Here is a 144,179-nt window from a genome sequence, read left to right on the forward strand (position 1 = left end):
TACTTAAATGCAGCGTCTCAGAGGAGCCTTCCAGGACATCTGGTCTAAACCTTTACCATCACCCTCTGCTCCTGCCACTCCCATGCTCCTCCCCTGTTTATTTCCCTCCTTGCCCCTTACCATCATCTCATACATTAAATATTTTCCTTATTTATTGTCTGCCTTCCCCACTAGAATGTAAGCTCCATGAGGGCAGAGAGTTTTTCCACCTGCCTTGCTTGTTTACTGTCATTGGCAGCCAGGACAGCACCTGGTGCCTGGTGAGGGATCAATACATTGTTTTTTGAATGAGTCGGTAATTGTTTTCTGTCCTTTATGTTTGATAATTTGTTGTTGTTGTTGTTGAGAATTTTGGCATCTAAGTTCATGACAGACATTGCTCTATGATCTTATGTATTTGTACTTTGTGTATTTCTCTTATTAGGATGATACTGACCTCATCAAATGAGTTGGAAGTGTTTCTTTCTGTTTTCTGAAAAACATTAAAATTGGTGTTGATTTTTCTTTGATGTTTTTAGAATTCTTTAGTGAAACCATTTAGACCTAGAGGTTTTTCTCCAGCTGTATTTATTAATTATTTTTGTTTTTTTTCCCCCTGGAGATTTTAAATTTTGAGTTCAATTTATTTAATGATTATCTATTACGCTTCAGATTATCTATTACGCTTTGGCTGAGCTTTGATAATTTGTGGTTTTTGAGGAACCGTTTCATCTAAGTTTCAAATTTATGAGTACAAAAGTTATTTGTAGTATTCTCTTACTATCTTTTAATGCCTTCAGGATCTGTAATGATGCTTGTTTTATTCCTGATATTGGTGATCTGTGGGGTTGTTCTGTCATCAGTCTACACTGAGGTTTATCAGTTTTATTGTTTTCAATGAATCAATCTTTTGTTTTATTGATAATCTTTACCATTTTCCTATATTCAGGTTTTTAGATTTCTGCTCGAATCCTTACCATGTCCTTCCTTCTGCTTGCTTTGGGTTTATTTTGCTCTTCTTTTTCTTATTTCCTGAGATAGAAAGTTAGCTTGTTGCTTTGAGATCTTTCTTCTTTTTTAATGTAAGCATTTAGTGTTAAAAATTTTCCTCTTGACATTGCTTTAGCAATATCCCACATATTTTGATATACTGTATTTTCATTTAGTTCTATCATCTAAAACATTTTTCCTTTGAAACTTCCTCTTTGATCAGTGGATTATTAAGAAGTATCTAGTCTGGTTTCCAAGTGCTGAAGATTTTTCTGTTATTGATTTCTACTTAGATTGCATTGTGGTGAGAAAACACTCTGATGATTTTGACTTTTCAAAAATGTTGATGTTTGTTTTATGGCCCAGGATATGCTTGGTCTGTTTTGGTTTATGTTCCATGGGCAATTGAAAAGAATGTGTACTTTTCTATTGTTGGAGAGTTCTATAAATGCCTGTGGTAGCCTTTTGGTTTATGGTGTTGATGAGTTCTACATCTTTGCTGATTTTCTGACTAGTTGTTTTAGCAGTTACTGAGAGAGGAGTGCTAATGGCTTCAACTATAATTGTGGTTTTGTTTATTTCCCCTTTCAGTTATGTGTCATTATTTTCTTTATAGATTCTGAAGCATTGTTGTTCGTGAATACACATTTAGGGTTGTTATGTCTTCTTGGTGGAATGAGCCTTTTATTGTTATGTGATATCCCTTTCTGTCTCTGGTAATTTTCCTTGTTCTGAAGTTTAACTTATTCAATTTAAATATAGCCATTCCTGCTTTGTTTTGATTAATGCTCTCATGGTGTGTGTGTGTATACATACATACATATGTATATATATAAATACATAGATACGTATAAATGATACACACACACACACACATATATATATATATATACTTTTTTGTACTTTCAACTACCTATATCTTTGAATTTCAAGTGAGTTTCTTATAGATAGGATACAGTTAGGGTTTTTTTTTTGTTTGTTTGTTTTTTTCATTTTTTAGTCCACTGTCAATCTTTGTCTTTGGAGCGATGTATGTAGATCATTTGTATATAAGGTAATTTTGATATGTTAAGAGCTTAAGAATGCTCTTTTTTGTTTTTGTTTTTTCCTCTGCTTTTTGTTCCTCTCTCTTTTTTGCCTTATTGTGGATTAAATATTTTTTAGGTTTTTTTTTTTTTTTTTTTTTTTTTTTTGTCTTTTGTTGTTGTTGTTGTTGTTGCTATTTCTTGGGCCGCTCCCGCAGCATATGGAGGTTCCCAGGCTAGGGGTTGAATCGGAGCTGTAGCCACCGGCCTACGCCAGAGCCACAGCAACGCAGAATCCAAGCCGCGCCCGCAACCTACACCACAGCTCACGGCAACGCCGGATCGTTAACCCACTGAGCAAGGGCAGGGATCGAACCCGCAACCTCATGGTTCCTAGTCAGATTCGTTAACCACTGCACCACGACGGGAGCTCCATTTTTAGGTTTCTGTCTTGATTTACTTATGGAGTTTTGGAAAGAAATACTCTCCAGATATATAGTTTCTGTAGTTGCTCTAAATATTACAATATACATATATATAGCATATTACGTTCTACTGATATCATTTTACCCTTTTCGAGTGAAATATAGAAACCTCATTTCTATAGGGTCCCTTTATTTTTCCACTTTTAAATATCATTGTCTTGGGTATCAAATGGTGTTATAATTTTGGTTTCAAGCATCAGATATGGCTTGTAAAATTCATGAGGTTAGTTAATCATTATATACTCTTATTTCTGCTTTCCATTCCTTCCTGAGGTTCCAAATTTCCTTCTTTTAGCATTTACTTTTTGTTTAAAGAAACTCTTTTGGCCAGTCTTTAAGGGTATGTCTGTTAGTGACTAAGTCTTAAAAGTTTTCTTTTATTTGAAAATGTCCTTATTTCCCCTTCATTCAAAAAGGACAGTTTTTGTTGGGTATGGGATTCTGGGTTGACAGTTCTTTTCTTTCAGCTCTTGCAAAATATGCCACTTTTCCTCTGGCCTCCATGGTTTCATATTCTGTATGAAACCATGTCATTCAAATCTTGTCATTTAAACTGGTGTTCCCTTGTAGGCAAGGCATTATTTCTGCCTGTTTTCAGTACTTTTTTCTTCATCATTAGTCTTTAAACACTTAATTATGATGTGTCTCTCTCTGCATTTATTCAGTCTGGGTTTCACTCAGCTTTTGGAATGTGTAGGGTTGTGTCTTTCATCAAATTTGGGAAGTTTTCAGCTGTTGCTTCTCTAAATACTGTTTCAGCCCTATCTTCTATATTATGAAACACTGATGATAAAAATGTTGAATCTTTTCTTACTGTTTCACAGGTGCCTGAGGCTGTTATTATTATTATTATTTTGGCTATTTTCTCTGTTGTTCAGATTGCATCAATTCTATCTGTCCTCAAGTTCACTGATTCTATCCTCTGTCATTTCCACTCTGAGTTTTAAAAAATCTGTTATTGTATAATTCTGACTTGGCCCTTTTTTATTTCTAGTTCTTTGAATTTTCTACTTTTGTCATTGTTTCAAGATAATTTGTATTTGCTCATTGACACATTTTTAATATGCCTATTTTAAAGTCATCTTGATGTATCATTGAAGCTACGATTTTCCTGGTTCTTGGTGTGACAGGTAATTTCCAATTGTATCCTGGACATTTTGTCTGTTAGGAGACTCTGGGCCCTATTTAAATATTCTATTTTAGTGGGCAGTCACCTTGTTTATCTTTAGCACATAGGCCCTGGCCTACTAGGCATTGCAGGTCCATTGACAGATTAATTTTCAGAGCCTTTGTGGTGATGTTTTGATCTGTCCTCTGCCAGAGTATCCTCTTTGTCCTTGGCCCTGAGACTCCTGAGGCTGAGTGATTTTTGTGGTAGAATCCCTCCTGTCCATGCCATCTGACATTCTAGTGTTTAGGGTGGGAAGGTGAGTCAGGCCTGCTGGGGTGAAGATGCTTCCAAAACTGAGCTGCTTATTGTGACAGTGTCCTTTCTGTTGTTGCCAGGCCACTCTAGTATCACCCAGTACAGAAGGGAAGTCTCAAGCCTAGTAGGAAAGAACACTGCCCCTGGCCACTTTTTTTAATGGGGCTCATCTAGCCCTCTCACTGGTGGTTCCTGGCTTACCCAGTGGTGTCAGAAGGATTTCAGCTGATCAGGGGGAGGAACACGTGTATCTATTGCTCTGCTAGGAACGGTCAGGCCTAGTTCTCTTTTTCTACTAGGTGAGGGACGTGTGAGATGCTCTGATAGTGTGTTTTTCTCTAGTCCTAGGGTTCTGAACCAATTAACCTTTCTCTTACCACCTTTTAGGGTCCTCCTTTGGTTGTCTTTGTACCATTTCTGGGATTTACAGATATACTTAGTGAGGAGGGGCTGGGAGATCCAGGTCTATACCATTTTGTCCGGGCCAATTTTCAGCCCAATTCTTTTAATGTTTATCATAGTTTCTAAATTATTTCTGAAATGGAATGATTTTCCTAGAGATATCTAGCTGAGACACCATAGCTTAGTAAAATTTGGATTGGTTCTTATGTATGTAATTTGTGTCTGCTTATCATGGAAGAGGTATTATCATCATCCCTATTTTAAGGTGAAAAGGTGGAAAGAAAGAACCTGGGGTCAGAAGGAGGTTCTAGCTGAATGCACCGACCACATAGGGCTATTGGGAGGATTAAATGAAATAAAACAAATAATGCACTGATCACCAGTACATGCAGGAACAGTGAGTGCCCACGTTATTGTTCCTCTTCTTCTGCATTGCCCAATTTTTCCCTTATTTAAGGTCCCCAAGGACAGAAACTATCTTTTTTTCATCTTGTATCCTAGGGTCTAGAACAGTACCTGGCAATACAAATTAAACTGCCTGACTGGCATTTATATCATTTATAACATCACTATCTCCCTCCAGCCATGCTCTTTCCCTTCTCTCAATTTTTCTTGAACCCCTTGTGATTCAGTTTCTTGGATTAGCTCATCTATGGCTTTCCTTCCCCTCTATTCCCTTGCTGTGCCTTCAAGCAGTAAGCTTCTCTGGGTTCATGTATTTTAATGATTCTCTGCTTCTTAGTCATCTCATTCTTGGGGCAAAGTTATAATTTTTTTTTTCCCTTCTGAAAAGTCTAGGCAGTAACAATCATATTCCCTGTGACCTGGGAGAGATGAAGTATTTCTCTATAGCATCCGTTTTACTTTCTCAGAGTAATGGACCTACTTCACAAGTACAGGTTTTTAGCCAATTAATTTCTTCCTCATAGCAGATCAAGAGGCTGTAAGGATAAGTTCTAAATTTAATTCCAAGTTACTGTAACCTAAAAATCAAACCTAGATGAAAACAACTAGCATTTAAACCTTAATGTCTCCCAAATCTGAATCTTCTATTAACACATAAAATTGACTCAAGAAAACCTATTAACTTTGCCTCAACAAATTAAATAGGTTAGAAAAACACTTTGAACTATCTAAAAAAGCACATTTATTCTGACACTATATAATGAGAACACACGTACAAATTAAGAAACAATACACACCTAATACTACGCTGCGTGTATTTCTTAGGAACTTGGAAACAAAAATTTCCAAATTATACCCCAGAGCCTTCTGCCAGTTCTAACACACATCTGACGTTATGCAGAACTGAAGTTTAAGGAGTTCACTTTTTTTCTTAAACAACACAAATGAAGGATTTATACTCACAGGTGGCTTAGAAACAGAGTATCTCATATTTGGGGGCAGAAAGCACAGAATTCAGGAGTGCTCTTCCTTTCAGCAGGAGACACGGCTTATGAGACATCTTTGTAACAAAAATAGACACTAAAAAAGTTAATTTTACTCAGCTTTATTATTCAATTTTTTTTCTTTTGTATTGAAATAAACAGTTTGCAGACTTTCAAGTCATTAAAACATGACCAGGTAGGAAAAAAATCAGTTAAACATTTACTACCATAATTTGGATTAAGATACATAATATTCTTAGTTTCTTTTCAACAGACAAAATATGCCATTGGTTCAAGGATACATTAGACCCTTTCAATTCAAGGTCACACCATGAAAAGTAGAAAAATACAATGTGAGATAATTTATTGAATCCAATGTTTTTAGTAGATTAACACTCTTCTTTAAAAGCAAAAATTACTTTCGTTGTTTTTTTTTTTTTTTTTTTTTAATATTTAGGTCTTTACTGCTCAAAGCAGATCACTCTTTTTTTTCTGGATTAAGTTAGGGTATTTTTTTGAATCTTTTTGAAATGGTGCTTAAACTTACATAAAGTGAACATCTTTGAACTGTGAGAAGGCAAAATGAGAAACCAGAATATTTAATAACTTTATATGACTTTAGAAGTACTGATGTCTTGTAGCATCTGGATCCAGGCATCCTTGGATGTCTGGATGTGTCTGTGGTTAACTGCACACTCTGGTCAGAGTGGTTCAAATTTAGACAAGAAAATCTCATACAGTTAAACTGAGTTGATGGTTCTTTGATATGAGAATATAGACTAAACATGTATCTGATTCTAGAAGCATAGTATAAATATAATAACAAAGAAAAATGAAGACTTTGTGTCTAAAGCATAACTTGTTGGTAAACAATGAGATTAGAAAAATATAAAGGAAAAAACCTTTTTTTTTTTCTAGAGACTGACCATGACTATGACTTAGAGTTCAAAGTTTCAAATCAATATTAATTACATTTTATGAAATTTCCAATTAAGCGGTTAAGTAGAAATTGGGCTCATTAGCTGAAACAAGTTTACAAAGGGCAATATTACTCTGGTGGGACTGTTAAACTCTGAGGATGGTGTTTTATTTAATAGACAGCATGGACTTCATACATATCCATTATCAGTGCCTTGAAAACCAAACAACTTTAAAAGTTAGCAGCAGTTTCTGCAAGTACAAAAATACACATCTATTACATAACATATGCTAGTAAAATTTGTCAAGATATATTATTATACAAACTCAAAGCATTTTAGATAGAGCATCAGTCTAATATATTATAGATTGACAGAGTATAATAAAATGACACGTAGTCTGTCTTCAAATCATACAATATTAATACTTTACAGCAATATTAGCTATTCACATTAAATGGTACAGGAGTATCTAAGGGAACACAGAGACTAGGAGTGGTTACTGAAGAACTTCAGCATCTATTTTTCTTCTATACTTCAAACTGGGTGGACAATTTTCTACTTGCCAATATGAAAGAAAAAAGGCTAGAAATGTTATTTTGTTAAGTAGAGAAGCAACTTCTTCTATAAAGACACTCCAAGCCATGAGGGCTTCATTCACATCTTGTAGTTCTGACAGTAGTATGCCCTAAGGGTGAGGGGAATCCCTGCTGCCTTTATATATTACACCACAGAAGGTGCATGTGGACACTTAGGAGTCTAAATATGGGAGTGGTTCATTATAAGGTACAATCTACTTTACACCTGTGACTGAGATGGCCAGTGTCATGAAGGAGCTCTGTGAACAGAGTCCAAAGTTAACTATGATGCTTAGGAGAAACAGGGCCATGTTCCCTAGAGGTAGGTAGCACCTGTAGCTAATACTGAAATAACTTCTTCTGTCTTAGAGGAAACATTATCTTTTTTCTATAAATGAAAAACACAACCTTTAGGACAACAGGAAACATTTGACATGAAAGTTTCTGGGTGGCTAAGAAAAATCATTTGGAATAAATAGGTTTGTGGGAGAAAGGTCCATCTCATGTTGAACTAAAAAGACCAAATGGGTTCTAAGCAACTTCTTGGAAGTATTTAAAGTGAAGCAAGAGGCACATGTATTCCTGACTCTATCCCTTCCTACGGGCCAGCGAAGCCCAACAATCCACAGAGATAATCCAGAGATGTCCTGGTGTCACCTTCAAGGCAAGAGGAGAAATGTCCACAGACATGAAGGAAAGCAATGGGGTCTAGATCATGAATCGTTTAGGGCAGAGCTATGCAAAACCTTATGCAAGAAAAGAAATCCAAAGCCAAAGACTATTTGAAAAAAGGCCTGTCAGCCACTCTGGTGGCTCTTCTGTGACTCTACAACCTGCCAGCCTCAAAACTGCTCTCTCAAGTGCCAAATGACAATTAGAAAAGGAATGGTTTACCATTCGTTTTTTCTGGCTAAGAGGCAAAGGGTGGAAGAACATTTCAGCAAAGAGGAGCCACCCTTTGGCCACATGTTGGCCATGCTATGGCTATCTTTTCCTCCACACTAAGATAGCAAATGAGGTCAGAAGGTCACCTTCTAATAGGAAAAAATGCAGTTCTGGAGAGTGTTTCTAGCTCAAGCACCTGTGGAAAGGATACTGAAATGAACAACCATTTTCCTGCTGTCTCCTCTGAGGAAGAGGGTATCATATCATAGTTTTTTTGGTTGGTTGTGTTGGTTGATTCACTTTTCCACTAGTGTTTCCTTGCTCCCAAAGCCTCCTCAGAGCAAGGAAACACTAATGAAAAAACCAATCAACCAACACAACCAGCTGATTGGTTTTTCCACTAGTGTTTTTCCTTGCTCTGCAGAGTTGTGTCCCTCAAGCCTCCACAGAGCAAGGAAACTCTGATGGAAAAACCAATCAACTAACATAACAAGCTGATTGGTGTTTCCACTAGTGTTTTTCCTTGCTCTGCAGAGTTGTGCCCCTCAAGCCCCCAGAGAGCAAGGAAACACTAATGGAAAAACCAATCAACCAACACAACCAGCTGATTGGTTTTTCCACTAGTGTTTTTCCTTGCTCTGCAGAGTTGTGTCCCTCGAGCCTCCACAGAGCAAGGAAACACTGATGGAAAAGCCAATCAACCAACACAACCAGCCGATTAGCTTTTCCACTAGTGTTTTTCCTTGCTCTGCAGAGTTGTGTCCCTCGAGCCTCCACAGAGCAAGGAAACACTGATGGAAAAACCAATCAACCAACACAACCAGCTGATTGGTTTTTCCACTAGTGTTTTTCCTTGCTCTGCAGAGTTGTGTCCCTTGAGCCGCCACAGAGCAAGGAAACACTAGTGGAAAAATGAATCGACCAACACAACCAACGAAAAAACCTATGGTATGATACTCTTGGTTCTTTATCACTCTGGTTCTTTCCACTTAGCTGCACCAACAGGCTGATACCTGAAATGATCCTGGGAAGGCAGGTGACAGACTGTAAGATGTCACAGAAATGGCCACTGGCTTGGATTCAGGGAAAAGGTTCACATGATATCAGAAGGCTTTCCTTCCTAATGCTTTGATAAGTGGAATTTTTCTTGCCTACTTATTAATGTGGATAGTTTCTCTGTACCCTTCCTTCTTCTCCACAGTTCTTGTTCTTCTGGCCTTCTTGTGACACTGGTCTCACCGTATAAGGCATGTTTCCTCTACAGAAGATGATTTCTGCTTGGATTTCCTAAAATGCGTGACGGGATCAAATCATGCTCTAGTAAGGAAAAGTCTCCCGAACATTTAGGTGACAAAATATTTTAGTCTAAACTTTTTGCCAAATAGTCTAATGAAGAGAATGCTTTTGTTGTCCTAAGTATTAGCAATGATCATCCTTATGCTACCCATCTCAGGCATTTTAGACAAGGGGATGTAATAATTATTATCTTTATACCATTACTGGCCCAGGTTGTGTGCTTGTAGACATCAAGTCTTACTGCTGTTGAATGTCTTTGGTTAAAGGTTCGTCCTCCACATCATAAACCACTGCAGGCCCTGAGTCTGGGCTGGACCCATCATGCACAGTCAAGGAGCTGGGTGAGGGTGGTTCAGGAGGCAGAGTACCAGGAGGATACTGCCCACTATTCTCTCCGTCCTTGGGTGACCCCATACAAAGCTCGAGTCTATCTTCCACCAGGCTGAATGGAGAGCTAGCACGTTTCTCTGAGTCCTGGCTGGGGTGAGAACTGCAACACTGGGCTGCCTGCATAGCTCCAAGTCCTTCAGCGGCCGCTAGGGGGGTGTCTTTCTGGCTCTCTTGCACTGCACTGGCTTCTGGGACGCCAGAACCATGCGGAGGTGGTTCCATGGGACCTTTTAGAGAATTTATGTTATTTTCCTCTGGCCTGGGTGCCTTTGTCTTCTTTTTGAGGGACCAGTTTTTCAAACTGGCTAGCCCACTTCTCAACCACGTGCTGGGGTGAAGAGTTACAGAGCGCTTCTGTGACTGCCACTCAACACTGTCCTTCTTAGTATGAGCCAGGTGGCTGGTGGCCTGCTCTGAGGAGGGACCAGGGAGTCCAGAAATGAGGCTATAACTAAAGTCAGAAGAGAGCTCTTCCTCTTTTCTTTGAGCCTGAAAAGTGCAATCTATTGGAGAGGAAGTTTCAGTTGGTGTAAACACGGAGTGTTCAGAAATCTGTGAAAAAGCACTATCTTGGGAGCTCACGGATGAGCCAGACGGGGAGGTGGCTGGAGAGGACAAGCTGGAATAGCTAGTCCTTGGGCAAATGTTTAACCTGGGGGGTACGACCTTCTCATTGTTTTGGTTTGTGGCACTACTCTTGCCCACCTCGATGCCCATGACCAAACTCTGATTAATAAGCTTCTGCCCTTCCATTTGCAAAGACTTGTGCCGCTTGAGATAATCGTCCTCTCCATGCAAGAGACTGGCTTCACAGCTGGCTTTGTGTTGTTTCTTTGAACAAATCCCCCTGAGATAGGTCAGTCTGCAGTGCTGGTCATTGATGCTGGGCTCTGAGCAGCGCCGGTGCCTCCTGGAACTCTTGAGGGCATCTGCTGTGTGCAGCGGGGAGTAGCCAGATGTATCTGTATTAAAGGGCTGGTCCCTGGGATGATCGCATGAGGAGGAGATGTGACTATAAGATGCCACGGAGATGGCCACGGGCTTGGATTTAGGAAAAAGTTTCATGTGATTTCCTTCATTATCGGACAAGCTTTTCTTCTTAATATTTTTATTAGTGGCATTCTTCTTGGTATTAGTGCCTGTGACTAAACTTGGTTTAAAATGTGTCTCACCCTCTTCCTGGAGGGGTCGATTCTGATTCACATGGTTCTCATCTTTTTTTGAGAGAATTGCATCACAGCTGGACTTGCGCAGCTTTTTCTGATAAAACTCCCTGAGATAGGAAAGCTTTGAGTCTAGATAGTCAATGCTGGGCTCCGAGCAGCGCCGTTGTCGCCTCAGGCCCTTTGGAGCACCTGGGGCAGTGGACGGGTGGCTGGGCGTGCTCAGGCTGGTGGGGGCCCCGGCAGGATCCTGCCGTGGGACCCTGTGTACACTACCACAGTCACGGGCTTGGATTCGAGAGGCTGCTCCACTCGGATGTCTCCATCTTTAGAACGCTCTAAGTCAAAGTCGCCCAGGGCTAAGAGGCCTTCCCCCTCAGGCTGGTCGAGGTCATAGTCACTGAGGGTCAGCACGGAGTCCATGCTTCTGCTACCCTGGCCAAGGTTCTTCACCAGGTCGCTGCACGGAGCATCAACATCCTCATTCAGCTCGTTTTCCAAGCTGTCATAGGAGGAGTCGTTCAGCTGGAAGCAAGAGGTATCTGTCGGAAAAGCAAACCATGATTAACGTTTTTACTTACCGCGAATGCACGCCGCCTTAAAAATAAAAAGAGTAAAAGACGCCGACTGTGCTGATGCTTAGTTCCACGTACACTGTTTAAATCCCTACTCTCGAGAGAGAAAGGATCTTTCACAATCTTCCCGGTCGCAAGTGCAGAATTAAAAATAAATTGTTGGGGTATATTTGATTGACTTTATTTCCTGAAGTAAGGGGCTTTCCTTAAGTAAGATTTCCTCAAAGCAATGAGGACGTGTCATAATACCAAGAATCCATAAAAATATAGGAAGGAATTAATGCCAGATATACACAGTCTAAATAAGAGTCTGTTCTTTAGACAGACTAGCTGGTGGATATACATAATTAACTCTGGTCTCAGAGAAGCCATTTACTAACTGTATCAATTTCTCTTTGCCAAAGTTCTTTAATATGCATTGCTTTATTTAATCTTTACTATAACCCCAACAGCTAGATATTATGGTGATCCATATTTATAGATGATGATATGATGTTCAGTGGCACAGAATGACTGTCCAAAGACAGCGTAACTCGTAACTGCTGGTACGGGAATTCACAATCTGGAAGGATGACTGTCTTTAACGCCCCCTGTCCTCACCACCTTCTACCCCCGTGTTCTGCAGTTCTGAGAGGTCTCGGTGACCTCCAGGAGGAAGGTGAGGAGGAAAAAAACCACGGCTGCCTCTACTGCCCCTGGGCCTTCTACTCCAGTTTCAACCACAGCAGTTCTGTCCTATACGTTGGGGTTCCTTGTGAAGTTTCATATAAAAAAGGTTACAAACATCATACCATGCAATGCTGCCACTAACAACTTCTTGGCGTTTGGACCTCGCTTATACATTTCTTAACCCTGCACCGCCTTAACACACCCTGACCTGGCAGAGCTTCCAAGCGAGAAGCTCGGGCTGCCTGCCCACTGACCCAGGTGAGAGGCTCCCTGCACCTGAGCTGCTGTGCGCCAGGGTGACCACTGTCCCAGCTGCTACACAGACAACAGTCCAATCATTCACGGTACCTGAGGCGTTCTCTCTAGGATCGCGTCTCACTGAAACTTCTCCCAGGAGGGAAGTGATTTCTTCTCCAAATATCCTACAGCAATTTTCAATCAGAAATTGTATAAGCAGAGAAATCTGTACAAAAAAAGGACACTAATGAAGTGCTACTTCTCATAGAGCACGTCTGTAAATCACTTTCATACATGAATACCGACTGTAACAAAAATGCAAAGGAATCCTGAGAAAAATTCATGTCTGCGTTAAAAGTATACAAAATCGTTTCCTCTAAAAAACTATGATACTTTCGAGAGTAGGTTGAGCATAGAAATTAATTTAATTAGTGGACTAAAGTTATTATTTGCAGCCTTGGCTTAATGCTGACATTTTTATACCAATAGTTCTGTCTTTAAAATTAGGGTAATTTAAAATATTTTCCATAAGGCCTTTGGAGCGAAGAAATATACTTTCTCATTAAAATTCATGAAACTGCATTAGATTAAGCCTATATTTATTTCTTCTGTAAGAGGCAGGTGTCATAAGTGTGGGAAGTGGGTATCCTCTGTGGATTTATTGTGAAGAGAGACACAGCTTGCTTTGTGTCTGATGAGGCTCTTCCTGTGCATTTCCTTCCCTTAGGCTTCCTAACAGGACGTGCTGGGGAAGAGGTAAGACTTTTACTAAGGAGCTTTGTGCCTCCACTGAGATACACTGGAACCTCTACATAGTTGTTGTTGTTTTTTTTTGTTTTTGTTTTTTTTTTCTCTCAAGAGTTGAGGCAAAGGAGCAGGCAGAATGTTGCGAACAAGGTAGACCAAAATCCTAACCCCTTTCCTAACCACCAGGCACCACGGGAGTGTGATTTCAAGTAACTACTGTATGACCTAGGTGTTATCACCAGCTCTACTTTTTAGGTGAGGAAACTGGATCAATGTAAGTAACCCTGCTCAAGACTTACATCTGGCAAGTGGTAAGGCTGAGAATTCAACCTTGCCCTGTTGAATTCCAAAATCCTTATTTCTTTTTAAAGTCCTATCAACTGCTTTCTTATCCTCTGTGGTTTAAGTCAGCCATGGTTGTTACATCGTCTTAAAAGGAAAAGAGAAGGAACCCAACTGCTATCACTTTTTTTTTTTTTTCTTCCACTGCACCTGTGGCATATGGAACTTCCACAGCTAGGAAGGGTGCTAGGGGTCAAATCGGAGCTGCAGCTGTAGGCCTACTCCACAACCATAGCCACACCAGATCCTTAACACACCGACTGAGGTCAGGGATTGAAGCTGTGTCCTCATGGACACTATGTCAGGTTCTTAACCTGATGAACCACAATAGGAACTCTCTGCTTTCACTTTTTTGCTCAAGAAATCATCTTTCTAGGGAGTTTCTATTGTGGCTCAGCGGGTTACAAACCTGATTGGTACCCATGAGGATGTGGGTTCGTTCCCTGGCCTCACTCAGTAGGTTAAGGATCTGGTGTTGCTGTGAGCTGTGGTGTAGGTTGCAGACCAGGCTCGGATCCTGCGTTGCTATGGCTATGGTATAGGCGATTCAACTTCTAGCCTGGAACTTTCCATATGCCTCAGTGCGGCCCTAAAAATTAAAAAAAAAAAAGAAAAAAGAAAAAAGAAATAATGTTTCTATAGTCTATCAGGATAGGATAAAACACTCGTTGTACTCAAATTTATAAGGAGATGTACTTCAGTTATTTAATAAAATGTCTTTCAGAATTAATACCCTGAATTTTACATTCAAAATGGGGACTTGGTCCCCCAGGGCATAAAAATGAAAAACTTCATTACCTTTTTTGTAAATTCGCCTTCTTGTTCTGGGCTGGCCGAAGCAGGAGGACAAAGAATGCTCGGAGCAATGCACACCGCTAAATTAAATGCAGTCATCTGATTGGATGAGGACTGCTGCTCAATGTTGTGTAAAACACCAAAAAGATATCTCAGGAGAGTAACATTGGCTCTCGGAAGTTGGTCTAATAGCCTAAAGACAGAAAAATGTACTCTGTAAGCAAACATTTCATAGAAAACTTGTATAGACAAGCATCTCTTGCTTTTCGTGGAGAACCACGCAAGGCAGGAACAAGTTCAGAGGTGCGGGTGTGTCCATTAACATCGTGCATGCTGAGAGAGGACTGCCTGTACAGAGGCGAGAAAGCGGGCGCTGGGGATTTATTTCCTTATTCTGTGCCCTGTCCTCCCAACCCAATGGAAATGTAAAAGAATGCAGAAAGAAAAATGGTTCATAAAAAAAATGCTGCCTAAAAAATTTATCTGAAACTTGTACAGTGTGTCTTAGGCAAATCCTGTAACATTACAGAATATTCTCAACCAACCCCCACTCTCCCTCAAAGCTTTTTGATGGAATTAAACACAAATTACATTTAACGTGCTCACATATACGTCAAACTTAAAATAGTATTTTTCCTGCTGGTCTTATTTTGGAATGGCTAAGGGATTTTTTAAATTATCATTCATGAAAGATGATTTTTTTTACTACCATACAGAAAACATATATGTTGATATTTATGGTATTGCTCTTTTCCAACAAGAGTGTGTAACCCGAGGAAGAAAATGCGTATAGTTTTGTAGGGACAAATTACGAAAGACATCAAAATGGACCAAAAGATTACTGAATGTCTTCAATGAAAATCAAGGCATTGTCTAGCGTACCCTTTTGGGGTATCTGATTCTATGGGGACCCGAAACCTTTGAGTTATTTTACAAGTCAAAACTGTAGATTCCTGATAGCAATGCACTTAACACTTGTCTATTGACTTGACAGGTCTGATTGGTAGAGACAAATGACTTATTTGCACACCCCTGCCTTCCATGTCCTAGTAGAAAAAGCCAGTTTTTACATCTATTTGTAAATTCATTTCAGCATTTTTGAAGTGGTAGCTTGAAGTCTCCTTTAAACTGGAAATAACATTTTGCTAATTCTCTCATTAATTAATGTTTTAAATACAATCTTTCACATGTGTTCACTTTACATTTGTATGAAAACCTTCATTTTACCCTCTTAAAATTATCATTTAATGGTTTATAGACTATAAATGAGCAACAGAATACAGAATCTGATGTTCACCATTTCTGCAAAGTTTGGAAATCAACTGCAATGGAAGCAGAGACGGTGTTTTGTTACATGGCTTTGATTCTGGTCTTCCAGACTTACACTATGTTCTTCTACTAATCAAAGGTATCTATCAGCAGCAATATAGAGATAATAATCTGTATTTGAAAGCTGCTCAAGAAAAAACTGTACTAAACAAGCATATGCAAATGAATGATACTGGGATTCTTGGGTTTTCACAGAACTGGAAATACTGCTTTTTGTTAATGGACACTTACTTCTTTCCTATTCTCTTATAATGCAGGAAATACTCAATGGGGGTGGCAGGATCTGCCAGAGACTTCTCTTTGCACAAGTATAGACAGTGCATTCTTTGTGACTTTGCAACTTCCTTTTTCTGTGACACTTGTCCCTCTGAAGTATTTCCACAGACCCTTCTCCACATAGCACTGAATACACTACATTGTAATTCTTGGTTTTATCCATCTATTCTACTAGACTGTGAGCTCCTTGAGGGGAAGGAATTTTCTCTGTATGAATTCATTTGCTAAATGAAGTGTATAGAGAATTGTCTGGTTAGTTGACTATTTACCAAAACTAAGATCATAATTAGGTCTAATAGTTTGTAGCTCCTACCAGCTTCGGATAATATGGTAGGTGTACAATGGTCAAGTTCCATGTCAGTAACATTAGGGAAAGGATAACAGCCATGATAGTAGTGAGTATGAATCTATTTTTAAACTGGTTCCCATGGGTGTGACTTTGATCATCATTATTATATTAATAGACAAGCTTAGAAAATACGAGTTCTTTAAGAAGCATTTTTGAGAAATTACCAAATCAGAATAATTACCTTTGAACTGCATTTATTTTCTCTTCATCATTTCCTTGATCCATGACACAGACCCAATGATCATAGAGATCTGATGAAAAAATACTTCCTGGGATATTTCGTAGAAAATCCTTCATAGGGAGAAAAAGAAATATTTTAAATTATTATTCTCATACTGAAGAAATTAGAAAGACACTTTATTGGAAAGTTCAGTTAAGGTCTCCCTTCTCAAGAATACACAGCGCTCTGTGCCAACCTTCCAATGATGTGCACACATACAAACATACAATTTAATTTTCTTCTAACAAAGACCAGAGGGAAACTGGAGTCGGGACTAGTGATAAAAGACAACCTGTTTGGGCTGAAACTTGTTTGTGTACGTTTGGCAAACCTGCATAACATGGCAGGGTTGGGCGAACCATCCTAAATCCTTTTAATTTCCCTTCTCAAATCACTAGTTAAAAGAAATGGATGAATATATTTGCAAGAGTCATAATGTGGTAGTCAGTCACCCAGTCATCCTACACATAGTTATTTATCTGTGCCAGGCACCATTTGAGGTGCTAGGGACAGAGCAGTAAATGAAACGAAGTCCCTGTTATCTTAGAACTTTATATTCCAGGGGCATCCCTGAAGAACTCTGTTCAGAGGTAGTTTCTCCCCATGTTCCGCACAGAAGGGCTCTTGCGGATTGGGGGTGGGGGAGGGGAGCATGCCACGTTATTGGCTCTGGAAGCCTGGACACCATCCTGATGCCTAAAGTACACTGAGTAACATGTCCCAGGTTTCTGGCCTTCAAGACCCTTTTCTGCTGAGACCTTTTTCTGCAGGTCCGGGTGTGGAGAAACCAGATGATGACACAAGCAGGATAGAACCAAGGGAGTTTGTTGTTGGACATATGTTAAAAAAAAAAAAAAAAAGCTAATAAATAAACTAGATTTGGTTCTGGTCCTATGATTCTTTCTGGGCTAGACCTGCTCTCTCTCTTGCTTTCAGCAGGGTACTAATAAGCCAAGCCTGCAAAGTCTGATCTCTACCTGAGTAAACTTCAGGCAGAGAAAACTCCGTTTCATTTCTAAGCATTGTACCCACAGTTGACTGTCCTCTTGCACGTTCTTACTTATACTGTGGGGAAAGGTGAAAGTCTGCACTTGAATAATTTTAGTTCTGGCTGTTAAATCAAATCAGCTATTTTACCTGTGTGCCTTACGAAAGGCAATACACAACTTGGTGCTTATGTGTCGGAGGCTGCAGGCAGTGATTAGGTTAGCATGTTCTCCCCCAGCTTATCAGCTCCATCAGGCCAGGGTCACAGCCTCACCTTCTACCTTATACACCTCAGTGCCAAGCACAGGCTCAGACATAGTAGAGGTCATTCCCGAACTGTTGCTGTTTGTCACATGGCCAAATATTAGTGAGGGACAATGGAAGGTCAACTAACTGTAACTGAGATTCTAAGATGATTTTTAAAACCTCTTTGTAGACATGTCGCCTATCATCATACAATTTTTTTTTTAGAGTGGTTAACAGGTAGGAAGATGATTGATTCAAAGTCTTTCTAAGCTCTATTATATTTTCCAGTAGACATGTACCGGGATACTTGTGATTCAGATGTGTCATCATAAAAGTTACCTCTTTTTGGGTACAGCTATCGAATTTTCATAATTTCAAACTAATTTTAGTTGCTGCACCTACTCTAAAAGTCAGATTCAGAAGAGCCAAAATTTGGTGTTTCAAAGTGGGGCAGTGACAATAGCTCTCTTTTTAAATCTCAGTGGAAAACATACTTATGATCTGTCTTGAAGAAAAACATCATTAAATCTTAAAACCTACACTTGAAAGATAATAACTCCTAACATCTCAATGAACTCTCCACAGCTGGAATAACAAGTTACGAAATAACAAGTACCACCACAGCTGAGAAAGGATGTGAGAGCTGGTTCTGAATTACAATCACCAACTCATTGCACTCAACGGAAAGTTCCTCCCTTCCAGAACCAGAACCCAGGCCGTCAACAGAACTCCTAAATTAATTTCAAATGAGATTCCTACAGGATTAAAAATGAACTTTTCCTCAAGCAATTTTCTTCCATTACAGTTTTAAGGGTTAAGTTTATATTTAAGCCAAAACCAGCATACATAAAAAAAAATTAAAGGAAAACTTAAGTACCACTTCCAAATAGTCTTACAAACAAAACAAAACAAAACAAAAGCTCAAAAAACTTCTGGCAAAAAGTATCTCCTTTCTTGCAACCACTTGGAAGAAATCAGAGTAAAACCCAGTTACATGATTATAAAACTTTAATAAATCGGATCCCATCTAACCAGACTTTTCAATCATTTGGATTCTTTTTTGTCTTCTGTTTACTCCTGGACAAGTATTATTTCTTCAAGTTGAAGTACAGTTTAACTCTTCTAGAACCATACTTCTTTATGGTATTCCTTAACAATTTAGCACAAAGTTTTAAGAAGTGTAGTGCTATGAAAAGTAGCATAATAAGGAAAATTTTCTAAAACACAGGCTTTAACTTCTTAAATTAAGAGATGAGAGAAAGGCTAATTACATGGTAAGACACAAAAATTCATCTTGCATACATCTGCACGCATGACATATATCTGGCCAAGAACACCATACATAACTTTACTGTACTCCAGGATTTGAAGGACACAAACGTTGTATAACATAGACTAGGTATCACAGCTCCAATTCTCCAGTTTTTTTTTTGAGTGATACTTTATTGTGAGAGTCTATGGCTGAGGTTGTTTAAGAGTAGACATGGTCCTTTAACCAAGAGATACCTGTTTAGCAAGTTATAAAGTATGATTCTGTAAGCCATTGATCAGGAGTAGGGATATGCAAGCGTCTTTACCATGTTTTCCTTAATTTGGTTGTTATGCTCCAAGCCCTGGGATGCAGGCTGGGGCCTTGACTGTACCCCTGGCTCTTGTCTGTACCCCTGGCTCTATTCCAACCGGATGGGAGACTGGAGACAGACGTTGGTCTGCAGAAGCCATTGCTGGGGTCAAAAGCTCTGCTAAAAGCTGATTTTGACTCTAGGTTTTCCCAAAATGTAGGATGTTATCAAGAATGTGGGGAGGAAAACATTTTAGAAGAAGTCTAACTCAACTATGAATGTGATTTAACCAATCACAGCAGGGGTTCTAGGTTTTTTGCCATAAGTAAGCTTATTTGCCATGGACATCTTTGACACAAGCATTTTTGCTACAAACGCTTTTCCATAACAAACTGCCTGCAAGGCAATTCTGCCATAAAAGATAAAATAAAAAGTAAATGAGGGATATGAAAGAGAACATACTGAAACCTGAGAATAACAAAAGTAAAAATATTTTATTGCAAAATATAAAATATTTGAATGCATTTAAAATATGTGTAGATTCACGGCAATACTGCAATTAACTGATATTATTTTGTGGGTTGTACTTAGGCACCTGTCTTCCATGTCTTTCATTCACAGTATTTTATACTTTGTTTCCTTTGCTTGTTGATTAGTCTTGCCCAGTATCACACTTTTTCTTATTTGCTAAATATCTTCCTTTACTAAGAGAGGCATCAGGTTCCAAATACGAGGATGCATATTTGTGCCTGAGTTTTTGAGAAAGCTTCCACACTGTTGTTTGTTCTTGGGTCCTGTCATTTGCCCACTGATGAACGTTCCAAAGTTCTAGGGGAAGTATGGGTTCGCTCTATGCTATTAAGGCCCCTTGACTCTTTCTCCTTCAGTGTAGTGTGGCTCAAAATACAAAACCAACACTTGGGACAAATCATTATCTGTCATGATTTTTAAACTGTATATGTCAAACCAAACTGTCAATCAGTTGTTTTTTATGGCAAAACTGCCCAATGGCCAATTAGTTATGCGGTAAAAATGTTTGCAGCAAAAATGCCTGCAGCAGAGTAGCCTGCCGTGACATACCAGATACCTGTAGGATGAAGATTAAGAATCATGAAGAGTGCCACACGCAGTAAGGGTTTCATAAAAGTCGGACTGGATGTCAGAGTCATTCTGACTCCACTTTTACTTTTAAAAGGCATTAGGCAATGACTGTATCAATGAATGGAATTTTCAGTGGTCTCAGTGAGCAGTCCCCCCTGCCGCCCCCCCCCATTTTCAGGCAAATGTTTGTTTATTATGGTCAGCTGTTTCAAAGTTTCATAAAAGTTTGTTTTTGAAAAATGTGCCCTTATTAGGAAGATAGTGAGACTGTGAGGAAGTCATTATAATCAGGATGTTTATTCTGGTAAAGATGCTGGTGTATTAGGATTATTTTATATTTTTATTTAATTAAAATTTTTTTTCCCTTTGCGTGGGCTGGCAGACCTGAACATGAGGTGAGTGGTGTGGGAGGAAAAATTTTAAAAAGCACATCTGACATGCCACATCATTAGCTGTGGCTTTTAAAGGCCAATGGAATTTTGTGAAGTGTTTTTAACACTTTTTTTAGATTTTTTTTTTTTTTTTGTAATGGCTGCACGCATGGTATATGGAAATTCCCAGGCCAGGGACTGAATCCCAGCCACAGCTGTGAACTACGCCACAGTGCGGCAATGCCGGATCATGTAATCCACTGTGCCGGGCCAGGGATTGAACCCATACCTTTGCAGTTGGATTCTTAACCCACCGCACCACAGCAGGAACACCTGATTCTAATTCTACTATGGTCCTTTGCAGATGGGAATACTGTTATAATGAGAGAAACCAAGTTGTCTTTCTCCAGAGCTATGGGTGGATAAAAGGGAGAATTTCCCCTACCTTTAAGACAGATGCTATCACGAAAATAGATTCACAGTCTAGTTGTACTTCAACTCCCGAATTCAGTTTCTCTTTCAGCTCTCTGCAGGATTTCACATTAGCTGACTGTCTAAAGATGCCTTTTGTGAGGGGTCCTTTCTGATTAAGAAGGGAAAGCATATCCTACGGGGAAGTAAAGGGAAAAAAACCAAAATGACACTTCATGCATAAAAAGCACCGGAACGTACACCTGTCCTCTCCAGCTGCCAGGGACTCGGGTGCACCCGGGGAAAGCACTGAAGGGTTGGGGTGAGTGGCCCCTTAGAGGATGAAGTCAACTTGCTTCTCAGTATCTTTACACCTCTTTTGTCCTATTTACTCTCGCTGTATTCAAGGTCTAAAACATTTTACTTTAAACACTTTCATGAGACTGTCTTTTTTCAGTGAACCAATAGTCACTTCACCTATTAACCTGTCTCTCTCCTACCTCACTACTCTTTCCCTGCTATTCCCTAATACGGACTCTTTCCCCCAGATATGGAAACGTTCTTGCCAAATTCATTCTCCACTTGCTTAGCTTTCTTCTCATGTGACTTTACACTCCATCCTACTTCCTGTATTTATTTCCTTCTTTAAAATCAGCCTCTAAAATCATCTCCTCCAGGGAGCTTCCTTCATTCCATTCCATTCTGATCAGTCTTTCGTTTTGCTTTCTTTCCAGCTTTGTGTCCTTTGCTTGCCATGTAGAGAGAATGGGTATTGGAGACAAGCAACCCATTGGCTCGGAAACATAAGCTATGGCACATATTTGCTGCGTGACCTTCAGTAAACTTGAGAGTCTTATTCTTTAATTTGGAAAGCAGGAATGATGGTGATGGTGATGATGATGATAGCTGCCCTCTAAATCTGCTGTGAATGATAAGCGATAAAGTGGCTAGACTAGTGTCTGGTGCTTATAGATGCACAATATAGGATAAAGTTCCAGGCATCTAGCATAGTGCTTGGAGGATACAGGACACTCAGTAAATGTTGCTTAACAGTGATCATTTACTATATGAACTGGGGACCATATTTCCTCAGTGGCTTTCATCTGATCTCATCTACATACAAAAGATAACTAACTGCCAGAGAATGCATCTTTATACTTAAAGACTTGGACTACAAATGAAACACATGTATAAAAAAATAGAAGATTTAGTCTCTGCTGCTAAAGTGATTAAACGAGTTTCTGAACAACACTGGGTTCAAGAAAGGATGTGAGGGAACTGTTGAGACCTAGTGTGCATTATCTGCCTGGAGAGCAGATTCTGATTGACCTGAACAGGTTCATGTGCTCCTTCCTGAAAGCAGTAGCCTAGGTCACCTGTCCCTATTATGTCTGTCTTATGACTCTGCAATAGCTCAATCAGGTTTTTACTCTTTGAAGTAATAATAAAGGTTCTCAGCCAAAGCCAGGGGTGCCTATACTTTTCCCATTGGGGGCTGGATTTACCTCTCAGAGCTCTCTTTTCCCAAACCTCCTTTCCTATTAGTGTTACAGGCCAAAATGAGACTCACCAAGACAGGTCTGGGCAGATTGTCGTTCTCACAAATATTCTGCAGAGAAGTCCCGAACAGCTGACCTGGCACTGGCGATGTTGGTGACATGGGCAAGGTATCCACCTGAGTGCTAGAACCCCGCCAAAAGGTCCAGTTTATGATGGATCTTCTCCTTTTAAATGTCTTCTGACCTGAATCTGAGGAAGAAGTGAGATTATTAGGAAAAATGACTGAATTAACTTAGTCTTATTTCTACAGTTTCCATTTTTATAGTATGTTCATTACTATGGCTCAATATTTTATAAATTAAAGAAGGATCAAACATTTGGGTTATTCTCCTACCCACTTTGAGGACATCACTAGTCTATTTAGTTGAGTTTTTTTTTAGAGCCACACCCATAGCATATAGAAGTTCCTAGGCCAGGGGTCGAATCAGAGCTACAGCTGCTGGCCTATGTCACAGCCACAGCAACACAGGATCTGAGCCATGTCTGAGACCAACACCACAGCTCATGGCAACACTGGATCCCTGACCCATTGTGCAAAGCCAGGGATCAAACCTATATCTTCATGGATACTAGTCGGATTCGTTTCCACTGTGTCACAATGGGAACTCCTTAGTTGAGTACTGACACTACCTTTTCAAAGGTAAAAGAAGGGAACCAAACTGTTAAAACTTACAGCAAAAAGTGTTCCATACCAACACCGATCCCATTTTAAAGATGAGACAAAGCATGCAAAAGAGCTATATGTGACTACTATTAAATAAAGAAAAAAGGAAAGGAAGAAGAAGGAGAAAAGGAGAGAGAAGGAGAGGAGAAGACAAAGAAGCAAGAGGGGAAGAGGAAAAGGAAAAAAAAGAGGAAGAAGAAGAATTAGGAGAAGAAGCACTGCCTCTATTAGGATGCTCTCTAGAAACAAGAAAGCTTTATTACCCGATTTTCCACTCCACTACTGATGCTACAGACACGGAGCTAATGTTCTACATTTCCCCTCCTTTCTTTCCAACTGCAAAGACTTTCATGTATCTTTTTGGTTCCTGTCTTTAAGTAGCATGTTTAAGGCAGATTGGATGGATGTGGACATGAGTGAGACTTGACTCTGACATGGTAAAGTTTACAATCTAATGGGGGAAAAAAACTTGTGATAGGTGAGTGGGAGGCAAGCAGGTATATTAATAAATAAATGTCATGAGGGAGGACCAAAGGCATTCAGAAGGATAAGAAGGTACATCTGTCTACCCATTAGGAGTGAGGGAGTGATCCTGGAGGCATCTGCATTTGATGTGAATTTTGAACGAACACAATTTCAACAGCTAAAGGATCTAGCATTGTGACCTGCATCTAGTAAGTACCCAATAAATCTTAATTGAACTGAGGAGGTATTTAGGTGGAAAAAGAAGACAGAGTGAACAGAATAAGCAGAAGAAAGGTCAACAGTGAATCATGATTTTGTGAGATCATCATTCTAAAACATTTTTGATGTCATCTGTATCTAATTTTAATGTGAAAAATTGATGGATCTTCATAGACAGCTCTTTAAGGCTCCTTTTGAACTTTTTTTTGCCATGCATGCACCCTGGCCCTCAACACACACACAGGTAACAACTATAAACACTGAATGAAATTTAAAAATATAAAAGTCTAACTGAAGGCATGAAAGAGTGACCAAAAGAAGGTAGACAGTGGAGGTAAAAGTTTGATACTCGGAAGAAGGGAATGGCAGGGCACTGGGTAAGTTTCCCATTTTTACAGCTTTTGGCCTGAGAACAGGCCCCAGGGTGGTAGGGGTGACTAAAATTGGGAAAGAAACCTACACTCTTACTGGCTTGAAAAAACCAGAGAATGCAGACAGAGGTAACCACAGTAGCTAGAAAGTGAAGTGTGTGTGTGGGAATCCCATAAAGGAAAAAACTGAGTAGTGGGAACCCCAAACATTGTGTATAGATTCTGCCAGAACCTCCAGCTGATCCCTGAAGCATGCATTTGTGGGGCAGATTCAAAACAGCTTACAGTTAGGACTAAAGGGGCAGAGATATGAAAGGCCATAACCCCCAGGGGGCGCCCACACAGGGACAGTGCACAGGATTAGTCAGTGTACACTCTGGCTGTGTGGCCCTGACACCTAACCACACTGCCAGAGATGATGTTCAGCTACTCAGCACTTCCTGACAGTGGAGTGATGAAGGAGATATTTTCAGGGAGGACTATGCAGTCAAATGCTCATGTCAAACAAGTGTTGTATACTGTGTATTTCCTCAGCATAATCAACGACCAAATACTGAAAAAGCTAAGTTGTTGGGAGAAGAATCCAATAAGTAATATTTTACTAAATAGCCTTCAGACGATTATCCACCCTAGGCTTCCTCGGGATATAGCAGGTACATTATTAATGTGCATACACCCAGGTGTAAAGGTCTTTGGTTCTGGAGTCAGGGGCCCAGTTAGACTCCTGGCTCGGACACTTATTTGTGCAAGTTACTTATCCTGCTTCTTCCAGTTTTAAAATGAGAACATTACCTACAGCACAAAGCCTTATTGACAGGATTAAGTAGGATAATGTCTGAAAAGTCCTACTTTGTTCAGGGCATAGGTCATAGCAATCTTGATTAAAGCTGCTCTCCACAATAAGGACCTCCTCCCCACATGCGTTCTGCATCTGTGTAACAGCCTGCAGGAAGGACGCAGGCAGGACGGAATACCAGACTCCGCTTAGCTAAAGCACCTTCTTCCTGCCCTGACATTCCCAACTCTACCATCTTAAAAAAACAGGAAAGGAAACCAAACCCATTCTTAAATCCAGAAGGGGATTCCTATAGGCCAGCAGTGTCGATCTGTGCAAATGTTTGTTTAATATGTATGTTTATATATGTTGAGTAGCTGTAACTTAATCTAGTTTCCTCACATTTAATCTGGGTTTCATTATTTCTAAAACTATCAGATTTATTTGATTTGTTGGCTTTCAAACACTTCTTCGGAAGAATGCTCTATCATAAACTTATATACCTAGCGGTCCTACGAGTGTAGACAGAGGATAAAGTAGAAATTGAGTCCTGTACTTTATTATAAATACTTTCAGCTGCAGCCACATCTTTTATTATGCACAACAGTTAATTTTAGAGTTCATGTTCCCTTTGGGACTGAGGAAAAAAATTTCATTAAAGTTTACTTTCTTGCAGAGCTTTTAACACATAGCTATTATTTTCTAAATGTCAAAGGCTGTTGAAAAAAACAGGCAGTTGTTATAAAAAAAATATAAGGGTGATGTAAACGTAGAGCAAATGAAATTCATGCAAATCTAGCTTTCCCAAACTATCCTGGTAAGACTCAGGCTAGTGTTTCTTCATGCTGAAATTAGGGAACTGAATATTAAAAATTGCATTTCTTAAAAGTTTGTGCTTACATATTATTAAAGAATAATAGCCACACAAAAAACCCTTAGTTAGAATTTTAGCAAGATGGTGACATAGGAAGATCCTGAAGTCACCTCCTACCATGGATACGCCATATCTACAGCTATATCAGGATCAATTTCCTCTGAAAAAACCCTAAAAACTGGGGGAAAGACTGGGCCAATGAGAGGGAAACTGAAGCAGGTAGAAAAGGCTAAGATACAATCTCACCACAAACTCTACTTCTGGTGCAACAACCACAGTCAGGAGGGAACTCATAACCTTGAGCTTCTCCAGAGGGAGTGATGGGTTCACACCCCACATTGGTCACCCCAAAGTTTAAGATTCAGCATCTGAGAGATGAGCCCCCAAAACATCTTGCTTTGAAGACCAACAGAGCTTATGTCCATGAGACCTGTGGGGCTGTGCAAATCCCAGGAACAGTTCTTAAATGGCTTGCGCACAGACTCACCCACCCGAGGGTCCAGTGCAGAGGCACCCATACTTTATGTGAAAGAGACTTATTTCCCAATCTTAAAGCATTGTTCTGAGGGGCAGCAGCCTGCTGGGATGCTCTGTGGGACAGAGACTAGTCGGTACTGTCCTTCTGTTTTCCTTCTACTTTGCTAAAGCTGGCAGGCACTATCTTTTTTTTTTTTTAACCTTTCTTGTGGGTGTCATCTTTTTATTTTTTTACTTTCCTTCCCCCTTTCCTCTTTTTTCCTTTTTTTCTCTTTTTCTTCCTTTTCTTTTTTTCAGTGGATGCCATCTTTGTACTTTCCTTTTGCCCACTTCAGCCAGTGGGCACCATTTTTGTGCTCTCCCTCTGCTGCACTCCAGAGCACCTCTATCTCATGGAAAGGTGATTTTATACATGTATAGTGCCCTTGTTTTTACATTTGGTGACATAGTTTTTGCAGCTTCCACCCAGGGAGTGGCCTTTGATCATCAGGCAGTGAGGGGGACTTACATCCCTGGGTCTCACAGGACTGTAACAATTAGACATAAGATTACCATTCCCAGGGCACTGTACATACAGCAACTAAAACACACCCCTAGCTTTCTGTAAAATACACCTATTTTATCATCCAGGAGCTTCAGCCCTGGGGAGGCATCAAGTCTGCCACATACAGAGGTATTCTCAAAGAATGTCAGCTGGGGGCATCATCTTTGCATGTTCCTCCTGAGTCACCACAGCTCACTGGTATCTCCCATAAAGAAGCTTATACACTCATCTGGAGCCCCAATTTTTGTGGCTGCTGCCAGAGGGTACCTTCAGATAGCCTGGTTCTGGTGGCCAGCAGAGTTTATGCTTGCAGTCCCAGTGGACTACATACACTTGCATTCTTGAAAAGATATTACTTGACAATCTGGTTTCCAATCAGCCTGAATCAGAAAAACTGACTGAGTTCTCTCCTTTGGAACACTGACTGACTTTGGCACATCTTCAACTATTGGGAGCTATTAAAAATAAAACAGCCTGCTTGAACAATTACAAAGAGTTGAGAGAAAACTAAGAGCTAGGGCACGGATAAATGAGAAGATTCATTTCCTAAACAAGGCCAACCATTCAAGACTAGGAGAGGTGGCTGTTTCATCATATGCACAGATACCAATACAGAAAGTCAAGCAAAATAAAGAAACAGAAGAATATGTTCCAAATGAAGGAACAAGATAAAGCCTCAGGAAAAAAGTTAATGAAATATAGATAAGTAATTTACCTGATAAAAGTTCAAGGAATGGTCATAAAGATGCTCACTGAACTTGGAAGAATGGATGAACAAATGAGAACTTCAACAGATAGCAAATAAAAGAAAGTTCCAAACAGAAGTCACTTAACTGAAGAACAGAGTAACTGAATTGAAAAATAACTGAAGTGGGGAGGTCAACAGCAGATCTGATGAAACAGAAGAAAGGATCAGTGAACTTGAGACAGGGCACAAGAACTCACCCAACCAGAGAAGCAAAGAGAAAAAAAGAATGAAAAAAGTGAAGATAGCTTAAGGGACTTATGGGACAACATCAAGTATATTAACTGTTATATTAGGGGGGGTCCCAGACAAAGAAAAAAGAGAGAAAGGGGAAGAAAACTTATTTGAAGACATAACATCTGAAAACTGTCCTAATCTGGGAAAACAAATAAATATTCAGATCCAGGAAGCCCAGAGATTTCCAAATAAGATGAACCAAGAGATCTACACCAAGACACATTAAAATTAAAATGTCAAAAGGTAAAGACAGGAGTTCCTGTGGTGGGTCAGTGGAAATGAATCTGACTAGTATCAATGAGGATGTGGTTTCAATCCCTGGCCTCACTCTATGGGTTAAGGATCTGGCACTGCTGTGAGCTGTGGTGTAGGTTGCAGATGCAGCTCAGATCCTGTGTTGCTGCGGCTGTGGTGCAGGTCAGTAGCTATAGCTCTGACTGGACCCCTAGGCTGGGTTCTTCCATATGCTGGGGGTGTGGTCCTAAAAAGCTAAACAAAATAATATAAAACAAAACAAAAATGTAAAGACAAAGAGAGAATTTAAAAATAGCAAGGGAAAAAGAATTTATTATGTACCAGGGAAAGCTCTTAAGACTATCAGCAGATTTTTCAGCAGAAATTTTATAGGCCAGAAGGAAATGGCACAATATATTCCAAATGTTGAAAGAAAAAAAAAATTCCAACCAAGAATACTTTACCTAGCAAAGTTATTACTGAGAATTCAAAGAGAGAGAGAGGTTTCTGAAGAAGTTAAAACTAAAGGGTTCTTCACCTCTACACTGCCCTTACAAGAAACCTTGTTAAAGGCATTTTTTTTTAAAGCTGAAAAGAAAAGGTGTTAATTAGTAACAAGATAATAAACAGAAGTATAAATCTCACCTGAAAAGGCAAATATATAGTACAAGTAGTGTATTAATTACTTATAAAGCTGGTATGAAGGTTGAAAGACAAAAATAGTAAAAATGATGTTAACTATAATATTTACTTAAATGATACACAAGATAAATGTAAAATGTGACATCAAAACCATGAACTAGCTGGGAAGGGAGAGTAAATATGTAGATCTTTACAATGTGTTCAAACTTAAGTCGGTATCGATATAAAAAAGAACTATAAGGAGTTCCCCGGTGGCCTAGTGGTTAAGGATTTGGAATTGTCACTGCTGTGGCCAGGGTTCAAGCCCTGGCCTGAAAACTTCTTTGAGCTCTGGGCATGGCCAAAAAAATAAAAAGGAATGTTATAAATACAAATTGTTATATGTAAGCTGCATAGTATCAAATAAGCAAAATCTTAGATACACAAAAGATAGTGAGAACCTAATCATATCACTAAAGAAAGTCATCAAACCACAAAAGAATAGAAAAAATGAACAGAGAAACAACAAAACAGCCAGAAAACAATTAAAATGGCAATAACACATCTATCAATAGTTACTTTAAATGTAAATGGACTAAATTCTTCAATCAAAGACAAAGGACTGGATGGATTTTAAAAAAACAAAACAAAACAAAACAACCAAGATCCAACTACATGCTACCTACAAGAGACTCACCTCAGACCTGAGAACATTACAGACTCAAAGTGAAGGGATGGAAAAAGATATTTCATGAAAACTGAAACCAAAAGAAATCTGGAGTAGCTATACTTATACTAGACAAAATAAACTTTAAAACAAAGACTATAATAGAAGACAAAAAAGGTCATTACTTAACAATAAAGGGGTGAATCCAGCAAGAGGATATAATACTTGTAAATATTTATGACCCAACATACGAGCACTTAAATATATAAAGCCAACGTTAACAGACCAAAAGGGAGAACTAAATAGTAATGTAATAATAGTAGAGGACTTTGATAACCCATTTACATAATGGATAGATCATCCAGACAGAAAATATAAAGAAAACATCAGCCTCATATGACAAGTTAGATCCGATGAACTTAAGAGAAAAAAAAAAAACATTTTTTTTTCTTTTCTTCCAAATGAGTGTACAGGATTTTTCACATTAACCAAAAAGAATAAAGTAGAGATCATCAGTTTAGGAAGAAATGAGGAATAGAGTATGTAAGACATAGATTTTAAAGGACTAGTCAATTTGCTGCCTCATACTCCTGAACACCAAAAAAGGTATCCCAATATATAGACATATATTCATCAAAATGCTTAAACTAAGAATAGAACATTCCATCAAAAGCAAGAGAATACACATTCTTCTCAAGTGCACATGGCATATTCTCTAGGATAGATCATTCGTTAGGTCACAAAACAAGTCTTAAATTTAAGAAAACTGAAATGATAGCAAACATCTCTTTGGACCACAAGACTATGAAACTAGACATAAATTACATAAGAAAACTGAAATATTCACAAATGTGTGAAGTGTAAACAACATGCTACTGAACAACCAAGTCAATGAAGAAATCAAAAGTGAAATAAAAAAAAACACTGAGACAAATGAAAATAGAAATATAATATACCAAACTTATGGGATGCAGCAAAAGCAGTTCTAAGAGGGAAATTCATCTCAATATATGTCTACTTCAAGAAACAAAAAATTCAAACAATTTAACTTTATACCTCAAGAAACTAGAAAAAGAACAAATGAAGCTCAAAGTTATTAGAAGGAAGGAAATAACAAAGATCAGAGCAGAAGTAAATGAAACAGAGACTAAAAAACAACAGAAAAATATCAATGAAACCAAGAGCTGCTTCTTTTAAAAAAAATAAACAAAATTGATAAACCTTTAGCCAGACTCAATAAGAAAGAGAGAGAGAGGGCTCAAACATAAAATCAGGAATGAAAGAGGAGATGTTACAATGATACCACAGAAATACAAAAGATCATAAGAGATTACTATGAACAATTATATGCCAATAAATTGGACAACCTAGGACAGATGGATAAATTCTTGGACACAAACAACATTCTGAGTCTGAATGTGAAGAAATAGAAAATCCAAACAGACTGATTATTGGTGGGAGACTGAATCAGTAATTTAAAAACTCCCTATAAACAAAAGTCCAGGACCCAACAACTTCACTGGTGAACTCTACCCAGCATTCAAAGAAGAATTAATACAAATCCTTCTCAAATTCTTCCCAAAAATAGGAAACTCATTTTTTAAGGCCAGCATGACCATGATACCAAAAGCAGACAGGGAAACGACAAGAAAAAAAATTACAGGTGAATATCCCTGCTGAACATATATGCAAAAATCCTCAACAAAATATTATCAAACTAAATTCAACAGTACATTAAAAGAATCATATACCATATCAAGTTGGATTTATTCCAAGGATACAAGGATGGTTCATATTTCAAAAATCAATCAATGTGATAAATCACATTAACAAAACAGAAGATGAAAATCATATGATCATTTCAGTAGATACAGAAAAAAGCATTTGACAAAATTCAGCATCCATTTATGATTAAAATTTCTGAACAGAATGGGTATAGAGAAAGTGTACTTCAACATAATAAAGGTCATATGTGACAGTTAACATCATACTCAATGGTGAAAAGCTTTCAGAAGGAAGACAAGGATGCCTACTCTCACCATTCTTATTCAATAAAGTACTGGAAGTCCTAGCCAAAGCAATTAGGCAAGAAAAAAATTATTCAAATTAGAATAGAAATAGTAAAACTGTCTCTAGGAGTTCCCGTCATGGCTCAGTGGTTAATGAATCCAACTAGGAACCATGGGTTGCGGGTTCAATCTGGGTTCGATCCCTGGCCTTGCTCAGTGTGTTAAGGATCTGTTGTTGCTGTGGGCTGTGGTGTAGGTTGCAGATGAAGCTCGGATCCTATGTTGCTGTGCCTCTGGCATAGGCTGGCAGCTACAGCTCTGATTCAACCCCTAGTCTGGGACCTCCATATGCTGTGGGTGCAGCCCTAGAAAAGACAAAAAGACAAAAAAAAAAAAAAAAACCAAAACCAAAACCAAAAAACCCCAAAACCCAAAAAACTGTCTCTATTTGCAGATGAGATAATACTATATACAGAAAACTCTAAACACTTCACCAAAAAACATTTAGAACTAATAAGTAAATTCAGTAGATTTGCATGATAGAAAACCAACATACAGATATCTGCTGTGTTTCTATACACTAATAACAAATGATTAGAAAGAGAAATTAAGAAAATAATCCCATTTATAAGGGATCAAAAAGAAAAAAATAACTAGGAATAAATTCAATCAAGAAAATGAAAGACCTGTACACTAAAAACTGTAAGGCACTGATGAAAGAAACTGAATAAGACACAAATAAACAGAAAGATATTTCATGCTCATGGATTGGAAGAATATTTTAAAAATCTCCATACTATCCAAAGCAGTCTATAGACTCAATACAGTCCCTATAAAAATTCCACTGGCCATTTTCACAATATTAGAACAAACGATTTTAGAATTTGTATGGAACCATAAAAGATCCCACGTGGGCAAAGCAATCTTGAGAAGGAAGAACAAAGCTGGAGGCATCATGTGTCCTGATTTTAAACTACATTATAAAACTATAGTGATCAAAACAGTATGATACTGGCATAAAAATAGATACATTGATCAATAGAACAGAATAGAAAGCCCGGAAATAAACCCCCCACACTTGGCCAATTAATTTATGACAAAGGAGCCAAGAATAGTGGGGAAAGGATGGTCTCTTCAATAAGTGGTGTTGGGCAAACTGGATAACAACATGCAAAAAATGAAACCGGATCACATCATACATAAAAAATAACTCAAAATGGATCAAGACTTGAATATATGACCTAAAATAATAAAACTCCCGGAAGGAAATATGGGGGTAAACTACTTGACTTGGTCTTGACAATGATTTTTTTGTATTTGACATAAAAAGCAAAAGCAACAAAAGTGAAAATAAACAAAAGACTACATAAAGCTTCTGCACAGCAAAGGAACCCATCAACAAAATGAAAAATCAACCTACTGAATGGGAGGAAATATTTGTAAATCACCTATCTGATAAAGGGCTAGCATCCAAAATATAACTCAACAGCACAAAACCAAACAATCTGATTAAAAAAGTGGGCAGAAGACCTGAATAGACATTTTTCCAAGAAAGACGTACAGAAGGCCAACAGGCACATGAAAAGATGCTCAACATCACTAATCATCAGGGAAATGCAAATCAAAAGCACAATGAGGTATCAACTCACACTTCTGAGAATGGCTATTATCAAAAGAACAAAAAATGAGACGTGGTGATGAGGGTGCGGATAAAAGAGAAACCTCATGCACTGCTGGTGGGAATGTAATTTGGTGTAACTGCTATGGAAAACAGTATGGAGGTTCCTCAAAAAACTAAAAATTGTACAACCATATGATGCAGCATTTCCATTTCTGAGCAATTATCTAAAGAAAATGAAAAACTAATTTGACATTCAAGACATTTAACAGACAAGTAATGTCAAGCTACTTTTATAAGAAAAGTCTTGCCCTCTAAAGTTAAAATAAGATGCAAGATTTCCATTTCCATAAAAATTTATAGCAGATATGTTTTCTGAGCTCAAACTACAGGTCCAACCTCAATGCAACTGCAAAGGAAACTTCTATATTTCAAAATCCTTAGTGAAACTTAATTGTGCAAAAAGAAATTTCCATATTTCCAAATCCTCTAATTTTCATCTAATCTTTAATAGGAAGTGATAGATCTGCAATGAAATGACATGCCAAAAAGCAAATACCAAAAGAAGAATATAAAAAAAATTCTATAAATGTCTCTGAAGAGGAATACGCTAATTAAAATTGTATGCTTGAAGGATGATATATCAGTATCTTTTCACTATATGCATGAAAAGATATTTTCATAATGATGAAATACATAAAATCTCATTATTATTAAGAACATTTTGCATTCAATTATGGTAATTATAATACTAACTTTGAATACAATTAAATGAAATATTATTTCCAAAAATGAATTCAATTCTTCTCATTAGTAGTCTGTATGACATAAAACTGTACTCAATTATTGCCGTAAATTGAACATCATCAATAAAAATTTTGTGGAAATTTGTTTTCTCTCTTTTTATATGAGTAACCATGTAATATTCTCAGTTTTGTCTCTTGACCTGCAAATTTGACTATATGGTCTTCTACAGAAAACATCTGTTGATCCCTAATCTAAGTCAGTGATTTCTAAAGTAGTTGTTCATCAAAATCTCCTGTATTTAAAAAACACAAAACTGGTTCACTTGTTAATTTTTTCCTTGCACAGGCAGGTTGCCACTATTGGTCTATAGTTACTCCATCCCTGATCCCATTTATCATGAATCATCTTACAGCTGTAACCACTATTATCCTAACTTCCAACAGAGAGAAACAGAGGATTATTAAGTAGAGGATGCCTACTTATATTAAATTAAGCAAGTCAATGGCAAAATTGGGGTAAAACCCTTAGGAGATTTTTGATCCTTGATTATTTTGGTCAAATTAATTAAGATAAATTTATTTTATTTTCTTGACAAGGGACTCAAAAAACCAGTTTTGAAAACACAGGTATAAAGGTAGAAGAGTAAAATATTATTCTCCTCAACCTAATTATAAAGGCAACATTCCCTTTGTATCTTTAATGAGCACTAACAAAAGATGTATTAACAAATTAATTCTTTCAATAAATATTTATCGAGTATTTATTTATATATGCAACAATGTTCCAGGTGCTAGGAGTATATAGCAGTAAACAAAACAGCCCAAATTCTCTGCCTTCATGGAGCTCGCATTTTAGTGGATGGAAAACTGTAACATCTCTCTAATACCCCTTCAAAATGGCCCAAAGATGTGAATAAACAGGCTTAGAGTTGAAAACTCAATTTACCACCATAGGAGAGAGGAGGACTGGTGCAAATGCAAGTAAGTTTCTATAGCTGGTGTTGGCAAAATGAAGTATTCTGATCAATGACTTCAATAAAGTATGAAATTTGAAGCTAGGCCATCAATAGGAAGTGACAGGGCTGGACATGCTTATGTTGGGGGGTGAGTATAAAACAATGGCTACTGTTCTTTGGGTCCCCCGGTTTGTTCAAATAGACAAAAGCAGCTATAAAATTCAGCATCAGTTTTCCAGTATCTCACTCACATTTTTTGATAAGACACATTTTCTTCTATTTTCCATACAATCTTTCAGACTGAGGGCATAAAGTTCAAACTTGGGTTAGGGTAATTAATGATAGTCCTCTTATGTTGAATATCGCTTTTATCACTCTGGAGTCTTTATTATGGAGTGGTTAAGAGATGGCTACATTCACAGGGAATTGGGATTAGATCAGTAGACTAAGGAGAGAGTTCTGTGGAAATCATCTTAATCTTCAAGGCTTATCGGTACCAGGATCCAGGTAGGGCCTCAGAGTCTCCTGACACCCATCACTGACAGCCTCCTTTTTATAATGTAACCATTTAGGGGGAACACACAATGCAATGTCTTATAGTACAAAGAAGGCATTGAAACACCTGCAGCATTGCTTGGTGCCTTTGACTGTGAAGTGGGCATAAGGTTAAAGGGGAAAGAAGAGTGAAGAAAGAAGGAACAGACACTATTACTCCTGCTGATTTATAAAACCATCTTCTAAAACTTCGTCTTTCCTTCGAAACACTTAAAAAATTAAAAAAAAAAAAAAAACCAAACAAACCTCATCCTACTGCAAGTTTGGGTCTTTGCTTGTATAAAGGCAAATGACTCTGAAAACTTTGTTTTCAGGAATGAGAAGTTCTGCTAAAAAGGGCTCTATGAGGGAGGAGGAAACTCACCACTCAGTTGCTGGGCCACAGCCAGGCGGCTGGGCTTCAGGATGAACTGGCACTGCATCTCTCGGGGCAGCTGCTCCATGAGGAAGGCCTCCTGGAGGCTGGAAGGTGTGGGGGAGTCCTTTGATCCCTGCGTCAGAAGTGCGCTGTCTCGAAGATGGCTCATTTTAATTCCATAGGGATATTCATGCCCTACACAGAGAAAAACCTGAATGTAGACTTTGGGCTCACTGGCACTGTGAGTGTGTATGCTACGTATGGGAATGTATTACAATTTGCTCCTGGGGCTTCTGGTATAAAGATCTTTTTGTTGACAATGATCACCATACACACTCTTACAGTTGGAGACCATGGCATAATGCAGGTGGCCCAACCAGAATAGGTTTTTTTTTTTTTGGGGGGGAGAAAAAAAGCAAAAAAGAAGAAAATCTTTAAAGAATACCTTGTTTGGGAATGCACAGATTAGCCTGTGAGTCACATAATGTTGATTTTTCTTATGTTAACATCTAAGAATATTTAAGTGTTCTAGTTTCTCCTTTGATACTAACTATACCTGTAAATCTTGAGCAAATCCTTAACCCCTCTCAGCCCTAAATTCATGTTTTAAAGTATTTACCCTACCTATTACATAGATTTAAAAGGATCAAATAAGTACACTTTAGTAGTTCATATTATTTAAATAGTAAGGGCAAAGAACTATATATTTCAAGCATCACTATGATTACTATGATTCAATGTAAGATGTCTGTCTGAAAAAGACATTCTATACTTTTTATGAGCTATATAATTAGAGTTACTCAAGAGCATTAGGACTTTTTTCTTGACTTACGCTTCCCTCCCACCCCTGCTCTCTGAAGTTGTTATTCATAGGCAATAATTGTAAGGAAGACTGCAGGGTATTAGGAATACAAAAACAAGATTCAAAAAGGAATTTTCAAACTAGAAAAACTAAATCTTGGACTTCTGACTGCAACATGATTTTTTTACTCTTCGGTACTCTGTGTAACTGTACTTTCTTAATAAAGTACCATTGTGCAGTAGATTTAGTTTATTTATTTATTTTTTTCTTTTAGGGCCACACCTGTGGCATATGGAAGTTCCCAGGCTAGGGCTCCAATTGGAGCTACAGCTACTGGCCTATGCCATAGCCACAGTAACACTGGATCTGAGCCACGTCTGTGACCTACACCACAGCTTACAGCAATGCCAGATCCTTAACCCATTGAGTAAGGCCAGGGAATGAAGCCGCATCCTGATGGCACACTAGTCAGATCTGTTTCCACTTTGCCACAATGAGAACTCCTAGTTTACTTTTTAAAGAAAGTAAATTCTTTCCTATTCCTGATTCATCACTGAATATAACTCAGTGAACTCTTTCTTTTTTCTTTCCATCTGGCATAGTCATACAATATCAATGCTCCATTAATATTTAGTATTATAGCAACTTTCAGGAATTAAGAAAAAAAAGAACTTCTATGACAGCAATAGAACAAAATCAATTATCAAAATAGCCAGGAGCTAATCTGTAATTGCAGTTTGCAAGGAACTTTAAAATATACAATGAAGAATTGCTGCTAAGTAACAATCACGTCCCATGGATTTTTAGTGAGAGTTAGAAATGAAGCTTGAAGCTGTCTTAAGCCTGAGAGTTACTGTCTATATAATTTTAATTAAATTAATATATTTTATTACAACATCTATTTTAAGTATTAATTTGATTTTTAATCACAGCTTTAGTTGTTGCTCATTGACTTTTACAAAAGTGACATTAAGAAAGAAATTGGAAATGTAGTCCAGTTTGGTCCTCAGCCATGAGCACAATGACTTGCTTCAAGTCTGAGAATAAACATTTCATAGAAAAATTTGGTTTTAGGTTATTCAGGTCACTTGCAACCTGAATTATGCAGTAGTGATCTCACAGGTAAATGAAACAATTATAAGAGGTAACTTATATGATATGCCTTGTACAACATATGGCAAACAGTAAGCATTTAAAAATTATTAACAGAAATTATCATTATCATCATCATCATTGATGCCACCATCTCAAGATCTGCTACAGATAATGTCTCTTATTGTAATTGGTCTATTTCTGTTAACCACAGTGAATGACGTCACTGATCATGAAATCTTTTTTAGCTAAATGATTTAAATAAGGTGAGATGTATCTAGTTATCAATAATTCTTCAAAAAAATACTAGAAAGCTTGGCTAGAAAAACAGTAAAGTAGTTAGCAAAGTAGTAGCTATTGCAAAGTTAGTCAATGAAGATTTTCAGGAATCTAAATTTTAGGTTTAGTTTCATTTTCTTTATGATGCCTAGGAAAGTTTTGCGTGCAGGGCAGGTGTTAAATACTCACTGGTAGATTAAGAATAATTATTGGATTAGAGATGGTCTTTCCATAGAGGCAAGTAGTAGGTAGGAAAGGGAATAGGAAATTTAAGATTTAAACATGAAAAATAAATATATAGGAAAAAGGAATACCTATATGTATTGCTTTCTTTTAGAAAAACATTTTAGGAGTTCCTGCTGTGGCTCAGTGGTAATGAGACCAGTATCTATGAAGACGTGGGTTTGATCCCTGGCCTCGCTCAGTGGGTTAAGGATCTGGTGTTGCCATGAGCTGTGGTGAAGTCACAGATGTGGCTCAGATATGGCAGTTGCTGTGGCTGTGGTGTAGACTGGCAGCTGCAGCTCTTATTTGACCCCTAGCCTAGGAACCTCCATATGCCACAGGCGCAGCCCTAAAAGAACAAAAAAAAAAAAAAAAAGAAAAAAAAGAAAAAACAAAAGAAAAATATTTTAAAAAGTTGGCAAGATAGTTCTCTTTATAAAGTGAAAAGAAGAGGAAAATTTATATTTCTCTTTCCAACTATACCATTAGCTGCTTGAATGAAGAGAGATTATTTGTCTGGCACACGGGAAATACTTTAAAGATATTTATTAAATTAATAAATGAGTATTACATACGATTTAATATTTAGTAGTAATTAAATTTAATACCACATGACCAATTCTGAGACATTTATAATTATAATTAAAACATAATCAATCCTATTTTAGATTTTCACAGAAACTTACCAATAAGAGGGTATGGTGCCTCTTCTCTGCCAGAATTGACCCATAACTGGTAGTCTTTTTCTGAGCCCTTGGAGATAGAAAAATTAACAATTCCTTCACATTTGGTAAATGAATGAGGACACATTTTTTTTTGACATTTTTATGTTTTGCAAAAGAAAAATAGGGATAATATAAATGCTTTTCAGGTTAATGGTGGTGGATATGGTTTTTGAAGATGGCAGTGGTGATTCCTATAACTTGCCTCTCTTTCTCTAATCCCCAATGAGGACTCAGGAATCCTGCCCCTTTTCTCTAGGGATGACTAGGCATCCATAAACTGCAATGGAATCAGGCCCTCACTCTTATGGGAAATCCACAGAATGTGAAATCATATGTATGCCTTTTTACAAAGTCAGAAGAAACTTTTTGGTTTTCTAAAAGGTTAATCAATCTTTTTTGGAGTCCTGACTTCTGCTATGTCAATGCGTTTCTCAGAGAATACTGGACTTAATCTCCTGCGAACACAACCTTGTTATGCAGAAAGCCATAACACTGCTGTGTCTATGATGAAAAAGTAAAATCTCAAAGGCTGATTATTAGCTTAGCTGCTTCTGAGTGCAAGGAGAAGAATGACAAGGGACTTTGAGGAGATGGGTAGCTGGCACAGTCTACACTGGTTTTACTTTGGGCAAGTCCAGTCCTGGGGATAGAAAAAACGAGAACACTGTCTAGAGAACAGGCCCCATTATGGGGAACAATGAAACTGTTCACTAGCAGAATTATGATCCAGCAATACTAAAAGTACCACTTGAAAGAGATAATACTAAATTATACAAACTTTGTTGTATCCTCTATAGAGACAAAGCAAAAATGTTTGAAATGAAATTAGAACAGATTGGCAATATTTAATATTCTTGCCTTTATCTTCTGATTAAAAATCTTAGCCCTGACCTTACAATGAATGGCGGGTCTTGGCTGGGAAATAACCCCAACCAGATCCCTCCCCTACTTGGTCACTTCCTTATTGCAAACAGATAGAGTAATCTAATAAAAATCTTTTCTTTTTTTTTGTTGTGTCTGAAAATACTTTAATAAGCCCTTAGAACAGTATAACCGAACTACCTCAATTCCTAATTATACTGAATAGAAATATACTTAATATGATCACTTTATCTAAAAGAAAGGCATAAATAAGCACATGAGTCATGTCATTAATTAATCTCCCTTAAACTACTCACTCTCTTCCAGTGTATAATTTTGTAAACTTAGAGGTCAATGCAGAGGTGTCTGCTTTACCTAGTGCATATCCATATTTACTTACATCTTAAATATATCATTAAATTTAACTAAAATAAATCAGATTTCTCAATCTAAATTTTGGTTTCCCTGAGTTCTTAAGGGCTTATGATAGTATGTGTGAAAGCAAATCAAAATACAGTTAAGACTATGGCATATCTTAAGTATCTGTTGTGTCACATCTTAGGAACACCGTGTTTTCATATTTATAGAGAACTCACTCAAGAAACGGCATTGTTCAAGTGCTTCCTTGAGTTTTCATCCTTCTGAAAGTCACTTCCTTTAATAACATACCCACCAGTGTCGTGTTTATGTACCAGTAGGGGGGACATGAGAATTTCCAATTCTCTTTCCCTATCTCATCCTCAAACATTCCAATCTTCTCTATTAATAAAATCTCAAAAGCTCATCATTGCCCCATGAAACAAGAAGCAGAAGCTACAAGAAAAACAGGGGAGGAGTTCCTGTTGTGGTGCGGTAGTTAACGAATCCGACTAGGAACCATGAGGTTGTGGGTTCGATCCCTGGCCTTGCTCAGTGGGTTAAGGATCCGGTGTTGCTGTGAGCTGTGGTATAGGTTGCAGATTAGGCTCGGATCCCACGTTGCTATGGCTCTGGTGTAGGCCAGCATCTATAGCTCCAATTCGACCCCTAGCCTGAGAACCTCCATATGCCACGGGAGCGGCCCCAGAAAAGACCAAAAAAAAAAAAAAAAAAAAAAAAAAACAGGGGAAAATGTGGTGTGTGTGTGCTAAAGATCTTTAAATCCATGGTGAAATCCAAAGCTTATTTTTTAATTTACCAATTCATTAGAGGTACCATTTACCTGATTCTCTGGGCCTACAACCAGTGAATACTGTTTTTGGCCATATGTTCTTTACATAAAAGTTCTACTATAGAACAAATCCATCAGAATTCATCACCCTGACACTGACTGAATCTTGGGCTAGTAAGTGAATAACTAGGTAAGGAAGAAGAAGCAGGGGAGGAAGCAGGGAAAGAATAATATACAGGGACAAGTGAGAAGGGGGAAGGAGGCTGAAACTTTCTTTTTAAGAATCTTATACCACCCCCCAAATGTATACGGATAAAAAATACTTATCATTACCACTCTGAAATTATAGTCGAATCTTATTATGCTTTGTAGTGCACACAGGATATAATGTGGGAGTGGAAGAACAGCATTTGATATTAAGCTAATATATTAAAACTTCACTGATCCAGGTGAAAGACCTATGCTGTGAAACCTATGCTGTGAAATCACTGATTAAGGAGACTGAACTCAGTACAAATAAATGGAAAGATAACCTATGATAAATGATTGTAAGGATTAATACTGCTATAATATTCATACTATCCAAAGCAACTGACATATTTAATGCAATCTCTATCAAAACACCCATGACATTTTTTACAAAAATAATCCTAAAATTTCTACAAAAGACATAAAAGACCCAGATAGCCAAAGAAATCTTGAAAAAAAACAAAAACAAAAACAAAAAACTAGAGATATCATGATCCCTAACTTCATACTATACTACAAAGCTACTGTAATCAAAACAGTATGGTACTGGCACAAAAATAGACACATAGATCCATTGAACATAACAGAGTACCCAGAAATAAACCCACATACCTATGGCCAATTAATCCATGACAAGGAGGCAAGAATATATAATGGAGAAAAGATAATCTCTTCAATAAATGATGCTGGGAAAACTGCACAGCTACATGTAAAATAATGAAACTAGAATATATTTCCTACCATATACAAAAATAAAGTAAAAATAGATTAAAGGCCTAAATGTAAAACTGGAAACCATAAAATTCCCAGAAGAAAACAGGCAGAACACTCTTTGAAATGAATTGCAAAAATATATATATTTTTGGATCTGTTTCACAAGACAAAATAAATAAAAGCAAAAAAAAACAAAGGAGACCTGATTAAACTAAAAGTTTCTGCAAGCAAAGGAGACCACTGACAAAACTCCCATATAGAATGGGAGAAGACATTTGCAAATGATATGAGCAACAAGGAGTTAATACCCAAAATATTTAAATAGCTGATATAATTCAATTCTCAAAAAAACCAACCAAATTCAAAATGGGCAGAAGAACTTCTTTTTTCCAAAGAAGACTTATAGATGGCTAGCTAACAAGTACAACTGCAATAATGAGTTATTAACTCACATCTTTCAGAATGGCTTTCATCAGCAAGAACACATATAACAAATGTTTTCAAGGATGTGGATAAAAGGGAACCCTCCTACACTATACCACTTACATGGCTAAGAATGTAAATTGGCACAGCCACTATGGAAAACAATGGAGGGTCCTCAAAAAATTAAAGATATGATCCAGCAATTTCATTTCTGCATATATATCCAAAGAAAACAGAAAAACTAATTTGAAAAGATATATGCACCCCAATGTTCACATCAGCAACCGAAGTGACCATCAACAGAAAAACAGATGAAGAATATACGGCATACATATCTACAGATATCTGCATATATTTATAGATACACGTAGAATATTTCTCAGCCACAAATAAGAATGAAAATTTTTCCATTTGCAACAATATGAACAGACTTGGGGTGTATTATGCTTAGTGAAATAATTCAGATAGAAAAAGACAAACATCATATGTATTTACTTTTATGTGGAATCTGAAAAATAAAACAAATGAACAGGTATAAAAAAAAGAAACAGACATACAGGGAATAAACTAGAGTTCCTAAGGAATTGTGGGGTAGGAGGAAGGGCAAGACAGGTGAAGGGGATTAAGAGGTATAAACTGGCAGGTATGAAAGAAATAAGGTATATGGATGTGATGTACAGCACAGGGAACATAGCCAATAGTTTATGATATTTTTATATGGAATATAATCTATAAAAACATGAAATCACTATGTCGTACACGTGAAACTAATATACTGTTGTAAGTCAACTACACTTCAATTAAAAAACCCCCCAAACCCTCAAAAAGAATAAAAAACTTACTGTTCTTATTTTCTACATTATTGGGGATAAAATATAACTTTGGTGTTTCTAGTAATCAACTGTCCTATGATGGAAGGAATAATATTTATAAGAATCTACAGTATCAATGTTTGTTTTTAATTAAGAATATCTAGCAGAGTAACTTACATTTATCCCTAGCATTGGTAGTGACTTGTTGATAACTTCATTTGCTGTATCTGAATTCGTTACTATTATAGTTTTAGACTGTGGGGAAAAAAATAAGAAATACAGCTATCAATAAAGGATTTTAAAATAGGCAAACAAGTACTTACTGCCAAATGATCGTTCACATGCAAATCTGGATTTCACATGCTGACAGAGTAAATCACATGACTTAAGTAGAACACAAACCCTTGATTATAATTTACTTTCATTCCATTACATATTATGCCTTTTAATAAAACATCTTTCTCTTAAAATAAAGAATATGTGGCTCACAAAATAGAAGACCTTAAGCCAGAAGGAAAAAGGATAAATATATTTAGGAGAGGTGACAAGGATCACCCTCCTCGTCAAAAACAAACGAAAAATAATCACTGAGGTTGGTCCTCCACATCATGTCCACGACTGTCTCCATAAAGCAACACACAGTAAAAAAGGGAGAGGGTTAGAATGCTTTCTAGTTCTTCCTGAGTACTGTTTTCAGAGTGTGGGTTTTCATTTCTTTGCACGGTAAAAAGTCAGTTTAGGTAAAATCAGAATAAGAGCTGGTTATAAAAGACATTTCAAGTTTAGAATTAAAAGCCCCTTTATTTATTGAGCACTTTCTGTATGTTAGGCACTGTGGCTACTGAGCTTTCCATTCCTGAAATCTGTAAAGGCCTTAAAACCAATGAGTCCAGCAAACAGATTGAAATTTTAGAAAGTTCAAGTCTATTACCAACTCTGCCATTGAATGGGATATCTCCAAGTAGCTCCGTGCTAAATGAGAAATCACTACTTAAAAATAGATAGTTCACAACAAAAAGACATGGAATTAACAAGATTCTGAGCATCTATAGAATTCACTGAATTCTAAGATATTATTTAAATATAAGACAGTGCTATGCTATCAAAAAAGAAATATTTACTATGCAGATATTATAATCATCAGATACATCAATAATTAAGGCTGTGTCCGTGATAGGGCTTATATGGCACAAATAAGTAGCACAAATGATACTACTACTGCTATCATTTATGTAGTACTGCTGCTTACTCTCATTTTGGAAACAAAATGATAAAAAATAAAACTAAGTGAAATCCACTGATAAGTCATCACTTAGCCCTCTGTTACGGTATTTCATCTCTATAAGCCTATTACTTGACATGATAAACTGCCTCAAGTTTGTTAACTGCTTTCAAATTGTGTTCCTTATAGCTCCGAAGATGCAAAAATATTTCAGAACCCATCAGGGAAGGCTTAGCGTTTGTCTCCTACTAGAGCGGCAGAGATGTTTTACATGTTGGGCTTTAACTTGAGACAGAATTATCATGAAAGCCTTCTGCTTTTTTAAGTCAGAAAGCCCATCCATTTAATTTTAAGAAACATTCTATAAAGTCTTTTGTAAAGTGAAGGATATTTCCCATAATACTAATAATCACTCCCAATGTACCTGGTTTCTAAGATGAGTTTTCTTAATATTAGATAACATATGTTCAAAACAGTAACTACAGGGTGTGTATTTTTCCCTACAGGCCTCTCTGATAAGATGTAACAAATGAGTTTTAGCAGATAAGTAAATGAGTAAAGAGACACAAATGAGAATGTTACTATTTTGTTCATATTAGCAGGATTCACTAACAGGCAGTGCATAACTAAAACTCAAGGATAAAGAAGGCTTCTCATGCATGCCCTCCTACTGGGGAAAGTCACTCTTTCTGGAAGCAGCACTCTCTGAAAGGAGACTCTTGGTGTGAAGCAACTTCAGAAGGCAAGGGATAGTGCGTCCTACCATCATGGACTTAACCGGGGCACTAGTGACTAAACAGAGCACCCAATCCAACCACACCTCGTCTTCTCTTCCAAAACCAGTCCTTTCTCAAGCACACTCTTGCCAAACACTGACTCCTGAATGTAACCAACTGCCATAACAAATGAATCAATGTCAGCAGAAAACCAGTGGTGTTTCTCTCCCCTCCTTCCTTTGCTACAGAGGATTTCTGTAGTCTCATACCACCACGTGAGCCCTTCCCTCAAGCACTGGCATCCTGAACACGTGCATAACTTTTGCCCCAAACGTAACTGTTTTGTACTACATATTTTTCCACACACAAAACTATTCTGTGTGATCTAGAGCTACTGTGAAGTGTGGCAATCCACTGTATCATAAAAATGTGTTTCCACTTCTTTGTTCATCCTGGATGCCATCTTGGCACGTATATTATATTTCGGTCATCAAATTCCACATAGCAACTACGGCTAAGGAGCTAAGGAGACAATTTTTATTTGACCAAAATGATAAGAACGGTAAGGTGGGAACATGCTGCTCTGTTAAAAATGTCGTCTCTCCCAGCTCATCCATTTATTAACCTGAGGGATTCAATAACTAAAAACTCAAAGAAGGAAGAACTTTCTAAAACTACTCTCTACTTAAGAAGTGACAAGTTGGAAAAAATTGTTTAACACTAATGGGAAATACCTCCTTGTAGAAATGGCTTTACTGTAAGCCTCCATGGCTGCTATTGAAAGGATCCAGAGAAACACTAATGCCAGAGGAAGGAATGAGACATCTGACAAGCAATGTTCTTTCCAAGTGCAAATGTTAGATACTGTAGTTAATATGAATTTCTCCTGCTTCATTTCTCAAGGGTTACTTTCACATATACAAAGATACACATGTGCCCAGGAAACTGCACTTTCCCCCAATAGCGGTATTTCTAAACGCCTACCTTCCACAGCATGTACACAGTCTGTTTGTCTGTCTGTCTGACTGTTTCTATTTTTTTTTAATCCATAGTGTTCTGCCTTATGCAGGGACTTGGAATTTAATTTTCTGGCTTAGAAACACTTACATAGGCACAATTCCCAATGTCCTTGGCGAAGACTTTGAGGGGAATGCTCTTCGGGTAGTCCTTCTCTTTCTCTAGATTGATGTATCTAATCAAATGCAACAACAACCCAAAACAACACTGAGTCAGATGGGTTTTGCTAATGGCTTATTTTAAAATCAATCTATTTTGCTAATATTTTCAAAATACTTATATGCTATTTTTAAAAAAGACAGATGGAAAGACTCAGCAAAGTCAGATTACATTATGGGTTGGAAGAGAACTTTAAAAATTCTCAGGACATTAGGCATGGGCACAAAACAGACCAGAGAAGATCCATCTCAAGTGAGGCTTGAGAAGCCAGTCAGGTTAAGGCACCTCTGGGCGATGTTTTATCCTCAAAGGTTGCCTGCCTTCTCTGGATGGGCCCGGGATCTTAGGGCTAAGTACAGGAGCATATATAATAATACTTTATGGGACCAAAACAAAACAACCACCTTTTACTTCTTACTGAGCTGCCCAGTGGGCTATATTTCTTGGTTTGTCTCCATGCTTGGGAAGGGACAGCAGGGAAAGAGGGACGGACTATGGGAATAAGAAATGAACCTCAATTGACCATTTTAGTCTGTAAGCTCAAAGGTAGAGAAAATAACTGAATACTGAGATGCTCAGCAGAAAACCCTCCGAGTATGGAAACTGAATACATGCTTTGAGGAAACTATTAGCTGCAAATAGTGGGTTGGTGATACGGAACAAGATGGGAGAGATTACTAATTTCTGTCTGGAATGATGTAACTAGACCTTACTGTTCTCCTTCCTAGAAAGTAAGAAGTACATGTAATGAGAGAACATTATTTATAGTCAGTAGTGGCTAGTATACAGTCTAAACATCAGCACATTTTGAGAACCAATGAACAAATTTCTACTGAGAAGGGAGATAATTTGGGGGCACATCCCTGCAGAGAAAAGCTTAATTCATTTAACTGCACCTTAGAGATTAAAAATATGGATACTGAAAAATACCTTTGAAGGAGAGAGAGCCATCTGTCCTTCTGTTCTTGAGAACTGCAATCAGAGAAAAGGGGAGAGAAAATTAAACCACGTACAATACTTGTTCTAACAAATTAAGATTGTCAATCCAGACGAAGCATGTGAGTGCACACAACTGTTCTGGAGAGCCCTGAAGTAATGGCCACGAGGAAGAACTACACAGTCAAGCGTATTTTTATTAAAACCTCTCGGGTGGGTCCAAGACAGACCTGGTTTCTTACTTTATGGCTCTTCTACAAGTGGTTTCATTATAGTGGGAAAAGTGCTTGATTAGGAATTCAAACACCTGGTTTCAAAAATATATGCAAGATATACCGTCATGGGAAAATCCCCAAATATCTCTCAGCTTTGATTTAAACATCTGTAAAACTGCGCTAATTACCTCAGAGTGTCTTATAGTTTTAAGTGCCATGCAAACAGAAATTGTGCTTAATTTGAGATTATGGAGAAATTTGGCATATTGATGGCAATATCTTGGTCCAGAAACCAGTCTGTTGTCAGAAGAAACATTTATTTCTCTAAACATATGGCAGGATTATTTATAACTTAGCAAATTAGTTGATAGAAAACTTATTCCTAATTACTATAATCCTCTCATTAGGATCAATTCATTTACAACTAAATAACTACTGATTATTAATTTTTCTGCTAAAGTCACTGCTGCATTTAATTCTTAAAGTTAAAACAACTTAAAGTTTATTTCTATATGGTCTTATTATCTCACTAGCTTTTAAAATCATATTTCTAATCTTCTCAAAGAAGCTGGAAACCCTAGTTATTTTCTTGTTTCAGATAAATATACTTAACAAATACGTAATTTATTTCGTTGTTGCTTAGCAATTTTCTCCATAAACAGTCTCCCAAGATTGGTCATAGAAAGTGCATTATTTCTCTTTTGCCACTGACCAATTTTCATCTCCCACAACTTCTTACTATCTTTCATACCTTCTCCTTTTCTAAGTAGAAGATACTCTAGGTTCGCTTATGTCAAATATTGTATTGATTTAGCAAAAATCTATGTTGGAAAACAGGTGAGTTTTCTTTAGACTTTTAAATTTTTTCAAACAATTTAAGTGTCCCATTAAACACACAGTATTTTTTTTAAACTTTTAACTTTTTATTGACACTGAAGACCCATGGGAAAACTGTTCAATGCTTAAATGTACAGTTTGGAGAATTTTCACAAATTGAACACACCCACGTGATGAGCACCCAGATTATGAAACAGAAAAGCACATTGGGAGGTTTTCTTGTGGTTCCTTTTCAGGCATTAGTTCCCACTATCCTGACTTTTAACAAAACAGAATAATTTTGTTTGTTTGATGGCCTTTTTTAAAAAATCCAATAAGCCACCTGTATCTTTTGATTGGAGCACTTAGTCCACTGACATGTAATTATTGATAGGTATGTACTTATTGCTATTTTACTACCTGTTTTCTGGTTGTTTTTGTAGTTCTTCTCTTGTCATTTCTTTTCTTTCTGTTTCTTCCCATGTGGTTTGATGCTTTTCTTTGGTAGTATGCTTACACTCCTTTCTTTTTAGTTTTTGAGTATCTATTGTAGGTTTTTAATTTATGGTCACCATGTAGTTCATATATGTTGACCTATAACTATATCTACTTGTTTTAAACGTAGTCATTTAAGTTCAAATACATTCTAAAATATCTACATTTTTTACTCTCCTATATTTTTTGTTTTTGATGTTATATTTTACTTTTTAATGCTTATTCCTTTATTTTATTGTAGTTATAGCTACTGTTACAATTTTTTTTGTCTTTTATTTTCATACTGGCTTACTTAGGTGGTTGATCTTCAGTCCTCACTCTTTACTTGCCTTTCCTAGTGGAGTTTTCCCTCTCCTACAGGTTCTTATGTCTTTTCCACTTAGAGCAGATCCTTTAACATTTCTTTTAGGGTAGGGCTAGTATTGACAAATTCTTTTAATTTGTGCTTTCTGAGAAGTCCTTCATCTCTCCTTTGGTTCTAAATTATAATCTTGATAGGTAGAGTGTCACAGATTGTAGGTTTCCCCCTTTCAGCACTTTGACTACATAATGCCACTCCTTTCTGTCCTGTTTGGGATCCTCTGTGTGCTTCCTATACCTTGGTATCTGTTGCTCTCTTCAGATTTGGGACATTTTCAATCATAATTTTTTGACATATATTTTTATCCCATTTTCCCTTTCTTCTTCTTCTGGGACCTCTATAGTGCAAATGTTAGTAAGCTTAATGTTGTCCTAGAATCTATTAAACTTTTCATATTTTAAAATATTTTCTTTTTTGCTCTTCTGATCAGGTGATTTTTATGATCCCATCTTCCAGGTCACTTAGTCTGCTATTCATTCCTCTAGAATGTTTTTTTGGCTTTTCATTCTTTGTTTCTAATTGGGTTGTTTTATATTTTCTAGTTTCACATTAAAATATTTCACTTTGTTCATCTATTCTTTTCCCTAATCCGATTAATATTTTTATTATAAATGCTTTGCATTCTTTGATAAATTGTTTATTTCTGTTTCATTATTTTTTCTGGGGTTTTCCCTTGCTTTCTCAATTGAACCAGTTCCTCTGACTTTTCGTTTTGCTCAATGACATCTGCCTCTATGGATTTTGGTGCAACAGTTACCTATTATAGTCTTCAAATGGTGTTCTTCGGTGGGCTCCTCCCTATACAGACTGCTGTGTGCCCAGTACCCTTGGTGGGAGAGTTGGATTTGACATGGATGGAAGTCACATCTCTCCTCGGTGTGTGCTGGCAGCTATAGCCCTGGTAGAAAGTGTAGCTGGAGATGGATGGGCTAGAGCTGGGTGTGAGGCACCAAGTCCCACATTCAGCCAGAGACTTGGGCAGAGTCTAAACAAAAAATTTGGAGCTTCCCTTCTCTGATACTCTCCTTTTACACATTTCCTCCCTTAGGTTCTTGTGGCCGAGGCTTCCCTAGATTCTGATTTTAGTTTTTCAGCCAAGAAAAACTGTGTGTTTTTGTCAATTTAGTTGCCTTGCACCATGATGTGACTGCAGCTTGCCTTCAGGCTAATGCCTTGAAAATAGGAAACTCACCCACTGCTGGTGCCTTCTTCCAAGTTTCAATTCTTCTGCAAAATATGCCAACTTTTGTTCACTTTCCAGCACCTTCAGGTAGTAGTTGTTGTATTTTGTTCAGAGTTTACAGTTATTATCTGTAGAGTGGTCAGTCTGTTAAGACCTCACTCTGCCATACCAGAGTCCAAACGCTTCAACACAACTTTTTTAAAAGAGTAATCTTTTAATTTTGAAATAATTTTAGATTTCCAGAAAAGTTGCAAAGAAAGAAGAGAAAATCCCTGTGTACCTTACATCCAGTTTTTAGTTTCCTCTAATATTATCCTCTTATATTATTATAGCATATCTGTCAAACTAAGAAACCAGTATTGGTACATCACTATTAACTAAACTATTGACTATTATATTTCACTAGTTTTTCCCTTAATGTCCTTTATCTGTTCTAGGATCCATTTCAGAATACCACATTACATTTATTTATCATGTCTCCTTAGTGACCTTTTCTATTCTTTTCTTTTTTTCTTTCTTTCTTTTTTTTTTTTACTTTGACAATTTTGAGGTTTACTGGTCAGACCACCCTATAGAACATCCTTCAATTTGGACTTGTCTGATATCTTTCTCATGATTAGACTGAGGTTATGGGTTTTGGGGAGAAATACCACAGAGGTGAATTGCTCTTCTCATCGCATTCTATCAAAGGGTAGATTATATTCACATGACATCGTTAGTGATGTTAATCATTTGGTTATTAAAGTACTACACTTTTTAAGGAATTACAAAGGTGTGCAGAACTTGTTTCTACATTTTCCCTTCTTCTTAAAAAATGTTTCATGGAAACTCCTTGATTAAGATGTCACGTAGTCCCACCCCTCACTTGAAATTGCTTCCTTTCAGTTGTAAACTCCAAGGAGATTAAACAATAGAAAATGATATTATTGAAAGAAGTCACTCATAGAAAAAAAGATATGCAGAGAATGCTACAAATACATGGTTCTTCCAAGTAAGTTCTTAAAATATTGTGGTAGGCCAATAGTGCATAACAGAATTTAATGGCATGGCTTTCCTTTATTAGAAGATTAACGGCTTAACAATAGTTAGTTACCTGGCTTTAGGATGATGCCCAAAGAATTTGGTGGGCGTGAGAAGCAGAAAGAAATATGTTGTGCACATGTGATGAAAAACAGCTCTTTTAAATGCAAAACAAATATCAGATTTAAGTGCGCAATTTTTCAAAATCAAAAGTTTGAGTTGTATGCTTACCCTGAACTGAAAAGTGCCAATTTAGCATGTTCAGGATAAGAGCACAAACATTTTCTATTCATACATTCTTTAACTTAATCCCAGCCAAGGAGGAAGTCTTAAGAAACTGACTTTCAGCCCTTGAATCACAAATTTGCTTTTGACTGTCACATCTCTTTAGATATCAAATCAGAACACGATGCATAGTTTTAGGAACTGCATTATTTCATGATGTTAAATTTATTTTCTATAATTAAAAACCATTTTTTAAAAAAGAAAATTTGGGAGTATAAACCAGTTATTCAAGTCTTACTAGAGTATTTTATAAAATTTGTTTCAACACAGGTCTGTTTCAGTGGTTTAAAAAGCCAGTGTGAAAGCTCTCTATATAAAACAATACCTGAACATGAGGGAAGGGGATGTTGGAAGTGGGGGGTGCTAGAGATCTGACCTCTCTACTCCTCTTCCATGATCTTTGAGGTGTTTCAGTAGCCCCTTTTAAAATCACAGCTCAAACTAAAGTAAATGACTCAAAGAGTTCTCAGTATTTACCATTACCTTTCACACATTTTAATAAAAAGCTCTTTGGGAGAAACCTAAGGCATAAGGTGTCTTACTGGGGGTGTACCAAAAGATGAGTTACTGGCTTTAGAATAAACCAATCAGAATAGAATATTTTCCTTTAAAAAGTAGGTGAACAAAACTTGATTAACTTTTTTCTCACCATCCTAGAAATCACAGAGCTGACTGTATTTCACAGTTTCTAACCCACGGAAAACAGGACAAGCTGTGGCTCTCACCTGAACGTAGCCACGAAGTTCACTGTGGGCCAGCCTAAGACAAAGGATTTCACGGCATTTGTGTTTCCTTCTTCCACTTCATCCACACAGCTTGCTGTCCACATGTCACTTAATTTAATTTTATTTTTTATCTTAAAGTTGTTGTTATGTCTAGAAAAATAAAAATCAGACAGGATTTCTTGTTATTTTGTTTCTTAAACTTTATGAGGACTTCACCTCTAATCATGGGCAAAGAAGGTCTTAACCATTTTTTTTTTTTTTTAATATTCAGTGCCTATCACAGAATATTGTAACATGGTAAGCTGCCTTTGAAACATTTGGTGTGTTGGTCCTCATGCCTGCATTTATGGCAGCAAATAGCCATAAATGTGTGACTTATTTTTCTATATGTTGAGCATTGCATTTGGATTAAAAATCTAATTTTAAACTTACTGCTGTAATAAAAAATTAATTCATTTATTATTTATAACTTGCTCATTCCCAAAAATTTTTGAGTGGCTGAACAAAAGATTAAAAATAAACCTTATATTAAAATATTTATAAAATTTTCACCTCGAGAGGTAGATGCACTAAAAAAATATATATAATTAATTAAAGAAATTTACTGAGTAGTTAATAAGACTTTCTAGTTTTTAAAAGCAAAGGTTATTTTAAATTTCCTTTCTGAAAATTTTGTTCATACCATTTCCTCTCATATTTTAACTAGAACAGAAAAACTGTAGGCTGAAAACAGACTCTAAGCTAAATTGGAAAAAAAAAAGACACCAGGAATTATTACTTACTTCCTAATTTGAGTTGCTACAATTAATATTTATCTTTGAGTACCCAGGTGATCTACTTTAAATTAGTAATGAAATTACTATTTGACAATTTCTACCTAATGCCTCTTAGAACTCTGATATTGAAACCATCAAATCTCTTGACCCAGTTCACATTTTTAATGTTCATAATGGACCTGAAACTTAAATAGTTAGAAGACACAGGTAAGGATAAAGAAAATTCCCCAGGCAAACTTGGGTACTTCCTATCATTCAGGAGAAGACACTAAAGCTAAAATGAAATCAAAGATACTTCATATGGAAATATCTGTGAAACTCCTCATGGAATGTTTAAAGCTAAAATCCCTCAGTAGGAGTTATAAAGTGAAAAGAGATTTTGCAGCAAGCATATAAATAAAGGATAATCTAAATCCAAAGCCTCATCTATGCTTCCTGTAGGACATACAATTAAAACATAATAGAAAAGTGCTCTGTGGCACAATAGCTTCATTCTATATTTCACTTCAGTATTATTCACCCTATTTCTATAAATAAACAGATTTTTTAAAGTAAAATAGACTCGAAGTAAAATCTTACTTCCTTTTCTTCTTTTAAAAATCTTATTTCTTAATGGCAGCTATTTAGGTAACAAAAAGCTGAAATGATGAATCTTTTGGAAGGAAAAGTATGTTTCAATATTTCTTTTCATACATTTCGTTTTTTTTTTTTTCGTGTTTTTCTTTATATTAGCTACTTCAGATACTATGTGGGAACTTGTACATCAGTTTATCCAGAAAAAGGGGTCATTCCAACAGTCCTTCTCTAGATCAATAAAGTGCCAAGATTATCCTTCTTATACAAAAAACAAGCTGTCTAAAAGTGTAAACAATATTTCCATCTTACTGTTGGTTACTACTTCTTGGTCAATACTTATTGAGAACTTACCATTGGCCCAGTCACTGATGCAAATAGTTTACATGTTATTATTTAGTTGAACCCTCAAACATTTATAGATAAGGAAATGTTGTTACAAGGAGATTAAGTAATTTGTCACAAGTCAAGCACAATCTGAAAGCGAAAGGGTTGACTCTTGGGCTTATTTACGCACATAACCATTATATACTTATAAAAAAGCCCTGGATATAGCCATTCTTACGAAGCATCTGGAGGGGACTATGTTTCCATGATCTCTCCTTCAGCTTTTCTATTTTGAGCCTTTTTCGAATCTTACCTACAAGGCTTTCTGATGGGACTGTTTATTATGGAGGTGGGGGGAGAAATCTCATGAACATGTATGTCCATAAAGTTAGAAAATATTTAAAACAAGTACTCTAATAAAGCTTTATATTTAGATGGAGAGTCTTAGGGTCAGAGTTTCTTCAGATTTTTCACTTTCGATTTCTAATAGAAATTTAAAAGTATGAATCTTTTAAATGTGAACTGGGTGAGAAAAACAAAACAACCTTCTCACCCACTGAAATCAACTATTTCTAGAATGCAGTCCCTTACCACAAAATAATTAAGATAAAATATATATTTATTTTCCTATTCTTTGATCTTAATACTGGAAGGAATCCCAGTGCACTGTTGAAATACACAGGACTCTAGGGAGATTCCCTCCTTTCTACGATGGAGATGGTCCATTATACATGTTTTAGGGTGGATAACATGGTATATTCCACAAATGCCTGATGGCAATTCTACTGGGTAGTGAATTAATAGTCAGAACTTACTCTCATTTCATCTTTGCGATCTAAACAGAATTCATCATTACCTCCCTATTTGTTTAGGAAATAAAATACGAGAATAGTGATGGCTAAAGAGTATGTGAAATAACCACTTTCCCTTCCCTTCAGTAAATTACAAATAGGTACTCTATGGCTATTAACAGAAAATATCAATTTCTTCCCAAATACTCTGATGCTCATAAACATTAAAAATCTCATTTTTTTTAAAAAAATGTAAAGCTATGATTCTATGGCTTAATTGGGAGTGATTCCTCTGCTTCCTCATTTTACTTATATTTTTCTCACTTGGTGAGTTTGGGAAAAAGTTATCTATTGTGGTCTTGGAAGGCTGTTTATTTATTTATTAAGTTATTTTTATTTTTCCACTATCATTGGTTTACAGTGTTCTGTCAATTTCTACTGTACAGCAAAGTGACCCAGTGGAAGGCTGTTTTTATGTGGGAGCAGTCTCCTGCTCGCATAGCCTTGATCTCGCCATCCATGTCTTATGTATGATATAGCATAACATTTATGGTGTAACTTTAGGTGTGATGGTACAGATAGTAGAAAAAAGCACTTAAAGTGTTTACCATTCTCTAATGACCAAAAATATCTTTGATGAGATTGACTTTGCAAACCTACTCTTTTATGATGTTTCATAAACAATGAGAAAGGGGGACAGAGCAAGTTGCAACCACTATGTGTTAGGTTGGATCTTAACTGCACTGGCATTTAGTGTTGAATGAAAAGTGAATTCATTTGGTTACCTCTAAGGTATACCCCACATATATCTTCATCCATCATTTAACTGCCATTTCCCAGGTTAAAGGCGTCTTTATTTCTTTATTTAAAATTTTTTTTTTATTTTGGCCTCTTTATTTCTCATCAGATCTACTATAATAACCTCCTGTCCAGTCTTCTTGCTTCTACTCTGTCTATCCTCTAATCTATTACCTATTACAGCCAGAAAAATATTCTAAAAATATGTAGCACATTATGCCACTTCCTTGGTTAAAACTACTTGGAATAAAATCCAAATGTCTATCATAGCCCTTGTAGTGCCCAGCCTCCAAGATGCCCCAATGATTCTGGCTTCCTGATATTCACATTTTGGTGTAGTTCCCTTCCAACGGTACCAAGGTTGATCTGTGCGGCTAATAGTATACATCAGGAATGAGAGTATACCCCTTTGAATATTAGGTTATAAAAGAAGGCAGCTTCTATGTCGGGTGTTTTCTCCTTTACACCCTACCTTCCTCATTCTCATGGATCTTTCGCTTTGAAGGAAACATTACCATATTATGTGTAGCCCTCTGGAGAGACCTACATGGAGATGAACTTTAGCTGCTAGCCAACAGCCATTAAGGACCTAGGCCTGCCAGGATCCAGATGAGCAATCTGGGAGGTTTCAAAATTCTCTAGCTCCAGTTAAGCTTTGAGATGACTATAACCCTGCTCAACAGCTTGATTGCAACCTTATGAGGGCCCTTGAGCTAGAACCACCAGCTAAGCCACTCCTAGATTCTTGACTCAGAGAAATGTATAAACTGTTACGTTTTGTGATAATTTGTTATACAGCAACAGATAATTAATGCAGCCCACAAAAATCCTTGTATATTTCTCCAATCTCAATTTATATTATTCTCCTCCTGCTTATTATGCTCCAGTGACATAGGCTTTCTTTCACCTCCTCCAAAGGGCCAAGCTTTTTCCACCACCTTTGTACTTGCTGTTCCCTCTGCCTAGAATGTTCATCTTCCTAATGTCTGAATGGCTAGTTCTTTTTCATTCATCATTGATTTTTTTCCCACTGCTTATACCTGCCTGACACATACCTCATATTTCACTTCACCCTATTTTCTGCATAGTACTAAGTACAATCTATGATTTCCTCCAGACACTCTAGAATGAAAGCATCAAGAAAGAAGACGATACACATCACATTCTTCACTGTACCCGTCCACCCACCCTATTTTTCAGGGCATGGGACAGAGTGGGAGCTAAATGAACACTTGTTGAGTGAGTAAATAATTGAAACTTATTTTTAAACCAAATCAAAACAAAACAAACATAAAACTCACTTCAGATATTAGTTATGATAATAGAGGCCAGATTTTTTTTTTTTTTTTTTTTTTGGTCTTTTTGCCATTTCTTGAGCTGCTCCCACAGCACATGGAGGTTCCCAGGCCAGGGGTCGAATCGGAGCTGCAGCTGCTGGCCTACGCCAGAGCCACAGCAACTCGGGGATCCGAGCCACGTCTGCGACCTGCACCACAGCTCACGGCAACATCAGATCCTTAACCCACTGAGCAAGGCCAGGGATCGAACCCGCAACCTCATGGTTCCTAGTCGGGTTCATTAACCATTGAGCCACGATAGGACTCCAAGGCCAGATATTTTTAATTAAGAATTGCATAGAAAGGTTATCTTGGAGTTCCTGTTGTGGCTCAGTGGTAATGAACTGGACTAATATCCATGAGGATGTGGTTTTGATCCCTGGCCCCACTCAGTGAGCTAAGGATCCAGTGTTGCTGTGAGCTGTGGTGTAGATTGCTGACACGACTCAGATCTGACATTACTGTGGCTGTGGTGTAGGCCGGCAGCTGCAGCTCCGATTTGACCCCTAGTCTGGGAACTTCCACATGTGGCAGGTGCAGCAATTAAAAAAAAAAAAAAAGTTACCTTTGCCAGTGGAAATGCAATTTGATAATGATAACCAGGAAAGAGTGTCCATTATACTTACTTGACTTTGGCCACAACAAACAGATCGTTGAAAAGGAAAAGATATCTCTCCTGCCTCTGCAGGCCTCTTTTGAGTTCTACCCGACCATCAATTAGCAGAGTCCTATTGGAGCATTCAAATGATGACAAAAATGCACACGTGTCCACACTAGCAGTAGGACTTTCTCTGTAACAGATCAAACACCACAGATATTTAGTCAAGTGATCAGTATAGCATTGAGTTTCTACAAAAAATTATAGCCAATAGTTGGTCAAGAAATATAAAGCTCAGGAATTCCCTTGTGGTACTAGTAGGTTAAGGATTCGGCATTGTCAGTGCAGCAGCTTGGGTCACTGCTATAGTATGGGTTTGATCCCTGCCCCAGGAACTTCTACATGTTGTGGGTGCAGCCAAAATAAAAGAAATATAAAGCTCTACAATTTTTTTTTAATTCAATGCTATAGTTTCCTAACTGGTCCCTCAGACTATCTCCATAGTAGTCTTTAACATTACATTATAAAATTTTTCACACAAAAAGCAAAATTAAAAGTTTCATAATAAATATATGTACATCCCAATGTAGATTCTACTGTTAAAATTTTACTATACTTCCTTCATCAGATACCTATCCAATCCTCTATCAATTCATTTCATTTTATTTCAGTGTAGCAATACATTTCCCCCTAAATTCTTCAGCATGTACATCATGCCCAATGAAATGTACAACTCTTAGATGTATATTTCCTGACCCTTATCAAAATATAAAACATTATCACTCCAAAAAATTTCCTCCTGACCCTTTTCAGTTGTTACATTAATTAGCTAAAGATGGGGTCTATGTATTGGCCCCTGGGTTGTTTATCCATGTTACAGACTGAGTTCCATTAGCTCCAAAGTCTGTTGGCACCAAACTAACATTTTTATATACTCAATTATTTTTTTAAAATCCCAAACATTTTTAGTCATTGACAGTTTGTCTGCTTTGTTTATTGTACAAAACTAAACCTGACATCTGCTAGCCACTGACAAGATAGAATTTTGTGGTTATAAGCCCCTAAGTCACTACCACCCTTTGGAGCTCTCTGCCCAGACTCTCCACTGGGCTGCTGAGTGCCATCACTTAGACCGGTAATCTCCAGAGACACTCACTCCAATTTCCTTCGCCCCAGGAATACTACCGCCCTCCTCCTCTTCTGGATGGTAGTCCTTTGGCCATAAGCTTCTAGATAGTCTCCTGCTGTGAGAGATTTCCTTTCTTATGCAACCCTGTCCAATGGTCATATCTTTTTCATTGATTAGCACTCAAATCCCTCAGATTCCTTACAACAGTCAACCTTTAATTCATCATCTCTAAGGCAACCATTATTATGATTTTTTCCAACTGAAAATTAGTTTTGTCTATTCTAGAATTTCACAATCTTAGTATGTACTCTTCTGTGTTAGGTATTTTTTACTTAGCACTTTTTGGTTACATTTATTAGTAATCCACTCCTTTATATTGTTGAACAATATTCCACTATATAAATGTATCAATTTGTTTATTCATTCTCCTATTGATGAGCTCTTTCCAGTTTTTAGCTATTATGAATAAAGCTGTTATTAAACTTGTACTGGTCCTTTTATGACCTGTTTTCATTTTTCTTGGACAAATACCTCACAGCAGAATTGCTGCGTAATAGAGGAGACATGTTTAATATTAGAAAAAAACCTAAGGTTAGTTTTCCAAAGTGGTTGTACCAATTTATATATTCAACAACATTGCAAGACAATTCTAGTCGCTTCGCGACTATGTCAACATTTGGCATTGTCAATCTTTTAAATTTGGTAATTCTATTGGATATATAGTAGTGTCTCATTAAAATTTTAATTTTCATTTCTCTGATGACTAATTATGTTGAACACCAAATTGTTTCCAAATTTTTTGCCTACTTAAAAAAAATTGGGTTATGTATCTTTTCACTAGTGAGCTGTAGGAATTTTTTATATATCCTGGATCTATCCAGCTATCTATATATTTATCTATCTACCTCTTGGAGATAGATACACACATACGCACACATCTATACACATATGCACATACAGGTCCATGTATACATGTCACCTCTGTCAAGTGTTTTGCAAATATTTTCTCCTAGTCTGTGATTTTCCCATACATTTTCTTAAAACTTAAAAAAGTTTTTAACTTTGATGAAGTCTAATTTATCATTTTTTTAAGTGGTATTTGCTTTTTATCTCCTTTTCTAAGAAGTCTTGCCTGCCCCCAAGTTATGAAGATACATACGCTCCTACGCTTCCCACTAAAATCTGTATGATTTCAGTTTTTACATCTAAGTCTATAATCTATCTTAAATTAATTTTGTTTTATGATATAAGGTAAGGCCACATTTTGTTTTTCTGTATGAATACCTTATTATCCCAGCACCATGTGCACAAAGATTTTCCTTTCCTCAGTGGATTGTTTTGGTACCTTTGTTGAAAAATCATATGATTACAGAGGATGAGTCTATTTCTGGGCTCTGTATTCTGTTTCACAGATCTATTTAAGAATTAATCTATAGGAGTTCCTATTGTGGCACAGTGGAAATGAATCCAACCAGTATCCACAAGGATGAGGGTTTGATCCCTGGCCTTGCTCAGTGGGCTGGGGATCTGGCGCTGCCATGAACTGCGATGCAGGTCACAGATGCAGCTCAGATCCTGTGCTGTTCTGGCTGTGGCATAGGCTGGCAGCTATAGCTCCAATTCAACCCCAGCCTGGGAACTTCCATATGCCACAAGAGCGGCCCTAAAAAGCAAAGATAAATAAACAAATAAATAAAAAAGAATTAAAAAAAATAATCATTGCCAAAACTGCACTGCCTTATCATTTTATCTTTTCAGTAAATCATGAAATTAGGACATATAAATCTACCAACTTTTCTCTTTAAAAATTGCTTTGGATAATCTGAGTCCTCTGTGTTTACATATATATTTTTGAGGTTAACAGAGGTGAAGAACACAGGAGAAAGGGCCTTTCGAGGCTGGGGTAAAAGAGATGAGGGCAGCGTCACATATACTGAGTGTGAAATTACCAGTGGACTAGGTGGCATGGGCAAATAAGGCAGGTAGCCAGCGCTTGGAAGAGATTATCACAAGTGGAAATGTAGATATGTAATCATACAAAGACAGCTGCATAAACAGTACTATGGGAATGACTATATCTGTTCATGGAAAGAGCACAGAATAAGTAAAAAGGTAGAAACACATCCCTGAAAAAAATTATTTGAAGGGGTGCCGAAAGGAGGAGAATCTGTGAGCAAGACAGACTGGTGAATAAAGCAGCAGAAAAGAATAAAAAGCAGTGGTGATCTTTGGTGCTGAAACTGGTAGAAGGGGATAACAAGGTGAGGACAGAGAAGGTATGAAGAAAATATCATCAGCTGGTTATTAAGACCTTCACGAAAACAGTTCCAGGAGTTCCCACTGCAGCAGGGTGGGTTAAGGATCTGGTATTGTTTCTGCAGTGGCTCAGGTTGCTGCTGAGGTGCAGGTATGACTCAGCTTAGAACAGTGGGTTAAGGATCCAGTGTTGCCACAGCTGTGGGGGAGGTTGCAGCTGCAGCTTGGATCCAATCCCTGGCCCAGGAACTTCAATATCCTGAGGGTGTGCCAAACAAAAACAAAAACAAAAAAGTTCCAGGAAAATGGTGAGGGCAGAACTCCAAAGGTATGTAGTCTAAGGTGAGGAGTGAAAGAATTAAAGGCAGGAACTCTATTTTTTTTTTTTTTCTTTTTAGCAGCTTAACACTGGACAGCAACACTAAGAGGTAAGGGAGGAAGAGGAGAGAAACAACACCTAAGCCCTGAAAGTAGGTCTTATTATCCTTCATTTTACAGATTTGGAAGGTGATGTTCCTGTAGTTAAAATATACTTCTATTAAGTGAATGGGATATACAAGTAAGTACATTCAAAATATATACTTTTAAAGTGTTTCATGGAGCCTTTCAAAAGGACAAGTACTTCATTCATACTGACTCAGATCCCTCCTCCAGCCATGGTGGTTGAGCTCAGTAGTTTAGGACTTAATGGGAGGGTGGGGGCAGAAGTGGGCTAACTGAGGACTTTTTGATAAGTAGTGTGACATGGTGAGTTATTTTGCTACCTCAGTTTCCTCACTGTAAAGTAAAGCAGTGTGAGTAAATTAAAAACCTTTATAATTTGCATATATGACTAACCGTAATAACACGTACTCAAAAGATAGAATTAAGATCACTGATGAAAAAGAGGTTGGGCTAAGATGGCAGAGTAGATGCGCCTTTAACTCATATCCTCTCATGAACACACCAAAACCACAACTATCTGTAGAACAACCATTGATGAAAAAGACCAGAACCTACTGGAAAAAGATCTTGTACAACTAAGGACAGAACCATGACAGGACAGGCAGGATGGGTGGGCTAATGATATGGTCAAGATCCATACACCAGCATGGACAACCCACAAACTAGAGAATAATTACATGGCAGAGGTTCTCCCACAGGAGTGAGAACTCTAAGCTCTACATCAGGCTCCCAGCCCAGGGTCTTGCACCAGAAAGACAAGCCCCCAGAGCATTTGGCTTTGAACCCCAGCTGGGCTTAATTTTGGAAACCCACCCCACAGGACAGGGGAAATAGAGACTTCTCTCTTAAAGGGCACACCCAAAAATCTTATACACACTGTGACTCAGGCCAAAAGCAGTAATTTAATAGAAGTCTGGAACAGATCTACCTGCTGGTCTTAGAGAGTCTCCCTATGGCTCACCCTGGGGAAATAAGACACTCGTGGCAAAAACTCTTGGAAGCTTCTTCTACCACATGGGTGCTGGTGCTGGTGGGTGTTATTGTGGGGCCCTCCCTCTAGATCATTAGTGCCAAGACCTAGCCCCACTCAACAGCTTGTAGGTACTGCTGGGACACTTCAGGCCAAGCAACTAACTGGGCGAGGACATAGCCCCACCCATCAGAAGACAGGCTGCCTAAATGCCTCCTGAGCCACAGTTGCCTCTGGACACTGCCCTGCCCACCAAAAGGACCAGAACATCCACCAGTGAGCAGGCATCAGCTCCAGAGTTAATTGGGTCCCCCTTTCTCTACAGAAAACCTACGCTATTCCCTAGACCAGTCTCGGCTATTAGGGAGAATGGGCAGACACTAGACACGAGAAAACCATATTCTGCTGCCTATTACCCAGCCTGCCCAGAGCATTCCAGGCTTTGCCTTGAAACCAGCTGGGCCTCAACCCTGCTCGTTGGCAGGCTGACACAGCATCAGGACAACCTGGACCACATATGCAAATGTGTCAGTAACTGGAACACTCTTCCACCCCCGCCAATGATCTGAAATGAGCTCTGAGATCCCCTGGCTCTGCAGCCAAACTCCAGGACCTGGTTCTGCCTGGCAATAGTCCAGCACTAACCCCAGGACCTGGCTTCACCCATCAGTGGACAGGAGACAGTGCCAGTCCTGTGGACCCTGACTCCGCTCACCAGTGAGCCAACATAAGCCCCAGGGTCCCCTGAAGTTCCATAGTAACCTGCTTTGTGACCCAGTCCCACAATCAGCAGCTGGAAGCCACCTCACAAGGCAGGGCCTGACAAACAACTGGACCTGAAGACAACCAGATCTCTCAGACCACCCACAGAGTCAGCCTGCAGCAACTGAAGAATCCATGCAGCACCTACACAGTGATAGAGGAAAGTGCACTTTTGGGACACACAGGACTTACCCTACAAAGGCAACTTCTCCAAGATCAGGAAACATAATCAATCTACCAGATACATAAAAATAGAAAGAAAAATTTAGGTGAAATGAAACAATAGAGAAAAATGTTCTAGACAAAGGAACAAGATAACACCCCAGGAGAAGAAGACAGTGAAGTGGAGAGGGATTTCAGGGTAGTGACTGTAAAGGTGATCAAAGAACTCAAGAAAAGAATGGATGCACAGAGCAAGAATTTAAAAGTTTACAATGAAGTGTTAAAAAATATAAGGAACAACCAAACAGACATTAAGAATACAATAACTGAAATGAAAAATATACTAGATGGAATCAATAAGAGACCATATGATAAAGAAGAACATATTAGCAAGCTAGAAGCCAGAAAACCACTGGGGTTGAACAGAAAAACGTATGAAAAGGAATAAGGACAGTTTAAGAGAGCTCTGGGACAACATCAAGTACACTTGTATTCCCATTATAGGAGTCCCAGAAGAGAGAGAGAAAGGGGCAGAGAACATATTCAAAGACATAGTAATTGAAAATTTCCCTGCCTAGGAAAAGAAATAGACATCCAAGTCCAAGAAGTGCAGAGAGTCTCACATAGGACCAACACAAAGAAGACTACACCAAGACACACTGTAATTGAAATGGAAAAAAAATTAAAGGTAAAGAGAGAATATTTATTAAGAGCAGCAGGGGAATAGCAGTAACTTACCTACAAAGAAACTCCCATAAGGCTATCAGCTGACTTTTCAGCAGAAAATCTGCAGGCCAGAAGAGAATGACATGATATATTTTAAATAATGAAAGGGAAAAACCTACAACCAAGAAATCTACTCAGCAAGGTTTTCCTTCAGATTTGGAGGAGAGATCAAAAGTTTATAGAGTAGCAAAAGCTAAAATGTTCAGCACCACAAAACCAACTTTAGGATCTGTGGACAGGATGGTGGAGTAGAAGGACTTGAGCTCACTTCCTCTAATGAAAACACCAAAATTGCAACTCACTGCAGGACAACCATCAACAAAATAGACTGGATGCTATCAAAAAAGATATCCTACAACCAAAGACAAAGAAGCCACATCAAGATGGTAGGAGAGGTGATTTCACAATATAAGCAATCCTGTACCTGCCAGGTGGGTGACTCACAGACTGGAAAATTACTATAGGGCAGACTCTCCCACAGGAGTGAGAGTTGCAAAGCCTACATCAGGTTCCCTAGCCTGGGGGTCTGGCATTAGGAGGAGGGGCCCCTGGAGTATCTGGCATTGAGCACCAGAGAGCTTGTGTGCAGGAGCTCCATAGGACTTGGCGGGTGGTGGGGGGGACCGGAGACTCCACTCTTGGAGGGCACACACAGGTTTTCATGTGCACTGAATCCCAGGGCAAAGCAGGGACTCCATAAGCATCTGGGTCACACCTACCAGGGGGTCTTGGAAGGTGTCCTGGAAAAGTAGGGGTCAGTTGCAGCTCACGGTGGGGGAAAGACGGTGGAGGTCTGAGGGAATAATCATTGCCCTGAGCTCCCCTGGAGGCTGCCATTTTGGAAAAATCTGGTACTACCCATCACGGCTGAAAGCCCCAGACCAAACAATAAACAGGTTGGGAACATAGCCCCCACCCACGAGCAAACAGACAGCCTGAAGTCCTCCTAGGCACACAGCTGCCTCTAATCATACCCAGAGATACAGCCCCACCCATCACAGGGATAAGAATCAGCTCCACCTACCAGTGGGCACACACCAGTCCCTCCCATCAGGAAGCCTACAGCAAGCCCCTGTACCAACTTCACCCACAAAAGGGGCAGACATCAGAATCTAGAGAGGCTACAATCATGTAGCTTGCAAAAAGGAGACTACACAGAAAGCTAAACAAACGATATGGCAGAGAAATACGTGCCAGATGAAGGAACAAGACAAAACTCTAGAAAAACAGCTAGGTGAACTGGAGATAAACAACCTATATGAAAAAGAGTAATGATAGAGTAATAGATAGAGTAATGATAGTAAGAATGATGCAAGGTCTCAAAAAAAAACCCTCCAAAATAGAGGCAAAGATCAATAAATTACAAGAAACTTTTAACACAGAAAGAGCAGATTTACAGAATTAACAAGCAGAAATTAATGACATGTTAACAGAAATGAAAAAATTCACTAGAAGGAACCAAAAGCAGAATATAGGAGGCAGAAGAATGAATAAGTGAGGTGGAAGATACTGGTGGAAATCATTGGCACTGACTAGAATAAAGAAAAAAAAATGAATAAAGTCTAAGAGAACTCTGGGACAACATTAAATCCACAAACTTTTGCATTATAGGGGTGCCAGGAGGAGGAAAGAAATGGCAGGAGAATTATTTTAAGAGATAACAGTCAAAAACTTCCATAACATAGGAAAGGAATCACTCACTCAAATCTAGGAAGCACAATGAATATCATATACCATAAATTCAAGGAGAAATACTCCAAAACACATATTAATCAAACATTAAAATTAAAGACAAAGAGAAAATACTGAAAGCAGCCAGGGAAAAGCAACAGATAACATACAAGGAAACCCTGATAAGTTTATTAGCTGATTTTCAGCAGAAACTCTGCAGTCCAGAATGGAGTGGCAGGATATCTTACTGATGAAAAGAAAAAACCTCCAACCAAGAATACTCTATCCAGCAAGGCTCTCCTTCAGATCTGACAGAGAAAGCAAAAGTTTTACAGACAAGCAAAAGCTAACAGACTTCAGCACCACCGAACCAACTATACAAAAATACTAAAGGGATTTCTTTAGGTTGAAAAGAAAAGGCCACAACTTTTTGGATGTCTGTTGTAACTTCTCCTTTTTTGTTTTTAGTCTGGCCAAGGGTTTATCAATTTTGTTGATCTTTGCAAAGAACCAGCTTTTAGTTTCATTCATCTTTTCTGTTGTTTTCTTCATTTCTTTTTCATTTATTTCTGCTCCGATCTTTATGATTTCTTTCCTTCTGCTAACTTTGGGTTTTGTTTGTTCTTCTTTCTCTCTAGTTACTTTAGGTATGAGATTAGGTTGTTTCTTTGGGATTTTTCTTTTTTCCTGAGGTAGGCTTTTATTGCTATAAACTGCTCTGACCCCTACTTTTCCAGGACACCTTCCAAGACCCCCTGGTAGGTGTGACCCAGATGCTTATGGAGTCCCTGCTTTGCCCTGGGATTCAGTGCACATGAAAACCTGTGTGCCCTCCAAGAGTGGAGTCTCCGTTCCCCCTCCCAAGTCCTATGGAGCTCCTGCACACAAGCTCTCTGGTGCTCAATGCCAGATACTCCAGGGGCCCCTCCTCCTAATGCCAGACCCCCAGGCTAGGGAACCTGATGTAGGCTTTGCAACTCTCACTCCTGTGAGAGGAAAGAAGAAAATTACAAATGAGAAGGCTCACCAGTAAAGCCAAACATAGTTAAAGGTAGGAAATCATCCATTCACAAAACTGGACATCATCCATACGCAAAACTACAAATCATCGACAAGAAAAAAAACTGTAAAAAACACAAACACGTGGAGACTAAACAATATGCTACTGAACCAGCACTGAAGAAATCAAGGAGAAAAATCAAACAATGTCTAGAGATAAATGAAAATGAAAACACAATGATCCAAAACCTATGCGATGCAACAAAAGCAGTTCTAAGCAGTTTATAGCAATAAAAGCCTACCTCAGGAAAAAAGAAAAATCCCAAAGAAACAACCTAATCTCATACCTAAAGTAACTAGAGAGAAAGAAGAACAAACAAAACCCAAAGTTAGCAGAAGGAAAGAAATCATAAAGATCGGAGCAGAAATAAATGAAAAAGAAATGAAGAAAACAACAGAAAAGATGAATGAAACTAAAAGCTGGTTCTTTGCAAAGATCAACAAAATTGATAAACCCTTGGCCAGACTAGTCAAGAAAAAGAGAGAGTTCAAATCAATAAAATTAACAATGAAGAATTCCCATTGTGGCTTAGTAGGTAAGGGACCTGATGTTGTCTCTGTGAGGAAGTGGGTTCAATCCCTGGCCTCACTCAATGGGTCAAGGATCCAGCGTTGCCATAAGTTGTGGCATAGGTTGCAGATGGAGCTCAGATCCAGTGTTACCGTGGCTGTGGCATAGGCCCCAGCTGTAGCTCCAATTCGACCCCTGGCCTGGGAACTTCCAGATACCACAGGTGTGGCTGTAAAAATAAAAATAAAATTAAAAAAAATAAGAAACAAAAAAGAAGAAGTGGAGTTTCCAATGTGATGCAGTGGGTTAAGAATGTAACTGCAGTGGCTCAGGTCACTTAAGAGATGTTTGATTTGTGGGCCTGGATGGTAGATTAAAGGATACAGTATTGCCACACCTGTGGCTTGGATTCCCTGGCCCAGGCACTTCCATATGCCATGGGTGCAGCCATAAAAAGAAGAAAGAAAATAAAAAGAAAAAAAAGAAAAAGGAGAAGTTACAACAGACATCCAGAAATAACAAAGGACCATAAGAGACTACTATAAGCAACTGTACATCAATAAAATGGACAATCTAGAAGAAATGGAAATATTCTTAGAAAGGTACAATCTTCCAAGACAGAACCAGGAAGAAATAGAAAATATAAACAGACCAATCACAAGTGCTGAAATTGAAACTGTGATTAAAAAACTTCCAAAAAACAAAAGTCCAGGACTGAACGGCTACACAGGCAAATTCTATCAAACATTTAGAGAAGAGTTAACACCTATTCTCTGAAACTAATCAATATCACTGATGAATATAGATACAAATATCCTCAATAAAATACTAGCAAACCAAATCCAACAATACATTAAAAGGATCATACACTATGATCAAGTGAGATTTGATTCCAGGGATGCAAAGAATTTTCATTATCTGAAAATCAATCTATGTGATATATACCACATTAACAAATGGAAGAATAAAAACCATATGTTCATCTCAAAAGATACGGAAAACGCTTTTGACAAAATTCAACACCATTTACGATAAAAACTCTCTAGAAAGTGAGCATAGAGGAAACAAAGCTGAACATACTAAAGGCCACAAATGATAAACCCACAGCTAATGTCATACTGAACGATGAAAAGCGAAAAGCATTTTCCTATCAGATCATGAACAAAACAAGGATGGCCACTCTCGCCACTTTTACTCAACATAGTATTGTGTCTTGGCCACAGAAATCAGAGAAGAAAAAGAAATAAAAGGCTAATCTAAAGTAATTAGAGAATTAAAACAATTTTCTTTGTTTGAGGTTCACACATATCAAAGGTTATTTAGGTATTTTTAAAATGGTTTGTGTTTTAAAGTAATTCCAAAGGATTTTGATACATAATAATTCATTTTTCATTTCATAATAATACTTTTTTTTTTTTTTTGTCTTTTGTCCATATGCTGCACCCACGGCATATGGAGGTTCCCAGGCTAGGGGTCCAATTGCAGCTGTTGCTGCTGGCCTATGCTAGAGTCACAGCAACACCGGATGTGAGCCAGATCTGCGACCTACACCACAGCTCACGGAAACACTGGATCCTCAGCCCACTGAGCGAGGCCAGGGATCGAACCTGCAACCTCATGGTTCCTAGTTGGATTCGTTTCTGCCGCACTGTGATGGGAACTCCAATAGTACTTTTAAATAAGTAGATTTGATGGTGGTGTGTGGAGAATCCACAATGAAGTTAAAAATATTTTTTAAAAACATTTTTTCCAGTATAGATTTATCAATGTCCATGTCCAAAGTCTGTCATGTTAAAGATCTACTTGTATGGCAAGAGATGTTTCGTGATTTTAGCAAACTAAGCACTGGTTACAAAAAGAATCCAACATTCAGACAGTACTCTATAGTAAACATAAACATCTCAGTACTCACATAATTTAAAAAGAAAGAAATATTTGCAGAAGGAAACAAAAACACAAACTACAATCTTAATCAGTGTTTCCTACTTAAAAATGTATTTCTCAATTATGTGATTCTGAACTGCTTATTTTTATTCTGAGTGCAATGTACATGTGTTTATTTTAGTCTCTTAGAGTATGGAAATGGGGAGGAGGGTAAGAATATAACCTTCTATTTAGCCTCTTAATATAGCCTGATTAGGTTTTACAAGGTATAATTAACAGGACTCTAAAATGATCTAACAAACACAAGCAGAGTCTAAGAATTAACCTGCTGTCTGCATCTTATGCATTAACATTCCATTTTCAAATAGGTTTGCTAAGCCATTTCTGAAGGGCAAAAGGGAGTTTTAGGACCTTATTCATTTTTGGCTAAAACTAAATAATGGCTTTCATGGAACTGGGCCACAGTAGTATCTCTTACTATTTATTACTAAGGCTCATTGTTAAAGGGAGTCTCCTTTAAGGTACAGTTTTAAAAGAAATATTGCTTCATCTTAAATCATGAAAGAAAATAAGCTAAAATTCAGAACGCTTCCTGGAAATGTCTATGTTTATAAGTGGTAATCAATTAGTAATTATGATGGTAAGTACTAGGTAAGACCTTGATATCCTCAAAACCTAGCACATGGTCACCACTCATTCCAAATACCATCTCTTCCCTGAAAAATTCCTCTTAATTGAATCCTTAATTGGTATCTCATATATGTAGCACTTATACCCTACCTTGTACCTCTTAAATATCCTTATTTAACGTCTATTGAGTAGATGATCACCATATGATAAATTAGTTATCTGCAATAGTGATAAGGGTTGCCTTTGCTGGGTGGCAGCCATGCACCAGGCACTGGAGACAGATGTGGACCCTAACCTCAAGGAGCCAGCAGTGTGACAGGGGAACTCGACAAGAAATTGCAATGATAAACCAGTGAGGTAAGGGCAATAAGAGAAATGTAGAGTATTGAGGGTACAGGGAGGAGCAAAAGTAGGAGGCCGTACATGAGACTGAAGCGGTTAGGAAAGTTTCTTGGCAGTACCAAAGTCTTAAGGGATGGACAGAACAACGAAGGCTGAAGGGCATTCTCTGCAAAAAGAAGAGCTTGCCAAACACACATGGCATGCTTCAAGATCTGTGAGAAGTTCAAAAAGGCTGGAGTGATGAAGGCCAGAAGAAGAGTAGCAGCAGATGAGGAAGGGGTCATATTATGGATATTTTTCCTACCACATTTAGTTTTTATCTGAAAGCACCAAAAGATTTTAAACAGGACATTGAGTTTTACAATATGTTGGAGAGAATGGAGAGCTGGCAGTGAGAAAAGGATAGATGATACAGAAATATATATATTTTCAAGATATTAAAAATAAAGATTGTTAAAATTTGCAAATGGATTAGCTGTGGGGGTGGGGAGGGGCAGATGGAGAGAGATTTGACTAAAAAAAAAGGAATACAGATGAAATGCCCAGCCTTTATTTATTTACTTATTTTTAATTTATTTTTCATCCAACAAATCCCTGGTGAGCATCTCTCTGGTGGCTAGGCACCATGCTAAATGGTAAACACATGGGGTAAACAACTTAGATGTACCCTCTACTCTTAAGGAATCACGAGTCTAGTTCTACCACCAGATATCTGTATGATATCCATTTGCCCCTCCCCACCCACATGACTAATCAATTATTTGTTGCTTGGTTCAATTTGTATTACAGGTTGAAAACCTTAATCCATAGTCATGTTTGCTTGTTTGTTTATTTATTTATTTATTTTTTGCCTTTTTTCAGAGCCGCACCAGCAGCATATGGAAGTTCCCAGGCTAGGGGTCCAATCGGAGCTACAGCTGCCAGCCTACACCAGAGCCACAGCAACACCAGATCCGGGCCGCATCTGCGACCTACACCACAGTTCACGGCCACACCAGATCCTTAACCCACTGAGCGAGGCCAGGGGTCAAACCCGCAACCTCATGGTTCCTAGTCGGATTTGTTAACCACTGCGCCATGACAGGAACTCCCATAGTTATGTTTTATTTGGCCCACAGAGAGGTTTCAAAAATGTGATTTTGATTGCTCAGTTCACCACATTCCCTCTCTTTCTACTTCTTTACTATGATTCCTGCACCTCTCAGGGACCTGAAAGCATTTAAGTTGATGATTCTTGCCTTAGTATTTTTTTTAATTTTAAGTTATTTAAAAAAATTATGATAAAATATATATAAAATAAAGATCACTTTATTTCAAAATGTAAAATTCAGTGGCATTTAGTATATTCACCATGTTGTACAACTGCCACCACTACCCAGTTCCTGAATATTTTCATCATTCCCAAAGGAAAACCTGTACGCATTAATGAATCACTCCCCACTCCTCATTCCATGGAGTCCCTGGCAACCACTAACTTCTGGTTTTATGGATTTGCCTATTCTGAATATTTCATACTGTATAATAATATATGGCCTTTCATGTATCGTTTCTTTCACTTAGCATGTTTTCAGGGTTCATCCATATTGTAGCATGAATTAGTACTTCATTCCTTTTTACTGATTAATGGTATTCACCTGCATGAATATACCACACCTGTTTATCCATTCATTAGTTGAGCGACATTTGGACTGTTTCCACCTAATGCCTCCTGTGAACAGTGCCTTTATAAAATTCATGCAAATATTTTTGTTAGAGTATCTGGTTTTTTTTTTTTTTTCCTTTTGAGTATATACCCAGGAGTGGAATTTCTGGATTATGTGGTAATTCCATGTTTAAATTATTGAGGAACCATCAAACTCTTTTCCACAGTGGCTATACCATTTTACAACCCCATCAGCAATGTATAAGGGTTCTACTGCTACTTTTGATTCTTTTCTATTTTGTTCCTCATATATGATGATATCTTATGTTTAAGGACATTCTAACTAAAAAAAAAAAAAAAAATCTCCTGAGTCTAGATCCTCATAAACTATTTAGTTTCCAATAAGCTCCTAAGTGGACTCTCTACTTCCTTACTCTCTTCTCACTTCCTCAGTCTACACTTCTCATTTCTTTCATCTACATATTAATCTTCCTGAAGTATATTTTCAAAGCATGCCATATACATTGTTTAGAGTAAGCCCAACTCATTAATCTAGTATAGATGTTCTAGTGTCTACTTTACCCTACCTACCTGGTTACGATAGTATGTTAGGTTAGAATTCTTCGTATTGCCTGTGTAAAAGTAGCCCCAGTGAGTCATGGAGAATAAATTAGCCCAGAAGTAATTGAGAAGAAAAAGAGATAATTACTGAAATGATGCTACCAAAACCCATTACAAACATCAAAATTATATCTTTTCCAACAATACAAATCTGTCCATTAGATAGTCATGACTATCTCAAACACTTCAAACACTAAAAGCACATTTTCAGGAAATCTAGTCTAAAGCAATCATCTGTATCATTGATGGAATGAAACATGAAAAAGTACACTTTAATAGTCATCATCTATGTAAAATCACATTCAAATTACCAAAGAAAACTATATAGAGAGATTAAAACATGATGTGGTTGTATGTAATATGTACTATTAATTCCACTTCCAAATTAACATCAAATTAAATGATATAATGTAGCTCATATTACACAGTCTGAATTCTGATTTGATATTACAGAACAGAGCCTAGTGATAATGATAACATCAGGACCAAAATGAACTAACCTAGGATAAGGGCTAGTAGGATACAGGGATGAATGGTTGGATAAAGTAAACGAGGCTAAGAAATACAGAAAGGAGAACTTTTAAATTATCATCAAAATTGATTACAACAGGCAGCATAAGTGATATAACAACAATCTTATATCAATGATATTACTATTTAAAGAGCAGGAAAAACATAAACATTAAATAAGCAAAGACAGAACAGCAGCACGGAAGGAGAGAGTGAAGGACCGAGAAGGACACTCATGGACAGTTACACTAACAGAGCAAGATCCATACACAAAGGGGTATTACCTGCACAGAAAAGAGTAAACTACATAACCTCTTCATTGCCCTGACACAGAAGGTGCTCAACACCATCCATTAGGAATTCACTTAGCACAAAACACTCGTCAAGACTTTAGAAGAAGAAAGAGAGCAAGATCTTATGAGCCCTGTCTCTGGGAACTTAAAAAAAGTACATACAAATTATATACAATGATGTAATCCAGTTTAGAACTTCAAATTTTTCCAGTGAAAATAACACCACCTGAAGAAGAACAGCTCTACTTCATTATGAACACATGAGTAGGAACAGAAAGATTCCAACTACACAGTAGAGAAACTTTAAACCAATTTAGTCACTTGTGTGGCCTGCTGACTTAAAAATACTGTTTATCTTAAATATCAACTAAGTAAAACTGGTTTGGATCAGCTTCTTGAATCAGATAAGAATGCCATATATATTCAAGGTACTCAAGGAAATTTATATGTAGTGATTACAATGTGCTATGGTTATATGATAGTTTGTTTACTGATTCAACAGTGAACCAAGTCACCAATATACCACGTAGGCACTCCTGTAGTTTGAATAGTTTGGTTAGGTAATAATTATACAACGATATAATGGAAGGAACAAAAGGATCATACCTGATTAAAGGTAGTTCTATCTACAATTTCTGGATCTGTTAAAGTTAAAAAATATCTCATAATTTCTAATTAAGAAATATACTTATGAATTAGAAAGTCCTTAAGGCAGTATACTCAAGGTAGTGATTTAAGTTATCCACCACCTCCAGCTCACTTAGGTCAAAATGTCAATATTCAGGTTGATACATAAATGAGTTGTTTGAATTAGTTGATTCGTAAGTAATGGAGGAGACAGCATTGATAGGCAACTTTATTGCTGACCCTTGAACAACATGGGTTTGAGCTGCAATAGTTCACTAATACATGGATTTTTTTTTCAGTACTATAGTACTACAGGATCCGTGGTTGAAGCCATGAATGTGGAGGAACTACTGATATGGAGGGACAACCGTAAGTTATATGTAGATTTTTCAACTGCATGGAAGGTCAGTGCCCTTAAGCCCCCTTCCTTGTTTGAGGGTCGACTGTACTATTTTACCAATATACCTGCATAATACATTTCAAAACAAGGAAGAACAGCATAATAAGTACTTGCTTTAAGACATTTTTAAAAGAAAATTATAGCAATGAGTTGGTTGAAGGTCTTAAAAAATTCATTAGAGGCTTCAAAATGCATAAGCACATTCCTGGTTTTGATAAATCTATTTTAATTTAAATCACTTGGGAAATAAAAAAAAATGAACTTTTTAGTGGCTGCTAAATGTAAAGTTGAACAGTAAAAGATTATTTTAATCCAATGTGTTGTTTTTCTATACTGAGATGGATAAACCATTTGAAGAAGTTTAACTTTTATTTTTAAAATCCTAATCATAGTCCATATTTACAAATAACCTTACACACTAATGATTGCCTACAGTGCATTAAGCACTATGCAAGGCACTTGGGATAATGCTGTCAATTAAGCAGTCAGGCACCATGCAAAGAATTTCACCCCTTTTATTCTGAATGAGAGAAGAAGATGGGAAGGATTGGACAGAAAAGTGACAGGATCTACATGGTGAACAGGGTGGAAGGAGGCAAAGTTGACATGTGTAATAAATACCTGCTTAAAGAAAATTAAAAAATAATCTTATGAGTTAGCTAAAATTCCTTAAATAACAATTCATTAGAGGCTTTTTGACATACAGTAACTTATGAGAGAAATAATGGCGGTTTGGTAGCTGTGGAAGTGGCAAGAAATTGTTCTATTCTGGATATATTCAAGGTAGAACTTAACAGGATTTGATGATAGACTGATTTTTGGCATGAGCAAGTGGGGTAGGGGTGGGACTAAGAAATTCTGTTTTAGACATGTATATGTAAAGTAACAATTAGACATAAAAATGGCGATGTTAAAGCTATGAATGAGATCAGGTTATGTAGGGAGTGAGTATAGACAGCAAACAGGTTCAAGCACTGACCCAGGAGCACGTCAACATTTGGAAGTTGGCAAAGAAGGGGACACAAGCAAAGTAGAATAAGCTGGCTAACTGTAAACAAAACCAAGAAGCCCAGGGAAGAAGGGAGAGATGGGGTATCCAACACCACAGAAAGGTCAAGGATGATGATTTGACCCCTGGACTTAGCCTTGTGGCGGTCACCAGTGACCCTGTCAAAAGCAATTCTGGTAGGTATTCATGAAGAAACGTCAAATTTAGGTAACTGATGATTCCATAGAATCATCATATAGTTTGTCCAAAACCATATACAATTCCTGGAAAAAAGGTGTTTAAATGATAGCAAATAAAATAGGAAATAACACAAAAGAAGTCTCTAACTCCAAGAAAGTGCTAATAAAATGGTCCTGGCCACTATTTGGTAGAGCTATTACCAAGCTCTAACAGTATTCTCTCGCTAGAACAGATAAAACAACTAAACTGAATAGAACATAAAAGCTATCACAATTATAGCATATATTTTCATGTATTTCAGAAAATTCTCTCCATAGTACTAAGGAAGTACCTTCCCTCTGAGGATGAAAGGCATGCTTTCTCATGCTCAGCAGCAATAATTTTTATCAAACACTTGCAGCTTTTTCAATGTTGAAGTCAAGACAAGAATCAGTTAATATGACACAGGGAAAAGATGTCAGAACACAGTCTTTGACAGCCGGTCTATTTCAGTTTTCAAAAAGAATATACAGCATACATGAAAGCCTTGAATAAACTACCAAAAAGCCCGAGATGCTTTTTTATCCCCAACCTCTGGGACTGAACAACCATCCTACCAAACTCAGTCATATATGTACATGCACATAACCAAATCCTTCATAAAAGGATTTAGCAGTTGTTATAGATACCAATAATTATGATTCCAGATACCATAGCACAACCTGAAATGCTTTTTAAATACATAAATCTCTGCTGTTAGCTTGCAATATGATATTCTTATTTGTCTCTTTTTGATATAAGTGCCTCGAATTTATGTAACTGAACTTTTCAGACAGCTCTGTTGCTGTTTTACTGGCTGAAATTCACTTATTATAGGTAGAATAAAAAAAAATGACACATTAAAAAGATGCCATAGTTTGTTTTCGATAGGGCTGACCTAATATATATCAAGTGCTACAAGCAAGCCTATGCTAGAAAATCTAATCCTGACATTAATTCTTGAAAGCATTAAAATCTAACACTTTCCAATTTCAAACAAAACTAAACCCAAGCCTTAAAATAAAAGCTTTATATAGAATATATACAATACAAACTGCCAATAAACATTGTGATAAGAGATTTTTAAGTTACTAAGAGAAACAATTTTTATATTTACTAGTGTATAAGAAATCATATAATTTTCAATTATTAATCCTTTTCACCTGGGGCTGTCACCACTGGTGCAAATATCTGAATGAAATATGATATAATACAGCACTTAAAAGACCTGGCATTTTAAATAACTCTTTTTACCCTGTAAAACTTTAGCATCTGTCACTCAACAAGAAACAATCAATATAAAAGGATTTTTTTGTATTTGTTTAATATGGAACATACAGAATGTATACGGTCAATAAATGTTGTGATAAGAGATTTTTAAGTCATATTTGTTTAATACCAAAAAAATCCTTTAAATTGATCAAGCACCACTGACTGACATCCAGATGTACTGAAAATAGTGAAATTAGACATCAAAATAACACTGTGTAAAGTTAAAAGTGTAATTCAAACTATAGAAAAGGGGTATAATTCAAATATGAAGGGAATTTAGGAGTCAGAAAGTGTCCTTCAGGATAACCAGGTGGTGAGGTGGGAAGAAGAGTGTGGGCAAAGAGAGAACAGGAGATGAGAAAAAGCTCGAGTCAACATCTGAGCTGAGTCTTTCAGAGCTAGGTTTTTGGACAAAAGAGAAAAACTTCAGCATAAAAAGATCAGGTGATTCACTAAAGGTCACAAAATTACTTATTGAAAGTCAGGCCTGGAACAATGGTTTCCTGATGCCTAAACACAGGTAGGCTTTGGATTAGGTATTAAATTTGGAGCAAAAGCAGTAGTTTTGGCAGTACTTTTCAGTCTCGTTTTTCTGATAGTACATGACTGTTGTCTATTTTTCCATTTTTTCTGGTTGAAATTGGTCACAATGAAAACACTACTTGCTAAAAGGGCACTGAGAACAGGAAGAATTTCACAGTTTATGTTTATACTACCTAAATTATTTGACCCGCCTCCTCTCTAAACAAAACTATATGAAACTTAAATTAAAAAAAGAATCTGCATCCTGGACATCAGCATCTGAGTCCTAACAGGTGTTGTAATTATCTGTTGACTGACTGTACCACAAACGTGCTACTGACAAGTGTATATAATCTTTTGTGTTCTCTACTTGTTTTGCATCTGTATGCTATGTTTCCCCAACTGGATGTAGCTCCCAGTAAGCACTTCAGACGGTGTAGCAAGGTAGGATCCATGTCTTATTTCTGATCCCTGTTTTAGAACTGTGCCTGGTACAGAGGACTCGAATGTATGCAGAACAAACAGCTAAACAAACAAAATAGTATCTTTAGTTTCCTCTCTACCTACAAAAGTAGAGAAATCGCTCAATTTATCTGGATCAGAAACCAAAATCAAACCGCAAAGCCAAATTTCTCTGAATCTACGTTGGTACTAACAGGGTGGGGTCAGGGTGGGAGAGAGGTTCTGCTCTCCTTGGGCTGATGACTGTCACAGCAGAGTCACCCAGTGGAGTGCAGTGAAAAGTAACCAACTCTCTCCAGGGAAGGCAGGCATTTGCTTATTTGTTCTCGTTCCCCTCCTACTTTATGACTGTAATCTCACTTCTACATCCATGTCATTCTATTTCTGGAGTTCTTTTCCATCAGGCTCCTAAATAAAAATAAAAGAGGAAGGGAGGAGAATTCCAGAAAGATGAATATTTGACTTCAAGCAATTTCGTTCACAGTGGCTTCAAGTGATCAAAGCATTCCAAAAAGTGAGAAAAAAACTAGAAGATATTAGAAAAACCTCAACCAACTGTTTCTTTTGCTCAAATGAACACACTCTAACTCAGGCTCAAAGACCTGGACTGTGTTCACATGGACAAAAGCATGTGCTAAGATGCCCAGTTTGGTTTTGGAATCCTACCCCCTCGTGCAAGGGCAAATCTTTCAATTTTGCTCTGTGCAAAGCCCAGCATAAATTCAACAAAGTTTGCTGAATTTAAACCCAAACTGAACTAGAGAAAAACAAGAAACATTAAAGCACTCGACAACTGGACACTAGTCATGGGGAGCAAGCATATCAAAATCATCCTATTAAAAATCCTTTCATCATTCTCAAATTTTTCTCATGTTCGAATCATCAGATTAATCATAATGATCATAAATTAATGCCAGGTAACAAATATCTTAATTTCTATTTTATTCAAAGTCTTTAAAAATGTAAGTAATAAATGGATTACTTATAAATACAACTGCTGGTGCAGGTTCAAGTGTGAAATCCATGTATTAAAAGCCAGGCAAAATAAAAATTGACAGCTCAACAAAACCAAACCACATTTTAAAGCCATTTTTCACATAGCGAAAATGACATCATTGCCTTAACAAAGCTGAAAGCACGCACTACATCTGTGCTGGGGGAGCTGAGCAAACACACATGTGGCCTGATTTATTTCCAGACTGTGAACATTTTAGTGCACTGCTAAAGGTGCTTTCTCTGACCATTCAGCACAAGTGCTAAGCAGTACTCCCTGTCCTAGAGGCTCACTGAAAAGAGGTTAGTGGGAAAGTGCTCTACTGTTTCTATCATTCCCAATAAAATTATATTGGAAATAAATTCCAGAGGTTTCTGTCTATAGGGGTGCAGAAAAGGTCTGTGAATAAAGCTTTAGGCAGAACACAAATTCCAATGGAAGTTTCATTTTTCTCATTCTTCACAAAAAGCTTCTCCACTGACCTCAACTCTGAAGATGGATAGGGAGTGTCAGTATTTCATAAAAACAGAGTCGAAATAATTACATTTGAGCTGTCTATACTCTGTTCTCCTTTTTATAACCGGGGAGTTATGTAGATAGAATTTGGAAAGAGAAGAAAACAAAAGGGGTGGTGGGGAGCAAGCCTTCTTCTCTTTTAGAACCAGAGCTTAATGTGCCCCAGATAATAGCAGGACAAAATCAGGGTCCCTGCCCTCCGTGAGGGCAAGGGATTTTGTCCGTCTTATTCACTGCTGTGTTCCTAGCAGTGCCTGGATGAATATTTGCTGAATGAATTATGAAGATGAAAGCCTATTTTGCTATGGCCTTGTACAGCCCCTTACAGACAGTCATGGGTCTTCTCGGATGGTGGCAGATACTGTCAGGGTTACTGACATGGGGAAAGGCAGTTTCTGGAGTGGATGACAGTGCTTGACTCTGACTTCTCACTCTTGGATCTGGTGCCTGATGAAAATGTGGAGCTCCTCTGAGATGACCAGGAGAAAGGGAGGAAAGAACAACTTCTCATTTAATGATACTTTTAGTACTGTGTTACTGTCTCTATTTCCCTGAGGGCCCTGCATTTCTCTGAGTATCTTCAAAGGGATGTTAACAGGCATCCAGCTCTGGGAGGCCTACCCCACTATCCTACCTAGTCACCCACTCTCTAATTGTCCTGTTTTGTTTTGTTTTTTTCATTCAAGGGACTAATTTCTAATACTCTCATTTGTTTGTGCGTTTTGCTATCCACAGCCTCCCGGTAGAAGGTAAACTCCATGAAGGCAAGGATCTTAGAACTATACTACCGAACACCTAGAAAAGTGCCTGACACATAATTGTCACTTAAATAGTTGTTGAGTAAAATAATAATTGCTAGGCGCTTTTGTAAGAGGTAAATAAGACAAACAAAATGCCTGTCTCTTTTTGAGTTTATGTTCTGTGAAGATTAGGAAAAAGAACCTGAGGGAAATATGAGGTTTAAATGGTTTGTTTACTTTCCTATTTTCCTGGTTTTTTTAATGCTCTATGAACAGTGAAACCTGATGAAGAATCCTCCTCTCCTCAACTGAACATCTGACAGCAGCAGCGTTTCCCATTTATGCTGACAATGAGGAAGGCATTCCTGTGTTGCTTAGTCTGCACTTGCTGTGATGCTGGCACTACAGGGAGACTCCTATAAGTATGTGCATGTGGGTCAGAGCCTTAAACTGCCAGTGTGATAACAGCAGTGATAACTAGGGAGAGATCCCCAATGGCATACGCTGGGGACACTGAACTGAGTTCCAGCCATCCCTTCCTGCCTGAAATTCTCCCTCAACTACCAGTGCGGAAGGATTTGGGTTTATTTACTGAGTTTGAGAGTTTCTGACCTTATGAGTTTATTAATTCCGTAAAATTTTTGGCTAGTTGTATCTTCAACTATTTTTTCTGCCCTATTTTCCTCTCTCTTCTTCTGGCACCAGTTAGATGTGTGTTAGATCATTTGATATTATTCCACAGCTCCTGGATGCTTCACATGTTTTTGTGTTTCACTTTGGAAAATCTCTAGTCACTGAGCTGGATTTGGGTTTTGTTGCAGCTATCTTTAATCTCAGTGTACCACAGGCCTCAGATTCTCCCAGTGATGGATTACTATTATTTTGTGCTTAATATGAGGCCTGGAATACTGGAGAGTTTCTCTCAGTGTTCCTGCTCACTTCCATCTTTTAGCAGTTCCTGAATTCCTAACTACATGGACAGGGGCAGGTGGGTCTTGCCAGCTCTTGCTCTTGTCCTAGCAGTAGACTCCTTTCTACTGCTTGCTACTCAGCACCAGGCTCTGGGAGGGAACAATTTGGATTCTGGGTTCTCCTGATCTGTCTCAACTTTAGACAGAGTCGATGCATCTGAACCTCTGCGTTATTCCTGCATCCTCCCCAACTCCCATGGCAGCCAAATTCTGCCTTGAATCTGTGATAACTCTTTTTTTTTTTTTGTCTTTTTGCCATTTCTTAGGCCACTCCTGCAGCACATGGGAGGTTCCCAGGCTAGGGGTTGAATGGAACTGTAGCCGCCAGCCTATGCCAGAGCCACAGCAACGTGGGATCCGAGCCGCGTCTGCAACCTACACCACAGCTCACGGCAACGCCAGATTGTTAACCCACTTAGCAAGGGCAGGGATCAAACCCACAACCTCATGGTTCCTAGTCGGATTTGTTAACCACTGCGCCACGACGGGAACTCCCTGTGATAACTCTTAAACAAAATTTCCAGCTTCTCTCTTAGTGGTAGCCAGCCTCTGGTTTCTGCTGGTGCAGAATCCTGGGACCAAGAGTTTTCTCTGACTTTTCCATATGGACAGATGATCCAGAAGCAGTGGATATTTGTCTGAGTCCTATGGGTGAGGGAGAAGTTCAACTGCTTTTACCTCTCCCCAGGAAGCAATGGAATTTCACTTGTCCCCTAAAGTGAGAGGGTTTGCTGTCTCTCCCATGGTGGCTTAAGGCTTTGCTTAAGGGAGAAGGTGCTAAGGAAGAAGTCAGTGTTTCTCAGAGGCACCCAAACAACTTTTGTATACCTCTGCTACTAAGATGGGCTCTTGCTCATCTCCTGGCCTACCTCTAATCGTTCTTGTAAGAAAACTAGTGGAGGCCCGTGAAAAACAGCTCACAAGTGTATGTTAACCGCCTCTGCGTTCTGGTGCTCTCAATTACGTTACACTGATGCTTCAACCCACACCGGCCTTTAAGAAATGCATGAAAATTTTAGTTTATTTCCTCCTATCCACTTTGATGATGGTCAATATCTTCATCTTATGCTCTTTTAAAAGTGAAATAATTTGTGAGTCCTATCTCTTTTCAGAGGCACTTGTCACTCTTTGGAATTTAGTATACTTGACTGTCTTACAAACTCAGGTCACGGATGTGTTCAGGAAAAGTTAAAATTTACAAGTTTATATGGCCTTTACTCATAGTTACACTGGGCCTGATAGTCTCTTAAGGATTTATTTTATTAAGGAAAGCAGCAGTTATCAGCCATGTAATATTTTTTCAACCCTTGGTCCTCAAAGATGTGAATGAATCTTCTCCTTTTTTTGTATTAAGTCTATTACAGTTCTAAATTTCTAAGATTCAGATAATATCCTAGAAGGGAAATATAAATGCAGGTTCAGGCTATAGGGAAATAAGAGTAAGAAACTAAATTTAGCTGTGAGGTAGTCACTGGTCACTGAGAGAGACAGACAGGATATGATTATGTTACAATCTGTGAGGAGAGAGACAGAACATAGCTTAAAAAAATCATGATGAGAATTTAGTGTGAGGCGTCAGTGGAGCTTGGAGAGGAAGACAGGAAAATCTGGCCAGGAAAGGTATCACAAAGCACGCGCTGAACTGAGCCCTGAAGTCGCTCTCTATGTGGAGACGTAGAAGGGGAGTATATTTAAGGCAAAAGGCGGTAAATAAGCCACAGAAGTATTCAAGGCTGAAGGTGTGGGGAGAGAGTGCCAAGAGAGGAGGATTAAGAGCAGAAACTTTCAAGTCAGACAGATCCGAGTTTGAAACCTGGTTTGCTGCTTCAAGACTGTCGCTTTGGACAATTGGTTAAGAGCTTTAAACTGTGTTTTACCAATCTGTCAAGTGGAAATAGCAATGGTTACCTCTCAGAGTTGTTGCGAGGATTAAATGAGATAGTTCACCAAAGGCACTATCTATCTAAGCACAACTGGAGCACATGTTGCTTAATTACTCCTGGTAGCAGGGCTTTGCCACGCTGAGCGGAGGCACCAACATCCTCTGCAGCAGTGCTCATCTGGGATTTTTCTAGAAACCTTAAGAAGCCTAAATGGGGTCACTTGCATTAGGAAAACAATTGCTCCTGGTAGCCTTGTATCATCTTCTTTTTCCCTTAAGATACTACAGTTCCTATCTCCCCCTTGGCACAAAACCTAAAATACATATTTAAAAGTAGCTCAAGGAGAGAGTCCCTCCTACTGGAAATAATAAGTAACAATTTATGCCTGGCAAGTAGGAAGAACTACTAATTTCATCTGTTTCACTGTGCCTATGTGGGAGGAAAAGCAGATAAAAAAAAATATGTGCTGAAAAAACACTCTTATTCACAGGGCAGAGTTAAACTCCAGTTCATAAGGCAAATATGGTGAAACATGGCTATATCGTTCAGTAACAACTCCATACATGTACTGAGGACTTAGGTTTGGCTCATGTCTACAACATTCTAGACTCAGGTTGTTGCTATTTGTTTGTTTTTGTGTTGGGCTGCCAGACCACACCAGATCTGCCAGCCCAGAGCAAGAAGCAGTCTTTCCAGAGAGTTGATAATCCTGAAGAGACCTGGACATTGCCCTCCTAGTTTTGCGAAGGATTAGCTCTATTACCTGACTTTTACGCCTTGCATCCTGCTACCTGGCTATGGCTTAATCACTTCTGAGAACAAGACCTCACCTAGAGAATTACCTCAAATTTTAGCTTATATCTGAATCATATTTAGGACTTGTTAAAACATGGAATTCTGGGCCCTAGTCCTCTAATGTTTTTAATTTAACATGGGCTAGGGCCTTATAATTCGGTATTTCTAACATATGCAGGAGCACTGTTTGTGGACCACCGCCCTCAGAGGTTTCTGTTTTCACAGAGTGGTAGACCTTCTAGTTAGCTGAGGTGTGTGTTAGAGACCGCCTTTCTCCCCGGCTTCTTGAAAGAACTGTGAGAATGAGAGAAAGGTGAATAAACAATAACAGGGTATGGGAAGGGCAGCAAAGAAAGAGTGATGAATCGTTCTTCCAGCAGCTTTGGAGAGAGGCTGAATCCCAAGGCTTACCTTGGGGGCAGGTGGAGAGAGCTGGCCGGGTCAGCCTTTTGTCGTATGTTCATTAGACCCTGGGAACACAGGGCGAGTTCATCCACACCCATCAACAGCGGCTCTACCCTACTTCCCTGCCTCCTATACCAGCCTGGAGCAGACATCCTCGGAAACACAATCCCTAAAGACAATCCCCCTCATCATTCCCTCTCAGAACTAAAAGAAGTTATTACCCACAGTTCTAGGTGCCTATTTTCAATGCCTTAGAAAACAAGCAGCACTTCTGCTATTCTCTTCAGGAATGTCCTGTGCTTGATAATAGTAGCCTCTTTTTTATCTACTCTTTATTTTTAAGGTCAGATATGAGAGAAAAATTGAGGCTAGGGTGGGGACAGTGAAAACCTGGGCCCTAGCCATAGCCCTAGTTCTAATCCTTCCTTGCTTTGTAACCTCAAGCATTCAATTTCTTTAACCCTTAGGTTCCTTAGCATGATAATGTGAGAAAAAAGAATGTATACATGTATGTGTAACTGGGTCACCATGCTGTACAGTAGAAAAAAAAATAATGTATTGGGGAAATGAAAAAAATAGAAAATGAAAAATAAAATCAAATGAAAAGACTGATGGAAAGAGTTAAATGATTATTTTATAAAAGCCTTTCCAATTCTAAAATTCCATGATTTCTAAGATTCCACATTCCTTTACAAGTACAAAAAGGACATCTGTATCTGAAATATAGAGACACAATAAAAGAACTTTAAATTCTATTTGAATTATAATTACCTTTTAAAGTTGCATAATTCAACATAGTAGCTTCCGGCCACAGGGAGAACACTTGCATTATGGAAAGAACACTATTTATCAGCATAGCTTTAGAGGTCCAGCCATAAATGAGTACATGATTCTCTTTCCTTTTCCACTGAAGCACATTGCTTCCCCTCCTCCCTCCACTCCCTCACCCCAGCAATAAAAACTCATTTAAATGTTTGCCTTAACATTTTATGTTATAGCTGTTAACCACAACTATGCATCAGATATATATAACTTTTCAACACAATTCTATTTCTAGAATAGAAAATGATTTTTGCCAAGGAATGATGTCTTGACTGGTACGATAGCCTCTAGAAATCTTTAAAACAGTCTAGCTTCTCATCTCCTAGAACAGTTTAAGAATGATTCTGATTTTAAGCTAGCAAATTCTGTCTAAAATGTCATGTAGCTGAAGCACAGCTATCAAACTCAACGTCTTATCCCTTGAATTCCTGGTTTCGCAGACGTATTTTTAAGAGACCTCCTTTTTACACCATATGTAAGTTCTCCCATTCGTCTGTAAGCAGTACTGTCAATGACATGGCTCTAGAGTCGCACATACCTGAACTGAAATATTGAACTGAAATACTTTACTGGTTGTGTGCCTTAATGTTTCAACTCCAGGAGCTTAAAGATTTCTTACCGATTAAAATGGGGATAGTTAAGAGTACCTACTTCAAGGCACTCTGAAAGTTAAAATGAGGAAATGTATTTAAAAGCACTTAGCAGGTAACAAATGCACAAAAGAGTTAGCTACAGATATTAATGATGACCCAAAACTCAAATTCTTGCCACCAAATAGGGTACCTGGTGAGTGTCCAACTTACAATCACTTTCTAATTGTAAAGGGAAAAAAAAACCCTTTACAAAAGATATCAGATCACCTTAGCCAAAATGACAGCCTGACATTTATGTGCATCCTGAAGTGATGCAATATGACATACACCGTATCACCTATGAAACATACTTGCACATAATAATTATCTGAATATAATCAAACAATCAGACAAACTCCAGTTTACAGGAAATATGGAGAAATAAAGGAACACATTAAATGATGATACAGAGAAACCAGACAAATCCAGAACGTGGGGTGTAGGGCCAGCTCCTACCTTGGCCACCAGGATATCTGCCTATTGTTATTCATACCCTATTTCCCCTCCCCTAGTGTATTAGGGACCAATACGCTTATGACCAAGAGAAGGCAGGACCATGTTGCTGCCAAGATTAGATTATCAAATCTCTAGCTTTTACCTTGGTCAGTCTCTGTGTGCCAGTCTGTCTCTTGGATTGCTTACTGTGTGGCAAGTTAGCTGCCATGTTGCTAGCAACCCTAATGGAGAGACCCTCATGCCAAAAAACTGAGGCCTCTTACCAACAGCCACAGGGGTTAGTGTTACTGGTAGCGGATCCTTCATTATCATTCAAGGCATCAGGTGATCACAGTGCCAGGTTCAGCTTGACTGCAACCTCATGAGAAAATCTGAGCCAGGCCACCCAACTAAACTGCTTCTAAATTTATCATTTTCAGAAACTATGAAAAATAATAAATGTTTATTGTTTTAAGCTTCTGAAGTTTGGGATAATTTGTTATACAGAAAATAGATAACTAATATGTAAGCTGCTCCATGGGCATATACCAGAATTTTGAACTAGTTTCTTAAAAAAATTCAAGAATAAGGATTAGGAAGTTTCCTGTGGTGCAGTGGGTTAAGGATCTGGCTGCCCCAGCTGGGGCTCAGGCCACAACCACAGTGAGGGTTCAACCCCTGGCCCTGGAAATTTCTACATGCCATGGGCGCATCCCCCCCCCCAAAAAAAAGAATAAGGATTACAAAAGTTTTAAGGACTGTTCAATATCACAAGCCACTAAAGAGACACAACAACCAAATGAAATTATGAACCTGATTTAAATCCTGGTTTTAAAAACGATAGGTATTAAAAAGTGTAGGGCCTATTAGGACAATTTGAATATAAATATGTTAGATGATATTATGAAAATTTAAATTTTCTTAGATGTCATAATGGTTTTGTTGTGTTCAAGACTGTTCTATTTTTAGGAGTGTAATGGTAAGTATTTTGTGAAAGCACTATATCTGTAATTTAATTTTGAATGTTTCAGGAAAAAGTATAGATACAGAGATATCTAGAAGAATACAGATGAGACAAATGGGGCAAATGTCAAAAAAAATACATATAAAACATAGGTAGCGAATGTGAGTATTATTCTATAATTTTTATGTTAAAATTTTTCTTAATTAAAATAGAAAACAATTTAATGTTCCCCCACCAGATTAGTTCTTTCTAATTGTCACTAGATCAAAAAATTTCAGCTCAATGAGAACACATTTCTATACTACAGATTGTTGACCATCAGTTCAGAAGTTTGCATAATTCCAAAACAAATACATCAGAGGACCATTGTTAAGCTAGTAGTTCCACTTAAAAGTTGCCCTATTTATCCAACGCTTGAGGGAAGTTAAAAGATAAAAAGTTAATACTGATTCCTTTGACTTCTTTTCCTGTTTTCATCTTATTTTCTTCTTCATAAAAAGCAGACAATTACTAAATCCAAGAGGAATTAGTCCATTTCAGTATCCAGGTGCACAAACATGACCATAAGCTCGTTTTTATGTAATGAATAAAGAACTTACGTGTTTATACAAATCAGGGGTGGGGGGACACAGTAGGGGAAAAAACAGCAGGAGGACAAGGAATTCACATCCAGAAGTTAACTGAAAAAGGTCTTTAAAACCAATGAGTTAATCTGCAAGCTTAGTAAAATTTTACTTCTTACTGTAATACTGATATGGGAATATTATCTGGGTTTAAGTCCTCAGTTTAAGAAAAATTCAGAGACTTTATAATCATTAACACATCTAAATTATACTTTTAAAAAAACTGACAGTCAAAACAATAATTCAGCATTTATTTTTACATAAAGAACATTATATATATATATATACATAGTCTTTTAGGGCCACACCCGTGGCATATAGAGGTGCCCAGGCTAGGGGTCTAATCAGAGCTGTAGCTGCCGGCCTACGCCACAGCCACAGCAACACCAGATCCGAGCCACATCTGTGACCTACACCACAGCTCACAGCAACACCAGATCCTTAACCCACTGAGCGAGGTCAGGGATCAAACCCACAACCCTATGGTTTCATTTCCGCTAGCGCCACACGGGAACTCCCATGAACGTTTTATGTTTCTACTTGTACTGAATTTTTTTTTTTTGTCATTCATTTCTGCTTATGTTTTCATAGCAGAATAAATATTTTAAAATTTAGTTCACATTTTGCATAGCCTATAACTTAAAATGCATTACTTCACACCAATAGAAATTTTAATTAAAACTATCCTGATACCTCGTGTCAACTATCTGTTGGTACAGCAGTGGAAGAGACAGGAACCCTTCTGCATCAGTGTGGAGAATGGAAATGGCACAACTTTTATAAAAGGAAATGTGTCAATATCTACCAAAATTATATACAGCAATCCCACAGCTAATAAGAATGAATTCACCACTGAAGTTTCATTTACAGCAAACGAGTGAAAACAAAATAATCATGCAGTCATCAGTAAGGGACTGACTGAATAGACCATGGCATATGTAAGCAATGGATTACCAAGACGCTGTAGAAAGGGAAGAAAAATAACTCTATATACTAGTATGAAATGACCACAGAGATACAGCACTTTACTAAAAAAAAAAAAAAAAAAGCAGAGTGAAAAGTATATGTTATTGTCTAAGAAAGAGGATATATAGACATATATTCATATCTGCTCATACTAAAAACTTGAATGTTTTAAAAGTTACCAATGCAAGGGGAACCAAAAACCAAAGTTGAGGAGACAGAAATAGAAACTAAGCTTCTTTGAATGCATCTTGTTTTAAGAGATTCAACTTGTACTATGTAAATATTTACATAATTATAAAAAATTTATAAATATTTACATAACTTAAAAAATTTACAAAAGTATAAACCATAAAATTATAGAGTATAAACTCTAAAAATGGTATAAAATTTTATAGTATAAAACTCAAAGTAAAACGAAAAGAAATTAGCCAAAATAACCACATAGAGAAAAACCATTCCAAGTGACTTTAAAAAATAGTTCACACTGCTGTGTATCACTGCTGGAATATGTCATAAAGATAAAGATAATTGCTTTGAAAAATCAAACTATTTTCAGTTATCATATTGATGGTAGGCAGTAGTGTTGATGTTGTTCTGAAACTGCTGTGTATATACTGTAAGATAATGTATTTATATGATACTCTATATATCCCCAGTCACTGAAAGTGCTATTTTCAGCATGAAAGGAAACACAGATAGCAACACAGGCTGGGTTAAGTAAAATACGTGTAGTCCTGAATCTGAGTTGGAAATACATTTGTATTCAGTTATTGACATGTTTTGTCTCTAAGATATATTGTCCTTATGATACCCACTGAAAAGACCTAGAAATGATGACCAACCTGGGGCAGTGAATACCTTTAGTGCCTAGATTACAGTCTTAGAGAAATTCCTGATTCTAGGCCTGAGGAAGTACAGAAGTTGACCCAAGAACATCTTGTCACACTAAAAATCACACATTTAAACAACTCATTTATCAAAGAGAAATCAAAAGGGAAATTAGAAAGTGTTTTCGAAGAAAAGGAAAACACTACAAATCAGAATTCATGCTACTCATGGCTTGTATTAGAAGAAGAACATCTTAAAAGAACTGCTTAAAAATTTAAGAAAAACAATACAAACCCAAAACAAGCAGAAGAAGGTAATAATCCAGACCAAAGTAGAGATTATTGAAACAGAAAACAGAAAAGCAACAGGAAAAATTAATGAAACCAAGCTGACTCTTTGAGAATAATGATAAAAACTGTTAAACTTTTGCTAGACTGATCAAGAATAAAGTTAACATTAAAAATTATAGTTAAAATGAAAATAAAACCAAGTAATATAAAATACCATAACATTTCAACTTCCTGCTTTGTATTAGAAAATATCCAACATTAAGTAAATAAAGAATTATATTAAGCAATGTAATTTATAGAAATTTTTAGCCTCTGTGAGTTAGAAATAAAAGTTAGTGTTTGGTAAGTGGGAATAATTTCAGAAACATCTTATCATTTTCATTTAAAGTGATGATCTCTGATCTGTCCACATGGAGCCACAACAGACAGAAGCTAATGGTTATAATGAGATTATAACCGTAACAATTTATAAGCTTAACTTCTAGAAATGTTCTTTATGTATCTTATGAGATAGGAAGTTCCAAAATTGAACTGATTTTATTGAGGCAGTATAGTATGTTGGGTAAGGTCATAAATTTTTAAAGTCAGAGAGAGGAAGATTTAAATTTAAACTCCTTTACTTAATAGTTATGAGAATGAAGGTAAATTATTTTAAATTTCTAAGATTAAATATCTTTATTTGTAAAATGGAAAAGTCACTCTGAAATGTATACATAAAATACTAAGAATCTGGTAAGCATTCAATTTAAATTATAGCTATTATTAGTATTGCTAATATTAAACCTTTGTCCTCAAGATTTACTATGTTCAGGAGTTCCTGTCGTGGTGCAGAAAACGAATCTGACAAGGAACCATGAGGTTGTGGATTCTATCCCTAGCCTTGCTCAGTGGGTTAAGGATCTGGCATTGTTGCGAGCTGCGGTGTAAGTCGCAGACATGGCTTGGATCCTGCATTGCTGTGGCTGTGGTGTAGGCTAGCAGTTGTAGCTCCAATTTGACCCCTAGCCTGGGAACTTCCATATACAGTGGGTGTGGCCCTAAAAAGCTAAAAAAAAAAAAAAAAAAAATACCATGTTCAAAATCTGCTCATCTTCTCAATCAGCCAATCTGTTCATGTCATCACTATTCAATATTCAAAAGCTAAAAACTTCGTTCTTAACTCCTTTCACTTCCTTATATCCAAATCTTACTGATTCTCACTCCTAAATGGCTCTAAAAATTTCTCCTTCACTGTATAAGTTCTTCATTATCATTTGCCCAAATTATTTTCAACCATCTCCTAGATGGTTTCTCTACCTGCCTTGCCCAGCTCTTTTCCAATCATTCTTTGATAGAATTTTCTTTACAAACACAAATTAATCACATCATTAACTTTGATTTTTTAAGATTATTTCTCTACTACCCCAAAATTTCAATCTTCTGCCTGACAAAGGCTATTTTCAGTATGGTCCTTATTTACTTCACTAGCCTCATCTCCACTCCTGTCTACAAACTCTGAGCTCTAACTTATGTTCTCATTGCTAGAACATTATGTCACTGTTTCCTCTGCTAAAGAACTCCTACTCATCCATTAAAACCCAACATAGACTGTATCACTTCTGTGCAGCCTTATCTCATGCCTTAAGGCAGTTGGTTTATTCTCCTATTTCTACCTTAATAATAGCACTTATAGTATTAAAGTAATTTGTTTCTGACATAGTTTTCTCCTCTACCAGGCTGTGAGCTCCCTGAGGGTGAGTATGGAAAAGCAGGCTTTTTTTTAATAAGCACCTCCCTCATCATAGTCCGTCTTTGAATGAATGCTAATGTGTTTGTAGGGTAAGGCATGAATTATCATGTCAGAATTTAAGCAAGTCCATAGAATTTTCTCTATTTTCAGTTTACATATATAACACATAAATATGGTAAGTAAGAATGTCTTTACCATACACAGCACTGCACATGACTGTGTTCATGATTCGGTCATAAAATACAGAAAATGTGAAGCCAAATGACAGAAAAAGGTGTCAACATTGAAATCTATGATACAGATCAAAATGTCATTTGCATCTCCCTGCATTTTCCAAACTTTCTAAATGCATGTATATTAACTTTATAATTATAAAAAATGCATTTTTAGAAAATCATAGACTTGGAGAAAAGACTTGTGGCTGCCTGATGGGAGGGGGAGGGAGTGGGAGGGATGGGGAGCTTGGGCTTATCAGACAACTTAGAATAGATTTACAAGGAGATCCTGCTGAGTAGCATTGAGAACTATGTCTAGACACCCATGTTGCAACAGAACAAAAGGTGGGGAAAAAAATGTAATGTATACATGTAAGGATAACTTGATCCTCTTGCTGTACAGTGGGAAAATAAAAAAAAAAAAGAAAAGAAACAAAAAGTGGATATTTAGAAAACCGTAATCATCAAAAAAGAGGATTATTAAATCTCCCAAATTAATTTATAGCCTATGCATCATAGAAACTTGCCACAAGATATTTTTAGTGCATCTTGTAGAAATTATTTTTTATCAAAAACTGAAGAGTCACTCTCAATGGAAAAAAAAAAGACCAAACCACAAGTACATATATAAAAAATGAATTAGACAACTGAAGCTTGGCTGATCTTCATTACCCAGATGTTTCAGGCACAAGTGCTTTGGGAGCCTTGGAGACTTCAATTAGGGCTACAATTCTGCACTCTGCTTTGGACATGCACACATAATATTAAAATATTGTTTGGCAATAGATAAAGAACTCCTACAACTCATTAATAATGAGATAGATAACCCAATTAAAATGCTCTAAGTTTTAAATAGAAAATTCACCCCCCCAAAGATATACAAATGGCAAATAAACATATGAAAAGCTGTTCAACATAAGGGAAATGCAAATGAAAACCACACACTATACCTCTTCACACTCACCACCATGGCTATAGTCAAAAAGATGGGAAGTAGAAAGGGTTGGTAAGGATGCAGAGAAGTCAGAACTGTCACAGATTGCTGGGAGGAACGCAGAATGGTACAGCTGCCTTGGAAAATATTTAGTTCCTCAAAAACTAAACACAGAGTTACCATATGACTCAACAATTCCACTCCTAGATATATGCAAGAGAAATGAAACATATGTCCACATAAAAACTTAGATGTGAATGGGCACAGCAGCATTATTCATAATGTCCAGAAAGTGAAAACAACTTAAATTTCCATCAACTGATGAGCAAACAAAACTGGTATGTCTATCCATACAATGAAGTTTACAACAAAGAAAAGTAAAGACGTACTGATTCAAGCTACGACATAGATGGACTTTGAAAATACCATGCAAACTGAAAGAAGCCACTACAAAAGGCCACATAGTGTGTGACTACATTTAGATGAAACGTCTGGAAGAGGCAAGACTATAGAGACAGAGAAGAAATCAATGACTGTGTAGAGCTGGAGACAGGGGAAGAAGGAACATGGGAGAGAAGGAAGAATGACAGCTAATGGCTGCAGGGTTGCCTTTCGGAAGGATGAGAAGGCTTTAAGATTGTGGTGATGGCTGCACAACTCTGTGAATACACTAAAAACCATAGAAATGTATACTTCGAATGGGTGAATTAAATGGTATAAACTGTATTTCAATAAAGCTATTTAAAGAACGAATGTTATCTGGCCCCTTTTCCAACAAATTACATGATCTGAGAACGAGTGTTTTCATTTATAAATGGGAATGCGATCTGTTTTCATCTTTCCACCTCTAGCTATAAAAATACATAAAAGGTAGATAGGAGTAACATTCTAGAAAGCTGGTTTCATGACTTGAGGTTAACTGTATATCAGTTGCTAAATAACAAATCACCCCTAAAACACAGCACTGAAACAACAATACTTATTTGCTCACATAGTTTCCAAGAGTCAGGAACCAGGGAGTAGCTTAGCTGGTGAGTCTGGTTCCGGTCTCCTATGTGGCTGCCGTCAACCTAGGGCTGTGATCTCTGAGACCTGACTGAGGTTGGAATATCTGCATCAAGGTCACTCATGCGGCTGCTGGTTGGAGCTCCAGTTCCTCCTAATGCAGATCTCTTTGTAGGGCTGCTTAGAACATGGCTTCCCCAGAGCAAGTGATTAGAGATGGAGAAAGTGTGAGAGCAATTAGGACAGAAGTTTGGTCTTTCATAACCAAATCTCAGAAGTGATAAATCATTTTTTTCCATATCCTATTGGTTACACAGAACAATTCTGATATAATGTGGGGAGGAGACTGGACGAGGGTGTGAATTGCTGGAGGTAGGAATCATTTGGGCCATTGTAGAGACTGTCTACCAAAATGACATTAGACAATAAACAGACCCAAAATCCCACATAAGCAAAGGCATGACCTTTACACTGAAAGGGGATAAGGAGGATAACTCACTTCTTGGAAGTGTGATAGAGACACTCTTGGAGATGTCTTAAGAATTGTGATAAAAGGGTTTGCAAGAACCATTCACGTTATTTTCCATTCTCCTTGTGACTGAGTTACATCGGCATAAAGAAACACAAAACTGTAGAGTTGGGGGCTGGCGGAGGAAGTACATAGAGGATTTAGTCAACTTCACTCTCCCCCTCCTACCACCAGTGACAGGTAAGGCAAAAGTCCTTACTGAAGAAAGGTCAGATGACTCTACCAGGGTCATCAGCGACAGAGCAGAAATTAAAGTCCATTCCCTGTGCCTTCTCATTTGTGCATCAGAGAACCAATGGCAGTGACTTGTAAGACAGATGACATGTTAAGTATGTGAGCATTAAATCAACAAACTTACACTGCTGGTTGCTTCAGAACTGGCATCTCTTTGGGTAGCTTTTTGACTCTGCTATGTTACTGTCTCAGGCAGCAGTGGACCCTTAACGTCTTTCTACTCCAACTGTGAGTTGACCTACTTAGCTAAGGGAAGAAAGGAATCTCACTCATTCAGCTCAGCTAATATTTATAGAATATCTGTTCTACACCTAGTACTGAACATGTCGATGTGAACAGCAAAAAACATGATCCCCTCACTCAAAAGCAGATGTCAAGTTGAAGAAAAGCCTACACCTGGAACACTAAGAAAATTAGATATCATGTCACATGGCAGCACAAGGATTTATTTTTTTAAATAATTTTATTTAACAAAAACTTACTTATAACAGAAATATTAGAAGTTTAACTGTTTTAACCCCTGATGAAGTTAGCCCCATTTTACAGATGAGAAAAGTGAAGCCTCGTGAGGTTATGAAAATTGCCAAAGAATTCTCATGCTTGGTAAGAGGCAGGGCCAGATTCAAACCCAAGAAGAATGGCTCCAGAGCCCACACTTTCTTAATCATAAGAGTATGAAGGGTCTCAATAATACTCAACAACAAGTATTCTTCTGCTTCCATCATTTGTCCTAAGAGTTCCGAAGGAAGATCAATCATCAAATTCCAAAATTCTTCTGAGAAACCTTTCAAACTGTACAGGGGAAGGGATTATTTAGCCTAATACAGTAAGGATGTCTTAGGACAGCCTGCTAACCCTGTGGAGAGGGGTAAGGAAAGGTGAATCAACATTCACTAATGAGGTAGTGCTTTCCTGGTGCCAAAAAGAAAGATAAAACTGAATCATAACAGCAATTAGCAAATCAGGCTATAGTTGGAATGAAGAGATTAAAATGGATTGTACTGTTTTGCAAGTGCAAAAATAATTTGACCCTGTCAAAGCTCACTAGAATGTGGAGACTTAATCTTCTAAAGATTTCCTCCCAGAATCATACCATAGGAAAACAGCAGACTATACCAGGAACAGATGTATCTGATCATTTTTAAAGAATATGAAAAGTAGTTTGCAGAGAATAAAGTGATGTGTGGGCCTGGGAAGCCTTTTCTTAATAAAGCAATGAATTCTACTTTGATAAAAATTCACCAACTTTTTTTCCACTTTAAAAAGCAGTTGCCATCTCTTTCTGCTGCATATGATTTTTACAGTTTTTGGAAAATGTTCCTTGAGAGGAAAGAAGGAATCTTGTAGGCTGCTGGCAATCTTCATGTATTAAATTTCTCCTCTGTGTTCTGCTTATCATATACCTTGAATCATCTATGGGTCTCTCAGGTAAAATCTCAGAATGGTAGGAATAGGCCTTATTTAGAGCCAACTGGCATATAATACAAGGCAACACAGTGAATAGCGTTTTGCACAGGTTTTTTTTTCCCCCTCAAAGATCAATACAGTTTACTGTAGTTTTGAAAAGATCTTAAAGATTTTAAAAAATTCTTCTAAAATATAAAATTTTATTTAAAAGTATTGTCTCAAGGAGCAGAAGTTTACAGAACTGCAAAAGAAAGTCTAGTAACTTCTTTTAAATTGGCTTTGCCTTTAAATTCTATTAGTTACCATAACTATCTTAGAGTCTCAGCATAAGAGTGGTTTTTATGAGGCCATTCAGCTCCTTTCAAAGACCATATCTGTGAAGTTCACACTTATCACAGGTACAAGCAGTTTTTCATTGTTATGAAAGTTTTTTTAAAAGGTAGTCAGCAAGTTCTGTTGTTACTACTGCTGCTGCTGCTTATACCACTATTACTACTACTAATAAATAGCCTTCAAACATCATAGCACTGGTTAAGTGCTAAAGACCACATTAAGAACTCCATATATTATACCCATTTGGTCATTCTTACCTTCTAAGGTAGGTTTATTATTATTCTTGGTTAAAAAGCTATCCAAGATCACATGACTAGTAACGGGCAGTACTGAGATTCAAAACTGGCAATCTGGCTCTAGAATCCATGCTATTAGACACTATATCACACTCTTTTTGTTTGTGTAATGCAAAGAATATTCCATCATGATCAGAGACCTGGGTTTCCATTCCTGTATCTAATGCCATAATCAACTGTGTGACTGACAGCAAGTCTCTGACTCAACTTCCACAATATAATGAGCCAGGCTCAGTGACCTGTTTCTACCCATACAATGCTGTGATGATAAAGGAGGTGCTTTTCATTAACAAATTTGACTTTGCTGGATGAGTCAGGTTTAAAGCTGGAAAATGGAATCTATCTCAGGGAAGGAAAGAGGCAACTGATAATAACTAAGTCAATCTTCTAAGCATTTTCATTTACTTTCTCCCTTTGTATTCTATGATGCAAGTATTCAATTCATATTTTACAGAGGAAGACACTGAGACTCAGAGATTAGGTGATTTATCCAAGGTCACACAGAAAATCAGGATGGAGCCAGCACTGGGATGCAGCCAAAGCTCAAGCACTTCCTGCTGTACACGATGCTTCCTGGGCACTGCCTTTCATCTCAGCAGCCATAAGCAGAGACTTAAAAGGTTAAGTATATGTAAAGCACTGGCTACAAAGTCTTGTAAACAGCACACACACACAATATACTGATTTAGCGATGAGGATGGATATAGGTGAATTCTAACTAGAACATGCTAACAGACTGTTAAAACAAAACTAGGTACAGGAGTTCCTGTTGTGGCACAGCAGAAACGAGTCCAACTAGGAACCATGAGATTGCAGATTCAATCCCTGGCCTCACTCAGTAGTTTAAGGATCTGTGTTGCCATGAGCTGTGCGTAGGTCACAGACATGGCTCAGATCTGGCATTGCTGTGGCTGTGGTGAAGGCTGGCAGCTACAGCTCCAATTCGACCCCTAGCCTGGGAACCTCCATATGCCACAGATGCAGCCCTAAAAAGACAAAAAAAAAAAAAAAAAAAAAAAAAAACCAAAACTAGGTACATTTTATTGTAACTTCTACAAGGTAGGCTGAATACTACAATAAAATAAATGAACTTCTGGAAGAAAAGTTTGTATGACTTGAATTTATCCCTACGTAAACAGTGAAGTAGCACCACAAGAATGCTAATATATGTGGTATTTATAGACCACTGACATGAGTTCTTGTGGTATTTTGCTGCATGAAATAACTTCCTAACAATAATTCAGAATCATTTTGTTAAAAAGAATCTTACTTTTTTCCCTAGAGAGAATTTCACAAATAATATCAATGAACAAGGAAAGTCACCTATAATATTGGCTACTCAAAGGAGGGCGGGAAAGTCAGAATTATTATGCTAACTTATTAAATTCCTACTTTAGTTTGGAAATGGAGTCACTTGCTCATTCACTGATTCATCCAACAAATAATAACTGGATACCAGGTATTGTTTACACGGCATTATTTCATTAACAAATGGCAGGGACATTGAAGGGAACATGACAGAAACGGCAATGCCAGTGCAGTGGAATGAGTGCCAAGGTTCAAAGATACACAAGGTGCTCTAGGAGCACGAATGTTACTTAAGAAGGCTTAGAGGAATTCCTGAGCCAATGCTGGACAGTGTACTGTGTTTAGGAAACTGCAAGTAATTAAGAATAGTTTAGAATTCAGAGTATGTGTAGGCACGCCTTTTGACTTGTCAAATTTCAACAAGTCATAATTATGCAATGATAGAACAAGTAGAAGGGTTTAACAGACAATAACTCCAATACTCTTATTTTACTTGTAAGGAAACTAAACCCTCTAACACAGACGCCCAGGGTCTCACCAGGAGGATGACTATTACACGAGGTAAGGTCACCCTTAAACACAGAATTCAACACCATTGTGTTTGAGAGTAAAAACAGGTGAGTGCAGCCATGGTGGAAAACCGCTAACCTTCTTAGTCACTTGCTACAGCAGCTAATATAATAATTTCCCCTAACCTGGCATTAACTCTTTATCAGCTGTTCCCAGTCCTATGAGACCTAATATCCTTTTGTTGTATGTAAGCCTATGCATATACATTTACTTCAATTCCTCCTTTCCTATCCTGAAACAAAATTCAGAGATACTTAACAGAATTTTAAAAATGTTAAATAGAATACCGTAACAGAAATATAAAGGGAAATGAAAATAATTAACAAATTATACATTTCAATATGTACATGCTCATCATGACTATACTAAAAGACAATGAAGGAGTCAGATACTCACCCTTACATATAATGAATATATTTAGATTTAGGACAAGTAGGATGATAAAGAAACCATACTATGCAACAAGTACAAGAAAATGAAGTAAAGCCAGGTGATTTTCTGAAATAGTTACAAACAATACAAAGTGCACTTATCTTGATATGCAAGGTAGCTGCATTTCTGCAAAATTTAATGTTTATTAAAACTATATAAAAGCATGCAAAATGCTTTGTATTTATATATAAAATAGAGTCAGGTTATAGGCATAGATAATTATATAACATTTTTCCCCCTCTTCACAAGTATGCCATATAAGAGACATTCGAAAATTGCGCAGGAGCCACAAAATACGTCTGTCACAGAAGCGTCCAATGAAACTTTTTACCTAAAACTGTTTTCTAAAAAGTGGATAATAAAGCTTTTTTTATATATATGGTAGAATTAAAGACTGATCATTCTACCTCCCCTCCTCACCACCACTAAAAAATAATTTCTCCTGAGTTTTCTAGGTAATCAAGGTCAAACTGTGATGATATAACCATTCTTTTTTAATCCACACTAATGCAAAGATGTACTAATGCAAGCAATCCCAAAGCCATTTATATAGCATTTATATATGGTATTACTATGTTATTTATCTGGCAGAAAAAGACCTCCCTAATTAAATTTTGATTAGGCATCTATTAAAAGTAATTTACATTTTCGGATCAACCCTATGACATGTGTCATCTGGAGGCAGCTAGGGGAGCTGCTCGAGTGACAACTTCCATGAAGAAAGAGAACGATTCTGAGGAAGAAAATACTAATTTAAGTAGGATGCTCAGACTTCCAGTTTGGAGTTAGTAGTTGTAAACTATTACATTTAGAATAGATGAGCAAAGAGGTCTTGCTCTACAGCACAGGGACTCTATCCAGTCTCTTGGGATAGAACATGATGGAAGGCAGTATGAGAAAAAGACTGATATGTATGACGGGGTCACTATGCTGTAGAGCAGAAATTGGCACAACTTTGTGAATCAACTACACTTTAATAAAAAAATTAATGGCTGAATAGCCATTCAATTTCTACATATTCTGAAAGACTCTCTTAAAATGTCCACAGAAATAGCATTTAGCCTCAATAGGTGAAATGGTCCTTTCAACAGATATTTAGCCTGTTTTTCTACTTCAAGTTTCACTAATTCATTGAACCAATAATGCCTAAAAGAAATCAACACTCAATTTTAAATAATTTTAATCTGGTTATCATTCTTTGTATCTAAAATTGGTAAAATTTTGCCTTCTACCCATGCACAGGCATCATCTTATGATAAAAAGTAAACAAAAGTTTGGGTATAATCAAACATGTACAGTGGTTAAAATAACTCATCTTTAGTATTCTGACTTCTAATTGTTTCTATAAATGAACTGTAACCGTGTATGGAATCTGCATGTTTGTGTGCTATGTGATGTAAGACTCACTTTTGAGTCAGTTTTAAAGCAAATGATCACCAGCTCTTACAAAGCTTTATGTTTCACATACAGATTAGGCCTTATTAAATAAACTCAGCAGTCATATTTTCTATTATTTAACAGAGAATTTTGGTCCTGATAAAAAAAGAAATAAACCCCACACATTAAAAAAAAAAAAGAAGAAAAGAAAACTGCAGCACATACCAATGTGTAATAACAAAGCTTTTCACTTACTTGGTACTAGGTCGTTTTTGCAGGGCTTTATCCAGGATAAGAGATGGAGCACTCCTCCTCCTTTCTGCTAGTGTTTTCATTTTCTGGTGAGGGGAAAAAACAAAACAAAACAACAAAACCTAATGAAGACCACGTGGCTTGTAAAGCAAGTAAATGCTAATTTTCAATCCAACTCAGCAAGTTTTGTATTGCTTATTCTTGCCTAGCAAGGAGCTTGCAATCTAATTATGGAAATAAAATAGTAACATCTAAACTAGGATAGTGTCAAAAAGTAGTACAGGCAGTAAGTATGTCGCATGGTTAGAGAATAAGGAGGTGAAATGTTGACCAGAGTATTTGGGAAAACAGCATCATAACCATTATCATCAATTGCAGCTTTATTGCTTCTTTTGTGCCAGGCCCTATGCCAAAAGCAAGACCGGATTATCTCATTTATCCTCCCAAGTGACATCAGAGCAGGTTCTACTATTTCACAGGCAGAGTAGGCTCCAAACTGGGCTTCAGGGAATAGCAGAGTATGAAGAGATCAAGTAAAGGGAGAAAATAAGTAATTAAAGCAAAAGATGGAGACTACATTCTTACATATTTTAAATATTTACACATTTGGGAATCCGTTCTTGCAAACAGATTGTTTTCTTTCTGCTGTAACTTAAAGAACTTTTTCTTTTCTATGTGGTACGCAAATACAGGATTAATTAGATAATGTAGGTACTTTGTTCTAGAGAACCTAAAATTTGTGATGAGGTTTCATTCGACTTGAATTATCCAGATAATTACTCTCTAAATTTGTCAATCTTACATTTTTTAACACCTCTAGAGTCAGAGGGCTTGCCACTGGACATTAATGTATAAAATTTACAATGCAGTCACAAATAGCCACGTGTGGAGTTCAGCCTGTGTCACCGAAGCACTCTTCCTGTTCTATGCTCTCACCCTTTCCTGGCCAGAAGTCTCACCCACTCCCCGGGGGCCTTGGCCAGCCATGCTTGGGACTGGATGCTGCTCTAAAAAACCACATAAAACCAACTGGCTCAGTATCTCATTACATGATTCATACGGGAACTGCTCCTTAGCTAAGAAAATAAAACCTGGATCCTAAGGAAGAGAGGAAGACTCATCCAGTCAGAAGGGGACAGGAGACTCCTTTGGCCTCATTCTTTTCCCCCAAATTCACCAAGCCCCCATGGATTTCTCCCACCTTATTTCTGTTACCGGTGCCATGGCCTCAGTGTTGCTGTTCTCTCTACTAATCTTTCAGCTCATGTGTGGAAACTGAATGTCCAAACCGCTTAGTATAGCTCACACAACAACTGAAACAATTATATACAGCAATCATAAAGGATAGGAAACACATGGGTAAGAAAGAGAGAACACCATACTTCTCAGTCAGGAGTTATTAACCACAAAACGGGGCAGGTTAAATTGTATAAAATTTTTGATATGATATGTTTTTGGTGCCTACCCTGTGAAAAAAAGCCCAAGGTTTTTACCAGATTCCTGGAAGAATCTATATTCCCTCTCAACCCCAGTGATTTTGATAAACTACTTTATATATTATAGCTTGTAAGCCCTATCCTACTGTTTCCATTAGTCACATCTCCTGGGAACATAATTCTCAGAATCTAACATCCCGAGGTCAGTGTGAATATAGAGGTTGCAGGGTGAAGAGAAATCTGGAAGGCTAGAATTTGTATTGCAAGGTCCAGCAGCCTGTCCCTAGATGAAGGGTCTCAATTCTGCAAGACAAGGTTGATCTTACTAAGAAAGGTGGCAGTTCATTCCTGTGCAGATTTGCTGGAGGATTCTGTTTCACCTTCAGGTCTGGGTTTGATTCTTACTCTTTATCCTGAATCTCTTTTTTCAGGATCTATTCACTATGCTTTGAACTTTGAAATGTGTCCAATCCTTTAAGCTTGACCTGGGTGGGCCCCTTACCCTCGGTCTGCTTTGACCTTGAGGGTCTGCCTAGGCTACCTGAGCAGGTGCCACATCCCTAGACCTATCTGGACAGTCTTACTTGTACTGTTCCTAATTCTCTGACACCAGTGTCAGCAGATCCAAGTTCCTAAACAAGATCTTCATTAATGTATGATTTCTAATTCCGAGCTCCTTGGCTCTCAGGTTTACAAAGAATTTGGACAGTGTTCAAGAGACAACCATAAAAATGATTTAAAATGTGGACAAAAGAAAGAGCCCCAAGAGAAGTTAAAACGATCTGAAATTCTTCTTTTGGAAACAGTAAATCTCCAAAGCAATGCAGAGTTCTAGTGCAGAGGACAGCAAGTGTCTTCCAAAGAAGATAAGGCAAAAAGAAATGTGGCTAAACTATAGATTGAAATCCAGGGTGATCCTGGCAAATGGTTCTTTGAGAAACTTACAAAGGTAATGATGCACATAACTGCAAGGGATTCAGAAACACCTAACAGGGATTCCTAAGGAATTTGAATCCTGATGTAAGGAAACCTGATGTAAGGAATTGTTTCTGAGAGTGATGGCTATTAAGTGTGAGAATGGATAATCAAAGAAGGGTGTCAAATTTTCTTCTGCAATGGTGCTTTTAAAAAAGGAGTTTTGGGGAGTTCCCATGGTGGCTCAGCAGTAACAAACCCAACTAGTATCCATGAGGACGCAGTTTTGATCCTCGGCCTCACTCAGGGGGTTAAGAATCTGGTGTTGCCGTGAGCTGTGATGTAGTTCACAGATGTAGCTTGGATCTGGCCTTGCTGTGGCTGTGGCGGCAGCTGTGGCTCCAGTTCAACCCCTAGCCTGGGAACTTCCATATGCCAAGGCTGTGGCCCTAAAAAGACTGAAAAAAAGGGGGGGGGGTTCAAGGAGCTTAATGCAGAGGACTATTTGTACATATAGTAATTATACTGTTTTCTTAGTTCTAAAATTGTCAGATGTGAGGAGTCAAACGTGGAGTGTACTACCTCATCTACTGGACTCATACACAACAGAATCAATCAAATTACAGGCAGGATATTATTTTTATAAGTGGTTCTATTTTTTGTACTGAGACTTACTCTGCTACTAATGAGATAAGGCAACCTAAAGCAATTCAGACACTTGTCTGGGCCTCTATCTCCTTATCAAAAAGAAAAAAAGGAGAAAGTCTGGACCACATAGTCACTTAGGTTCCTTCCACTCTGGCTATTCTTATTATATGTCCACCAAAGACTTACCCTGGATATGCAAGAAAATAAACATTGCAGACACCATGAATTTAGAATTCATTGGACTCATTTCTCTTGCAGGTAATAAAAATTCTTAAGAGTTGTCAATACAAGGAGAGTTTAATAAGTATACAGGTATTAATTTATTCAAAATACCTATCTCCTTCTTTTGCTCAAAACTATAGCAAAACAAAGAACCAATGGTGACTTAAAAAACTCACTTATCTATCCAAGAATCTGTCTCAGGCAATGAAGACTTGGATTTTCTTTTTGTTTGTAACAACCGTGTGAAGTACAATACATGGAAGTAGAAGGAGACTATTGATTCCTTTCTAAATGTATAATAGCACAAACTTGTCAGGACAGGCTGAGGCTATGCTTTACACCAACACCAGCAAATTTCCCAGTTGTTCAGTGACAGGGAAAACGATGATCTGTGCCTCGCAGGGAACAGAAGATAGTTCAAAACTATATGTTTTCTTGGTTAGCTTAAAAATGCCCAGTGCTTGATGTTTATATTGAGATGACCTCCTAAATACTGGATGTCATTCTGAAACTGAGTATTTTTTAAAAGGCCATCTTTCTTTCTAAATTCATAAAATAAACATTAGGGAAAAATCAACTGCATTCATCTTTTGGAAACGATTTTCTTGATATTGTACCATCTACCTAGGCTTAGGTAGACCCTAAAATTAAATAAGACTTTTATGTGAGCTGAAAAACAAACAAATATTAAGTAGTATTTATTTACTGCTCTGCCCACAAATGGGAAAGATGAGGAGGAGTCTGGAAGGAGTTGTAAAAGGGAATAAAAATGATTATATTTTAAAAACTGAGGCCTTTGTACTGATAGCCATTTATTAGGGTCACATAGCATGAAAACTAGATCTTTGGTTTTGTAGCTGTCTCCTCTGCAGCTATATTCAGTATCAGAGACCAAAACAAAAAAAAAAAAAAAAACAAAAAAAAAAAAAAACCTATTCTGCCAAAAAGTAAATGAACAGAGGTCATAAATGAAGATGATGAGAACCAAATGCTTATAATTCATTTTTTTTTTTATGTTTCAGGAATAACACAAAACCGTAGCAACATTACTAGCTAATCTGCAAGGCACTTTCCACCTCAACTCTTTTTTAATCAGCTGGATGAACTAAGTGTTGAATTTTCTGTGTTCCTAGCTTGTTTCCTATATTATGCATTATATGAAGTTAGAGCATATCATATTAAAGCATTTCATATTATATCAATTTTCTTTCTGCCCCTTTCTAGATAGCAGGGACTCTGTCTTGTTTCCAAACTTTCTCCCATCCTTCAACAATTACTTGCTGAAACTCTACTCTGTATGTAGCAGGCCTATCTTTGCATTCCTAAAGCCTCGTACAAATCTAGTACAAACTATATACTCAATAAATGAAGGTTAATGTGAATTTCAACATCCACTCATTCTCCACATCTACTCTACTGTCCCCAAACACACACACAGAGAAATGCAAACAAACACACTTAAAGGGGTTCTGCTGCAATGCTGGCACTAAGAGAATGTAAGCATTTGCTATGGAGCTAGATGGTAAGAGTCATCCCTGAACACTGCAAACTACTACTTTGGACACAGTGTTGACATTTACATCACCATTGGGCTAGAGATAAACATTAATCTGATGATAAAAGGGGGATGAGGGAACTGGGATGTAATCGTTAAGGGGTGCACTGCTTCTTTTTGAGGTAATGAAAATGTCCTAAAATGGACCATGGTGATGGATGCACAATTCTAGGAATATACTAAAAGCTACTGAATTATACACTTTTAAGTGGATAAACTGTGTGGTATGTAAATTGTATCTCAATAAAACTGTTAAAATTAAAACAAAAACAAAAACAACTTAACTGCCAAACCTCTACCATCCCAGCACACTGGTTCGGAGCCAGAAGCTATCATTTTCCTTATTCATATAACTGAAGTGTAGTATTCCTATAATCTGAAGTATAATACATGCAAATGAAAATTTTTGTCCAATATTTGCTTTTTGCCCAACATGTTTTTGCACAAAACATTTGAGTGGCTCTCTGTGTGAACTCCTTGGAGGTCTGCAGACTATGCCCACCTGCCCGCTGAGGTTTGCCATTCTCTCTCCCTCCTCCTCCAGTGCCCTGCCCAGTATTTTCACACTGTACACTCTCAACAGCTGTGGATTAAATCAATGAATTAATGCTACTTACATATGAGAGTTTATGGTGGTAACACAAGTGTGCCTACGTAAGCAAATGAAGTTGTTAGCGGGTTATTGGAGGAAAAAAAATTGTTCTTTTAAAAAATTCAGAAAACACTGTTTATATAAAAACCTATATGTACCCTCTCATTGGAATTTTAACTTCATGTCAACCAGAGATACAGTACTATTTCTGGAACCTCTAAATCACTCTGAACCTGGTCATTGCTAGTTCTCACAGAATCGGCGGCGGAGAACCTAACAAAAGAAAGGAACAGGATGAAAGAGGTAAGTCAGGCGACAACTTTTCATATTTTGCTTTGTTCCAGTCACTTTATGAAGAAAATAATTCAAGCATTTCAGCTGAATTTGGGTCAAATGTGCTAAAGTCACTTTCAAACATTTAAAATTAGCAGAGCATTAAGATAAGGGCTTCGAGGAAAGCTTTTAAGAACTCTAAGGTTTCAAGGGTAGAAAAAAATGCTTAATCAAATTTACAAATTAGCTTACTCAAATCTTACTATTAATCTTTTGTAGCTAATCTGTGAATTTAAGTGAGCAATGAACTGTTTCTTTCCTGTCTTCCCTGTATGCCTGCAGCATTTATTTGTGGAGACCTACCTCAAAGACACTGGCCCTGAAAGGAAACAAGAAATTATTCTGACCCTTGCTTCTGCGTCCTATTATCATGATAAGGTTTTGGCTCCTGGATGAGCTGAAGCTTCCTACCACTGACACTTTGGTCTATAATGACTATGATTTTCTATTGACTCACATCACCCCATTTAGAATCAGTTTGAGCATTTAGTGAAAACAAATGTTAGCAAAGCGCGGACTACCATAAAGGGATATCTTTCTGTGGTTAAGAAATAAATGTTTTTACTTTGGCTATCTTTGCTATTTCTATGAGACAAGCACTTTGAAATGTAGTACAGACATGAGAATCCAGGTAAATTTAGAAGTATGTGCACTGGGCTTGGAGATACTGGATTTAAATTCTGGGTCCTGGTTCTATCACTTTTCAGAGACTTCTCTGTAAAATGCCATGACTGACTCACCACACAGAATCAGCTAAGATTATATACATGGAAGTCCTTTAACAGGGAAAGCACCATGACAGTGTAGCATGCAGGGCAATGCTTTCGAGTGCTTAGGTGCTCTAGGCAATACACACGAGGCTGGTAGAACTCCCTTCTACATCATTTGTTCCTCCGCCTCTACCCACCCCCTACCCCAAGCAGACTGTGAGAGTCCCACTGTGGGCCTTTGAGTTGGCTGGACTTTCCTCTGTGGCAAAGCCACCACTTTCAACCTCCCAGCACGATTCTCTTTCATCAGCACCCGGGAGTAGGCAAGGTCGAGACCAATGCTCTCTCCCGCATCATCCCCTACAGGGCAGAGCTTCACTCAGGTTTTCACATCATAGTCCACACAACATGCTATTATTTCTACATCCATGGCACACTGGGACCAAGGGGCTCTCCGGCTGCCCCAGGGCCCATCCACCTGCATGCCGGCTAAGGGCACGAATGGATCAGACACTGCTGGGAAATTCTGCCACAGAGCAACCTCTCGCTTTCCTCCTGCAGTGGGGAAGAGTATAGTGACCAAACTCAAAACCATAATGGTAAAACGCAGAGTATCAGGAGAATAAAAAACAGGCCAAGGTCTGCCCAGATGGAGACATACTGTAACCTCGTCATATCTACTGTGGCAGCTGAGGTTCAAGACAGTGAATGCAGGGGTCGAAGAGGACATACAGAAGACACTCTCCTAGGAATAAAGTAGGACCCAGGTAAAGAGGGATAGAAAAAGGCCACAGAGCAGTTAAGTTTTCCAGATCTTTGAAATATGAACTGATGTGGGCACACACATTCCATTTTCAGAGTCCATACACAAGTGACCAGACAGCCAGAAACAGGTTTTCCTTTTCAGTCGTGTCATGTGACAGCTGTCTGTCAAAACTAGGTCAAGGCTGCTCAGCACAGCACTGACTAACTGATAGGGCTATTTCCGCCATTGGTTGGCCCTTTCTAATATAAACTTGTCCTGGATAAAGAAAATCAGACTGATACAAAATTATAAAATAAACTGGGCTGTGTTGCCCACAAGCCCCATTCTTGGTGGCTGACAAAAGGCAGTTTCCTCTGAACCCTTTCCAGCCTCCCACACTGTGGCTAAGTCTTCTGTAAGAAAACAAAAGCTAAACATCACCCCTCTCCCAGGCTGCTCCAGAAAACTGCGGCCGTGGCCACTACCAAATGCTTAATCAAATTTACAAATTAGCTTACTCAAATCTGACTATTAATCTTTTGAGCATTATTCATCTGACTGAGCTTTCACCTCCAAGGCTTTCTGTGCATATTAGGGCCTCAGAGTCCCTGTGATCTAGAACACCAGCAATACCAACAGAACAGGAAAGCAAACTTTCCTCTCAGTGAGTTTATTTTAAAGGTAGTCAGCAAGCTCAGGCTACTTACTATAATGCTATAGCATAGACTGAGTGACTTAAACGACACATTTCTCATAGTTCTGGAGGCTGGAAGTCCAAGGTCAAGGTGTCAGCTGATTTAGTTCTTGGAGAGGGCCCTCTTCCTGGTTTCCAGATGGTGGCCTTTCTTTCTATGACTCACACATGGGGGACACAGAGAGAGAGCAAGCTTTCTGGTCTCTTGTCAGGGCAGAAATCCGCCCCCATCGAGGGGATTCCGCCCTCATGACCTCAAGCAAGCTAACTGTTTCCTAAGGCTTCTACCTCCAAGTACAGTTGACCATCAAAGGACAGGTCTGAACTGTGCAGGTCCATTTATACATGAAATTTTTTCAATAAATACTGTACTCTAGTCCTACATCACATGAGGCTGGTTGAATGGATGGATGCAGAGCTGTGGAGAGAGCATGCTGTACACTTCTAAGCAGACTTCTGACTGTGTGGAGTGTTAGCACCCCTAACCCCCACATTGTTCAAGGGTCAACTGAACTATCTATCACATTGGGGGTTAGGGTCTCAACATAAGAGTTGGGGGGGCATAAACATTGAGCCTGTAATTGAGGTTTTCTGCCAAATACTCTGGAGACTGAGAGGTATGAGCCATGAAACTCCATCAAATCACAATAACGAAATGTCCGCATATTTCTTCAAAGCATTGGGCATGAGTGTATGTACATATAAGTGTGTATCCACACATATATCTAATATTATATACCTATTTATTCCTGTCACACTATATAGCTGATAACATGTTTTAGTGACAATTTCAGTTGAAGTCCAGTATATTTGCAGCTACTGATACCTTCCAAGAAGGCAAGTTTTATAATCACATATGTTTGTTAACTTGTATATGGTCCTATAAGGCACAAACTGACTCTGCTTTTAAAAGAACAGTCACCAAGTCCTGGATGGCAGGATAAAAACGGTGAACGAATTCAGACACCCAAATTACTGAAGTGGAAGTTTTCACTTTCTGAACGAACAATCAGCAGTTTCACTTCTCCCAGTCTACTGACCATGTTCCAGCTCTTGTCCTGCAGACTTTTCACCAAATCCCCAGCTAGAAAGGATGGTGAACTGACAGAGAGTGATAAATTGCTTCACAACAATCTTTACTTCCAACGCAAAAAGCAAGAGCTGTGCTACCTAGGTATCTGTGACTTGTGAATTTTCAGTCTGTAAGTTAAAACTTTCTACATGGAGTCATCAAAAATTAATAATTACTTCTTATACAGATGGGTAAAAAATGTGTAAAAAAAAGTCTTTAACTTTCATTGTATGAAAACCAAAATTTATTCTGTCCTAATATATGAATGTCAGAGTCACAGAAATTAATTTTTCTTTTGCCACATTAAAATGTACTACTGTGTTCACATTTTCAAGTGAAAGTAACTATGGAAGTAAGTTTTCTCCTGCACTCGAGATTCATGATATGAAATGTTTATTGAATTGAGAGTTTCAGCTGAGTTTCCCACAGGGTTTTCCTTGATGGGATCATCTGAGGCCTAGGATTCAGCGCGCCCCCACCTAACTTGGAAATACCGTTCTATGAGTTTGGAGGATATGCCGGCCTTTCCACAGAAGCAGGCCTGGTGGAAATGCTCCGGAAATATGAGTGTCTTATATAAAACCTCTGAAGATAACAGATAACAAGGCATAAAGATCACAAATTTCCAGAGAAATTACAGCAACAATTATGTCACTGATTATCACTATGAGTTAGTATTTACTATGATGGTTAATTTTATGTGTCAACTTGACTGGCCATGCGTGCCCAGGTTACACCATTATATCTGGTATGTCTGGGAGAGTATTTCCAGAAGAGATTAGCATCTGAATCCATGGACTCAGTAAAACAGATTGCCCTCCCAAAGTGGGTGGGCATCATTCAATCCCCTGAGGACCTTTACAGAACAAAAAGTGGTGGAAGGCGGAACTTGGCCCATTTTTCCTGCCTCACTGTCCACCTGGGACATCCCATCTTGTCTCTTCCTGATTTCAGGAAAAGATGGTGGTGAATTACGCCACCAACTGCCCTGGGTCCCCTACTGGTGTGTTTCTCTGGAGAACCCTGACTGATAACACTTAACATTTACCGAATGGCTGCAGTGAACGAAACATTCAGTGGTAGATGGAGAAGGTAGTGACTGCTCCCCAAAGAGCGAAATTACCTCTCAGGAGAAAAAAACCTCTCCAATATGCTTTGCTCAGGCAATTATATAAAACTCAAACCTACTCTCCCCTGCATGCAACTATGATCTAGGTGGAAAGGGAAACAGAGTTGGAAGATCTGGGTTGGGCTTACCACAGAGAGCCTTGGCAGAGCTCAGTGCCTTCTTCTCTAAGAGTGAGTGCATGGTGCCTACCACACAGTATGTACAGTTCGGCATTCACTTACAAGTTTTTTAAAAATTTCCTTTACAATTCCATATACTACATGCGGTACACTCTTGTCTTTTTATTCAAGTTTCTACCTTACAGTATTTGATATTTATGACCTTCTAGGGTGACTGCTTTGATGGTTACTGCTGTGGACCAAATACTCGTGCCGCCCCCCCCCCCAATTCAAATGTTGAATCCCTAACCCTACTGTAATGGCATTAAGAGGGGGAGTCTTTGGGAGGTAATTACTTTTAGATGACATCATTAGAGTGGCACCCCTATGATAAAGTTAGTGCTTTTAGAACAGACCAAAGATATCTAACTTCACCTGCATCTCTCTCCCTACCTAACTCTCCCCTCCTCCCCTTTACCTCTCTTGCCCTCTTTCCTCTCATTCTCTTGACCATGTGAGGGACACAGTAAGAACTAGAAGCCAAGAAGAGGGCTCTCACCAGGAAATGAATTGGCTGGCACCCAGATCATGGGAATTCACAGCCTCTACAACTGTGGTAGGAAATATATGTCTATAATTTAAACCACCCAGCTTATGGTATATTGTTATGGCAACCCAAGCTGAATAAGACAGAGAGCATTCACTTATTTGCATGGAGATGTTTTTGCATTACATTCAAAGAAATAAAACTCTTTTATTGCTTTACAGGTACTTTCACCTGGTAAGAATTACCAAAGGCTTCTGAATTTTTTGAAAGTCTTTCCATATACTTTCTTCTTTTGACCCATAAAAAACGACCTTGTGAGATATACAGCAAATGGATTATTGCCCCCATTAAACAGACAAAGAAACCAAGTAAAGCCAGTTCAGAGGACACACCAGTGATAGCAGAGGCTGTTTCTGATCAATTGAATTCAGTTTTTTCATAATTCCAGACTGCTCTCAACCTTTTGGCTAAGATTGTTTTTAATCTCACATACCTGATTTTTATGCCATTCACTTTGTGAAAAACATCAGAAAAGTGTACAGTGGGATACTGGCTTAACCATGGGCATAATATTTTTCTCAACATTAAAGAATAAAACCAAGTCTTACTCACCAAGATGTTTCATTCAAACCCCAGTGCAAGACACACACATGGCTTAAAGTTGGCTCTTATGGGTGTTCTACCATGAGCTGCTATAAACAGATTTGGACCCAGAGAATGCAGAGAGAAAAGACAGAATGAAGTGTATAACAGCAGCTGCTACATTTTAAAATGTTGGAGCTATTTTAAAATCCTCTTGCTCTGGCTGGTTTTCTGTGCCTGTTAGTCTCTTTGCCCTCCCCAACACCTACCTTATTTAAAGACTTTTCAATTAGGAAACCAAATGGTCAGGGGGGCTTGAAAATGACACAAATCATCCCTCATGAAAATTATTCTAGTATTTGCTTCCATTTCATTTCACAAAAACTGTTCTGTCCAAATGTGGATATGCTCAAGGATGTTATCCAGAATAATTATCCAAAATTCTATCCATAATGCATTACCCAGAAGCATTATCTATATGCTGCTATTATATTTTAGAATTGCATTTTTAGAAATTACTGTGCAAACCTATTGCGTATTCTTTTGAAGACCCTCAGTTACGGAAAACCTTCAATTTCTCAAAATAGCCAAATAATCTAACAAATAAAGGAGGATGAACCAGCTAGGTGATCCTTCTTAGGGTTAAGATAATTATATTGAATTAAAGAAGCTAGACAAAAAAGATTACATAGTATAATTCCATTTATATGAAATCTTTGAAAACACGAATTAATCTACAGTGACAAAAAGCTGATCAGTGGCTGCCTAGGAATGGGGAGGAAATAAAGGGATTAGAAAGGGACACGAGAAAACTTTGAGGGCTGATAAATGTGTTCATTATTTTGATTTTGGCCACACTTTCAGAGTTTTACACACATGTCAAAACTCACTGATTTATGTACTTTAAATATGTAGTTTATCATTTGCCAGTTATACCTTGATGAGGTTGTTAAATAATTTTTGGCTCCTCAGTTGTACCAGCCACATTTCAAGTGCTCAAAAGCTGAATATAGCTAGTGGCTATCCAATTGTACATTGTAGACAAAGAGCAATTCTGCCATCACAGAAAGTTTTAGTCACTAGTGATTGTCTAGGGGTCAGCAAACTATACACCAGGTATTCACCTCCTGTTTTTTTTTTCTAAATAAAGTTTTATTGGAACATAGTTATGACCATTCATTACACATTGTCTATGGTTGCTTCAGCACTACAGTGGCATAGTGGGCAGCTGCAACAGAGCCCTAAATTATTCACTCTCTGGCCCTCTAAGAAATGCCTTGCTGTTTCTGCTCAAAATCATAAACTCTGAACACAGGAGACATATCTGTCCCTTATTTACTGCTCTCCATAACCCAGCTTATACTTAATGAGCACCTAATATGTAGTAGCACTGTCTTGGGCATTGAGGCAGCAGCCTTGAACAATACAGATAGGGGGTCCCTATTCTCATGGTTTTCACAATTTGGTGAGCGGTTCAGGTAACACAACATGAAAGTAAATAATATATCAGGCAAGGATGAATGCTAAGTTGAGAATAAAACAAAAGGTATAGAGCATGATTGAGGGGCAACTTTCACTTAAGTAGTAAGGACAGGCCTCTGGGAAAACGAGAGATCAGAACAATACCAAAGAATTAACACTGCAAAGACCTGTGGCAGAAAGAGAGGGAAATTCTCAGAACAGAAGGAATTTGATGACTGGATGTATGAAAAAGAAGGCCCATGCAGCTGAAGAATACACAAACAAGGGAGAAAAGGCACAGGAGGTGAGGAAAGTAGAGAGACTAAGAAGAGGGGTCTGAATTTTAATCTAAATATGATACAAAGCCACTGAAGGATTTTAAGTGGGTGAGCAACATGCTACATTTTGAAAGATCACTGGCACTTCTAATGGAGACTGGACAAGGGAAGAAGAACAAAGGTGCTAGACAAGTTAGGGAGTTTCTGTGAAGGTTCAAGTGAGAGTTGGTAGTGGTTTGGCTTGGACTACAGTGGCAGCAGTGGAGATGAAGTGGAGAAATTCAAGATGTGTTTTGAAGCGATAGTCGACTGGCCTTTCTGATGGTTGTTGTAGAGTGAGGAAATAAAAGCCAGCAGTTGAAAACAAATCTAGATTTTTGCTTGGACAACTGGGGCAGAGTCACAGGAATTATATAGATATGAGGAGGAAGTACAAACAATAAGAGCTGACACTGAGTGCTTATTACATGTCAATTTCACTCAGTTTCACATTTACCTTTCCCAATAATCTTGAGGCATTAGGTACTATTGTTATTTTTCATTTTATAAATAGGAAATTGAAAAGGTTAAGTAACTTACCTAGGTTAAAAGACTAGTACAAACACAATGTAGACTTGAACCCAGGTCATTACACTCCAAATTTCACCACACTGTACAAAATCACCTGCTTGACAGTAGTTTCTAGGAATATGAACCATATTCTAGGCAATGGCAGTACCACTGGATCAACAACTCTCAGGATGACTAATTTAAAAGATGCTATTGTTCTGCTTGTCCTTTAAGGCCATATTTTCATAAAGTAAAAGATGTAATTGTCTCCTGTAAATACTTTTCAAAGCATATGGTCCAGCATTATCTCTTTGATTCTCATTCCACAAATGAATAAACTGAAAAAAGTTGTGATTTCTTCAAGATCACTGAGATAGTAATAGAGCTAGAACCCATTCCATACAGTGATCTGGCCAATAAACTTGTCTAAAAGTTTTGACGGTTAAGTAAGAAACACATTTTACATCACTACACACACACACACACACCACACGCACACGCACGCGCGCACACACACGTGTGCGTGTGTGTGATAATATATATAACTGAAACAGAGAAAAAGAAATTATACAAAAAAGTAATAAGTAGTACCCTTACTACCATGTTAATATTGTCTTTTCTATTTTATTTTTGAAAGTGTTGACTGTAACCAGTAATTAAAGTAACATTGACCCAATCTTAGTAATTAAAGTTCAACCACATAGCGGACTTTTTAAGAAATAAGTCTCATGACTCACTAGGACTACTAAGCACTAAAAAGATAAGATGAAATATAAAACAGATCAATCTATTGAGTATTTGGGATACATGAAGACTGTGGTCCTTAACGGTGAAACGATAATGATCTTATGAGCTACAATTTGGGAATGTTATTTTATTATCATTACTTTCTATTTCTATGGTGGTCTGAAATAAAAAAGACATGCCTACTAATATTTAAAACAGGAAGAGATGTATTTTCTTGAAAAAATTAAAAAAGAAAAATAAAACAGTTCTTCAACCTCGATCCTGCCCTAAGGGGAGTTAAAAAGCTGTAGAAAGACCAGATTGGCAAAATCTATTTTCCTTTTTAGAAAGGAAAAGCCTGGATTGGTAAAGGGACAAATCATATGTTTTATAATTAACGACAGCATCTTAAGGACAATGGCTTAATATGCAAAGCTACCTTTCATGTACTGGACAAGTACTACTTGATAAATGATCAAGATACTTTCACTTTCCCCCTTTGCCAGTGTGCTTAATTACTGTCAGAAAAAAAAAAAAAAAGAAGAGATCTGTTCAGGAATATAAATATTTTTATTTCCCTCCAATTCCTTGTTTACAAGAATAAAAAATGCTTTAAAACCTATGCTGATTACTCAGCATTCATTTACCTTCACAAAATGAAGCGCTAACCTAGCGCGCGCGCACACACACACACACACACACACACACACCCTGCATCTCTGAAGTGGAAAAGCGACAAGGACAAACCGCAGTCTCAATACATCAAAGACGGGGGCCGGCGGCACTACAGCTGATACATCAAGTTCACTGACACTCCTGGATGGCTCCGCAAGAGGGTCAAGGTCCTTGGGAGCTCACACCCACTTCTACACTCCATACCTATCTCACCTCTTTTCCACTCACCTCTAGCCACCCCAGGATGCTGGTGGCAAGAGTCATGAAAGGTGGTTAAGAAACAAACAAGCAGGGAGCCTGCGTTAAGGTTCCAATGATACAAATGTCACACTTCAAGATAACGTCTTTAGGATGAGTTATGTGACCCCTCTAACCCCAATTTGTTTCCTCAGAAGCTGCAAGGGCACCACCAAGACATAGGGCAAAAAAACGGTCAAATATCAGAAGGTCTTGGGGGCGGGGAGGAGCGAGAGCGGACACAGCTCGAAATACCCAAGGCGATTCCTCAGAGAGCCGAGAGCCGAGCAGCGAGGCCGGCAGCTCACCGCCACGTGCAGTTGCAGAGGGAACCCTTCCAAGGAAACCTGACCCGCTGGCCGTCGGCACGCCGCTCCGCGGCCGTGTTTATCCGAATGGAACGCCACAAGTTGTATTCCGCATCCCTCCTCCCAGCTTTGACAGGGACCCTGTGCGCTGTCCTCAAGCCCTGCGAACCGGACCAGGGAGAGAGCCCTCCCGCGACCCTCGTCGCAGCCCACCTGCCCCACCCCGCCAGGTTTCAGGCCCAACCCGGCCTTCGCAGCCCCCGGCGTCGACCGTTACCAATCCCAGCACACCCACAAGGCTGACCACCGCCCCCCAGACCCAGAGTCGTGCCGAGAGCGCCGCGCTGGGAGCAGGCATTCCCTTCCGCCCGCCACCAGCCACCAAAGAGCGCGGAGCGGCCTCCCCGCCGCGTCCAGGTGAAGGGCTAAGCCCTTGGGCGCTGCAGCCGGCCGCCTACCTTCATCGTGGGCGCCGCGCCCGAGCGGACGCCGAGGCCCTGAAGACCCCGGAGCTGACCCCAAAAAGGAACGGTGAGAGCCTGGGGACCAGGCGCGAAGGGGGGGGGGGCTGGGGACCGGAGCGGGGGGAGGCTTGGGGACCGGAGCGGGGGGGAGGGGGGGGAGCCTGAGGACCGGGGTTGGGGGGGAACCTGGGGACCCGGGGGTTGGGGGGACCCCCAGGGCCGGGGAGGGCGAAGCCCCACACCCGGCCCGCCCGCGTCGCCCGGGGGAGGAGCGGGGCTGCGGGTTTTGCGCGGATGGAGACGGATAGGACGGCTGTCTGGTCCGCTTGGAGAACGACTAAAACGCTAGTTGCCAAGAGCCCGGGGTGCCGGGTGGCTAGGGAGACGGGAAGGCGGGAACGGTCAGGGCCGAATGCCGCGGGCCGCGAGCTTCGAGCGTTAAATCCCTTCGGCGTTCGGGCCACGAGCCTCGAGCGTTAAATCCCCGCGGCGTCCGGCCCGCGCGGTGTTGATGGGCGCGGAGGGCGCGCGAAGGGAGTGGGGATGCGGCGGCGGCGGCGGCGGCGGCGGCGGGCGCGGGGCCCCGCTCGGTCCTCACCTTCTTGGTGCCGGGGCCGCCCGCGATCCGAGACACTCCGGTCAGGGAAGAGGAGCGCCCCGGCTGCCCCCCTAGAGTCTCCTGCTGGGGGGACATCGCTTCCATGAAGAGGACTTTCCAGCCAATCCCAGCCCAGGAGGAGGCTACGCGGTCATGTCCGCGGGACGGAGGCCGGACGGGAGAGGACGCGCGGGGCCGAGGTGGCTCCAGGTGCGGGCAGCGCGCCTCCCGTCGGGGCCATGTACCGCCGCCCGCGCTCAGCACTACGGCTGCGGGCGATTGCAGCGGAGACCGCCCGGCAGCGCCGCGGCTGCCCCGCCTCGGGCCCGCCCCTCGGCGCCGGGCTCCCTGCTCCGGGCCCGCCCCCGGCCGCCCTCCTCCGGCCCCAACCCTCCCTGCGCCCGCCCGGCCTGTGGCGCCCCCGGCCGCGCGCCTGCCTTGATATGTGTTAGGGCGCCGGCGACCGACTGACCTTCTCCGTCCACGCCTCCAAGTGGGGCCAGCCCGCAGGAGCTCACCGGCCGGTGTTACGAACCTGGTCCTCTAGCGCGGTGATGCGCGCCTCTCCCGCCGCCAGCCCCCTTGCACCCGACCCCATCCCTTTCCGCGGCAGCGCGTGCGGCGGCGCAGCTGTGGCGACCTCAGCCTGAACAGGGGAGTGGCAGCGATGCCTGCCTCGCTTTCGGCGGACCACAGAGGGGTCCCCCGCCTGGCCCCTCCCCCGCCCAGGAGGCCCGGGGACCGAGTGGCACGTCGCAGAGGGCCGTGGCCGCGCACGGTGCAGCCCCGCCGGTTCGCCCGCCCGCGGCCCGTGGTGTCGCAGCGCCCCGCACGCTTTGCACCGGCGGTTTCCGCGGGCTGCTGGCTGCGGAGACGGGCATTCCAAACGTGCAAGCTCAATTCGGGAAAATGCAGGCGGAGCGAGGACTCTGAAATTTGGCTTAGCTCTCGAGAAGGCTACAATATGTGGAAGTGTTTATCAGATATCTGCGCTGAGAGCATAACTTCCTGTCAGCCTAAATAGTGGCAAATTTTTTAAAGGCCAAAGAATAATCAGAGGGAGGGGATTTGGAGCCGACCCGGGCTGAGTGGAGGGTTGCTGCACTTGGCAGGACTAGCTGACTGGTGCGGAGGCTTCGGTAGGTGGCATTCTTCGCTTGAAATCCCGACTGCATAAAGGGCGGATTAGCGATGAAAGACACCATTCTATGATACTAGCTTGTGGAAGGGGTTGTTTGTTTTTTGTGGTAAGAAGAAGCAGAACGAGGTTCCTGCCGGGTTGGGCCTTTATCAGGTCAGTTTGTAGAAGAATAGGGTCCTGGCCAGCTCTGTTCCAAGCAGAAGTTGCTATCCAAACACACCCACACTCCAGCACCACCACCAAACCCCGGAATTGTTTATGGTGGAAGTAATGGGGACAAAAGGTTCCAGACCATTTTAAGCCTTGTCTATATCACATTGTTTAAAGTAGGCTTACACAGGCTTTGTAAATCATTTGCACACACACGTATATATATATGTGTATATATATATAAATCATGCACATGTATGTGTGTATACATATACACACGTGTATGTTTTATGCAGATATATACATATATATGTATATATATGCATGATGTATACACACACCACACACCAAAACACAGATTTTCAGGTTATCTGCTGCTTCTATCCATGTGCAGAGATAGGACTTTGCAGTCACTCTAGAGTTTTTCATGAATTTTACATTTTAAATTGTGGAGGGCTTTGCAGTTCTTTTCATTCCTTGTTGAAATCGTGCCGTTATGATTCCTATCATGAATGGATGATTTCAGTTTTCCTTACTCTGCTTCATTTTTTAAACTTCAATAATTCTTTAAAAAATATTTCATGTAATTTACTTATGTTTAAAGTTTATTTATTATCTTTGTCTTCCAGAGAGCAGGAATTTTGTTGTTGTTGTTGCTCGTCCCAAGTGCCTAGAGCAGTGTCTGGCACAATAAATGTTTGTTGGTTCATTGAATGAATGAGACACAAAACAGACATGAGATAGATCCAGAAGGGCCAGGCTAGAGTCGGTTATTTCACTCAGCCTCTTTTTACAAGGTGCTTCTTTTTAAGATAAATACCTCATGCTTCAAATCAGAGTATTACTTATATTGCATATGTGTTAAGTCCACTTTCACATCTTAATTTCTAAGTGCTTTTATTTCAAAATCTAATCCTTTTTATTTGCATAGACAACTATCCTACTACCCCTCTCCTATATGGAGTTTTGAGGGAGGTTTCGCTTCCTAAAACAATTGGGTTTGCCCGGATTAATATGATCACCAGTGTAATGTTTTAAGAACACAGATCACGTCACTCTGCTTAAAACCTTCTTTGGCTCCTTGTCAACAAAGTAAATTTCAGATGCCGTAGTATGATATACCAGGTTGCCTGCAATCTGACCTCCTCGCCCCCCTTCTTTCTTTTCTCATTTCTTACCCCTTTTCACCTCTCACCCTATTCTATAGACCTCTCATTGAACTGTTTGCACTTCAAGAACTTAGTCTTGACCTCTCACATCTTCATGACTTTGAACCTGCTGTTCCCATTGCCTGCGAACATTTCCTCCCATATTTTCAAACCTGTCTCTCTACACTCACTTATCTAGTGCAGAATGCATAGTAAATACCCAATATATATTTGTTGAGGAAGTAAATCTTCAACACTTACATTAACAATTAAATCAGGGAAATCTTTCTGACTCTGTTACTCATTACCTAGCTACCTCCACACACCAACCCCACGCACAGGGTTCAGCGCACCTTCTGTCGTAGTAACAGATAACGCTGAGTGCTTTTTTGTTTACTGAGTACTTACTTTATACCAGCCACTCTTCTGCACATTTTACACATATTAATTTTCTTAAATCTTCACAATAATCCTACAAGGTAGATTCCCTCACAGCTCACTTTGCATATGGGGAAACCAAGCCACAAAGATGTTAAATAACTTGTTAAACAGCTAGTAAGTAGTGAAACCAAGCTTGGAACCTGGGGCATCTGCTCTAGAACCAGTGCTCTTAACCACTTGGCTATACTGCCTCTCCTGTGGTTTCTTTTCTTTGTAGCATGTATTACATTATACTCTTATCATCTGTTTCACTTGCCTGTAAGCTCCTTGAAACTGAAGATCATATTTGTCTTTTCTTTGTGCCAGGTATGCACGTATGCTTTCAGTTTCTTTCAATGGCTTACGTCTGAATGAATGAATGAATGAATGAATGAAGTATTAGAAACAACCATCTTCCTTATACTGTACAGTATAAGGAAGATGCTTTGATGGGAGAGAAACAATCCTAGGCTGGTTCTGTCATTCCTTAAGACAGTAAAGCCATTTTTCCTGCACTGGGAATGTTATGCTGTAGGAAAGGGTGATGCCAGAAAAAAAAGGTGATGACAAGACAGTTGAAGGAGTGTGATGACCATGTCTGACACAAGCAGGATGTATCCAGAATATTTTGAAATAAACCATAAAGCAAAGTACTCAGAATAGCAACATTAAACAGCTGGGAAATACCAATAGCAGACCTTTAACAGGAACCAGTCTAAGAATGAAACCAAAATGTTTTGCCAGCCATTAGATTGACTAGCAGTAAATAAGTTTAGCTCTAAAGGGAAATGTCTGTGCAACTTGTTCATTCAGTGTATATTTATTGTGTGCCTGCTGTGTGCCAGCCACTGTGCCAGGGGCTTGGACTATGGTCAAGATGAGTCCACAGTATAGTCCTTGTAAACCCCAATGTATGTACAGATCAAAGATCCTAGAGCAGAGTTGCAAACTGATGGCCCATCAAGTAGTGAATTCAGGCATGTTTTTCAACATAAACACTTTTTTTTCCAGACTTGTTGCCAGCCTTAAAAATCAAGATATTTTACATAAAAATTTAGATCCTCTTGAAAAAAATCAGAAAATATTAGCAACACTCAGCTCAATTTCTGCAAGGCAACAGTCAGTTAAAACTGAGTTGTGGCTGTTGTTACAGCTCATGCTTACAACAACCCTATGACTGTCATGTCACCAATGTCCCTAGTCCTGGGGAACCTCTAACAGGCAAGGCGATGGAAAACGAAAAACTGGCAAGAGAGGTAGAGAACAGGGAAGAGAAGAGTGAGAAATACAGTGTGTGTGTTTTAAAGCCAAAGTAACAATTTTTCAAGAAAAGAAAAGATCGACAGTGCTAATGTTGCAAGAGATGAAGCCCTCTCTGAGGTGACTGAAGCCTTGATATAAGAGAGTATAAGAGAGCTTCGGACCTAATTATCAAGATCAGTTGTGGGGCTTTCTTTATTATCCTTGGTTAGAACCTCAAAATGGGCTATTTCCTTAAAGACCATAATCCTAGTTTTAAGAGCGGATGCTTATGAAATGGGAGAAACAGGACTTAGGGAAAGGAGGAAGGAAGAAATGGAGGATGTTAGGAGTTGAGGCTGGAAAAGGAGTTAGGGGCCAGACTATGAGACCATGGATTCTATGGTAAAAAATGAGCTATTATTTTATAGGGAAAGTGGTAAAAATGGAACTGGCATCTGTTGAGAGCCTGCCATGTGTTAGGTGTACCTGACATACATTATCTCAAGTAATCTTGACCATCACCAAAGATGTGTGTATTCTTATACTCTAAATATGAAGATGAAGCTCAGAGAGTTGTTGAGCAGGTCTCCAAGATCAAACAACCAAAAAGTGAGGGAGCCAGGATTTGAACCCAGATCTGATTGAATTCAAAGGCCATAGGCTTATGATGTTAACGGTATTATCAGTAGTAGATACCATTTCTTGAGAGTTAGCTTTGTGGAAATAGAGATGAGGTAGTCAAACACTAGGCATTTTACACACTACCAGAATATTCAAAACTGCACTAAAGCCTTGTATTTTTATGCCCACTGTGCGGAAGAAGAGCCTGATCCTCAGAGATATCACGCTACTTGTCAAAGATCATAGGGCCATTGAGTCCAACAGCCAGAATCAAAGCCAGGACCCCAAAACTTACCTTCCTACTGTCTGCGCTTAATGGTATTGTCTTATTTTTGTTCCTTATGAGTGAAGAACATCGTAAGTTGTGTTGTATCCATTTCATGGGAGATAAAACTAGATGTGACCCTAGAATCTTCTGCTTAGTCCATGGTAAGCTTGCTTGCTGGTCAGAGGCTTAACTTAAATCATTAAAAAAAAAAAACATAGTTTACAAAGCAACTCGATAGTTTAATAAGAAACAGCAAAAAGGGGGAGCAATGTCTGTTTTCCATCAAAGGTTAGGACTGTGAGCCAGATCAAATTAATTAACTAATCATCATTTACCGTCTACCTCATGCCCCGTGTGCTTGCCCATCCTTCAAGGGTAAGCATAGTCTGTGACACTTCTCTCCCCCCACAAATCACTTTGGGTTTTTGAAAATTTTTTCTCTTTGTTTATCTGAGGCATTTCAATTGACTGCATGTTTTTTAGCTCTGTCTACATGTTTGTGTTATAATCCTCTCCAGAGATTTGCAGAAACTAGCTCTTTTAATTACACTCCTATTTCTCTGCTAGATCTGCTGCATAGTTGCTTATTGTCTTGCTGATGTAGTAGAGTTAGGGTGCTCCGTGCATGAGTAGATTCAGTAAGTTGTGCAAGATTGCTCGGCTAATAAGTGGGACAACAGCATTCTAGTCCAGTTGTTCCTTTCAAAACTTTGAGACTTAAATTATTTCCCTTAAATGCTATTTAAATTGTGAATGAAAATCACCTGTGGCATATTTGCAATATAAAAATACAGAAAATGTTCCTGGATTAAACAAAAATTATAGCTTATTTATTAACAGGGCCCATGTCAAATAAAAAGAAATTAGATATGAACATTCTGAAAGAATTTTTACTTTAAAGTATATTTTCCAAGGGTTTGGGCTTGGCACCTGCACAATGTAGTGTTTGGAATGGTTGGCAGAAGTATAGCAGAGGGAACTCTACCCAATATTCTGTGATAATCTAGTGGGAAAAAAATCTGAAGAGAATGGCTGTGTGTACAGCAGAAGGTAATCCCAACCTTGTAAATCAACTATACTTCAATAAAACTTTTAAAAAGCATATTTTCCAAAGCATATTATGTGTGACACTAATCTCTTAAGATGCTCTTAGAGGAAAAAAAAAAAGTGTTCCAGAGTCAAGATTTCCATGGGAAGTACTGCTAATGTGATAATGTACATTATAAAATGTGTACATTAAATCCTTGATAAATCCTGCAGTTAAAAGTAAAGACCTTGTTTAATCTTTTTTCTGCCTCTATATAGTTAACATGTTCGTACAGTTTTTAAGAACATTGTTAGGTGTGCAGTATGGTATGGAGATGGGAGAATGGAGCATGCTTCCCTGTGATCACTTCCTCTCCATGCCTTTCTTTCTCCTGGCACTTGATGCACGCAAGTCTTAACACTTTGAAGATAAAACTTTATTCCTTTTTGTGTTATCATTTACTACTGTTCCACCACCCTACCCCCCACCAACCTTCTTTTTTTTCTTCATTGCTAGTTTTTGGAGAAAGGAATCCATATAAACTGCCTCTACTTTCTCATTGCCTTCCATTGTAAATATGAGATGCCTTCCGTGATTTCCCAATGATCAAATGCAAATAGCTTCTATAGTCAATTCAGGAATAATAGAAGTCACCTTAGTACTTCAGCATAGCATCTCCAGGAATGACATTCTTCTGCATGAACACAGTACCGTTATCAAATGTAAGAAAATGAACATGAGTTCAGTAATACCTAGACTAGAGCTCCATTAATGTTCCCATTTATTCCTCAAAGAAGTTGTTTTTCTTTTTACAGCCACATCTGCAGCATATAGAAGTTCCCAGGCTAGGGGTCAAGTCAGAGCTCTAGCTGGGGCCTATACACCAGATCCGAGCTGCATCTGTGCCCTGCACCACAGCCTGTGGCAACACCAGATCCTTAACCCATTTAGAGAGGCCAGGGATTGAACCCACATCCTCATGGACACTGAGTCAGGTTCTTAACCCTCTGAGCCACCGAGGGTTGGGACCTCCGAGGATGACTTTTTTTGTAGCATGTGATTGGCCACTCTTCCCTTGGCAGCCATGACACCATACTTCTCATTCATTCATTCATTTCCCAAATATGTATGAATTACCCAGTTGTGCTAGCAACCATCTTAAGCACCAAAGGTACAAAACGAACAATTTAGACATACTTTCTACTTTTCTAAAACTTACGTTTCTGTTGCTCACCTATTTCTCTAAATTTTTTTAAGTTACCTTCACTGGATCTTCTTTTCCTGCTCATGTGTTTAATATGTGCATCTCCCAATTCCCTGTCATATTTCTTTTTCTAACATACATGTATATGTTCAGGTTCTCCCTCTCTCTCTGTTGAAGAATCATGACTTTCGATCCCATCCCACAAATCTTTGTTGAATAAGTGAATTTATGATTTTCCTAATACTGGATATAACTGTACCACTTATTATTAATACCACTGTTATTTTTATTCAAAATGTAGATTGTTATATGACTCACCAATAGAATGAGAAGGATTTCCCCCCCATGATAAATAGGTCTGTGTTGAGTGAGGGAAATGCAGAAGTGAATTTCAGAGGACTATATCATACATATGAAAAAGACATGTAAACAACTAGTGAATAGTTATTGAGAACTTTTCAATTTCCTGTTAAGAAATGATTAAGAAGATGGCAGGTTAAAATTTTACCATAGAATTCCCCTGTCAAAGCACATCACAAAATGAGTAAAAGGATTTTAAAAATCACCTACCGTCACCAGAGAAGGAAAGGAACGTAACCTAAACCTGCTTAAGCTTGAGTCTCAAGCATTGAATCCACCTTGGGAACTGTTTAAAATTATATTTGGATTTTTTTTCTCCAAAGATTCTAATTTAATTGGTGTGGGGTATAGCCTGAAAGTCAAGCTTTTTTAAAGCTCCATAGTTACATCCAAGATTAGAAAACATTGACATAAGTAAAGCATTCCAAAATACAGTTTTTGAGGGGGTGAAAAGAATTCTGGAGAATGGTAAAAAATGAGCAGTAGGGCTATATTTCTTACCTCACCCCAAATCCAGCAGGTGAATTTTGAACTGATCAAATAGAATTCTCCCTAAAATCACTAAATTTAGAAAGAAACAAAATGGGTAAGCATCCTTTTTTTTTCTCCCTTTCTTCTGATCAATGATTAGCAGGAGAGAAGTAGGTGATAATGCCTTTCTCTTATGGAAAGAGAGGCTCCAGAACTGCAATCAAGAAATGACCTAAAACCAGAAGGTTTTCCCTCACTAGAATAGTGTACCACCCTCCACCCCATCTAGAAGCAGAGACTCCCAATATAGAAAAACAGCAAAATCTCAAAAGAGGTAGCAGAGAATGAACAGGGTGAAAGAAATGACATGACAATGATACAAAAATACTATAGCACAACATGAAATCATGCATTAGATGCAAAAGATAGAGTCCTACCTAAATGAAAACATAAAGGAACAAAATTCATAAATGCCACATTCTATAAAACAACTTAACGAGAGCCAGTACTCAGTGAACAAGAGCTCAACAATGAAAAAGGAGGTTGCATGCTTTAAAAAAAGAATGAGGATCCAAACCAATGTCATTACAGAAAAATTAAATAAATTAGATACAAAAACTTAATTTTAAGATTAAAATAGCATCCTGTGGCCTTGGTAAACTCAAAATATTTAACTCCAAGGTATATCCTTATTAAACTATTGAACTTCGAGTTTCCACTGTCATGCAGATTCCATGCAGGTCAGAATTTGTTTTGTTCACCATTACATTACCAGCGCCTAGAACCCTGTCTGGCAAGTAATAGGTGACTGATAAATATTTTGTTGAATGAATGAAAGGATGAAGAGAGATTTCTTCACTTAGGGGAAAAAAAGCAAATTATTGAATTTCTGGTTCTATTTATAAGGAGCTGAGGAGTTCCCACTAGATCTTAACAAGTAAAAAGCTGAATGGACTGAAAATTCAACCACCCTTCTTGCATCAATAAAAGAGGAAGACACAAGGCAAACAGCTGCCCTCAAGACTGAGAGACAGGCAAATACAAGGAGCCCTAGCTTACTGAGCAGAAACTCACAAGCAGAAGCCACCACTGGAACCAGTGCTAGAATAAGAAAACCTGAACGGTAATTGATTAATTGCTGGAAGTGCAATGCGGATAACTCTGAAAATTAAAAACCCCAGGGAGACTCAGACATAAGAGAGGTCCCACATGTTGTGAAATTTACTCCCAAGAGCTCAACCAGGATCCCATACTAAGTATTGGAGAAAAATCCCTGAGGGCTTCCAGAAGGGAAAAGGGAACATGAGTCATTTTGAAATATGCCAGAGCATTCTGTTCTTAATAAGGTCTGCCTTCAGGGGAAACTAGTTAACCAGAGCCTAGCCTGGTGAAGTATTATCATAGCCTCACTGACCAAGGGAAAGGAAATTCCCAATTCTAGCCCACTCTAACATCCTCTTTCACCTAAGTCAGGGGAATAAAAGAGTGAGGGATGTTTGTGAAGTTCACAGTCTAGAAGCATAGGCTCACTAAAACACTGCGACCTAATCAGAGGACTATAGAATGTTTCCCGTCCCCACACCCTCATCATCACATTACCAAAGACCTATTTACAGCAGTTCTTTTAACCTATCATATCATATCTGGCTATCAAGATAAAGTTATCAGGCATATAAAAGGCAAAAAACAAAAACAAAAAACAACTGATTTGAAGAGCTAGAGCAAGCATCAGATCCAGACAAGGTAGGGGTGTTGAAATTATCAAACCAGGAATTTAGAACAACTACGATTATATATGCTAAGGGTTCTAGTGAAGAAATCAGACAGCACGCAAGAACAGATGGGCGATGTAAGCAGAGAGGTGGAAATTCTAAGAAAGAACCAAAAAGAAATTCTAAAAATTAAAAAAAAAAGAACAACACCACCATAACAAAAAATGAAGAATAACTTTGATGGGCTTATTTGCAGTTTGGACACTGCTAGGGAAAGAATCTCTGCACTAGAGGATACAGCAGTAGCATCCTTGAAAACTGAAAAGCAAAGAAAATAAAGGCTGAAAAAAAAAAGAACAAAATAGCCCAGGACTGCAGGACAACTACAAAATGTATAACATACATATACTGAGAATACCAGAAGAAGAAAGGAACAGAAGAAATGTTTGAAACAATATGACTGAGAATGTTCCCCAAATTAATGTTAGACACCAAACCACCAATCTAGGAAGCTCAAGAACACCAAGCAGGATAAATGGCAACAGATGACACCTATGCATATTATTTTCAAATTACAGAAAATCAATGAGGAAGAAAAAATCCTGAAAGAAGCCAGAGGAAAAAAACTTACCTATAGATGAGCGAGGAGAACATCTCATGTTTTATCTGACATCTCAGAAGCCACGCTAACAAGAAGAGAGTGGAGGGAAATATTTAAAGTGTTGAGAGGAAAAAGGCCACCAACCTAGAATCCTGTACCCTGCAAAAAATTACCATTCAAAAGGGAAGGAAAAATAAAAACCTTCTTAGACAAACGAAAATTGAGGGACTGCATTGCCAGTAGACCTGCCTTGTGTGAAATGTTAAAAAAAAAGTTCTTTAGAGACAAGGAAAATAATATAGTCAGAAACTCAGTTCTACATTACAAAAAGGAAGAGCTTTGAAGAAGGAATAAGTGAAGATAAAATAAAAACTTTTTTCTCATTTTTAATTGATCTAATATATTAACAGTTTGTTTAAAATTATAATAGCAACAATATATTTTGTTATGTGTACTTATGTATATGTCATATATATGCTTGTATATAAGTGAAATAAATAACAGGAGAAAGGAATTAGAATTATTTTGTTATAAAGTACTCACACTACTTGTGAAGTGGTGTAGTGTTATTTGAATGTGGATTTGGATTAGTTAAAATGTATATTGCAAAATTCTAGGGCAACCACTAAAAAAAGGTTTAAAAAGTATAACTGATGTGCTAAGAGAGAAAAATGCAACCATAAAAATGGTCAATTAAAACTACAAAAGGTAGAAAAAGAGTCAAAGACAAAAATGGGAACAAAAAACCAGGGCAACAAATAGAACATAATAACAATGATGGCAGACATTAATCCAACTATATTAACAATCACTTTGAGTATCAATGGTCTAAATGCACCAATTAATAAATAGACTGTCAGAGTGGATCAAAAAACATGACCCACTATATGTTATTTGCAAGAGACCTACTTTAAATATAAAGATATATCTAGATTAAAAGTAAATGGGTGGAGGAGTTCCCATCATGGCGCAGTGGAAACAAATCTGACTAGGAACCATGAAGTTCCATCCCTGGCCTCGCTCAGTGAGTTAAGGATCTGGCATTGCCATGAGCTGTGGTGTAGGTCGCAAATGCGCCTTGGATCCTGCATTGCTGTGGCTGTGGTGTAGGCTGGCAGCTGTAGCTCCGATTGTACCCCTAGCCTGGGAGCCTCCATATGCTGTGAGTGTGGCCCTAAAAAGCAAAAAAAAAAAAAAAAAAAAAAAAGGAAAAAATGGGTGGAAAGAAATATACTATTCTAATGTTAATCGAGATAAAGTAACTACATTAATTTCAGACTGAGCAAACTTCAAAGTAAGGAAAGTTATCAGGGATAAAAAAGGACATTACATAATGATAACATATTCAGTTCTCTAAGAAGACAATACAGTTATTAACATGTATGTGCCTAACAACAGAGTGTCAAACTATGTGAGGCAAAAACTGATAGAATTGCAAAAATAAATAGATGAATCCACTATCATAGTTAGAAACTTCAACACTTCTCTCTCAGAAAAGGACAGATCCAGCATGCAGAAAATCAGTATGGACATAGTTGACCTCAATGGCATCATCAATCAGCTGAATATAATTTACTTCCATGGACTACTATATCCAACAACAGCAAAATACACACTTTTCTCAAGCTCACATGGAATAATCACCAAGACAGACCATATTCTGGGCTATAAAACAAACTAGGAATGGAGAGGAACTTGCCTGATTGGATAAAGACTGTCTATAAAAAAACCTACAGCTAACTGTATAATTAATAGTGAGAAACTCAGAGCCTTCCTTAATAGAGTCATAGATGAAAAAAATCTTAGGCATTCCTCTGAAATTTTAAAAACACAAAGACATTTTTTAAGAAGTTTTTTTTGGGAGTTGCTGTCATGGCTCAGTGGTTGACGAACCTCACTAGTATCCATGAGGATGTAGGTTCGATCCCTGGCCTCACTCAGTGGATTAAGGATCCTGAGTTGCCATGAGCTGTGGTGTAGGTCACAGATGTGGCTCAGATCTCACGTTGCTGTGGCTGTGGCTGGCAGCTACAGCTCCAATTCATCCCCTAGCCTGGGAACCTCCATATGCTGTGGGTTTGGCCCTAAAAAGACAAAAAAAAAAAAAAAAAAAAAGAAGAAGCAGAAGAAGAAGTTCTTTTTTTTGAGTTTCCAGTATGGCACAGTGGGTTAATAATCCAACTGCAGTAGCTCAAGTCACTGTAGAGGCATGGGTTTAATCCCTGGCCTGGTACAGTGGGTTAAAGGATCCAGTGTTACTGCAGTTGCAGTGTAGGTCACAGCTGTGGCTTTGATTCAGTCCCTCATCCAGGAACTTCCATATGCTATGAGTATGGCCATAAAAGAAAGAAAGAAAGAAGGAAGGAAGGAAGGAGGGAAGGAAAGACAGAAAGAAAGGAAAGAAAGAAAGGTCTTTGAGCAAAATAGTATATTTTAGATTATCTGGTGATGGATCCAAAGTATAGGTAATTCCAATGACAGAGAGCCAAAAAGAATGTGTTCATCTTGTTTGGTAATACTAGTAGGGTTTAGTTACTGTAGTTCATTGTGTCATATTCAGGTTAATGTTGAAATTGATATGATTTCCTAGAATAGTAAATGTTGACTGGTTGATTCAAGGAGGCATCTGGTCTAGGATTATAGCTTTTGCAAATAGATCTGTCTCTGGGTAAGGAACACTTAAACAGCAATTAACCTGGAATCTGTTAGCTTCATTCCTCCCATTCCTAGGTTGGGCATAAGAAAACCATTTTATGAAATGGCCATTTAAAGGGACATTTTATAGTTGATTTAAAGTATGAATCCTAAAAACTGTTTTATTCCAAAATGATCGAGAAGACCTACAATGTTTATTCTAGAGAAGAACAATTAGCTAGTCCATACAAATAATTTTAAATCTCCACAAGTATATTTGCATTATTTTTTGCAGTCACTGTATGTTCCTGGCATTTCCATGTATAATATATCCAATAACTTGACCACCTAGCATTTTATTTAAACTGAAAACTTATCCTTAAAAATAGAAATTTAAAAAACACCTAAGATGGGTGAAGGGAATCAAAAGTACAAACTTCTAGTTATAAAATACATAAATCCTCGGGATATAATATACAACATGGTGACTATAATAATACTATAATTTATGTTTGAAAGTTAGAGATTAGATCTTAAAGGTTCTCATCATAAGAAAAAATTGTAGCTCTATGTGGTGATGGATTTATTGTGGTGATCATTTTGCAATATACATATATATCGAATCATTGTAGTATACCTGAAACTTATATAATACTATATTTTAATTATATCTCAATTTTTAAAAATCCCCCACTAAAGTTTATGATTTTGTTGCTGGTACTTTCCTTTGAGAAATGTTCATAAGGCCTGAAATCAAGCAGAGACACTCCATCTGGAGTCAAGGATCCAAGTTTGCCTCCTGGCTCCACTTTCTAACTGAGTAAACATGGGCAAATTACTTAACTGCTCTGCACTTCAATTCAGATGTATTAACACTCACCACAAGGGTTTGCTGGCTCGGGCGTGTATGAGGTGTCGGTAAATACATGTTGAATAATGTAAAGCACTACGCAATGGCATTTATTGTTCTCTTCGGCTTAATATAGGTATGAATTTCCCGAACCTTAGCTCTAGGCTGGGAGCCTTCGGTTAATTTTGCAGTTTCTTGACTTTCTAATAAGTCTTGTGATAGGCACTGGCTCTTTTCCTGAGAGGAGGCAGAGAGGGAGAGAAAGGATCCTCCATTCATCTTTCCCAAGCCAAGCAAAAGGGCCTGACAAAACCAGAGTATGCAAATAAGGACAAAACAATAGCAATTCACTCCCCTATAAATTAAATTCAAGAAGACTTTTCTTTCCTATGTAAGCTAATCAGTGAGGCACTGAAAGCTGTTTCCATAGTTCCAGTGATAAAATACTTGGATGTTAAATTACTGAGTGACACCACAGCTCAAAGAACAGAGCAGGGAGAGGGGAATGATGAGAAAAGAAAATGCTTATGTTGACATCCAGAAATGCTTTTGTAATCACCAAGGAATGGAAGGAAATAAAGTATATGCAAATGTTTAATGGGGTTTTTAGCAAATTAAATTTTGCATAAATGTGCTTAAGCATGTGGCATTGCTTAAGGGCTAGCGCTGTCAGGTCAGGTGATCAGACACGCTGTGTGTGGCAGGGAAGGGAGAGAAATAACACATTCATTTTCCAAGGAACATATGATGTCTGCATTAGAGCAGTAAGCCATCTTCTTTTAAGCCTTCAGTTAAGAAGAAACAGTAGGTACCATCTACTCTGAATCCAAGGACAAGGTGAGAAAATAATGTTTTCTAGAAAGAAAACACCAAATGAAGATATTTTCAGTGCATCCCAGACTGTGCTGCAATGGGCATACTATTGCTCTGTAGGGGAACATTAAGAGGGGGCAAGATAAAATTACAGCGGATACTGCATTTGCATGTTATCTTGACAAGAACAGCAGCAGGACTTAGCTTAACCAAATAGTAACGATCTTTCCCAATTCTAATGAAATACAAGTAGAGAAATTGGGGAGGGGGTTCTGAATTTAGGTATTTTATTGACTGATACTTTACACATTTATCTTGTGTCTTGTTTACACAGGCACAGACACAGAATTGGAGACAAGTGTCCTCCCACGTACACAGTCACATTCCATTAACTGTCACCGTTAACTTGCTGACCTTCAAGTATCCAGATCTAAGTTTAGGGAAAAAAAGGACTGGAGGAGGGGAGAGAGAGGGAAAAAAAAGAAAGATTGGGAAAAGAAGTAAAGAAGGAAGGAGAGGGAGGGATGAATGAAGGTAAGAAGGAAAGGAAGGAGAATGGAAAGGAAAGGAAACGAAAGGAAAGAACTTGTGTGCACATAAGCATCACTTCGCCATACTTCTTAAGTATGTGAAGGACTGGCCTATGACTGGAAGGTAGAAAAAGATGAGGCCTAACTGCCTAGTTAGTTAGAAATAGCCTATGGGGGAGAAGAAACCCAGCCAACTACCTTACATCCTCTTCTGCATTACATTGTACAAATTGATTGGAATCCTTTTGTAACCTCCATGGCACCTTTTCTAAGGAGAGAAATCTATTGTAGATGAATAGTTTATTGACTTAAAAGAGAATGTGAGAGAGGGGCTCAGCATTGTTAAATTTCAAAAACAGTGTTTTCCCAAACTGTGGATGCATGGAGGAAAGTAATTTGTAGCAGAATAGGCTGACTTGATTAAATTGTCTTATACAGTCTTTTCCATATAGGCTGGTGTGATTTGTATGTCACTGATAGTTCTCTGCAAAATAAGGACATTCTCCTTTTTTATGTCTCACCACTGACGATATGGCCTGGTATGCTAAAGATTTTCTTTTTCTTTTATAAGTCTGTTCATCTAGGTGATTATACAATTATGTTCCAGCCCATTTATTATCAAAAGAAAAAATATTATGATGATTGGTCATCTCTTAAAGCATTCCTGCTATGAGACCCCAAGTCTGGAGGTAGGAACAATCAGGAGGAAAAACCTCTAGCACTGTGCTGTCCTTCCAGTTGTGGTCTAGAAGCCTACCCTCAATCATTTATAGGCTGTTGAAAAACAAAATCCAACTAAATAAATTTGAAGATCTTATTGGCTTTATTAACTACTTAAGGACCAGGCAATGTCCTATCTAGCAACAGAAGGGTGCTTTGAATAAGGAGCTACAAAATGGAAAGATTTTATGGAAAGAGAGTGAGCCAAGGAAGTTGTTAGCAAAAGAAAAGAAAGGGTTATTTGGGGCCAGGACTTCTTTTTTTTGGGGGGGGAGAATGTGGGTTTTTTCATGCGGTTTACCTCACTAGTGTGGATCAGAAGATTTCAGATTGATTGTTTTAAAGGTCACATGTCTGGGAGGGGTTGCAACTGCAATTAAGTCTTGGTTTGCTGTGGTCAGGGGCAAATGACTACATTTTGGGCTTTTAATTTCTTTAACAAGGCCGTGTGCAAGAAAAATCTATCCACAAGGATGGCTGAGGAGCTGACTCTACTCAATGGTTTTCATGAAATTTATTGACGTTACTGCATTTCCTTCAGGTATACACTCAGACGCAACCAGCCTAGGTAGAAGCATCCACACTTCTACTGCATTGGCTCCTCTTCTTGTCTCTAAGTTCTACTACTTTTCTGTCAATCCCCAAAGGTAAAAACTCAACTCCTACCTCTCCCTCAGTCTCCATATTGAATCAGTATGGAATTCTGAAACCTGTGTCTTCTTCCAACTCCAACATACACACACACACACACACACACACACACACAAAATCTTCCTTGTTGAAGCCTTTATTATGTATCAATTGGATTCTTACAAGCTGGTCTTCATACCTCCATTCTTGTCATATTCCAATCATCCTACCAAAGACTTAAAATCACATCCCTGTTGTAGGTTCCTACCCCAGGGAAATAGACTCTGAGATGCTGTGATCTGTATGGAGGAGAATTATTGGAAAGTGTTCTCAGAAACATCTGTGAGGGAGTAAAGGAAGCAGGATTGGGTAGATGGAAGTGTACAATTGCAATAGAGTTGCAACAGAGGCCTCGACCACGGGGAACTCTGAAGGGCTGGACTTTGAGAGGCAGTTGCAGTCGAGGCAAGGGGGCTTGTAATCCCACATAGACCTATCATTAGATGTGGGCTACCTGGCATAAACTTGGGCAGGGTAGGTGTCTTCAGCCATCATGCCCTCCTTAACCTATGGCTGTAGCACTTGGCCATTTATCACCAAATCTGGGCATAAGAGTACCAAGAAATGCCCCAGTTGATCACCTTGGGCTCTAAATAGAATGGATACTGACCTGGAGAATGGCACTTAATCCTTGCAGGATATCATCTTTGAAAGTCCTCAGTTGGTGATACTGGCTGAGGCCTTGTGGGCCAGAAAGATAAACCCTACTTGGAATATGTGGCAATTCTAGCAAGAGGAATTGCTGCCCCTTCCAGTATCGAAGGAATCCACTGGAACTAATCTAAAGGCTAGTTGATCTCTTCAAGTGATAGGGACTCAGTATAGGTTTCTCTTGTTGTCAGAGGGGACCTTTCAAAGTAGCAGTAACTGAATCAACTTTGGAGACTGGGAGTTTATGCAGTTGAGCCTATGAGGATCCTCTATGGCTCGTTTAAAAATATAAACCAATTGTACCAGCACCTGTTTCTCCAGTGGCAAAGGTAAGCTGCCATCAAACAGCTAGGCTCTTCTGTCTCCTTTGTTGTTAAGTGCCTCTTCTGTGGGTGTATGCTCTCTGGTGGGCAATAATATATGACACAACCATCCTCATGCTTTGTGCTTTCTCCCATTTGTCTGTCCACATGCCTCTTCCCCAGACTTGTAAACAGTCTTTAAATCTTTTTTCCTCCAGGCCTCTGATCAATCAGCTAGGTCATTCATCACTGCCCATGAGCTTGCGTTCTTTTCTTGGCCCACTTCTCTTTCATACAAAGTGGATGGCCAGTACACAACCCAAAGATCCCCCACCACTAGCTTGCTTATGTTCTCTGGTTCTGCTCGTGCTCACTTCCCTCTTAAGATAGATTGATTCTGGGAAAGCCCAATATTGGTAAGTTTGACTGAATGACCTGGCCTCATAGCCACCTAATGTTTCATAGCCAAATCTCTCTCTTTTCCAGCGCCCTGTAATACGTTGGGAGCTGTTTGTTGAAAGGTGAATACTTTTGCGTCATTGCTGGCATCACCTGGGATCTTCCTGTGATTATCCTATGGCTGCCTTCCATAAACACTGTACAATGTCTTTTTCCAACAGAAGTGTCATAGGGTCTGCCAGGTTATGTGAGTCATATGGCACAAGTGGCGAGGCTGTTTACACCATAGCCTGGACCCATGTAAAGCATGTTCTTGCTTAGGTCATGCTCAAAGCTTATGGCCTCATGGGTTACTCAGTAAATGGTCAGAGCAGTATTCCAAGTTGGGGAATATGCTGCCTCCATAATTCAGTGACAGAAGTTTTTGTTTCTTTTTTCATGGTCAGAGGGACAAGCTGTAATCATCTGTACTTTGATATATTGGGCTTCCCCACTAGTCTCCTAAACATTTCACTTCTCTGGCAGGTATTTGGATATTTATAGGATTTATCGTCAATCTTTAGAGTGCATGTATCCTAGCAAGGCCTCCAATGTACTTGCCAATGTTCCTGTTTTTTTTGTTCAATTAACATGATTTCATCTGACCACAAAGTGGTCACACTTAGCCTTTAACCGGTGATTAGTCACCCCAAGCTTCAGCCATCCTGTTCCACATAGACTTTGTAATGAATTCTTCCCCTGTACTTTCAAACGTCAGAATTTGTATGCACCAGTGTAGTTCCTTCTATTAGTAGTCCATTCAAATTTACTGTCGGTGTGAATTTTAATAATTGTACCCCTGCAGCATGCCCAGGGCTATCCATAACCCCACCTTCCACCAGAGGAGATATGCTTTCATTTCTTTGATTAAATACATAGGAATGAAATTGCTGTTGTGTAGTGAGTGATTATCTAACTTTATAAGAGACTGACAAACTATATCTGAATTGGTTGTACCATTTTACATTCCTACCAGCAAAATATAGGATTCTCATTCTTCCACACCCTCACCAATATTTATTATTGTCATTTAAAAAGTGAGTTACTCTAGAGGGTGTGTAGTGGTCTCATATTGGGTTTAATTTAAATTTTCCTGAAGATTAATGATGTTGAGTAACTTCTCATATGCTTATTGTCTGTTTGTGTTAAAGGTCTTCAGAGAAACAGAATAAAAGGGAGATATATCTGTAAATGTCTCTATTTGTATATTTCCCATAAATTTTTGTATCCATATATATATATATGTACAATCTTCATATATATATATACAAAGAGAATTATTATAAGGAATTGACTTATGCGGTTATGGAGACTGACAAGTCCCAAGGTCTGCAGAGTGAATTGGGCTGACTGGGAACTCAAGAGAGCTGATAATATAGTTCTAATATGAAGGTCAGCAGGCTTGAGACCTAAGAAGAGGCATTGTTTCAGTTTGAGTCCAAAAGCAGGAAATAGCCCACTTCATGGATGTCCTTCTTTGAAGGAAACTGGACTAGAGGACTTATCATTTACTCAAGGGAGAGTCAGCCCTTCAGCTGTTTAGATGAGATCCACCCACATTAGGGAGAGCAATATGCTCTATTCAGTCTATAGGTTTAAATATCAATCCTATCCAAAATTATGCTCACCAGAATAATGTTTGACCAAATACTGGGGCACTACATGGCCCAGTGAAGTTGACACATTAAAAAAAAAAATCATCACACCATTTTTATATCTTCTTTTGTGAAGTGGCACCTATTCAAATATTTTGCATATTTTAAAATTACATTGTTTATTTTTATTATTAATGTTTACCAGTTCTTCACTTGCTCTGGATATACTCTTTATATATTTCAGGTGAAGTCTACGGCTTATTTAAAAATTATCTAATAATGTTTTTTTATAGTAGAAGATTTTTTAAATTTAAATTTATTTTATTTTATTTGTATTGAAATATGGTTGACTTATAGTATTATTTTCAGATGTACAACATAGTTATTTGATATTGTTATACATTCTGGAAAGATCGTCACATTAAGTCTAATCACCACACAAAGTTATTAAAATATTATTGATTGTGTTCCTTATATTGTATCTCTCTCTCTCTTTTTTAGGGCTGCACTTGTGGCATACAGAAGTTCCCAGGCTAGGGGTTGAATTCAGCTGCACCTGCGACCTACACCACAGCTCATGGCAATGCCAGATCCTTAACCCACCCTATGTTGTATATCCTCATGACTTTTTTCTTTTTGTTTGGCTGTGCCCATGGCATGTGTAAGTTCCCAGGCCAAGGATAAAAGCCTGAGCCACAACAGTGACAACATGAGATCCTTAATCTCTAGATTACCAGGGAACTCATTTATTTTATAACTGGAAGTTTGTAGCTCTTAATCTTCCACACATCCTCCCAACCTGTCCCCACTCCTGGCACCACCAGTTTGTTCTCTGAATATATTTCTATTTCTGTTTTGTTATGTTTGTTCACTTGTTTCATTTTTTAGATTCCTCATATAAGTAAAATCATATGGTAATTGTTTTTCTCTGTCTGACTTACTTCACTTAGCGTAATACCCTCTAAGTCTTTCCATGTTTTTACACTGGTGAAATTTCATTCTTTTTATGGCTGAATAATATTCATATTATTCATATCCATATTATATATATATATTTATATCTTCTTTATTCATTAATCCATTGATGGACAAATATGTTGTTCCATATTGTGGCTACTGTAGGTAATGCTTCACTGAACACAGAAATCCATATTGTTTTAATTTTTTTAATTTTATTTATTTTTTTTGCTGTACAGCATGGGGACCAAGTTACACTTACATGTATATGTTTTTTTTCCTCCCTTTGTTCTCTTGTGGTATAAGTATCTAGACATAGTTCTCAGTGCTATACAGCAGGATTTCATTGTAAATCCATTCCAAGAGCAATAGTTTGCATCCAATAACCCCACGTTCCCGATCCCTCTGACTCCCCCCCACCCCCGCAGCCACAAGTCTATTCTCCAAGTCCATGATTTTCTTTTCTGTGGAAATGTTCATTTATGCTATATATTAGATTCCAGTTATAAGTGATATCATATGGTATTTGCCTTTGTCTTTCTGACTTATTTCACTCAGTATGAGAGTCTCTAGTTCCATCCGTGTTGCTGTAAATGGCCTTATGTCATTCTTCTTTATGGCTGAGTAATATTCTATTGTGTGTATATACCATATCTTCCTGATCCAGTCATCTGTTGATGGACATTTGGATTGTTTCCATGTCTTGGCTATTGTGAATAGTGCTGCAATGAACATGCGGGTGCATGTGTCTTTTTCAAGGAAAATTTTGTCTGGATATATGCCCAAGAGTGGGATTGCGGGGTCATGTGGTAGTTCTATGTATAGATTTCTAAGGTATCTCCAAACTGTTCTCCATAGTGGCTGTACCAGCTCACCCATATTCTTTTTGAATTAATGTTTTTATTTTCTTAGGATAAATACACAGAAGTGAAATTGCTAGATCCTATGGTAGTTCCATTTTCAATTTTTTGAGGAACCTCAGTGCTATTTGTATGGCTGTACCAGTTTACATTCCCATCAACGGTGTATGCTTATTTCTTTTTCTCCACATTTGCACCAACATTTGTTACTTTCTGTCATTTTTATAATAACCATTCTGACTGACATGTGTGAAATGATGTAGTTTTGATATGTACTTCCCTAATGATTAGTGATGTTGAGCATCTTTTCATGTGTTTGTTGGCCATGTCTATTTATATCTTCTGCCCACTTTTTGATTGGGTTGGTTTTTTTTTTGATATTGATATTTTTGATATTTTGGAGATTAGTCTCTTGTCATTTGCTTCATTTGCAAATATTTTCTCCCATTCTGTGGGCTGTCTTTTTGCTTTGTGTATGGTTTCCTTCACTATGCAAAAACTTTTGATTAGGTCCCATTTGTTTATTTTTGTTTTTATTGTCATTATTGTAGGAGTTGGATCTGAGAAGATACTGCTGTGCTTTATGTCAAAGAGTGTTCAGCCTATGTTTTCCTCTAAGAGTTTTACAGTATCCAGTCTTATATTTAGGTCTCTAATCCATTTTGAGTTTATTTTTGTGAATGGTATTAGAGAGTGTCCTAATTCCGTTCTTCTACATTCTGTCCAGTTTTCCCAGAACCATTTATTGAAGAGACTGTCTTTTCTCCATTGTATATTCTTGCCTCCTTTGTTGTAGATTAGTTGACCATAGGTGCTTGGGTTTACTTCTGGGCTTTCTGTCTTGTTCTGATGATCTATATTTCTGTTTTTGTGCCAGTACCATATTGTTTTAAATGACTGCAGCTTTGTAGTGTAGTCTGAAGTCAGGGATCATGATACCTCTAGCTTTGCTATTTTTTCTCAGGATTGCTTTTGCCGAATAAATAAAATGGGATTGCTCATATTGCATAAGCACCCCTCCTACATCTCCATGTGCCTTCTTCTTTGTCTTTGGCTGTAAGATATCTTTTTTGGTAGTTGCCAGTCTATTTTGTTGATTGTGGATCAGCAGTTAGTTGTAATTTTGGTATTTTCGTGAGAGGAGGTGACCTTGAGTCCTTCTATTCCACCATCTTGTTTCTGAATCCTCTTTTTTTTTGTGTGTATCTGTTGTAGATTTTTGGTTTGTGGTTACCAAACCTTAAACATGATATTTTAAGTGGATAATCTCTTAAGTTCAAACACATTCTAAGGACTCTGCCATTTTACTCACCCTAGCACATTTCATATTTTTGATATAACATTTTATATCTTTTTGTTTTGTATATCCCTTAACTACTTTTTTGGGTATAGATAATTTTACTACTTTTGTCTTTTAGCTTTTATAAGTGGTTTATAAGTGGTTGATCTACCTACCATCTTTACTATATCTTTGCCTTTACCAATGATATTTTTCTTTTCATAATTTTCATATTTCTATTTGTGGCATTTTTAAAACTGTTTATAGAAGTTCCTTTCACATTTCTTATAAAGCAAGTTTAGTGCTACTGAAGTTGTTTAGATTTTTCTTTTCTGTAAAATTCTTTATCTCTCTTTCAGTTCTGAATGATAGCCTTGCTGGGTAGAGTATTTTTTGCTGTTGGTTTTTTTTTTCTTTCATCACTTAAGATATATTATAGCACTCATTTCTGGCCTGTGACGTTTCTAATGAAAAGTCCCCTGATAATATTATGGGAGTTCCCTGTTCTTACCTCATTTTTCTTTTACTGCTTTTAAGATTCTCTCTTTTATTTTTAACTTTTGCCTTGTTAATTGTAATGTGTCTTGATGAGTATCTCTCTGGCTTCATCTTGTTGGGGACTCTGTGCTTCCTGGATCTGGATTTCTCTTTTCTTTCTCAGATTAGGGAAGTTTTCAACTATTATTTCTTCAAATAAGATCTCTACCCCTTTTCTCTTTTCTCTTTCTGAGACCCCTATAATGGGGATGTTAGCATGTTTGATATTGTCTCAGAGTTCTCTTAAACTATCTTAATATTTTTTAAATTCTTTTTTTATGTTCAGCTTGGGTTATTTTCACTACTCTCTCTTCTAGTTTGCTGATACGTTTCTCAGTATCATCTAATCTACTCTAGATTCCTTCTGGTGTATTTTTCATTTCAGTTATTGTACTTCTTAGTTCTGTTAAATTCTTCTTTAGATTCTCTGACTCTTTCTTAAACTTATCACTGTATTCGTCCATTCTTCTCCTGAGTTCACTGAGCATCTTTATAATCTTTACCTTGAACTCTTTATCAGGTAGATTTCTCATCTCCATTTCATTCAGTTCTTCTTCTGGGGTTTTGTCTTGTTCTTTCATTTGAAACATATTTATGTCTCTAAATTTAGCCTAATTCTCTGTGGTTATATATCTGTGTATTAGTTAGAGCAGTTACATTCCTGATCTTGGAGAAGTGCCCTTATGTAAAAAATATTCTGTAAAGCCCAGAAGCACACTCCTCTCTGGTCACCAGAGCTATTTGCTCTAAGTATGCCCTCATGTGGGCAGCATGGGCCCTCCTGTTGTTGTGTGGCCAACTACAATGGGCCTGCTCGCAGGTCTGCTAAGTTGCCAGGTCTTGCCTTGTGCAGTGGCTGCTGGCCTGCTGGTAGGCAGGCCTGAGGCTCCATGGGGCTGACTGCTTGGCTTGGTTATTTCCATGACTTGTCCAGCCTACTGTTGGGTCCCTGAATGACTGCCTACTCTACCTGAAAGGGTCCAAAGTTTGATGCCTGCCCACTGGTAGGTGGGTAAGCTCCCAGGGCTAATAGGCTAGGGAAAGCTCCAGAATGGTACTTACCAGCACTAGAGTCCTTGTGGTATAACAGGCTCCCAAAATTGGCTTTCACCAATATTTCTGATTCCAAGGGGTGTCCCAGTTGTCTCTTGCAACTCTGGGAGGCTCTCCGAGATCAAGTGGGTCTAACTCAGTTTTCTTTCAGATTACTGCCTCTGCACTGGCACTTTGAGTGTAGAGTCTCTGTTTTCTACAACCTTCTGACTCTCTCTGTACCCATGCCCCATTGGCTTTCAGAGGCAGACTTTCTGGTGGCTTATCTTCCAAGTGAAAGAACCCTAAGTTTGGGATCCTCATTTGGAGCTCAGACTCCTTAATTCTTGGGGAGAAACTTTGCAATTGTGCTTATTTTCCTTTTGCGGGTTGGCTTTCTGGGAGTGTGGGTCTTGACTATTCTGTATCTCTGCCTTTCTTATCTGTCTCATTGTGGTTCCTTCTTTATATCTTTACTGTGGAAAATCTTTTCTGCTGGTCTTCATTTCATTCTCATAGATAGTAGCTCTGTAAATAGTTGTAATTTTTGTGTGGCTGTGGGAGGAGGTGAGCTCAGGATCTTCCTACTCTGCCATCCTGCTCATACCTCTCTAAAAGCATTTTGAATTTTCATGAAGTTATTTTAAAGAAAATGTTTTGTAATGATTTAGTGCTTTTGCATTTTGTCTAAGAACACTGTCTGAATCAAGGTTGCAAAGATAATCTCTCTTTTCTTCTAAAGGCTTTGTAGTTTGTAATTTGGTCTATATCAAATTAATTTTGGGTATAATGTAAGCTAGAGAAGTGGAGGTTGTGAGGGTGTATTTTTTTAATATAGTTATTAAGTTGTGTCTAAGACCTTCCCCCTTTAAATTGCATTGATATATTTGTTAAAAATCAAATGATTATGGGAGTTCCCACTGTGGCTCAGTGGTAACGAGCCCGACTAGTATCCATGAAGATGCAGGTTTGATCCCTGTCCTTGCTTAGTGGGTGAAGGATCTGGTGTTGCCATGAGCTGTGGTGTAGGTTGCAGACACAGCTCAGATCTGATGTTGCTGTGGCTGTGGCATAGGCTGGCAGGTATAACTCCAGGTTGACCCCTAGCCTAGGAACTTCCATGTGCCGCAGGTGTGGCCCTAAAAAGCCAAAAAAAAAAAAAAAAAAAAAAACAATTGATTATATATGTATATATGTGTGGGCTTATTTTTGGATTCTTTAATAGTTACATTGGTCTATTTATCTTTATGTTATTTAAAATATTGTTTTGGCTATTCTAAGTCCTTTTTATTCCCATAAAATTTTAGCATTAGCTTCTCATTTTCGTATTAAAAAAAAAAAAAAAGGGCTACAAGGATTTTTAATTCAGATGGCTTGAACCTGTAAATCAATTAAGGAGAATAGACTTGATCTTTTAACAATCTCAGTTCTTTCAATCCATGAACATGATATAGCTTTACCTTTATTTAGGTTTTATTTAATTTTCTCAGAATATTTAAATAATTTTTCTCCTATAAGTCTTGTACATATTTTGTTAAATTTACCTCTAAGCATTTCACATTTTTGTGATATTTTAAATAGTACAATTTTTAATTTTTAAAAAATTGACTGTTGCTAGTATATAGAAATGCAATTAATTTTTGTGTTTTAAACCTTGTATACTATAACTTTGATAAACTTACTAATCAGTTACGGTAGATATTATGTAGATTTATTTGGATAGTTTATATAGCCAATCATTTATGAAATAAAGCAATTATATTTCTTTATTTCCAACATTTATGCCTTTCTTTATTTTATTGCCTGTTTCATTGGCTAGGATCTCCAAAATTATATTGAATAAAAATGATAAGAGAGGGAGTTCCTGTTGTGACTCAGTGGTAATGAACCCAACTAGTATCCATGAGAATGCAAGTTCGATCCCTGGCCTCACTCAATGGATCCAGCATGGCTGCAAGCTGCGGAATGTGGTTCAGATCTGGTGTTGCTGTGGCTGTGGTGTAGGCCGGCAGCTATAGCCCCAATTTGACCTCTAGCCTGGGAACTTCCATATGTCACAGGTGCAGCCCTAAAAAGATACACATACACAAAAAAAAATGATAAGAGAAAAATTCTTTTCTTCCCTCTGGTCAGAAAACGGTCCATTATGTCACCATTTATTATGATGTTATTCGTAGTTTTTTTGATAGATGCCGTTTATCAGATTGAGAAAATTTCTTTCTGTTCTTAGTGTAATGAGAGGTGTTTTTTTTTCAGTTTTTTAATAGTTGATTTACAGTGTTCTGTCAATTTCTGCTGTATAGCAAAGTGGCCCAGTTACACACACACACACACACACACACACACCACATGCATATATACATTCTTTTTTTCACATCATCCTCCATCGTGTTCCATCACAAGTTAAAATCATAAATACTGAATTTTATCAAATGCTTTAAAAAATCTTTTGAGGCAATCACATAGTTTCGTCTTTATTCTTTGAGGTATTGAATTACAATCATGGGTTCTACCAGTAGTGAACTAATCTTTTTTTTCCTAGAATAAATTCCACTTTATCATGACTTATTATCTTACATATTACTGAAATTTAGTACTTACCTCCATTATGATTGTAGACAATAAACCACAGTACTATTTTCAGTGCTTGTGATATATTCACCAATAAAAATGAGATGTTTCATATTTCATTACAGTTAATCCAGTTATCTTGAATATTGCTTACACTCATTGATATTTCAGAGATGGTTATTAGATGCTCTGCTATATCATATTACTCAATGAGTTAAAAAGGAATACCTTTTATTACAATATCATAAATCTATTTTCTTGTATTTGATAACTGTTTCAACACACTTAATTTTTTCTAATACTCTATATTTTATTTTATACATTTGAAAATGTTATCCTGTGAAAGAGTCTCTAGGCTTATCAGACTGCCAAAGATATTCATGGCACCCAAATTTAAGAATTCCTGGACTAGAACTAAAAACTTCAGTCTTTATCTTAAAACAAATGGGCCTAGATGGGATCACCTAAAGAGGGTAGACAGAGAGCATTAAACAGTGTAGACAGAGTGGATTAGAGCCTCATATATCTTCAACACTGAAAATTTGGTGGAGGAGAATCCTACCAGGCAGAAAGAAGAATATCAAGTGATTTTGGCATGAAAGATGCTTAGAAAAAGAGATTCAGTAAGCACATCAGATGCTCCTGAGAGGCCACAAAAGATGAAGATGGAGAATTG

The 144,179-nt window shown here is 38.3% G+C and overlaps 1 protein-coding gene across 1 annotated transcript; it reads right to left on the reverse strand.

Moving 5' to 3' along the window:
* Window positions 5,802–116,974, reverse strand: ARHGAP20 (Rho GTPase activating protein 20). The gene is given in 16 exon segments (XM_021062754.1): window positions 5,802–11,188; window positions 11,191–11,466; window positions 12,517–12,631; window positions 14,293–14,482; window positions 16,425–16,534; window positions 21,176–21,337; window positions 22,712–22,890; window positions 35,843–36,031; window positions 38,921–38,987; window positions 43,346–43,423; window positions 46,214–46,298; window positions 47,213–47,254; window positions 52,319–52,468; window positions 57,547–57,711; window positions 100,109–100,191; window positions 116,680–116,974. Coding segments are annotated over 16 exon segments (3,576 nt in total). The 5' UTR covers window positions 116,785–116,974; the 3' UTR covers window positions 5,802–9,608.

This window comes from Sus scrofa, chromosome 9, assembly GCF_000003025.6.
Source record: "Sus scrofa isolate TJ Tabasco breed Duroc chromosome 9, Sscrofa11.1, whole genome shotgun sequence".
Lineage (NCBI taxonomy): Eukaryota > Metazoa > Chordata > Mammalia > Artiodactyla > Suidae > Sus > Sus scrofa.